Genomic DNA, 114,993 nt, shown 5'->3' with positions numbered 1-114,993 from the left:
GAAAATCCTATGCAACACGTTAGTATTAATAATGGCGTGTTGGATGGAATGAGCATGCCTCATGATTACTCAGCTGAAATTTAGTCTGTAAGCAAATGAAGAGCAAAAATAGGAAAACATTAAAGAAGTTTTTTTTTTCTTCCTACACTCAAGCAAATACTCAGCTTTATGAGTACAACATGGTAAGTTTGTTAGAAGTAATCCCGCTTCATTTTATATCTGAATTAAGTTGCAATTTGTTGTTCAGCAATACTCATTTAATGTGGTTTTCTTACCTCCAAAGGCCTCAGTGATTGCCATGCTTTCAATCCCACCACCCAGAAGTTTACTGGAGAAAGGGAGAGAATTATGATATAGTTAAACCTGCAAAATCCCCAGATGAAAGTAAAAAAAGATAAATTTTGATACTTTAAGAAAAACTGTTTCTGCCCCAAAATCCCTCTCTTGATTCATTAAGTGCAGAGCACCAAATGATCACTGATTCATAAAGAATCCTCTCTGTCTCAATGTTCCTTTTTGTGTGCAAGAGAAAGATCTGTAGGAATTAATATTGGAAAGAAAAGTGAAAATATCTTTGAAAAGATAATCCATAAAAATATCTCAAGGAGGGTCTTGAAGACTTACAATTTTGATGTGAGACAGGGGGTTGTTTTGACTAGATGAAAAATATGCTGATATGTTCAAGTTTTCTAGATAGAAACTCTGTTTATTTAGAATGACTGCAAAAAGTCCAGTTCCCCCCCAGAAAATGAGTTGGTTTTGTTGCTCACTGATGCAGGCAGCATTTGAGCCAGCAGTAGCTCCAAATGCAAGACAACCTCCATGTCCTAGCTGGATATGTGTTCCTTTGAATTTTTGTGTCTCAGTAAAGACAATAAATAAAATTACTGGAACAACTTGGACTAACAGAGATCAGCTTACTCAAACTCCTGGCTGCCAGTAGTAATATGAAATACCATCTTCCGCTTTTCACTGTACTCAAAGGCAGTCAAGAAGCCTGGTTCCTAACGAAGACCAAAGAGAACATGAGAGGTTTACCTAAGCTTCAACCTGAGGGTAAAGTGCAATATCCCATGAAGTGCAATATCTCTCTCCACTCAACCTCATTTACATAGGTTGGGTAGTACCACAACATTTCTCTAGTTGTTGTAGAGTATCAAGTACTTTTCCTTTAGAGTAACAAGCAGAGTAATTTTCAAAAGTATGTGGTGAAAGAATCTATTGAGAGAAATGCTGCACAGCATTTTGGAAAGGCCATCATAAGTTTAAACTATCAGGAAAGGGATTGGCTTACAATAAGCTTGTTTGCAGCTTCTTTAATCTTGTCCACTTTGGCCTCTGAAAGCCCTTTTACATTGCACAGTGCCCGTCTTGTGGTCATCTGGATTCCTTTGATTGTGCAGATCCCAACTGACTTCAGTTTTTTAATATCTGCTACATTCTGTGAAGAAAGTTCACTTCCATGAGTATTTGTGAGAGTTAACAACTAGAATGCGAAGTAAATATTTGAAATATATTATATTATATTATATGCTCATATGTATGTGTATTTTACCCAAGAAAGAACTAGATTTACAGTACTCTTCATTATGACACCAGCAACAGAAAAGTTTGAGTAACAGTGGTGTGAGGGATCATGGTGCAGAGACATCCTGGTGTTTTTGAGAGCAGGGGATGTTGGGTGCAATTGCATTTATTTATCCCTGTTCAGCACCAGTCTTTCGAGATCCAGGCTGGTGGTAAGGAAATAGTGCAGATTATTTCAGATAGCATGGAGCCAGACCTACAAAAATCTGTAACACTCAATCTGTCCTTCATCCCTTAGCACAGATTATCTGGTTTACAGATAATCTCATCCTGGATAACTGGGAGCTGACTCATGAAGATCATCAGAGGCTAACTGCTGTGCTGTTTCTTCAGGTTCACAGTATGTCTAATTTAAAACAAACTTGTCCCCAAGATCTGACTGATGCATTAGGCTGGAATGAATTTAGTAGCTTTTCATTAATTAGGTACAGGATGGCTTCAGTCAGTGCCCTACTGACAGATTTTTCCTCCTCTCACTCAATCCTCTGTTACGATCCTGACATCACTAAAAACTTAAAGGCAAGCAACAGATTACTCACAAGAAAACATACTATGGGAAAGGTTTGGGATAATATTCCAATTTACCATTTCCAGCCAAATTTTTTCCTTGAAAAAAACCTATGAACTGAATGTATCATCTATTTATTGAGAGTTTGTGGGCAGATAGGACATAAGAATGGAGGTGATCTGTGTTAGAAATTAGTCATGTTCACTGGGAAGTTTATTTCTCATCCTGTGATGTGGTGTTTTATTATTACATTAGTAGAGGTGGATGAGGTAAAATCAGTAAAAAAAAAATTACTCTTCCACCCAAAAGAATATAATAACCAGCACTACAAAATGGATGAGCTGTTTTATTCTGGTTTTCTGTTAAGACAACAGACTACTGCTGCAAAGATCTTCATTTTCAAGTCCAAAACTTTTCAAGTATTACCCCCTGCTCTGCATCCCTTCTGTGCCTCTGTCTCTAGTCACATCATCCTTAAGGCTGTTCTGCATTACAAGTCTTTGTGTAGTAGACTTGGTTATAGAAGTTCTTGTTCTTTCCCTCACAGATACACCTTTCACCTACCACTTATGTACCAAGGTCCGAGAATATACACCTCCTCAAATGCTCCTGTTCAGTAGTTAAACAAGGACATTGAGGTCCTGGGGCATGTCCAGGAAAGGATAACAAAGCTGGTGTAGGGTATACAGCACAAGTTTTAGTAATAGCAGCTGAGGGAACTGAGGTTGTTTAGCCTGGAGAAAAGGAGGCTGAGGGGAGACCTTATCACTCTCCACAGCTGCCTGAAAGGAGGTTGTAGCAAGGTGGGAGCTGATCTCTTCTCCCAAGTAAAAAAGGATAGGACAAGAGGAAATGGCCTCAAGTTGTGCCAGGTGAGGTTTAGATTGGATATTAGGAAAAAAACACTCCCCCAAAAGGGTTGTGAGGCACTGGCAGAGCCTACCCAGGGAAGTGGTGGAGTCACAGTCCAGTATTTAAAAGCTGTGTAGATGTGGTACTTATGGACACGGTTGGCTTAGTGGTGAATGTGGCAGACTTTATGATTTTAAAGGTCTTTTCCAACCTAAACAATTCCATGATTCTATGAATACTATGAAGTGTTCAGCAGTACTCTTGGCTTTACATACCAACATGACTGCCCCTTATACCAGTTGCTTGTCCTGATCCTCTGCTTATAGAATCATAGATTCATTATGGTTGGAAAAGACCTTCAAGACCATTGAACCATAATCCCACTACCACAACCACTAAACCATATCCTGAAGCTCCACATCTAAATGCTTCTTGAAGACCTCCAGGGATGGCACCTCTGAGCAGCCCATTCCACCACCTCCCTGGGCAGCCCATTCCAATGCCTCACCACTCTTTCAGTGAAGAAATTTTTCCTAATATCCAACCTAAACCTCCCTTGGCACAACTTAAACTCTCTCATCATTTCCTCTCATCCTATTGCTATTTACTTGGGAGAAGAGACCAACACTGACCTCCCTACAACCTCCCTTTAGGTAGTTATAGAGAGCAAGAAGATCTCCCCTAAGCCTTCTTTTCTTCAGACTAAATAACCCCAGTTTCCTCAGTTACTCCTTGTACGACATACTCTCCAAACTCCCCACCAGCCTCATAGCTCTTCTCTGGACACACTCCGGGACCTCAATGTCTTTCTTATACTGTGCTGCCCAGAACTGAACAGAATACTCAAGCTGTGGCCTCACCAGGGTCGAGTACAGGGGCACAATCACTTCCCTAATCCTGCTGGAGTAGGCTGTAGACTGGTGGATGGCTGGCTGAATGTGAGCCAGCAGTGTGCCCAGAGGGCCAAGAGGGCCCTGCCCTCCACCAGTACTCCCAGATCCTTCTCCACCAGGCTGCTTTCCCAAGCCTGTAGTGTTGCTTGGGGTTATTGCAGGACCCAGCACTTGGTTTTGTTAAGCCATTGATCTCAGCCCACCCATCTAACCTGTCCAGATCTCTCTGGAATACCTTCCTACCCTCAAGCAGATCAAAACTCCTGCTCAATTTAATGTCTTGCAAACTTGCTGAGGGTGCACTCAGTCCCCTCATCCAAATTGTTGATAATATTACACAGAACTGCCCCAGTACTGGTGTCCCTGGGGGACACCACTATGTTGCAGCCCTTGCCCCTGCTGTGTGCCTCTGAGGTGGAAAAGGGAGCAGACCGAGAATTTACAAATTAAAAATGTAAGGCACGTGTTTTTTGTTGTGGTAAATTTTGGGCTAATTGATTCATAAATCCAGTTCTCAGGGTCACTGCAAAAGCAGCTGTGCCAGAAGAAGGAAAAGCACGCTCTAGAGGCAGGAGCATTCAGCAAAGTGTGGGGGGCACAGCACCTTAACTCCTACCAAACGCTTTTGAACATAAAACCACACCTTAGGCTGTGCTAGTCTGACTCCCTATGTGGTCACACTGCCATATCTAGTAAATATTTCTCCCTCTACTCCTACAAAAGAAATTCGAACCCCACAAAAGTATTTTTTTTTTTTTTAGTAAATTAACAGATATGGGTCATCATATGTTCACAAAAAGATTTTAACTGGCACAGCTGAGAACAAAAAGCTCTCTTGGGATGTGGTAATAACCACTTGGAAAGGAAAAAAAAACAAAGAAAGAAAAGGAGCAAGAAAGCCTTATTAAGCCAGAAGAACAACCGAAGTAATTATTTTTTATTTTCAAGGTCTTTCACACCTTTGTATTATTCTCTGCATACAATGCCTCCTTTTACTATTGACAGGCTGGCACACCTCCCTTCCAGCTCTTAAGGTCAGCCTCTTTGGTCAACTCATTACATTTCATAGAATCATAGAATTGGCTGGGTTGGAAGGGACCTCAGAGATCATCGAGTCCAACCCTTTTACCACCGTTGCGGTTGCTGGACTATGGCACTGAGTGCCACATCCTGTCTCTATTTAACACAAGACTGTATTTTTCCTATGTTGCTCCATAGTTTGAGCTTCCAACCTCATGTGCTTCTTCAGAACTGTCTTTAAAACCTTTAATGAATTGCAAGGAAAAAAAAATTGACAGCAATTACACCCGGTAACTATAGTGCTGACTTTGTTTCATTGTGACTGTGTCCTCCTCAACTGTAGCCATCTATAGTAATTTGTATTAGAGTTAAATCTTACATTATTTCAGGCAAACCCAACTTTTTATTCTGTTTCTGTAACACTGGACCTAACAGGGTTCTGATCCATAAACCAGTCTACCACATAAATGTGTAATAATAATAATAATGATAATAATAATAAAAATATTTATAATATATAAAATCTAAATTTAAATTTATAAATTTATATATATATATTTAAAATTTTAAAAATATATATTTTAAAATATATAATTATTTTAAAGTTATTTAAATATATATATTTTAAAATTTTAAAACTTAAAATTTAAAATTTATAAATAAATAATAACTATTATTATTATATTTATGCTATAATAATGATGATATGATAGCAATTCTAGGAATTTATATTTTATGGAGAAAACAAACCACCTTTTTCTCTAGCTACTAATATTTTCCTCACTCCCACTCTTCTCCCTTCACCAGCATGATGGAAATAGTATAGTAACAATTGTCACAGTGTAATTTCACAGGCACCAAAAATGCAGGAGTAACTACAAAGACTGGCAGAAAAAGGAAGTAATCTATCACACAGTTTTCAAATAAATTAGCAAGTAGTTGGTTTTCAAGAGTACTGGGTGATAAGTACTTTGAATATCTTGCCACTTCATATAGGAATGTAATGGAAATTAGATTGTCTGAAAACCTGTTTTATCACCAAAGGCAAAATTTGTCTTCACATGGCTGATTTAGAATTTATTGCAAGAAGGAAATTCAGTTACTTTTATTAATGTATATATGCTTTTGGAGAAATTACCTTAAAATAGTGTTATGTGGGCAAATCTGTGCAGTAAAGCCATTGCTAATACTTACAATTCCATGCTTCTGTAGCAGGTCAATATCCTGAAAAAGGGATTCCTAAAAAAAAAATAGAATAATAAAATTCTTTGGTTTTTCTTGTAATTACATTATCTCATTATTTGTCTGTTTCAAATTTGTAAACATTTATTTTCCCCTAATAATATATAACTTGTTGGACTGCCCAAATAAGCAAAGCCATAGTGAGCCGTGAAGGTCTACACATTTCTTATCACCTTTTTAAACTGTATTTTCACAGGCAATCAATCCTTTGCTGTGCTAATAAAACTTGTGTTATGATGAAAATCATCTTGATTCTTTCTACCACAGTTCCTTGGAATTTTCAGGATGATAACCATTCCTTCAAAGCATAAAATTAGCTGATAGTCCCCTTGTTTTTAATGTAAAAGTCAAAAATACAAAGAAATTATAATCCCATTAAAAACTGTGCACAGCAGCTTTTGAAAGGTTCTTGATGAGCACTTGAAGAGCAAGGCTGTACAGGGATTAGGAGAATGAGATTTTCTTGGCATTAGACTGGAACAAAATTTTAAAAGCATTGAACTCCCTGATGGTCTTTGGGGACCTCCTGTCTCTCTTTGGATTTCATAATACTAGCAGAACGTCCTCAAACAACATTTGCTGCACTCATTTTCTAATGAACCATAAATTTACCTCATCATCCTGGTATCCTGGTTCTTCTTGGACTACTTGATCCTCCATGGCCTTCATTGTGAAAGAGCCAGCAATAAAGTATTGATCACTACATGGAAATGCAAACATTGGGGTGGCAATAAATAAGTAAATGACAGTAAAAGAGAAACAAGTCTTTTAAGAAGTCCTTGATCTACAGAACCTTCTCAGTGTGCCATCACATACAGATTTAAATGCCCATTATGTTTCCAACTCTTCATTACCTGACTTACCAGACCGTAAGGAGAAAATCTACTACATTATTCTCTGATGAACCAGTTTGGCCAAGCCAGGCTTATTAGATATTATGAAGAGATCTCGTTCCCTTGTGGGAATGTTGGGTTAGAATGTGAATTTGGAACATTTTAAATTATTTATCATTAATTTATGCTGGTAAGAAAGTTAAAAGACAGTCTGTATTTTTATAACAAAAGTCAGCAGAATTACAGACAGGATGGGTAGGAGAAATGTTATGCAACATCTCACTTCCTTATCTTTATGTGACATAAAGCCCATAAAAAACTGCTACTGAGCAGACTCCTTAGTCTTGCTCGAGTTCAGAATACTTAATAAATGTTGAAGACATGCAAATAAAGCCTGTAAGAAGTGTGCTTGCATGAACAGAGTAAAAGAAGGATAATAAAATTCTGAGGCTTTTATTATGGAAAAATATGCACAGTGAGTGTATTTAATGGGACTTGTCATATCTGTACTCCACTACAGCTTCACTCCACTCTTTATGTGACTTCCTATAAACAAGGCCTCAAGTCAGAGCAGGCACTTACCTATATCATGGTTTTAAATAAAAAGCAAAATATGACCTCCTTAAATTTTGTAAATGCAAGAAAAATTAATACAAAGTAAGTTCCTTAAAAATATGGCCTTGAAACTATCTGTATCACTTTTGTGGGTTTGTAAATAGTTAGGTTGCTTCCATCTGAATGGTGAGCTTGTCTTCACTGTTGTAGCTGTGGCTGATCAGAGGTTTTGTAAACTACCTCATCCAGATGTCTATGTATGTCTCTTGCTCATCTATGTTAATAAAATACATGAAATGTAAGACAGGTTTATGATGAAACTGCAAGATGGGCTGCATGTAACAGAGGAAAGGGTAATTTAGATTAAGTATATGCAAGTAGATTTTGTCAGCATCTAAACGGATACTTAAGGTCTGCTTGCAAGAATCTTGTCTATGCAGGGGCTGGGAAAAGTGAGGAATAAAATATTATAATTTTATAATGATATTACTTGGTGTTAGAGTGAAAACATGATAGGAATCCCTTCTGTTAGTATTTAATGGAAATATGCCTATTAAATCTGTTGTTTCTATTAGTGTTAGGATATATTTCGTTTCTGTTTCAGAACCCTGACAACTGTGGAATGAGAAATCATGCCTTCTCATCATGTTTTACGTCAATCCAAAAAATAACTACAGTAAACCATTAATTAAAAAAATACTTGAAGAGATTAAAAAAAACCTCTCAGGTTCAAATACTGAAAGAAGTAAAACATGTAAGAAGGCATTACGATGGTATTACAATCCCCTTCTCCATTAAAAATATCCTCCTGAAAGGCACATAATCCTGCACTCCAGGCATGACTAAACAGGTCATGGGATCATACTCTTGATCCTTAGGCAACTGGTATCTCACAGCAGAAAAATAAGGCAGACCCAGACCTATGGTATCCTGCAGGCTAGAAAGGAAAATGAAGAAATTATACCACACCCAAGCAAAAACTTCAGGGATGAACAAAATCCTCCTGCTTAGTGGAGAATCCTCCTTGCTGCTGGTGTCTTGGCTCACCAAAGGCGCACAGGATTTCAGCTTCTGCTGCCTGCAGTGAACCAGATAAAAGGTTGAATAGACTTGAGATAACACAGCAAATCCTGGAAGAAATTAGGACCTTTGTGAAGAAACACAGAACACAGTTGTGTCACCTCAGGAGCCCCAGCCCTGCTGTTAGTGCCCTGTGGAGCTACTCCTGAGGATGGGTGTACAAGGCCTGTGTGTTGTGCTTCTTTCAACAAATGGAGATTTTCGGTGTGACAGGACCTGGCCCCTCGCTGGCCTTGGCTTTGGGTTTAATGAGTGGGTTTTGAAGGAAGGGGCAGCTGACCTGATCAGAGCAGTTTAGGCCCCAGGTTAGGGGGAGATCTGACCTGCCCTGAGGGGTGGAGTTCCACATCTGTTGGCTCAGAGCAAAATAAACGATTAATCATGTCTTATCAACACACGGATTTATTCGGCGTTTCTTCGCCAGCTGCCTTTTCAAGGGATTTAAGTTTCTCTTCCCAAAGAGTGAGGCACCGCAGAATCTACCTCCCACCGTGGAGCACCCTGCATTCCCCGTCAAAATTACAACAATCACTACAACACAGCTCGCCCACAACCACCTCAGAACCTGAGCCTGTGTGCCTGTGGGGGCTGGAACCGAACTCCCCAACCCCTCTCCGGCTGCAGCAGCTCCAGCCCGTCCTCCCGCCGCCTCCTGAGGGGACGGACCCGGCGCAGGGGTTGGGGATGGAGGCGGAGGGGCCCTCCCGCCAAAACGCGGCGCTGCGATCCCCGCTGCGTCCCGGGCAGCTCCGAGCGGGCTCCTGACAGGAATGGCGGCTGCTCCCTTCCCGCCTCTCTTTCTGTTCCCACCACCCCGCCACCGCGCTGAAACACGGTTGACTCATTGTCTTCATCAGTCGCTTTTATCTTCTAAAATTTACCAACTGCTATACTTGCCATCGGTAGGCAGGGTGGTGTTACCCTCCTCTTACAGCTGGCAAAGGCAGGCAGAATTAAAAAAGAAGAAAAAAAAAAAAAACAGAAAAAAAACCCCCAAAAAACCCCCCAAAAACACTGGGTGGCGTAGGTTTGAAGTTCAGTCAGCTCAGCCTTATTTTTCCAGGGTGCCATCCGCACGTCTTCCTAAACGGGGCACATGGCATTTTTAGGACTGGATGGCCAAAACCTGCCAGAGGGCATCTGTTTCCAAAAGCTGGAAGAGAAATGACTTGCCTGAAGTCACAGGACAAGAAAATGAGGCTGAGTCATACACATGACTTAATCTGCCATTTTAGAAGGATGGGAAATGTGATTTTTAGGATATGAACACTTCTGCAGCCTTCTTGGAGACAGTATGTGGAAAGCAATCCCCTGCTCTAGGACGCCTCTGGTAGCACACTCAGTACAGCACTGCACATAAAGGAGATGCTGGCATACTTCTGTCAGCAGAAGGATTCCCTGGCTGCTCCTTGGGATCACTGCCTGGCTGGGCAGGGTGGTTGAAATGGCAGAAAGGATGGGAGCATCATCTGAGAAGGTTTCAAGGTGCTTCTGAAAACTCCCCCACCCTCCAGATGCAGGAGGACACCTGCACATGTGTCTGTCTGTGCTAGCCAAGCCAGGAAACCAACCAACAAAACCCACAGCTAAACTATCAGCACACCACAGGAATGCTCACAGGGTCCCTATTTGAGACATCAAATGATTTGTCAAAGCACCTAATGTCTAATTCTGGGTGCCCACGGCCTTAACTATATAGAGGAACCAGCTGGCACTGCTTTTGAAAACTGCATTATTTCACACGATCTATTCCAGAAGAGCACTTAGGCAGACAGTTCTTTAAGGACAAATTCCTTCACCAAGTATGCTTGTATACCAGAACAGAATGCACATGCAGAGAGGGATGCTGCTACTGAACGGCCTCTGCAGCAGTCAATGCCTCTGTAAGCAACCTTCTTCCCATTATCCTTCTAGTTCATAAAATTAAAAAAAAAAAAAAAAGCTAAACAAACAGAAGATCATCTCCCACCCCAAAGTGCTGCTTTGGGGAGTAAACTACATTCTATATCTTCAAAAGGTTTTGTGATCATTAACCATTCATTTGGCTTTCAGCTGGCATTGTGCAGTAAATAACCCTACATACCCCTATCACATTTCACACCAGCCAAGAGAGTTGAGGCATTGCAGTCTCCTTCTTCCCTCTTCCAGGCTCTGCTGCTGAGCAGCACATCTCCAGCTCCAGGTCAGGGACTGGCAGTAATACACACCACCCTGAGCAGCATTTCTTCTCACTGGAGATCGTATCCCAGTGCTGTAAAAATGCTGAGTATCCAGCTGGTTTGTTCATCCTCACCAAGCACTTTAATCCATAATTGCAGTAGGAGTGTTTCTGGTTAGTTGGTTTTGGTTTTGATTAAAATTTATGTGTGAATCAACTGTACTGGAGTAAAATAGAGAAGTTATGCATTCTCTGAACTTTCAAGGTGGCAGTTTTCCTGTCATTAAGAATGAGAGCAAAATAATCTGATATTTGGCCTTCCAGGATTCTTGCTGGAAGAATCAGCCAGAGATCTAAGTGTACATTTATGCCTGCATTCTTTCAGAAGAAAGAAGGCACCCCCATGCCTTCCAGTTTCCATGGAATCATTCCACTCCCAGTTGGTCCCAGACTAAAACTGTGACACACCTGAAAATCTTCCTAGAATTGCAGAATGTTTCTGGGCAAAGATTCAGCAATTTCTACATAGTATTCATCTCTCCCTTCTCTAGCAATTGTTTGAGGGGTTTTTTCCCCTGTAATGTAGAAAATACATGTTGAAGAGAAGAAGGTGAAGAGGGAGAGAAAGAATATTTAATGTTTCAAAGGCAATCCAAGTATTAACAAGGTAAAAACTTTCTTCTCCCTTGTACACCTATTACGTCCCCAATGTTACCCAAATCCACAGATCATTATGGCCTTTCCTTGCCTTCTCACTGTAGCTGCTCCCTCAGTCACATCAGAAATAATGATCACAGCTTCCAAAACAAAATCTGATTAAAACCTTTCTGTGAGGAAGTGACAGGAAGATTCCATCTCAGTCCATTTCAGGGAAAGGCCATGCCCTTCAAATGGCCCCCATGGAATTTATACTAATTAGCTGCACACATCAGATTTTGCTCCCCTTTCTCCCTGCTTGAAAGGTCTCTGAAAACCACTCTTAGCTATTGGGTAATATCTCTAGCAAAAGAAAAGAATAGCAGAATAAAATTCAGGTTATTAGATTAATACACACACACATATATATACATATATTATTTATATTTTTTTTTAGTATTTAAGGAATTATTGCTCATCTTTCTGCTGCTTCTGGTCCGAATGTCTGGTACACTTCTTTGAATGCCATGTCTATCTTGTGACTAAAACTAAAACTCTGCAAATTTTGGGGTAAACCCTAAGTTTTACATAGAGGAATCAACCTTGCCTGTGTTTTGTTTAGACTTAGTGATGTCAGTCCCAGTCTTTAGGTCCTCAGGGAAAGCCTTGACAAAATACTAGGTATTACACTGTTGGAAGTGATCCTGCATTAACAAGACAGATTCTTGCCACCTCTAATTTACCTTGAATTAAGCATTAAGAATATGGTATAGGATTAGAGATCTCCTTTCTGTATATCAAGATGTCCTGTCCAGGTCATGGCTTGGCATTGCAGCTCTGGGGGAAATGATCAATGAGAGGCCTATGTCTATTGATGTTAAAGAGGTGTCAGGTCAAATCAGAACCACACAGGCTGGGTAGGGCTGGAGAGGAAAAGATGCTAGATAGCTTATTACTGTCAAAATGCAGACTGGAGAATTCAGGCATGGATATTTTTCTAAAAGAAAAAGAAATAATCTGTAAGTATGTTAAATGTACAAATACAGTAAGTGATAGTAGTCCAAGCACCACAACCTTCATTTTTTTGGTGATAATTTTATATAGGTGATTGTGAAATAAATAATTCTTTATCTATAATACAGGATAACATGGCTAAAAAAATGCAGAATGGAATAAACAAGGCCAATCTTAAACTTTGCAAAAGCTAAACCTGGTTAAGAGGCTTTCTGGAAACATGCATCAATATATCGTATGCAGAGTCTATCGAAATACAAAGGAAGTAGAAGCATTCCCTTCTGAGAATGTGCAAGGATGTTTTTATTTAAAGAAAGAAAAGCCAACTAGTCATAGAGAACAATAAAACTGAAAGATTATCAAGAGATCATCTATCTCAAAGCAGAACCAACTAAACTTGACAGGTGTCTGTTTGCCGGGGGAGGGAGGGGCTGTGGATTTTATTTTATCAGAGGCTTTTAAAGAAAGAAGCAGACAATTTCAGTGCCTGACTATCCACGCCACTACCCTTGTTTTCTACCACTCACTATGTAATGCGATTTTGTTTGCAAAAATATGCAGCATACTTGGAGCTAGCTTCTAGTTTAAAAGGTCAGATGACTGTGACTCTAAATCTTGCATTCTTGTGTTTTCTACCCCAAAAGAGGGAAAAATGCCAGTCTATCAAGCTCTAAAATTTGCTCAGACCTCATGGATTATTTGATACTCTGTACAGCTCTGCTCTCATGGCTTTTGGGGTTTGCACGTTGTAACCACATAGCCCTGTGACACCCTGTGATTTGCCACAACCTTTGCAGGGAATTGGCAAGGCCTGAGGCTTGTCAGTCATGCTTTGTTTGAACTTTGTTCAAACTCTTTCTTTACCTTTGTTTTACTTGGTTAGCTGTGACAGCAGTTTCTGTAACTGACTGAGTCTATGGCTAATTTGTTTTACTTCTGTTTATCTGTGCATGGTACATCCATCATTTTGTATAAATAGCAGTAACAAGCAGCTACTCCACATATTATGAGAGATTTATGATCAGCACAAGGATGCACTGGAGAGAAATGGAGTCCTGGTGCAATAGCAGAGGCCTTGGGAAACAGGGACACAAGAGATGAGGTGCATGGGGTGCAGACATGCATGGAAAGAGTGGTGAGGCACTGGAACAGGCTGACCAGGGAAGTGATTGAGTCACCATCCCTTGGAGGCATTTGAGCAACGTGTAGATGTGGCACTTCAGGGCATGCTCTAGTGGCCGAGATTGCAGGGGGGTTGTTGGGTTTTTTTGTGGGTGTTATTTGGTGGAGTGTGTGTGGCGTTTGTGTTTGGTCAGGGATTTCTTTTTTTTTTTGGTGTTTGTCTGTGTGTGTGTGTGTGGTTGGACTCAGTAATCTCAGAGGTCCTTTCCAGCCATGACTGTTCTGTGATTCTGTGACATGCCAAGTTAATGGGCAAGGCACTGGAGATGTGATGGCTATGAACAACTCACCAGTGATCAAAGAAATGGTGATCTGGATGAAACCAATTTTAGGAGTAACAAAGAGAACAGAAGAATAGTAACTAACTCATGTAAGAAGCAACGTATTTATTGTACAATCAGATGTAGCATTGGACTGTAGAGCAATGAAGAAATGTGTAAATGCTTGCTAGCAAATACAAAAATGAAACCTAGTGGATTCTAGAGCAAGGAAGGAGATGCCATCAATGGATCATATTCTCCCAGCAAATGACTCCAAATGCTGACAACTATTAATATCACTCCCCACAACAGACACCAGAATGAATCCACCAACCTTACAACCCACAGGAGCAGTGGAAGGGTGAGCAAGATAAACCAAAAAAGCTTAGAAGCCAAGAAGCATATGTGTTACCTTCTAATAGATGTAAACCACATCATTATTCTTTATGTAAGTTATATCTGGATCAATAATCATTAGACTCTCAAGAACAACAAATTCTTCATATTAATTATATGTAGGGTGGGCTTCCTCCTTGTCCATAAACAAAGTGCAACAGTGTGTCACAAACTAGTGGATGACACACACAAGTCATAATTTCACTGGTAGCTGATGAATTAGAAGCTCAAGGACTGCCTGAGCTACAAGCAGACCAGGAGCAAAACGAACCGATGTGGATTAAGTGCATTTGGTGCTTGTAGCTGAAATTTAGTCCTTTAAAATTCTATTGCTGAGCACATTTGTAACCTTTGCTAATATATATAAGAAACTCACAGCATTGCAAGAAGTGTTTTTTTAAAAATTTCTAACAGAATAATTCCTCCTGTTTTGAAGGCTGGTGCTGTGACATTTTACAATTTATCAATCTCTGCACAAAAATCTCTGTTACAAGAAATGAAATGCAGTTGGGGAAATATATTACTCTGACTCATGAAATGCATACTTTGGTCTTTTTTACACCGGGAGAGCTTTCTAAATAGCTTTTGCAAATTCCAAAATAATTGCTCTTGACTAACTCCACATACACTGATTTTTGTTCTGGAATAAGTGCACCTTGTTCTACTGTAGCTTAATCAGCTTTATGATAAACAGGAATAACAGGCTAATTATGAAATAAGACTTCCCACATATGTTGCTAAGTGGGGGCAGTAATCATAGTTACATATATCCTTGTTTATTTGAATTGACCTCCAAGGTCAGATAAAAGTGGGATGAAAAAAGTCAATAATAAAATTTATTTGCTATGAAACTGTTATCAGTCTTCAAAGTCAGTGACCATTTAAATTAAAGCTTAATCACAGACCTGGTTAAAGTCCATGGGTGAATTATCTTAATTTCATTAAGTAAATCAGAAGAACTGACTGAATAGTCAATGGCCTTCACCATTCCTGTAGGCAGAGGGACTTCTCTGGGGGTGAGTGCAAATACAGGAGGTAGAATTTGCCTGCTGGGAGCTGTAGATTTTGGGGTATGAGACAGGAAAATAGGAAAGTGATGGGGATTAAGGCTTTAGAAGGAACCTGAGGCAGAAAACTTGATTTAACTGCAATAACTGATCAGAAAGGGAGTTAAAACAAGAAAATTGCTCATGGATGCATCTGCCGTGCTGCAGAACACAGAACTGTGTGTCTATTCTGCACATCAAAGAAATTCTGACTGCTAATACAAACAAGCTGGAAGTACTGTAAATATTGTCTTAACTGTCATGGCCAAAAGCATCAATGTTTCTCTAACTGATTTGCACACCAGCACTGAAAATTAATCTGAAAAAGACACAAAGGAAAGGCAGTTTATCCACAGAACATGAGGGAGGGGAGTATTCAGTGCTCCAGCTAAAAGAAGCATAATTCATGGAATGCTTTTTTTTTCCCCCTCTAATACATTCCAGCTCACAGGAGCTGAGTGCTTCTGTTGTCAAGTAGGTTGAATAATGACTCTGAGTACACTGCTCTGTTTTGTACTGAGGGCAGCATTTTCATTGGCATGCTCCAGAAAGAAGAATGTCTTTAAAGTGCAGCTAATAAAATTTTAATTTCTAGGTCACAGCAGAATTCACTGGTTACATCAGAGAATGACATTTTACAAGAGAAACATTTTTAAATTCACATTTGGAAGAGGTTCAGTATTGGAATTTAAGATTTCTTCATTTAAAAACAAAAATAAACACCAATAAAATGAAAAAAACTCAGAAAATTTTGAAAAGGCTCAACTTGAAAAACTAATAATTTTCACATAGAGCTTTAATTTTCAGTTGTGGTCCAACTAATAACTTTCTTCAATTTTTCATCTTTAAACTTCAAAGAATCGTTAACCTGATTGGTTTTGTTTCATCCGTTGTTTCATGGTTTCCTTGAATTACCATGGTTTCTTTGCCAGCATTACTTGGAAGTGTGTCTATCTCTTCAATTTTTCCCTTGTCTGTATCTGAAGAAAGCTCTTCATCTCTCCTCCTCATGTTTTTTCCTGGTTTGCTGATGAGAAATGCCATATAAGTGTCTTTGAAACTGTGCAGATGCACAGCTCCCACTCAGTTCAATCCACCCCAGTACTTCCTACTCCTGTCTTCTCTCCTCTTTTGTCTGTCCCTGCTGGTACTTTCCCCACTGGATTACTGAGGCAGTGCTTCCTCCTTTAATGGTCAGGCAATCCAAGACAAAGGAATAAGTCAGACTTTCCAAGACCTTATTTCACACATGCCCTCTGTTCATTAGGCAATGAAGTCAGAAATCACAGGACACTTTCATAATATTATTCAGGGTTGAACTGTGGCTGTGAGAGGTTCCTGACTGACCAACCACTGCTCTCCACCCCCAGCTATCAGTGCTAAGGCAGCAAAAGCAAATTGGAGATAAGGGGATGATGAGAATAACAACCATTTTTCAGGCATTTCTAAGGAATGACCGACTGGCCTTGAAGGAACTTGTAATGGATATAAACTCTTAAGGAAGGCCAGGCAGGGGAGGAGAGGAAGGGGGGTTGCCCTCTATTTCAATGAGCTTGTGGGTCAGGGTTGAAGGTAAGCCAGGAGTAGGTGATACCATAGCAGGGGTGTGCTATGGGCCTCCTGACCAAGAAGACCAAGAGGATGAGACCCTCTATAGACAGATACGAGTAGCTTCATGTTCACAAGCTGTGGTCTTCATGGGGGATTTCAACCACCCTGATATCTGCTGGAGAGACAACACAGCAAGGCGACATCAATCCAGGAAGTTCCTGGAATGCATTGAGAAAAATTTCCTTCTCCAAGTGGTAGAGGAATCGGTGAGAAAAGTTGCTATGCTGGATCCTCTACCCATTGAGGTAGGCTGGTGGACAATGTGAAGCTTAGAGGCAGTGTTGGCTGTAGTGACCACAGAATGGTGGAATTCAGGATCCTTAGAGCAACAAGGAGGCTGTGCAGCAAGCTCACTACCCTGGACTTCACCTTAGGGACAGAACCTGTGGGGAAAAACTGACAAAAAAAGCAACACTAAGAAGTGTGAAGCAATCCTAATTCCACACTCCTTTTATACTAGCAACTTCCCTTAATCTTTTCTGTACTGCAGGGCATATGTAGATGCTAACAAGATCAGCTACGTCAGTGGGAGAGAAAAAAATTCCCTCAATCTATTACATCATCTTCCATCCTTCTCCAAACACTGCATCACCTCTCTAGGATGAGGTGCTATTTCTAGTCTTCTAGTTTTAAGCATATGTTGAGACTGCTTCTAGATACTGTCCTTCTTATCCTTTTCAAGCTTTGCATCTTGGGTCTGGAGGTCTGAAGTATAAAAGGTTAGCAGTCCAGATTCCCCTTGCCTAGCACATATCAGTGAAGTCAACACCTAAGGAAGTATTTGCACTAATTAGACACACACAAGGAGCATCTTTGATATTTCCAGCTGTCATGTATTGATGTACGTACACACACATATGTACATACAGTCTCTGGCTTCTTACACAGTGAGCCCACATTATAACATGGCAAAGGCCTTCAGAACAACAAGCCTGTGAACTCTGAATAAAATAAATAATGTTTTATTGTCCTCATTCTATACCCTGAAAAGTCACTGGTATTTTACCTGTTTGGACTTGGAAGCTTTTGCTTGTTTGATGAGGTTGGTACTTGCTTAGACACTTGTCCATGTTTCAGTTCTTTCAAGAAAAATGAAAGGCAGAAAAACTATGAGTAATTTACCAGGGTGGTAGGATGAATGCCTTAATTTTCATGTATTTGCTTTAAAAACTCTAGGCCACCCACAAGCAAAATGTAGCCTTTTCTAGGGCAAAGCACAGAAGCCACTACTGCTAGCAGCAGCACACTGCAGTCATGGGACAGGAGATAAAAACATCCTCGCCTGCTGAAATGGCAGGAGATATTTCAGGGTCATAGAAGGCAATTGCAGGCTTGCAAAATAGCTGTGACACCAGGGTAATGTCCTTATCTAGTAAAAAGTAACTGATGGAGCTATTCCATAAAATGCCCAACCAAGCCAGCTCTCTAACAGAAGCAAGTCTGGAAGATTTCTTCCCTCAGGATTTATTAACTCCATAAATTGCTTTAAGAAAACAAATTAAGCACAACCCACTCCCGTGTTTCAGTGTGCCCATCTGGCTGAAAAATTGCAATGTTTCTGTATTTCTCCAAGCCAGTTTAATAAGCAGTCCTTCCCAAAACCCCACTGCCAGCAGGAGTGCTCAGTGAAATACCTTTCTCCCTTGCCACTACACAGTGACAAAGCAGCACTAGTAAGGGGGCTTTTTCTAATTGATATTATAATTCATATATTCTTAAGTTCTTATATATTGATATAAGTATATGTGTAATATATATATACTGATAGGAAATTGATATGCTGGCAGTGTGGCAGTATTACTTTGTGATATTTAAAATCAGTCAAAGAATGAAAGTGATCTGGAGCCTGGCAAGGTTGCTCTAATAATGTATAATCCAAGAAAAAACACACCAAACTCGATGTAGACTTTGTCAATTTCTTGCTTCCACTTGTTCACAGACATTTCACAAACTTTCATTACAAAAATAAGTAGAAATCAGCAAGATGCAAGCTGAGTAAATTGTGCATTGTACTGAGAGAAGTAAGAGTCTTCTGCAATATGTATAAATATAAAAGAATTTACTTCTCTTACATAATTTCAGATTTTAAGGAGAATAACTTGCTCTCCTGCTAGCTTATTTTCCAGGGCTCTAGATCTTAACAGTATGGGCAGATCATATGACTGATTTATTTTCCTCCTCTTCTATGTACAATAAGGAAAAAAAAACCACATATGTTGGCTTTAATGTTGATTTTTAACTTCGATTTAATAACAACATAATTCAGTTCCTTTCCAAAACATCTGTACAGAAATAGAGGATTGACTCTACAATTACTGACTTCAAATGCTCTCACTGGCATCAGGTTCAGTGTTTGCAGCCTCCATTCAGTGCAGCCTCTGTGTACATTTACCTCTGCCTTTCCTGCCACCATTCATGCTTTTTTCCCTGCTGCTTTGCCCAAATACCTTTGCCATGGTTTTCTCCTTCTGCCTTACTGTCTTTGCTCTCTGTGCTTAGAGCTCATTTGTGTGCCAAAAGAACCATCTATTCCATCCTCCTGAAACACTAAAAGAATGACTAAAACCCCAATGAATCCATATTAGCCATTTCGAGGTAATTTTTTGTTCTGTGCCCAAGTACAGTGTTGATGCTCTTGTCCATCATCTGGGTCATTCTGGTCCCAAGATTTCAAACCATGAATTCAATCAGAGGCTTGCAATTAAACAGCCAAAGCTTAAGTGCCGGACACCTACAGTTCCTATTGGCTGCAAAATAAATGCTTACAGTGGAGCATTAGAAAAATGTCACTACCTGCCTAGGTGACATTTGTTTTGGAATCTGCAATCCCCATTTTTTACTGACCTGATTATCCTTGTTTGCAGCCTGTTGAACACTGGCTCAGCTGCCTCAGTTTGGATTACAAGCTTTTCCTTGTTCTACACGAAGCCTGACAGACTGACATGATCCCTGACAATAAGTTATCACCAGCAGTTGTTCAGTCTTGGAACTGGATGAGAAAATTACTTCAGCAGTAAATGAATGAACGAATTGTGAGAACAGCCAGTCTGCTGACCCATGAAAACAATTTAGCTTTCTTTTGGACTGATAGGATTTAAATCTTCGGAGACTCAGATTTTCATCTGCGTTTATTTCCAAAATGAATCAAATTACATAGATGTGTGAGCTGTGAGATAGTTTCTAAATATGACACCCCTTCCCTCCCAGTAACCTTAAAAATACAAGATTCTTCATAAAATTTAAGCAGTTGGTGCATAAATAAAAGTTAAATTTCATTTCCCTTGTACCACATCCTTTGCTTACTTCTTTTCTAAAGGAAATGTCTGCTGTATCTTGGCTGCAGAGCACAACAGAGACAGTGTGTGTTGCCTGTTGCCTGCCACAAGGAAGAATCCCTTTCCAGCAAACTTAGAAAATGAATAGACTTTTGATAATTTTGAGGAATTCTTTCTGAATAGTTAAAGAAAAACTCCTGTCATCAGGCAGATTTATAAAAAAATCCCAGCCAGCTAACTTCTGAGTAACAGGAGCAAGATGAAGCAGTCAGCAATGGATACTTTTAATGGAAGCCTGAGCTTCTGTGACACATCCACTTGCTGGCTGCACATCCTTGTGAACATATTTTTATCTTACATTCGTGTACAGTCTTCTCTAGACTGCTTGTCATCATGAAGGAATCTGAGGAAGGGAGGCGGAATGAAAATCACAGTTCATAAGTTTAGAATCCAAGACTTAGATCCATGTTTATGCAGAGAGAGCACCCTCCACAGGGCTCATTTTGCTTGGGTATTCAATGAAAATTCAAAATGTTTGTTTTCACAGCCCCTTTTCCCTTGAGAATCAGTGAAGATGCTGCTTTGTTGATATTGAACACACTGACACCATGCAGCTCTTTATATTATAACTCTTTTGTTATGAAGACCACCTTCTGCCTGGTCCTACTGTATCTCATGTTTTCACCCCTTGCTGCCCCAGGAAACAACACAGGACTAAGACAGGAGATTGAAAACAATCAGATCTATCATTTACTGCTGGAAGTACAGGTAGCTTTTGCAGGTCTTGGAGGAATGGATTCTAAATCTGGTGTCCCTCAATAGCTTTTACTCCAGGCTTGCTCATGTCATGGGTGAGCAGCCATCCACATTCCCTAAAATCCCAAAAAGCCACCTTATCTGCATATGAGCCTGCAGCACATACCCAGGCCTGGAAAGGACTTTCTGGGTCACAAAGTCCATTTTTCTGCCACTGCAGACACCACATCATCTAAAGCCCACATTATTTCCAATTTTTGCCTTTGAAAAGAGTCCATCCACAGGCACAGAAAGAAAAAAAATTCTAACAGAAAGAATCAGGATAGAGTAAGTCCTGCAGATCAAGGCATTCTTGATCTGGTTTGGTTACTACACTCCTATTAGATTACTATACTCCTATTTAGATTAGCAGGGACTAAGGAGAACTGCTTATATCAGTGTTCTGGTGACTCTTCCTTCCCTTTGGTTGCAGATTGTTCATCTCAAGTAGTTCTGATTCCAAATGGGAATAGTTTGGAGATCTGTAACTACTGGTCTTCCCCAGTGTCCAGTCTTATTCATCATCTTCATCAATGACCTTGGGTGAGGGTATCTGAAGGTATCTTCAGCAAGGTTGCTGGTGATATGAAACTGGGAGGATTGGCTGATGCACTGGAAGGCTGTGCAGCCATTCACTGTGATCTGGAAAGACTGGAGAGCTGAGTAGGGGGGAAGCCATAGGGATAGTTCTAGGGGAACCTAACGAGGTTCAACAAGAATGAGTGTAGAGTCCTGCACCTGGGGAGGAATAAAACCATGCACCAGTGAAGATCAGAGGTGGACCTGTTGGAAAGCAGCTCCATGGAGAAGGACCTTGGAATCCTGATGGATAACAAGTTACCCATGGGACAGTATTGTGCCCTTGTGGCCAAGAAGGCCAATAGTATCCTGGGGTGCATTAAGAAGGGTGTCCAGAAGATCAGGAGAGGTTCTCCTTCCTCTCTGCTCTGCCCTCATGAGACCACATCTGGAGTATTGTGTTCAGTTCTGGGCTTCCCTGTTCAAGAGAGACAGGGATATACTAGAGAGAGTCCAATGAAGGGCTATTAGGATGATCAGAAGACAGGAACATTTTTTTATGTGGAAAGGCTGAGAGACCTGGGTGTGTTTAGTCTGGAGAAGAGAAGACTGAAAGGGGATCTTGTTAATGTCTATAAATATCTGAAGGGTGGATGTTAAGAAGAAGGGGCCAGTCTCTTTTTAGCAGTGCCCTGTGGTAGGACGAGGGGCAATGAACATAAACTGTAACACAGGAAGTTCCACCCCAGAATGAAGAAAAAATTTTTTAATATAAGGGTGATGGACTACTGGAACAGGCTGCCCAGAGAGGCTGTGGAGTCTTCTTCTCTAGAAACTTTCAAGACCTATCTGGACACATTTCTGTGTGACCTGTCCTAGGTGATCCTGCTTGGGAGGGGGGTTGGACTCGATCATCTCCAGAGGTTCCTTCTAACTTGTATGATTACGTGAACAGTCCCAGTTAATGTAGCTTCTCGGGGTTGGTAGTGTGCCTAAGTGGAGAGAAAAAAGGAACAGTGGAAGAACGTGGAAGAGAAAGGAATATTTAGCACTTTCCTTACATCTTCATAGTGTGTTATTCACACTAAGCTTCATGTTTTCTTATGATGCAGTATCACTTCTTTCTACAGAAAAAGCGCAGTTGATGGTCATCTAAGACATGAGATAAAATAAGCTTCAGAGGGGATTCTGAATGCAGGCCCCTGTTTGCTCTCTCATACAAATACCACAGCAACTCAGCCCCAAGTCCTAACATCTTGTCTCCAGCAGCAGGCAGATGGGGAGGGTTACAACAGAGCACAAGAAACAAACCCATGGAGAGTGACCTTTTCCCTGGTATATCCCCCCTGCATCCACTCATCGGGAACCTGCAGACTGGAAGTTTAATGTTTCAGCATCTCCTGCAAAGGACATTTCAGCAATCCACAGAAGCAGATGACTGTGAAAGTAAGGATGCAAAGAAATACATGGAATCAACCAGAGAGTAGCCAGATGACAGGAACTAAATGACATAGAGCTTAAAAGAAGGTTTTCCTTTTGTGTGGATGTATCCTGAATGTATCCTCTGAACTTCCAGTCTCCCTGTCTCCAAGGACAACCTCCTGCCAAACTCTGTCAGGAAGCAATGGATTCTTTCCAGAGTGTGTAAGTGGCTGAACTACCTGTCTATTTGCTTAAACTCTTTAGGGTCAACAGTGTGACAAGAATGCTGAATAACAACTGGAAAACCTCTTCAGATGTCTGTAAATCTTACAGCCAACATCACAGCATCAAAACATTTCTTCTTCCCCGTTTCTTTAAAGAAGGTCGTGTTAGCAAGAGAAAACAGACAGAATGTTAGTGCAGATATTTAGAACTTTAAGATGACAATAAAAGCCTGCTGGGAAAAAGAGAAAGAAATTTAAGAACCCAGGAATAAGTAAAAATGCAAAGGCAGAGGTAAATTGGGTGATTCCTTGGGTGAAAAATAGAGGGCAGACGTGAGTGACTAGAAATCAAAACAGTGCTTTTCCCCCATTTAATTCTTTTACTTTCTGCATTAAGGGCTACACTAACCAGAAGACAGTGGCATCAACTTTCCTGGGTTTCACTTGGTGATCCAATGCAGGGATAGCACCCATGTCAACCCAGCATCCTCAAATTTTGGTAAAACTAATGGTTGGGCATTAGGATTCCTGCAAGACTTAATGAATAGATGCCTTCACAGAATTAAAAAAAATCTCTATTTATAGGATAAATATTAGTTTCAGGTTACTCCTGTAGTGACGAGTGTCTCCATCTCATTTCCTTATGTTTTCTTCGCGTGGCTATATGTGCTTTAACGAGGGCCTCCTGGTGGTGGAATCTGGTACAGTCAAGCAGGAGAAAAGCAAAATTCTTTGCAGGGGAGTTAGGATACTAAAAGAAGGGACATCATTAACTGCAGAGCACTGAGGCGAAAGGAATTAACTCACTGCTGAAGAAATTATTTGGGCATGGAATTAATTTCAATATTAAAAAAAAAAAAAAAAAGAAAGACTGTATATGTTTTAAATTCAGCCTCATTTAGTCCAGCAGTCAATGTAGCAAGTTTCAAGCTGCAATAATTACAATAAATATTCTCTCTGACACCACGATAAGCCTAGAGCAAGCCTATTGAATTCACCAGTCAGTGAGGTTTCCCTGTAATTATCGATATAACAGAGAACAATAATAATCCCATAGTGTATATGAAAAAGGAGAAGAGAAACACTACGGAGTTAAAAGCTGCTCTGAAACCATCTCAGCTATAGGTTCTGTATCGCTTGTGAACTAAAAAAGTCAAAGAAGGTGCTCCAAATGAGGCTACCAAGAACAGCTTGAGTCTGTTCCAAAATTTCCACATTGTCATGTGCTTCAGCCCAGTTTCCATCCTATCACTCTCTCAGCCTTCCACCAGCATTCTCAAAGATCTGTTCATAAAAAGCTACAGCTTCCATGCCCAGTGACCACAATATGCAGGTTTGTCACTGTTTAATGAGCTTTTGCAGATCCTAAGGGAGTTATCCTCTAATTATTGTACTGGAGGAGAGAGCATACACCAGGTATTCACTTCCCTGCAAAGCAGCAGGCACAGAGGGATGCACAGTGCTACACCATAATGCTTCTAACATTGTGTAAAATCATAAATCAAAATACTCTTTTAGCAGGAGGATGATGCAATCTATTGAGAGGCAATGCTAGAAACAGCAAAGGTTTCCTCTTGTCTCAGTACCTACCTGATATAAGTGGAGAAATAACCACAAAAAAACTACTGCTAGGAGAGCTGGGGAGGTTGGTGCAGTGAGAAAATTCCACAGCATTTTTTTTAGGGAATCAAATCTGGCAAGAAATAAAATTTAGTAAAACCGTGCAGAGGAAGAAAGATTCCTGAAGCAAACCGCACCAAGAAATCAAACACTGAACCTCTTTTTCTTGCTCTCGAACTCCTGGAGTAGCTTTCTGTACTCTCATTCACAAGCTCTGGCAAGTGTAAAACTCTTCACATAGATGCTATCATCTGTGCACACAGCAGCTGGGCACACAGAGTTATGCATTCACCTTACAGGCCAAGGCAGTGGCCTTTTCCTGCTGTCAGAGAAAGAAGCTGTCAGGGATTGTCTTGGATGGAGAATAACTGTGAGATCCTGGATAAACCAGACAGCTTAGTTTTACAATAATTATAATGTGTCACTACAATACTAATCCTGCTTAGTGCAAGGAGATTTCAAGACCACAACTGTGCTGTGAAATACAGGCTTCTCCTAGGAAAGTAACCATTACTATCCCTGTGTTACAGGCAGGAAACATCCTGACCAGACATTCTTAACATTTCTTTCCTCCTCCCCTCTACCTTCAGCAACAAACCCCTGAAGTATCTCTAAAGGAAACATATGTGTCTTTGAGCATCACATGGAGATGCTTCTCTCAACTGGAGCTATGCAGTCTCGAGCATTTGGAAATTCTTCCCTTCCCTTCCCTTCCCTTCCCTTCCCTTCCCTTCCCTTCCCTTCCCTTCCCTTCCCTTCCCTTCCCTTCCCTTCCCTTCCCTTCCCTTCCTTCCCTTCCCTTCCCTTCCCTTCCCTTCCCTTCCCTTCCCTTCCCTTCCCTTCCCTTCCCTTCTCTCTCTCATTTCTTTTTTCATTTTTATGATCCTTCCCCTTTTCTTTCCTATCTTTTAACTCTGTTTCCCCTTCTTCCTTTCCCTTTCCCTTTTGCTTCCTCATTTCTTCCCACATTTCTTTCTACATTTCTTCTCCCTTTCCCTTCCCTTCATCCAGCTCTATACAATCAAAATACTCCCTAACACAGAGCCACCCCACTGTCTCCCTCCCCTGTGTATCCTTCCTGAAGAGCCACCCATTGCAGCATTCCAGTCATCCCACCGTGTTTCTGTGATGGTGACTGTATCACAGCTGTCTTGCTGCACTATACCTTCCAGATCCTCCTGCCTGTTGCTCAAGCTGTGTGCATTGCTGTAGATGCACTTGAGCTGGGCCATCAGTTTCACCCCCAGCATTGCCATGCCACCCCTAGGCTCATCTCCAGTGGGCCTGGTTTTATCCTCTCCCCCCTTCAAACTCAGTTTAAAGCTCTCTCAGTAGACTCCTGCCAACTCCTGGCCAAGAATCCTTTTCCCCTTTGTGGAGACTTCCACTCCATCTCTCACCAGCAGGTCCACTGCCATGTAAACACCCCCGTATCAAAGAACCCAAAATTCAAACTTCAGCCACGTGTTGATCAGGGGTGCTTTTCTGTTCCTTTCAGCATTCCCTACCACTGAAGGAACTGAGCAAAACACCACCTGCACTCCTGAACCCTCTACCATTCAGCCCAGTGCCCCAAAGTACCTTTTTATTGTCTTCCCCCCTTTCCTTTCCCTTTTCCACACTAAGTCAACATATTTTTTGTAAAGTGTCACAGATTCCTCAATGGAAGTTCTTCTAACAGTGAAACAAGTAATTTCAGTTCACTAAATTAGAATCATAGGATCATTTTGGTTGGAAAAGACCTTTAAGATCATCAACCATTAACCCAGTACTGCCAAGTCCACCCCTAAACCATGTCCCTGAGCACCCCATCTACACGGCCTTTAAATACCTCCAGGGATGGCGACTCCACCACTTCCCTGGGCAGCCTCTTCTAGTGCCTGAAAAGCCTTTCAGTGAGGAATTTTTTACAAATATCCAATCTAAACCTCCTCTGACATAAACTGCTCTTGTTCAATTACAGACTGGAGAAGTATTTTAAAATTTAGAAAAAGAGTGGTGTTTTGCCTCTCTGATATAAAAAATAGTGGTGATATGTGGTGTATATCCTTGCCATTCTTTCAAAATATTATCCAAACCAACTACCAAAGCCACCTCCTGTGAAATAGAATCCAGAAAGCAACACAATAAAACTAAAATTATCTCACAACGTGCTGAGAAGGGAGGCGTTTGTAACATCCACAAAAATGAGGACACCGGGACTGTTTTAGGGGACAGTTTATTTATTAAAGAACAGCTTCCTCTTCTCTCTACATTTTGCTCCCTCCTGGAAGTGTTTTGCCCCCTCCCTGGGAGCATTCAAGGCCAGGTTGGATGAGGCTTTGAGCAATCTGATCTACTTGGAGCCAGATGACCTTTAAGGTCCCTTCCAACCCAAACCAGTCCATGATTCTGTACGTATGAGTAGGGGAGATACCCTCATCCATCACTGGGCACTGAGGTAACATTACTGTGTTTTAGAGACTGTTTCAACCAGTTTAACCCCAGTCCTTCTTCCGTGTTCCCAAAGGAGTGTAATAATTTACATATTAAGTTATATTTGTTCATTTAACCTATGTAACTTTGTTTATAAAATATAAGCATTAACCGCAAAGTTATGTGCCAAAAACATTCTGTGACTGTGACAAATTGTAATAACTTACATATAATGTTTGCTCATTTAACCTAAGTAGAAAAATTTTAGTGTATTTACTTATAAAGGCAAGATAGAAGTAGTGAAAGAAGATAAGGATGTTAACTGCAGAATGTACTTTAGAGAGAAAAAGTGTGTTGTGACAAAATGCTGTGTAATCATGTTTAAACGTTCCTATAGACAACCTTTGTTGAAAGGGGTTAACCAAAACACAGGCTGTGGTTGCATAAGAAGAATTAGTGTAGAAAGGGGTTAACCAAACACAAGATGTGTCTGTATAAGAAGAATTAGTATTTTCGGCTGTGTCTGCTCAAGAAGAATTAGTATCCTCAACAGATTTCGAGCTTTCCCAGCAACAAGGGGCTCACACGGCCATAAAGGACTATAAATACCTAAGAAACTTTAAGGAAGTTGTGCTGTCTTGTCGGAGCAGAGACTCCCAAGCACCCAGCGCTGTTTTTGCTTGTTGTCGCTTGCTAATAAATTCTAATTGTTTTTTTTTAATTGGCGTGTCCTGGTCAATTTTTAGGACCTCTAATTTATAACAGGAAGAGATATCCTCTCCCTTGGTTGTTTATCTGCAAAACCAAACAAATAAATAGGTAACTCTCAGGAAGCCTTTCACCCAGCTGAAGCAGTTTAGAGAAGGCTTAAGGAATCACCAGGCACCACATCTCGTTTGCTGCAGCCCGACCACGGGAAGAGCCCCATCTCCGGCCCACCTCCTCCTCCGCCGCAGCCTCGGGGGCCGTAGCGGGCATCCCTTCGGCCAGGCCCTCCGCCGCGGCCTCCCTGCCCGGCTCCCGGAGCGGCGGTCCCGCGGCACATCCCAGCAGCCATCCCTCCCGCTTCCCGGCAGCCGCCACCTCATCCCGGCAGCCCCGTTAAACCCCATTCCCGCCCCCGTCGTCTCCATGGCAACGCAACGGCCGCAAACCGCTGCCGGGGCGGGCGGCGGCTACGGCTGAGCCCACCGGCGCCCGGAGGGACGGGGGAGCAGCGGCAACGGGAGCGGCTGCCTGGAGAGGTGCTCTCATCCCCCCGCACCCCCCCACTCCGCCGGTGGAACAGGCTGGCCTAGCCGCCCCCGCACCGCGGGGCTGACCGTACCACTCCGGGGGAGAGGGGGGAGATGGCGGGAGGGAAACAGAGGGCGAAGGGGCCATCCCGGTGGCGGCCCGTGGGGAGAGGGAACGCTCTCCCCGCTTCTCCCCTCCTAACTCCCTCCCCCCTTCAACCCCCCCTGCCCTGTGACCCTTCCTAACAGGCCGGGGTGCGCGGCGTGAGGAAAAGTGGAGTCTGCTGTGAGGTGAGAAGCGGGTGCCAGGAGAGGGAAACCCCCTCCGCACCCAGGCGGCCTTCCCGTCTCATCGCCTCGGTGCTTCAGGGGCTGCCCCACCTCGGGGAGCAGGGCCAGGCCCTCGGGAGCACCCCATCCCCCCAGCCATGCCTCTCTTCGGCAACACTTTCAGCCCGAAGAAGACTCCCCCCAGGAAATGCTCCTCTCTCTCCAACCTGCACATGGTGAGTCCTGAAGGGAATGCTTGCTCGGTGGCCGGGGATGAGTGGCTTCTGGTGTGAGCACTTACAACCTCTTACAAAAACTCCCAGCCCTGCCTCTTTGCCCGAGCAGCACCGCTGCTGCAGGTTGATGGACAGACACCAGGTAAGAAGGTAAAAATAAAATAGCTTGGGGCAGGAGCATCACAGAATGGTTTGAGTTGGAAGGGGCCTTTAAAAGCCATTTAGTCCAACCCCCTTGCAGTGATATCTTCAACTTCATGAGGTTGCTTAGGGCCCTGACCAACCTGGTCCAGAATGTTCCCAGAGATGGGGCTTTTACCACCTCTCTGGGCAGCCTGTCCCAGTGTACCACCAACCTCATTGTAAAAAAGCCTTCCTAATATATAGTCTAAATCCATCGCCTGTTGTCCTATCATCACCTCACCTGCCCAGAACAGTTTCACCTAAAACTTGTTTCCAATGGTGTTTAAACCCAGGGGGGTGAGTTTATGTTTGGGTGGGCACAGTAGCAAAAAGAGACAGTCCTCTGCCACATCAGTACATGGCTAAAGGAGGGTATCAGGCTACAGAGCCAGTGGGATCAGCAGCTTCCATTGGAACTCTGGTTGCTTAGAAATGGGAGAGCAGGGGCTGGATTTGAGTTTCTGTCAAACACTGAGTCTGATCTTCTCCCTGCAGCTGGATAGATCAACCCGTGATGTTGAGCTGGGCCTGGAGTATGGCATCCCCACCATGAACCTCGCTGGCCAGAGCCTGAAGTTTGAAAATGGCCAGTGGGTGGCAGGTAGAGTGCAGCTTAGCATGCTTTGGTCTGAAGTAGCCACGGTTGGCTGACAATCTGTGTTTTGACCTTTCTCTTTCTTTCCAGAATCAGGAAACTTCACGGGGGAACGTAAGGAAATGCAGCGCTTGCGCAAACGCAACCAGCAGCTAGAGGAGGAAAATAACCTCCTTCGACTGAAGGTGGACATACTGCTGGACATGGTGAGCCTCTGCCCAACCTCCACCTGCCTGCAGTGGCAGAAATGCCCCAGCAAAGGGTGCTGGGACCAAATCTGTTCTCACTGCACCCCCCTCTCTCTGCTTTGCAAGACAGCTGTAATGGCAGAGCAAGTCTGATCTCCTCTGCAAGAAGAGGGGAAGGTCTCCTGCAGCAGAGCTTGACTGTAGAGAACACCCTGGCTGGATTAAAGAGTCTCTGAGAGTGCCATGTCTCCCTTTTCTGTGCATTTTTCTTGCTACTTTCATATGGCATTTTTCTTGCTACTCTGATCTCTGCCCTAACTGTGAAACCAAGCTACAGCCACCCTTTTTGGTCACAGGAAATGAGAGCTTCCTTCTGCTGTGACAAGTGGTGTAACATCTATATGATGCATAAACCTGTGAATCCTGAAAAGATTTCCAGGGCCTAAACGACCCAAAATTTAGCCTTACCCAGACACCACAGCTTTCACACTTAAAATCTCAAGATGTTTCCAGTGAAATAGGAGACACTTGTATTCTCAGGTTGTGACATAAAATCAGAGAAGCTGCCGAGGCAGAAACACCTGGATGCTTGCTCTTCTGCAATATGAGATGCTTCTCTGGGGGGAGAGCCACCTTGGAGTCCTCTCAGGAGCCTTTGCATCCTGCCATACCTGTCCAAGTGGCTGATTCGGTGTTAGCCCCAGGGGGAGGTTCAAGAAGTAGCTCACCCTTCTCACTATCTATCCAATGTGTGTTTCAGCTCTCGGAGACCACAGCTGAGTCGCACCTGATGGAGAAGGAGCTGGAGGAACTGAAGCACCACAGTCGGAGGAGGAAATGAAGAAAAGGAGGAGATTGGAGGCTGGGGGGGGTGGGAAGCCCTGAGCTTCAGCTGGGGCTGGCCAGGGTCTCCTGGCCGTGCCGGTACTGTGTGTAGGTACTTTATTTTATGGGACCATGTTATGGGATTTTATTTTAAGTGACCAGGTGCCTTCAGCATTAGGTGTTGCTGCAGGTATCACGTATCAGCTGGCTCGGTGCCATGACTCTATTAATTAAAGCTCACGTTGTTTCTCAGACCGCTTTGCCTTGCCACATTCCCACCCCGCAGCCCAGTGCCTGGTCCCCTCTTTCCTAATGCAGCCTGAGAGGCTGGTGGAGAAAATCTGCCTCCAGGGGGGACTGTCTTGCCTCTTGTGCTTGAAACACGGGGCAACCTCTGAAATCCCTCCAGATGTATGGCCCAGGGGGAAACTGTACGGGGGTTGTACAGCGTCACCGCTCGCCTTTGGCCGGCAGGATTGTTCTCCGGGGTTTTACAGCTTATATACATAAACATTTACATTGAAAAACCGGATTCTTCGGCTGTTTATTACGCAAAGGGTCATGCTGCCGGCGGGGGGGAACCGAGAGGAAGCCGGAGGGTACCGGGGGGTACCGGGACTCGCGGAGGGAAGCGGCAGGAGCTCCTCCCGGCCGCAAGGAGCCGCTGCCTCCCCTGCAGCCGGCCCCGCCAGTGCCCCGCCCCCTTCCCGGCGGCGCTGCTGCCGCCTTTCCGCTTCCGCGCCACCCCCTCCGTCCCTGGCTTGTGGTGATGGCGGCCGCTGAGTCCCTCTCTCCGGAGGAGCTGCTGCCCAAAGGCGTCTCGGGCAAGGCCGAGGAGCTGGAGGACGAACTGGAGGAGGAAGAGGACGACGAGGAGGTAGCGGTCGGGCCGGCGGCGGGGTGGGCCGGGCCGGGCGGATCGGGAGGGCAGGGTGACCCCGGCGGGCGGCTCAAGGCCGGTCAGGCCTGAGGCGGTACTTGTCCCCGTAGCTGGACGAGACGCTGGCGGAGCGGCTGTGGGGGCTAACGGAGATGTTTCCCGAGAGCGTCCGCTCGGCGGCCGGAGCCACTTTCGAGCTCTCGCTGACGGTAGCGCAGAAGATGTACAGGTGAGGACGCGGCGGGATGGGCCGGGTCGAGTGGGAGACCCTCGGGAGCGAGTCCTGGCGGGTGCGGGGTGGCTCCGCCCGCTCCCTCTGCGGCTTTGGCCGGGGGTAGCGAAGAGGGGAACGGCGTGGGCCCCCTCATTATTTCTGGCCGGCGCGGGCAAAGTCGGCTGGGGAGGGCGGGGAAAGGTGCTGTGGATGGGCCGGCTCGGGGGCGGAACTCGGGGCGGACGCTTTTGTCTGAGGCACGGGAAGAGACCAGCTCATGCCTGCAGGCAGCAGCTAAAGCACCGGTTCGTATTCCTAATGTGCTTTCTTCTCCACAGGTTCTCCAGGGCAGCTCTGTGGATCGGGACCACCTCCTTCATGATTTTGGTTCTTCCTGTTGTCTTTGAAACTGAAAAACTGCAGATGGAGCAACAGCAGCAGCTGCAGCAGCGACAGGTGAGACGGGAGCATTCCAGCTCTCTCTGCTGGAGGGCTTCCAGGCTCGCTCTCCAGTGTCAGCTTGGGGGGCCCACACCTCCTCCTTGTTACCAGCTGTTGGAGGAGCCCAGGGAAGAGAAAGATTTTCATTTGTTATAAATTATGGTTCATCTCACCAGGAGCTCTGGTTGGATGTTCCAAGGGGATGATCTTGCTGATTCCCAGTAACAAGGCAGTGGCAAACACCACCCAGCTTTCGCTGGGCCAAAATGCAGGGAGCACACATGAGCCTAACCCAGCAACCTCCAAGCCTGCCCCACGTGCATTCGGTAGGGCTGAGCACTAAACTTGGATGTTGTAGCAGGGGAATAACTGATACTGCAACACCTTCTGGTATTGCAGCTCGTATTGCTGGTACTTTCAGTGTTCTGCCGAGTGGCTGTGGGAGGGGAGGGAGGTGCCAGGCAGCCATGCTGTGTCCTCACAGACCCTAAGCTGACCTTTTTACCTTCCAGATCCTCCTTGGACCCAACACGGGGCTCTCAGGGGGAATGCCAGGGGCCCTGCCACCACTGTCAGGAAAAATCTAATTTGTGGGAGCTACCTTGGATTCATATCATGTGGGAAGACCTTGAGATGATGACATGCCGAACTGTTGATTTGTTGGGTCAGGGCATTTTATTTTATTTCATGTTTTTTCGGTTGTTCGGTTTTTTTCTGTTTGTTTTTGTTTTCCTTTGGGACATTGACCTGTTCATTATGTGGGGGGGGGGACGGGGGGAAAGAAGCCCCCCCTCTGGACCTGACAGTGGCTCCTGTCTGCCTCCTCCCCCTCCGCAGAAGTCTCGATTCTCTCCTTTTATCCAATCAGTGCACCATAGCCCCTCACAGACTTGAACTGGGGGGAGTTACTCTTCCAGACTCCTTGTGCCCACCCCTCCCCAGCCACCCCCCCCCGGGACACAGGGCAGGTGGTGGCCAAACAAAACAAACCCTCTGCGGGCTCACTGGGAGCCAAAGGACACTGGTGATAGGAGGAGGGACCTTCCCCATGGGTGAAGCCAAGGAAGGAGGGGTGCAAGGAGCCATGGAGATGGAGAATGCTCTCCGGGAAGACGTGCGTGCAAAAACACTTTCACTGCAACTCTGCGTGTGTGTGTGTGTGCGTGTGTGTGTGTGAGTAGTGAGGGAGCAGCAGGCTGGGTTCAAGACGATCACATCTGCGCCGGTCCTCTGCCTCATAAAGTAGACCTTGGGATGCCGGCTGCGTATTTTTTTGTATTGAATATTAAATAAATCCGACCTGAGCAGTGTGGTTTTAATAGATGTCCTTTAGGAAGGCTCAGTTTTTCCAGAGCTGTTGGTGGCTTTGTGAATGGAGACCCTTCCATTTAATGCACAGGGGGACAGACATGGCTTTGTCACCTTCAGGTGGCTGAGGAAGCTCCATGTGGCATGTGGGAGCGCTCAGATGCTCCCACCTCAGCACCACTGACTGATAATTGAAGCTCATAACTTTTGTTTTATAACCAAAGAAAAAAAATTTTATTTTTCCTTTACATACTTTGTTACAGAACAATTGAGCTGAACATACAGAAGTGATAGGACATTTATATGGAAATAAATTTTTTTTTCCATTTTTAATATTTGGTTAACCAAAATACATCTCTGTAAACAAACCCAAGACCAGGCTCTAACAAAACCAAACAAGCAAGAAAACAAACAGGGGCTTCCCCCACTCCCAATCAGTGGGACTGGACAGGCTCTCCTCCCCTTGCCTCCCCGCGGGTGTGATCCTACACCTTCCCTTTACCTGAGCAGCTGGATCACACTGTTACCCCTCCTCCACGGGAGAAGTGCTGACACACAGGGAGTGGAAAGTAGCCCCAAAATATTTTAAAACATCTTTGCATATTGTGCACTGCTCTGTTGGCTTGCAGTTTCCATGCAAACAGGGTTTCTCCAAAGTGCGACTTTGATCAGCATAGAAAACATTGCTGTTGAGATTTTTATTTTTCTTCCCCCTCTTGAAGAAATGGCTTCAAGTCATGAGCAGGACAGCTGCAGGCTGCACATCCTGCCTGTAAAGTGTTTAAAAAGTCCACCAGCTGGTATTGGTCACTGGAATGTATTACGAAATTGGACTTTCTGTCGAAACATTGGGTCTTTAAAACTGAAGTGCAGATCGCCCTTGGCTGTGGGAGGCTGTGCTCAGAAGACTGCAACACGGTGCTTGCCAGGCATCTGGGGGTGGGTGAACATCATCACACAGCTTCTGTTCTGTTAGGAAGGTGTGAGTGTGGTGGTCTCTCAGCTACGAGCACCCGCTCATGCATTTGCGGAGCTCTTGAGAGAAAAATATCAGAGAAAAGGTAGTTGCAGCCCCTCCCTTCACAAGCTCTTAACACCACTAATGAGGCTGCCTGCACAGAAGAGGGGGATCCTTCAAGCTCCGTCACATCCCGGAGACTGCAGTTGAATGGAGACCATGCCATATGGAAAGGAGGGAATCAAGCAGCAGCTCAGCCAGGAAGAGCTGAACACAACGGTCTCCAAAATTCAGTGTTTCCTCCTCCTGCTGTGGAAGGCATGACTGAGCTACAGCTTACCCCAGTGACTGGGGATTCCTTAGTGTCTCCATGTCTAGTCACTTTTCCCCACGGAAGGGAGGGGAGGAAAAAGCAATTAATCTGTTAATGGAATGTTTGTTGGCTAATGCTGTAAAATAGGTTGGTTCAATTACCAGGCCAGGGTCTCTGTAATGCTCCAAGGCTCTGGTGGGCCCCCTGTATCTCCCACATTACCAACTAGTAACTATAAAAAGGGAAAAAAACTGACAATTACAAAAGCTTCCCTCCTCAGCTATTTTTGCTTTGTAACTTTACCTCTTTCTGGGACATTTCACATGGTGTTCATGACTGTGGGCTACACTTCTAGAAAGAGGGAAGTAAAAGGGAATGAATTCCTCTCCAAACCCCTTAAGTTTTATTCCTGTATCCCAGCAGCCCCATGCAAAAAACCAAACCAGATTCTAAAGGTAAAAAACCAACAACAAACCCAACATAGCACAAAGAAACCCAAGCAGACTACTGCTTCTCTCCACTCCAGAAACCTGATACTTCTCAACTGGCTCGCATTTGCTTTTTCCACATTGCCTTGGCCAGCCACATGCTGCTGAACAACTGCTCAGAACATACATAAATCCCTGGAGACACTGCGGAAGAATCCTTTTGCTACCCGAAGAATTTCTTGAAAGATGATGTTTTCATCATTGTTTTCTCATTCCTGGCACAAACCATCCCTAAGAAGCAGAGGGCTTTGCTGAGCACCGTACCATTCCTAGTGTTTGAGAGTGTCCTGAGAGACCCTTAGGAGTTGCAGCCGTCTTCATGACGACTTGTTTTGGAGGAAGTGACTTGGGAGGGCAGTGTCCCACCACACAGAGCCTTGACCACGATGTGTGGAAAGGGAGGCCAGAGGCTTCTGGACACCCTCATCCCAAAGCCCAGTTTCAAAGAGCACAACACCTTCTAGTGAGCTGAAGGGCAAGCAGCTCACCCACCTTTGCAATTAAAGTGACTGCCTTCCAGTTTCCTCTGCTCTGCCCTCAGTTCTTCCCCACCCACCACCCCCAATGTCCTACACTGTTGCCCTATTGCACCAAGGAAGGAAGAGAAGAGCCTAACGAAGGAAGTTCCAGGTGAGGAGAGTCAGGGCACCGCTATCCGGGTTTCAGAATGTCAGAGTTGAGTAAAGGGGAAGAACTGTAGGTGGGAGGGCAGAGTTGGTCTGGGTCACACATCAGCTCTCCAGCTCTGATGTGCTTCCACCTCCTCTGGCACCACCAGCAGGAGTTCACAGTTCTTTCCTCTCAGCTGTTGTTTCAAGAATTTCCTATTGTGAAGAGAAACAGAAATAAGTGCTACTGAATGTAGAACTCTGTGGCCTTCTACCGTAAGTAAAGGCAACTAACCCAGCAAATGTAACAAGAAATGGATGGAAAACCCACACATGCCATCTTTTGTTATTTTTTGACAAAAAAACCCCCAAAAAAACCCAACAAAAAAACCACCACCACCCAGAACTATTAAACTTTATTCAACACATCTCTAACCCAGCAAGTTACTGCAGAATCAGATGAGTAGGATTTTAACCTCAGCAGAGACATCTACGGAGATACCACTTTGCGTTTTTCCAAGGTGACAAATACAGAATTAAAACCCAGTTCAGTTTATTTGGACTCTGGGATCAAGAATCCCACCAAATTCTAAAAGAATTTCAACAAATCAGGAACACTTTTGGAAAAAAAACAATCATCATTTGGATGTCCTTATGGCAGGCTGTAGATGAAGTCTGGTCATTTGACCAGAGGGCTCTGTAGCCCCTTTCTGCCCATAAGCTTCTTCTAATATCAAACTCTGATTATCTCCAGTAACTATGAAATCAGTGCTTCCTCTGCTATCTTTCAGCACAGATTTCCAAAATTCCTTAGACTGGAAGCCCTCATCTATGGATGAAGAAGAACACATGCAGGATAGAATCCACCAGAAGCTTTGCTCAGTAGTTCCAGAACTGCATTACTTTATCCCAGATCACAAGAGGCTGACATTGACTTAAGCAAGACTTAAACAGCATGGTAGACTCTGCAAATACTGCTCATGTGTAATCCCCATCTCACTACAAGATGAGGCAACAAAGCTGCTAGCAGGCTTTAGAACATGATGGAGCAGAAGCTGAACAGCAGCTGAGAGCAGGTGAGATTTTACAAAGTAATTACAATAAGCATCTCTTGTTACAATTGAAGAAGGGAGTCAAGCCAGAAGCACATGGTACACTTATGTAGGAGGGTGACTCTCAGCAAGGAACTTTCACTGTTGTTGGGAATAAGGCTGCACTTCTATCTGGGAAAGCCTTTTGCTGGGCACATGCACACAGAGATCACTACTGAAGAGGCAAAGAGATACTGATACTCTCACATCAGAGGAGAAGGTGAGGCAGAATACACCTGGTTGCAATTGTCACTAACATTAGACTCGGCCTTCACCTTCATCACTGGTGACAGAGCCAGCTATATAAGAGAAAATTCAGGATTCTGAGTTTACAGGGGTCACCTCTGGCAAAAGGATTTCCCTGGTTTCCCACAAACAGGGCATAAATCTAAGCAGAGACAAGAACTTTATTGCTACTTCAGTAGCAATCTTTGCTACTGAAGGTCAACCACAGTTTCAACAGCTAAGTTACAGATTCCTCACCTTCAATAAGGAAGGGTTTGCAGAGGAACAGGATACAAAAAGAAATCCTACCTGAGCTCGCTTTCACCTCCAATCCACTCGGGCACCTTGAGTTTGGAGTCGAGGTTGTAGTACGTGCCTCCCACCTCCCGGACACAGATCCAGTGCTGTCGCTTGAGGGGGAGCTTCAAGGGGCCCCAGCAGAGGCTGGAGGGCAGGTTCATGATGAAGCCCATCACATTAGACAGGGCAATGACGTTAACATCCCTGGAAAAGCACACAAAACAAGACAGCAATAAAACTACATTCTGGCTCTTTTCATCTCTTTCTCGTTTTTACAAGCAGCATCCATCTCTGGAATTCCATGACTTCTCAGTACCTGCGCTTGTCCCACCAAACCGCCTCGTAGCCTTTGGTCTGAAGTGCTGCCATGATCACATTAACATCATAGTTCCCATTCCCCAGCATGCTCTTCTTGTGGGGCGTCACCATGGTGTTGGGAGACAGCCTGCAAACAGAACAGGAAGCTGCTCTAGACAGCATCTGTATTCCACACTTCTGCTTTTATCTCGGAAGCCCATTTTCAGGGTTTTTGTGTTCAACATAAGAAGTCTCTTGCAATACAAAGCATTCCATGATTCTATTCCACTCCCTCCTGGACTCAACAAAGGGGCTGAGAAGCCTAAATAATGCATTAAAAATAATTTTGATGTAAAAAGCATCCAAAGATCCTAGCTTTGATGTGAAAGAGACCGCAAAACAGGAAGCTTTCCCCCCAGACACACCTTGAACTGGTACTTCTGAAGGGTGTTTCAATTATTTTTTTCCACAATTCATGGTTGGAGTAAATGCCAGTTTACCATTTACAACAACATTTATCACAGTTTCAATAGTTCAGCAGTCAATACCAGTCTTAAAGACTAAACAGCAAGAGGCAGGCAGGCTGGCTGCAAAAAAGAATTTTCTCCCCCAGCTCCCCTACCCCAAGGTGGATGAAAGAAGTATTGAGACACAAAGCTGAGAAGATATTTGAGCTTGTGAGCTTTCTAAAGCACTGTCATTGCTATAAGATAAAAAAGATAAATCTGTTTCTGTAGATAACTAAGCAGCTAACCTTGTTTCAAACAAATATCTTTAGCTTTAGTTCACAAGCTTGCCTAGACCTCACTTGGATTACTATAGCATTTAAAAATCCAGAATTGCAGTCCATCATGTTACACACAAAAACATAAGACAGTCTTGACACAAAAGCAGATAATGGATATGAGGTATAAAATATGAGCACAAGCAGCAAAAGAACCCAGACAGACACTTTTATTGTTTTATAGTTCCCCCACAAGAAATCTAGTAAGGAGGGGAAAAAAACAAGGGGGTGAATTATTATGAAGATGACAGACAGGCTTCAACAACTGGAAGAGCAAGCACAGGGGGAAACTGGAAGCAGAGAAGAGCAAGGTCATGCAATGACAATCCAAAGACAGTCAAGCCTGGGATCAGTTCTGCTGTGATGAGTTGCTTTTTTGATTGGTAAGGGCTCTGTTAGTACTGCTGGTTCAGAGTTCAGATGTTTCATATCCATGTTTCACCTGCCCCTCCCTCACATCAACTCCATTCCCCAAAACTCCTGATGTTTCTGCATGTTTCTTGCTCAGCCTTTAGTGCAGCTCAAGTTCTGCAGACACATTTCATCCAATGAAAATCCCTCAGCCCTTCTGCATTCCTCCTCTTGACAGAGGAAGTTCTTCTTTCAGACCAACCAAAGCCAGAGAGGCTATGGACAGGTAGCATTTTGCATCATTTATTAGTTTTCTTGCAGTGCAGCAGACTACAACAGAACAACCTACAGAAAGGGGAAGAGTCCAAAACAACATGGTAATAGGAGAATCTATTAATACCACTGATGAACTGTTATAAGCAAGGCTCTGAAAGTTATACTTTCAGAGAATCATCATTTCCAGGCTCCAAAGCTCTGCTGTATTTCACTCATCACAAAGATGTGACTGTAGCTTGTCACAGCTCTTCCAGCATCTCCTTAAAGCAAGACTAATTGGCTACACTTCCTCAAGATCACTGCATCAACCTATTAACTCTTTTGAGTGTCAGGGAGCCAACAACCCTACAATTAACAGAGAGCACCCTTTGGGCTGCAGAATCACCCTCTTGAGGCACTGTTTTCCAGAGAGAAGCTTATTTGAGAGCTGAAAGAACACATTTATCTTTGTTCCTTCCTGTAACTTTCAGAGTCACAGAAATTAGATTAAGTGGGCAGCAGAGGTGACACATGCGAAGAACTGGTACCTAATGAACAAACTTTAATCAAGAATCATCCCTACTCACACACACTTAAATAGGGGACTGAAGGACTCTGTCCTGATAAGTAATTAAATCACCAGCCCAAAGTTGTTTTTGTTTTATCTAGGCAATAAGCTAAGGAAGACTGACAAAGCTGCACAGAAATCCAGGTAGTAATCCTCCGAAGCTTTCTAAGTCAGAAACTTTCACCAACATGTTTGTCTTGACACAATGGGCTCCAAGCTGCCTGTACACAGCTGTCTTTCCTTATCAGGTTTCAATGCACAGACTCCAGTGAAGCAAAGAGATTTTGTTTGTATCTCCACAAAACACTCGGAACATGCAATCATACTTCCTGCCACAAAGGCCAGAGAAACATCAAAAAACGTATTTCTTGTGTTAAAGGAAAGGAGAGAAGAGTGACAACAAAACCAGAGATTAGACCAAGTTCTGGCACACACTTGAGATGATAATCATCAGACTACCCTGGCCTTACGCAATGGGATGCAGGAAAAGGCAAACTAATGATTAAGCAATGTGGTTCAATCATTCGTCAAGGGATTTGGAAAAAGCTAAGGAAAGCTTAAGCTTATTTGTGATTTTGTTACCTTGTCAACAGCGAGTTTAAAAATCACACCTTGAAACATTACTGTAGCTTATTAAAATATCCACCAGTCCTTTATCAACACACAGAATACACCTAGACACAGGAAAGACATATGGAATAGTAATGTACAGAGGACAACTAAACCCACACCTCTTCAAGGCAAGTCAAAGAGCTAGACTCGAGTAGTAACCCAACCAACATGCAGAGGCACTGGAAATTCTTAAGCATAGCTCATCCATTTCCTAGAGGAATTTCTACACAGGGATGAACCACTATGTGCATCTTGATTAAAATATTAGGATGGAACAATACCAGGCTGGAATCAAAGACAAATTCTCCCTCCTAAAACAAGAGATCCAACAAGATTAAGATTACAGCTTTTTGAGAGGTATCATGCTTCACATTAATTCTCCCTCATCAAAACCAATGAAAGCCAACTAATTAGATCATCACACTCCTTCTACCACATGAACTGCCTTTGTTTGCTTCAGGCCAATAGCAATCCATCTGTGATTAAGATTCTGACAGTTGCTGGTCTGAAACAAACCCACAGTGTCTTTACATTGGACAAAGAGTGCCTTGAACCTCCTACTGTGCAGCTCCACTTGAACAACAATTTTATTTATCATAAACAGCATTTAAACCCAGTATTTGCTGTATTCCATAACTTTTTTTTTTTTTTGCTAGAGTCACACACCAGCACCATAAATATGCTTGTTTGCAGGACAGCAACAGGCATACAGCTCATCAGCACAGGGTACTACTACCCCCGTGTCCAACAGCACCTGTGCAACCCCTGCCATGAGGCATGACTGCCTACCTGTCACAAGCACAAGATGCTGAATACCTGTTACAAGCAGTTGACAAGGAGCACTTATACATTTACAACATCTGTATACTGAGTATCAGAGTAACCCTCTTTTCTTATTAGATTACTTAGTTTCAGCAATGAAAGGTCACCAGAATTTTCAAAGGCACAAAACGGAGAATTTCCACAAAGCATTGAAACAATATAAAATAAACACTGAGCAAAATATGAGCTATTGTACAGGCCACATTAACAATTTACATTTATCCCAGTAAAACTCAAAAACACATCTATTATCTGAAGCTTCTGGGAACATTTAGCATTAGATCCCCACAGAATATGGGGATCTAGCTACCAAAATTAATTCCAGTTTGAGAGAGCACAAAAGGTCTTGGTGCATGGAAAAAAAACCCAACATAATATTTGAAAAAATTCACTTAACCAACTGAACAAGGAGTCATTCACTTGGCAAAGCTAATTTCAAAAAAGCTTAGAAGTGTAGCAGTACTAAAACAGAAAGTTCTTATGACAAAACATTTTGCCATTTCTGCTATTTTCACTCTCCCGAGGCAATCCCAAAATCCATTAATAACATCAAGATAACATTGCTACATAAGGCAGGGTCAAAAATACAGAAGATGGGGAGAAGATGCATTAAGTGGGTGGGGGAGAAGACAGCAGTCCAGCCACATGACAGCATCTGCAATGAAGCCCTTGGACACAGAACTGGCAGTCAGAATAGTTTAAGAAAGAAGCAAAAAGATAATTTCTGGAGGAAAAAAAATGGGGAGAGTGATTTTAAAGGAAAGTTACATTCTGTTCAAAGCAGTGGCACACTCTGAACACCCTTTGCTCTATTTTTCCCCTCAAATGAAATCTGAAAATTCCTGAGCCAAAGAGGACAAGGGGAAGCTAATGCCAGCACAGAGAGTATCCTACCTCTGAAAAATCTCCTGTAGAGTTTCCCTAGTGAAGGCGTTGCTGTCCTGGAAGACATTGTTGAGGGCATGGAGAGCACACAGTTCCCTACGCTGCTTCTCATGGTAAATATGCAGTGGTGGTTGCTGGAGTGGCTCTGGTGATTCCGATTTGGTCTTGTCACCTTTCCATGGCACGCAACTCATTTTCGCATAGAGTGGATGGAGAGTAGGTGGTGAGAAAGGCAGAAGGCTGAAGTTTCTTCCTCCACAGTCACAACAGCAGCCCACTGCCCTGTTCTTCTGCAGGCTAGCGCTGCTTCCAGCTCACAAACCCTCCTCTTGTGTTTCAGTTTACTCAGTAATTGCCTCTGATGGCTGGTTTTAAAAACCACATAAAGATCTGCAACATATTTTCCCTCCTTCCTCTCATACCCCATAAAATGTAATACTTTCCCCTTCCCCCCCAGAAAAAAAAAAAGTCAAAAGAGATCAATCCACTTAGTGTCTAGGTAACTGCTGGAATTTATCACATCGCTCCTTTTCTTCCATCTCCTTTGGTCTCTAGTGCCACTAAAAAGGTACCCAGAGCAGGTAACAAAAAAAAAAAACACCTTCCCCCTTCCCCCAGAGTGCCAAACTGGAGAAGATGAAGCCGGCTTCTGGTGCTGCCTGTGGGAGCACCGAGTGGTTAAGGACTTATCAGCTGCATTCCTCCATTCCTTTGGGAATGACTGAATCCAGGCAAGAAGATGCCAACAGCTTGGCAAAGGAAACCGCTCCTTGCTAGGCCACAAAAAACCCCAAAAAACCAGCTCCAGGCTCCGGGGAAGGCAATTCCTCACAAGTGACCCTGCACTCCAGTAAAGGGAAGTCTCCGTTAGCGACAAGAAGCGGCAGCACAAAGCCCGTGAGGGACGAGGGGAGGGCAGGCAGCAGGCGGCACCAGCCCCAAGGCCTGCTCCTCACCTTCCCACCCCGCACACCCCCACCCCAACCCGGGGCAACGGCCACTCCCCACAGCCCGGCCCCACACCCCCACCCTATCAACCCCCCCGCCCCGGCCCCGAGGAGAAACCACCCGCCTAACCAACCGCACCCAACCCCCGCCAGGCCGCCCCCTCCCCTCCCCTTCCCTCCCTTAGGGGCTCGCCGACCGGGCCGAGGCACCCTGCTTTTCCCCCCTCAGGAGGGACGTGAGGAGAGGGAGCCCTCTGGGCCCCAACGCCGCCTCACCCGCTCCTCGGCCCCAGCCAACCCACAACCGTCGGGCCACCCGCGCATGCGCGCCCACCCTTGCTCTTCACTCACTCACACACACACACGCGCGCGCGCACACGTCCCGCCCCGTGACACCCACACACACCCACACCCACCCACCCAACCTAACCCACCTACCCCCCCACCCACCTCACCCGCACTCCCCTGACGTCAGCGGAGCGGACCCGAAGTGGTGGCTTAGGGGCGAGAAGGAGGAGGCGTTGGGGGGGGGTGGGGGGAGGATTTGGGATGTGTCAGGGGTCCTCCCCATTCGGAACCGCAGCCCAGCCGGTGCCCACCTCCAGACCGCGGCCCCCGGGAGGGCAGGGGTTGCTCCCGGCCCCGCCGCTAATTACGCTGCGCGACCTTAAAGGGGGAAGGTGGAGGGGGGTGGTGGTGGTGGGAGTTTAGTTTCCCTGTGCTTCAATTTCTCCCTTTTCTTCTCGCCTGCTTAATTAATGAGGGCGCTGAGCCTCACGCTGTGGTAAATAATCCCGGACAACTGGAGTGGTTTTACCGCCTGGTGAATAAACATGAATCCGCGCTTTCTGCCAAGCTGGAGCTGCTGGCGGTGGAGAAACAGGCCGGGCGGCTTCCCCGCTGCTCGGGGGTCACCGTCCAGCCCGTAAAACCTCTCAGCGGGCGGGACTCTCTTCTTCCCTCGGCGCTGACGTCCCGCTGGGGCTGCTCCTCATGGCCTGAACGCCGAGGGCTCCAGTGGCCGGGGCAGCAGGGGGGCTTTCCCTTTGGAGCCCAAGGCCCGACAGGGTGGCGGGCCCCTTCGGTCAGCCCTTCTGCCCAATCCCCCGACGGACTCCGGGCAAGGCGTGAGTGGTGCAGGTACGCTGGGTCCCCGATGCCCAGGCTGGTCGCCCGTCCCCGCTACCACCGCGGAGCGCCCGGGCGGGACTGCTGGGCCAGCGACTTGAAGGAACAGCCGGCGCGCTGGCTCCCCGTTCCATTGGTCGACACAACTGTCCGTCAAAAGCTTCCTCTTTCTCATTGGTCAGCCTGAGAGAGTGCCCGCCTACCAGGGCGGGTACTTGGTCATGTGTGGCAGTGGCTTCGTCCCACCCCGTCGCTTGAGCCTTCTCGTTCGATTGGCTCTCAGGGTTGTTTGTCACAAGGGTCAGCTCTCCTATTGGACGGTCAACTCCGGACACGTCGAACGGACTCCCTTGTGTTGTGTATGTGTGTGTGTATATATAGCAAACAAGCCGAGCTGGCAGTGGTTCTCCCATTGGCTACGCGCGCCTCGCGGGGGCGTGGCCTTCCCTCATGAATAACAATTACCCGCCCACCGTTGTCATGGCTACCGGCTAATCGCCCCCTTTCCCCGCCGACGATTGGCTGGCGCCGCCTTGGCGGGACGGGGGCGGGGCAGCCACCGCCTCCCGGGGCGGGGGCGGGGGAGGAGGGCCGGGGCAGGGAAGATGGCGGCGGCGGAACGGAGTCGATCCCCGATGGGGGGCTCCCCGGTACCGGCCTGCATGTTCGCCCCGGAGCCCGGATCTCCGGGTGGCGGGCCTCGTGTAGCGGCGGCCGCCTGTCCCCTCCGCTCCGCTTTCGACGCCGAGGACGGCGAAGCGCTCAACGGCGAGCCCGAGATCGACCTCACCAGTAAGGTAGGCCTGGAGGAGGGGCGGGCGGCGGCGAGCGCCATCGCCCCGCCGGGATCCGTGCTGCCCTCTCCCCTCAGGTTGCCTTGCCCGTGGCGGAGCGGCTGTGGGGTCGGCCGCTCTCCTTGTCGCCTCCTTCGCCTCGGGAGAGCGAGGGGCCTGGGGCCCACCTGCCTCCGCCGGGGTGCCGGGGGGAGGTCACCCTGAGGCTTCTCTCCGGGCTGGAGTTGGGCCCCGGGGGCTCCCTCTCTCCCCGCCCCAGCACCAGCCATCCGGGAGTGGAGAGCCCGCTGGGCAGAGCCGGGAGGAGCTCAGTAAAGTTGAGCTACGAAGAGGTGAGAGCGATCTGGTGACCCTGCCCGTGGCAGAGAGGTTGGACCTAGATGATCTTTAAGGTCCTTTCCATGCTGTTCGGATCATTCTGTGATCTGTACCCTGGCCGGGACAGGAGGGTGCTGGCAGGCTTGTTGTCCTTCCTGTCCATCCTCTCATTGAGCTCAGGGTTTGAGGCTGACAGCTGCCCTAACACCTTGCTCGTGTTTTTCCTCTGTGCTGGTTCTCTGCAGTTATCTCTGCTGCCAGTTGTACTCGTTCCTGGGCCTTCCTTCACAATCTTAAAAGCAGGTCAGAGCTCCTAACTTCTAAGTTTAAGGCCTCAGCGACATGGATGCCTTGCACTTGCAAACCAGGTTGCTACAGTCTGAAAAGGTTTGGTCGTGTGCGGTTCCTTGCTGGGATTCAAGTGACAAGACTGTGTGGTGGTCTTATTTCTGTAAGAATCTGTTCTCACTACCACTATGCAGGAAGATACTTCGTAGTAATATGTGCCTACCAGAGCCTGTCACAGACTGTATTAGCTGGCTTTCCATGCCTTCTGCTATTTTGTCCCAGTTGGCTGGTTTCTTTAGCTGTGTACCTTTTGCTGACAAGAGTTTGATGTATTGTGATGCTATCTCCCGCTCTACGGTCTCCTGAAAACTTGGTTCGGTCCACTTGTAATTATGTGTTCCAGAAGTCAGCTTAGCTGGTGTTTCCTCCTGGTTTTCTGCCATCCCTCTTCTTCATGCTTCCAACTGGAGTTGTTCCAAAGTCCTGGATGTTCTTGCCCTCTGTGGAGAGATGGAAGGAGAGGAGCTGTGGTGTGTGGATGTAGAAATACTAGTTTTCAAGGGGATGACTGGATATTTTACAGTTTGACACTGTATTAAATGTTAAGAAGATGTTTTACAAGAAAGTAAAGAAATCAAGCTTGCAGTGTTTATTGAGCCACCTGTTCATGACTTAATGAGCTGGACAAGATTTTTAGTACAGGATGCCAGTATCGATCAGTGCTTTGTCTTGGACGTGGCTGATGTGGAAGAGAGTGCAGTAGGACGCCGAGGGTTGTGTCTCTGATTATCCACAGCCAGGAACCTGACCAAAATGTTGATGAAGAAGAGAGAGGAATGCTTTTCTGCCTGAACCCCCATTTCTGTCACAAGCCTGTCTTCCACTCCTAGAAATCTGCAGGCGCTATAGAAGGGACAGGTAAGCATTTTTTTGACATTTACTACAATTTACTTTTCCATACAACAGTATATACCTGCTGTCTTTTTCCCTTTTCATTCATCCCCATATTGGATGAGAGCAAAGACTATGAGCTCTGCCCCCTCTTTCCAAGTTTGGTTTCCTGCTTTGTGCTCAGAACAACAATCATATTTGGTAAGAATACAGTAGCTAAACTGCCCCCTTGCTCCTCCAGTCCCCTGTCTTTTCTGTCTTGCCAGTTGAATTGCTGCCCTCCAATTCCTGTTTAAAAAAGTGATTCCTGCTGTAGTTTGTTTGCTGGCAGCTGCTGCTTTGATCCCCACCCCCTCACCATGTTACACACTTTTCTCCCAGTCCTCCCCTAATTCCTCAGTGTCTTAATTTTAAGGTGTGCTCTTTTAAGAGAGGAACGACTTTGAGATTCAGTTATCAAGTGACCTTGCCAAATGATCAAGGAAACAGTTCCATTCATTTGCACAAATTTCTTATCACATTGATGTTAATGGGTGTTTATTTCCCCTTCAGTACTAACACACAGGAGTAGTAATCATTTTTCAGGTCCAGACCATCACACAAGGCTGTTAGGGCAGCTGATACTTATATTATGTCTACATTGACAACAGAACCTTAATTGCGCTTGAACTACTATCCACAGGATCAGGAAATAACATATGACATTGCAGGAAGTGTTGATATGAGACTGAAATATTATAAGATTGGGTTGTCTTTTCCCTGACTTCCACATGCAAAGTGTCAGACTATGTTATTCCAGTAAGGAGCAGCTCCATGTATCTCGTAGCATCTGGTTTGCCCTTAGTCTTTATAGTTTCCCTCATGCTTCTTTTCAAAGGACTGCCTGTAGTGCTGACACAACCTTAGCTTGATCTCACTGGTGTCTTGAAATTGTTAATTAAAACTATGGCCTCTTGCTTGTTCTTTGGCAGTGCAGAATGCCACAGGCCAGCTTGTCCCCCCTGGATTAAGCTTGGCCATCTATAGCTATTGCCCTCCTCTGGTGTATGTTAATCCCAAAACTGGTCAGAGGAAAGGTGGGAAAAGCTACCTCTCCCTAGAGACTGGGAAGAGACTTGAGAGATGTGATTGCAGAATTGTTTTGCTGTCATGAGAGTAAAACAGTAACTGTTGTTACTTTTTTTCCCTATAGGAAACGCTAGACCTACATGACTCCTACTTTTAACTGCTCAGTGCCTGGCAAAGTGGGAAGAACCAACGTGAAAAAATTTGACTTTGTGGGGATTGCTCGAAGGTGAAAAGCAAAAAGAGTGGAAGTGGGGAAGTGGCCAAGATGGATGGCCTCTCTTCCATCAAGGAGATGGCAAAGAACAGGCTCCCTCTGTTCAGAACTCTTGCTAAAAGGATCTTCAAAACAGCAAGTGAAGTCTTGCAGAGACTTATGAAATTGCAGGACTTGCTGGGGCGGTCTGAAGCAGATGTTCAAAATACTGAATGGCATTGGAAGGTGTGATTCATGAAGGCTGCTATTTGCTCTACACATCCTTCTCTTGACATCCTGCTAAATCATATCAGCTGCAAGCTTCATTGGCCCCGGGGTAGTGTTTGGAAGACTCCTGCTGTTCTGAAGTAGCAGTTTACCAGTGGAACACCCTTTAACATCACCACTGGACAGCAGTGAAAGAAGCAGGAGGGGGGAGCAGCATTTTGACCTGTGCAGCCTTAAAATGCACAGGTACTGTGCTGTTTGAGCCCCCAGCCCTCCTGCCTGGCACCAAGAGGGAAGGCCACAGCGAGCTGCTTGGCTGAAATGTCCTCCTGATACCTTGAACACTCACTCTGCTGAAGCATTTGAACTTATAGAGAAATGAAGATGGTGATGAGACTTGAAGAACTGAAGTTAGTGTGCCTTTGCATGGCTGGCCCCTATTATTTTATTGATTTTTATGTGTATGACAGCCTGTTTATTAGCTCTTCCTGAGTTTCTGACCTCTGCTGGTGCACTAACCAAAACAGTGAGCCTGTCTGCTGGGCTTCCAGGAGTTTCTGAAAGTGCTTTCTGGGCAAAACAATACCTATTCATCGACACTGTTCTTCTCCTGATCCTCCATATGAACAGCTGCTGATTTCCCTCACAATGCATTTACATCCAGTGGTGGTCTTTAGTAAGAAAGCAAAACCTGAAGAACAACTAATAAAGGCAAAACTCAATCCTGTGTAGTAGAAGTAGAGAGACTATATGTGGCCAGATCAGAGCGCTTTGATACCCTTTGCAGACTATGACAAGTAGTTCAAAGCCTTAGGTAGGACATGCATCATAAGTAGGCACATGAAGGTGATTGTCTTTCTCATAGCTGTCTAGCCCTTGAAGACACATACGTGCTTTGTGTGACCCTGAACATCTGAAGAAAGGCCTTCATTGGCTACCTTAAACCTTCTAACCAGGATTTGCTGTCTGTGCTTCAGTTTTCCATGTCCATGCATCGCTGTTGTTCTGAAAGCTGCTTAAATTTGTGGAGATTTTGGTTCCCTTACACTCCTCATTTCTGTTAAAGGTAGTAGCAGGTGGTAAAGTTGGTTCCTTCTTGAATGCATATTGTGTTAGCTGTACTAGCAAGTCAGGCTGTGTTAGTAGAGAGTGTTGGGCAGGCTTGAAGGTGTAATAATTGTGAACTGCTGTATGGCATGTGTTTGTTTTAGGCAAATCTAGCACAGATCTCAGACTGGTCGTAGCGCATTATGGAGAGGAGCACAACTCTTTGGGTGTGATTTTGGAATGTTTAAGAGAGGGCAGCTAATGTGAAGTATGGATTTTATTGTTTTAGTGTGGGACAGACGTGACTACACAAAATGGCTATCAACAGGTTATAGTCTTTACAACTCTTTACTAAAAGTGTCTTTTTAACAGCAATGCATGTCTCAGTTGCTGCAGCTCTTGAGCCACTGTCCCAGGATGCTTAAGCCACCAGCAGATTTGTAACCATGGGGGCAGCCGGAGAGCAGGTGGCCCATGGGTCCTGAATGGGTGATAAAGGTCTCTTTGGTCTGCCTCTGCCTCACTACTAGTGTGCCCACCCTGTGTGAGTGCCTTCAGTTGCACTATATGAGTAACACAGGTTTTTGCCAGAAATGATGCTACGCCATTCTCTTCTAAGAAAAATCCTTCCTGAAGCACTGTCTTGTCCTCATTTTCCTGTGTTTCTGCCCACTTTTTCTTGATGCCTCTGCAGGGAAGGGTAACGCTGTGGTTGCTGCAATAACCACAGTTGCAGCCAAAGCCTCTTGGTAGCACAGCTGCTGGCTTTCAAGACTGCAGCTCTCTGCTGGTGAAACAATCAAGTAAGCTTATCCAAACTGCTTTGTGTGTCTGCCTCTCAGCACTGTAGTGTGAAGTACCTGAAGTTTTGTTAGTACTTTGAAAATAATGCTTATTTGTGTTTTCTCTTTCCCTTTGGCTTCCTCAGAAAACAAAAGGGGAGTAAAGTATGTGAAAGATTTGTGAGATGCTCTAGGTTTTGGTGCCTAGGTGTTTCTCTGCAGTGAGGTCTGGCTGGCTGCTCTGGCTTCCCCCTCATGCTTTGCAGGGAGCAGCAGCACTCTCTGCAGCTGTGACTTGTGGAGCGAGTACCCAGCTAAGGAATTTCTTTGGAGAAAATATCTCCTCCCCTTTCTGTTTTCCTTGAATGAAAACATGTATTACACAGAAGCAGAAGCCACTTAAATGTGGCTTTTAAACATTGGTTACTTCAAAATGAGATGCTAGGTATTTTTTCTTTCTTTGAAGTATATCTTCGGACATAAATGAGCTCTGAGCTCAGACAAATTACCTTGTGTGGTGTCACAAGAAAACAGCTGTCAGCAAAACTGGGTATAAAGAAAACAAAACAACACAAAACCCCAAAGCACCAGAAAGTGGTCCTCGAAAAAGAGCCTTTATATTTCTATAAAACACACATGATTGTCCTTATGACTGAAGCTGGTTTTGAAGTTGCTTGCTTGACATCTAGCTTCAAATGGATATTTGAACTTCTTTCCAGCTGGTGATGGTGAGTCCAACTTCAGAGCAGTATGACAGTTTGCTTCGTCAGATGTCAGAGAGGATTGATGAGGGATGCGGAGAGACCATCTATGTCATTGGTCAAGGATCAGGTGAGTATAGTTTCCTCAGGAAAAAAAAACAAAGAACATTAAAATTTTAAGAAAGACCTAGTTCATCTAACTGGCCTGCTGCTGAAGATAGTACTTACTTCTCCAGAATAACTTGGAAACCTGCATAAAGTATAGCAGAACATGTGGGGCAGATTCTTTTACTTTATTCCTGCCAGCTGTTGTCTTAAGCAGTGGAGCTAAACATATTTTTTGTGTAAAATCATACAAGTTGTTTTTGGAAATAAGGTGTGAAATATCCAGGCACACCAGGAAAAGATGAAGGATCTGAAATTCTTCTAACAGTTTTAGTACAGACATCCTCAATGTCTGGTGGAGGTCTTGTTCTTTCTGCTTTGTTCACTACTCCATTGTAAATACTACAATTTTTACCCCACAGGAATGTATTGGATAGCCAAAATACATGCTGCTGACTTTTATAGTGTGTGTATGTACTGTGGAGAGAAAGGTTTTCCTTTTCTCAGCATGAGGCCTTTATTGTCACACAAACTGGGGCGTGACTGCAGTCATTTTCCTTTTAGGCTTTACCACTTTACATGGATTGCCTTTTTTTCTCATTTTTACAATTTGAATATTTGCATCTCATGCTGGTAAAATAATACTGAGCGTGGCCTTGCTATGAAATCAAAACTTCTTTCCTGAATACAGAAAAGTTGTCTGCGGCTAGCGTAAGGCTGAAGACATTTTACTAGTTAATACATCTAAAGAAGAATACGAACCCCATGTCCTCTTAATGCCAGAGTTGGCCAAGATAATGGAAGGAGGAAGTTGTGTTACCTCAGACCCGTGTGCTTTTTGGTTTTTCTTAGTGTCTTGCAAAGCAGCCAACATAGAGAAGCCAGCATTAGATAATCAGTTGTTGTGCGGCCGGTATCACAGGGATAATGCTCTTGTGTCCGAATGAGCTTCCCACATGTAGTCTGAATCCTTGATATTTGGGATAACCACACCTGCAGGGAAGATCTAGCCAGTTAGGCTGATAGATGCTTTCTCTCCTAGAATGCCTTGTGAGGATGTTAACTGGTGGTTGTTGCAGTGAAATACTTAGAAGTAGACATTTGTTTCTTAAAATATGAGCTAATACTTCTGACTTCATTTGGGATTCCTGCAGGCAAGGAAGATTGGGATCTTTTCTGTAAATGGGAAACAACAACCAGTATTTTGGTCATCAAGGATATCTGCCTCAGATGACCAAGAGCAAGTGAAGGCTGCCAGGTTACTCACTACTGCATCAGTAGCGACCCTTCCCTTTCTGCCTTGGCTCCTACTCACTCCTTCTATCCCCCCCTACTTCTTCTTCCCCTTCTACAACCCAAGAGTCCAGCCATGGTGCTTTTTGTTCCCTTCCCCCCCATCTCAGCAGCTTCTCAGCCAGTTTATGAGCTAGGTCAGATATCACCCAGCAGCTCTCCTTGTTGTAGAGCTGTGCACTACTTCAGATGCTGATTAGTTGATGCAGACTGCAGTTACTGCTCACCAGCTGATGAGTCAGCCATGCGTGTGAATGCGCTCACAGCAATAGCTTGGGTCATCCATGTGCTGTGTGTCTCTCCACCTTTGTTTGTTGTGGTTTTTTCTTACTCAAGTGATGATTCTGGCCTTAAATTTGTGCTGCTTCTCATCACTTATGCTGGGAGGGAAGCTGAGAGCTGTGGTAGTCTTTAAACAATGTAGATAGTTGCCATGGGCTTGCTCTGACTGTCAGCTCTTTGCTTGGGTGGGCTGTTCGGAGCCTGCCATGCCTCCCTGTTTTTTTCTGGCCTCATGTGCTGTCAGCATTTCTTTCAAGTTCCAGGGCGAAGGCAGTGAGACATGCCAAAAACATTGTTTTAACTGGAGTACGTGGGGGTTAAAGAAATTGCTGTGCAGGCTAGACTTGCAGAAAATGCGTGCTTGGGATGTGGTTTTACAAAATAAGCTGATTGTTTAAATTGGTCCCAGACTCGCTGGTTAATTGTGGTGATATTTCAGTCAGAGCATCTCTTTTGTTAATGATTTTTCCTTTATTGCAATGCAAGAGGAACTGTTTTTTCCTGACTGAAGGGAAATAACACACAAGGTACATTCAGCAAGTGAAGTAAGGGAATTAGACAGGAACGTGTCTTTCTCGCTGGTCCGTAAGTATTTGCTTGTAGAAATTGTGAAGAAAACTCCTCTGAATGAAAGATGGTGCTTTTCTAGTATCTTTTAACACTTTAGAGTGAAGACCATCTTTTTTCATTTTGGGCAAAGGGGGCTTATTCTGTGTACATGGCTGTCACCTCCAGTGCACATATAAATCCCAATCAGTGTCCCACGTCCCAGGCAGAACAAGATTATTGCTGCTGGTCCTTGCAGGGTGGTGCTCACTGACTGTCCTGTGTCTTCTCAACCTCATAACTAGATGGGACTGAATATGGTCTGAGCGAGGCAGACATGGAAGCATCCTATGCCACGTTGAAGAGCATGGCAGAGCAGATCGAGGCAGATGTGATTCTCCTGCGGGAGCACCAGGAGGCAGGGGGCAAGGTGCGCGACTACCTCGTTCGGAAACGCGTTGGTGACAACGACTTCCTGGAGGTCAGGTGAGGAGCTGGGTGGAGACAGGGTTAGACAGCAGCCCAGCTGCATTTTTACCGTGTGAGCAGTCCCTGATGATGAGCCAGCAGCACTGATTCAGGTCTGGGTGTTGTAGCTACCCAACAAAAGCAATTGAGTTTGACCACTCCTTGCTAATGAAATCGCCTTTTTGTTGTTGTTGCCATCTCTATTGTGAACAAACTGTGGAGATTTGCCTGCCTTTACCTAAGGGCTGTTGCTCTCTGGGTGACAGCTTTGCAGTTTGGGGATCTTTTGTGGGCTGGAATCCCAGTAGGGAGTCACATATTCATATTATGTCTATATGTGTGTGCATATATACATGCCGCTGGAACGCAATACTTTTGACTAAGGATTCAATTCTGTTCAAAGACTGTGATGATCCAAGTCACCTTTTAATGGACATACAATAGTTACAATAGCTGTAGTGCAACTTGAGAGTCTGCACAGGCCTGGATGGAATGGATTTCCAGCATATGCCAACTGCCACCTTTATCAGAGACAAGGAACGAGATAGTTGTTGGAGCAGGTTTTCTCTTAAATATTTCACTGTTGTTTCAGCTTTTCTGGTAATACCAATTTAAATTTCTATGCTCTCTTTAGCACCTGGTGCTGTTGCAACAGGAGAAATACAAAAGAGGCAGTGCTATTTTAGTCAAAGTTGGGATTTAATCTTTCTTTTGAATTGCCACAGTGTGTGTGTTGGTTTGCAGAGAATGGAGCTTTGAAAAGAGATACTCAGTATGGCATCAAGCAACATGAAATTCATCTGACTGTGACCTGGACACCAGTGATAGGTTTTCACTATCTTCCACATCCCAGTTCCCAGAGTCTAGGATCTCCCCTGTTCCCTAATGATTGTGAAAGAACCTTTTCTCTGCTTGAGAAGGTCTAATATTTTTTCAGTCCCTCTTTGGAGATTAGGGAGAAAAAAAGCTCGTTATTTGCAGGAGCAGTGGTGTTAGGTTTTTCCTAATTTTTTGTTTCTTCAGATAACAGATTTTAACAAGTTCCTGCTTTCTTTCCCCTCCAGGGTAGCAGTGGTTGGCAATGTGGATGCAGGAAAGAGCACTCTGCTGGGTGTCCTGACACATGGTGAACTCGACAATGGCCGAGGCTTTGCTCGGCAAAAGCTTTTCCGCCATAAGCATGAGATTGAGTCAGGCCGCACCAGCAGTGTGGGCAATGACATCCTTGGCTTTGACAGCGAGGGTAACGTGGTGAACAAGCCTGACAGCCACGGTGGCAGCTTGGAATGGACAAAGATCTGTGAGAAATCCACCAAGGTCATTACTTTCATTGACCTAGCTGGTCATGAAAAGTACCTGAAAACTACCGTCTTCGGCATGACTGGCCATCTACCTGACTTCTGCATGCTTATGGTAGGTAGCAAGAAAGATGTATGGTACCAGCAAGAATGGGGCTGTTCAAACATTTAACAGCCTCAGCTTCTTTCCTATTGTACTCCTCCTGTGGGGTTGTGAAGGGAGGCAGCATCTCTTAGAGGTGGAGAGTGGCAACCACTGTGGGTATTTTGTCAGAACTCTGAGGCAGGTGCCTCAGGACTGTTAGTCCCAGGCAAGCTCAAGACGTATGGTTCATGAAAACTGAAAGATTTTTAGACTTCACAAATCCTTGTTAAAATGGAGGAGAAACGAGTCCTTAGCCAATGTCCAAGACTACTTGATATGAGCTGAGTCTGTTCATGCAGTCCCAATGATACACCTACAGCCTAAGCACAGTCTACTGCATGTCTGACACAAGACCTTCTCTATAACCTACCTCAGTGCAGGACAACTGTACATCACCATTTCTTGTATCCTTGGTGTAGGTTGGCAGTAATGCTGGGATTGTTGGAATGACCAAGGAGCACTTGGGCCTGGCTCTTGCACTTAACGTTCCTGTCTTTGTTGTCGTGACCAAGATTGACATGTGCCCTGCCAACATCCTACAAGGTGAGTCCTTACAAGCTCTCTTCAGGGCTGCTTCTTACTTCTGTCTGTGCTGTTCTATGCTTGAGTTGAGGAATTACAGCTGGAGGAAAGCTGCTTTATCTGCTTTTGACTGTATCTTGAACAACTTCCGGAAATCTATCTATTTTGCAAGCACTTCACTCATAATCACCACTTCAAAATTACCTGACTTGGGGGACTCATCTGGGCAACCTGAAAGTGTTTGTTACAGGATTTTGATTAATTTAGCTCTAAGGGGAGAAGCATACAATTGAGGTTGTGGCTTTGCCTTCTCTCTGGGTATTTAAACCTGGAGGAAATGTCTGGAAGTTCTCTTGAAAACTGCTTTCCTCCTTGCCCACAGTTTGAGTGTGATCTTAAGCTGTGATCAAACTTGATGTCCAGCAGGTGTTAGGTGATGGGGCTGCTGCCTGTTATACATCCTGCTCACTTGGGCACTTCTCGGGTACACAGGCATAACTACAGCAGCTCCTTCCTCTGTCTGAACCCAGCCAAAAAACACTTAATAAATCATGGTTCAAAACAGGTTCATATACGTGCTGTGGTAGCAGGGCTGGACTAGACATAAGCAGGCATGGCAATGGGCAGTAGGGAATAATGAAATTCTTGCTCAGCAGCAGTTAAAGCAGCACCTGTGACCCCAGCAGTGTCCTGTTAACCTTTGTGTGGCATTTTTTCAGGTTGTGACCAAGTCTCACCTCTAAAATTCTCTCAATGCATTTCTCGTACCTTCAGGAACATGCTGTGGTTAATCTGAGCAATAGTTGTTTTGATTATCAGTCATAGGGATTAGGAAAGGGAACACTCCAAGTACTGTCTGTGGTTAGGTCATTATTGTAAAAAAGCTAAATATGTTTCAGGTAAACAGGTGCATGTGATCAGAAGATAATCTGAATGTCTCTGTAATAGGTAGTTGGCAAATAAATGTAAGATAAACATAAGATAATAAAAGGGAAGGAATGAGAAAATTTGGCTCAGGGTGAGTAGAGCAGAGTTGCTCTTGAAAGAAGCCACTCCTGTGTCATGTGTGTTTAAATTAAATAGACACAAGACCTGGCTCAAGTGTATGTGTGAAGAACAGATGGCATGATTAGATATTTGTGTTTCTGTATCCAAAACATTACTTTCCCATAGCCAGTCATTTGTTCACAAAAAGTGTCTAATTGGATGACAGTTATAGAATACTAATTTGCTCTTTTCAGCCCTTACTAGCCTGTTGGGCTTTTTCCTCCTCTGTTGTAATGCACTTTGCAGGAGGCTGATGCTAGGGTATCAGGTAATGCTGTTGCACAGATAGATGAGGCTTAGAAAAGAAATTAAAGAGGCAAAAGATCAAAGGTGGGACTCATCAAGTTTGTCCCAAAGTATTTATTTCTGCATCTGGCCCTTTTATACTGTGCTAGTTGATAATAGTGATCTTTACCTCTTTCATGTTTTTCTAACCTTCTGGGGCAGGGCGATTGCCAGGGCAAGTGTGTTGAGATTGGTTTGGTCAAAATTGATTTCTAATTCACATGTTCTCAAATGATTCAAATCCTGAGTGCCGCTGGTTTTATTGAGTTCAATATGAAAACTATTATAGGGAGAGGAAATACCTTGCAACTGCTTAAAGCTACGTAATAGAAAGCTATAAAATATCTACTTCACAGCATTGCATCTGCAGATGCAAATATTTATGTCTGTTCATGTATGGTGTTGCTTGGCAGCAGGCTAGCTGGCATGAAATGGAAGCTGGAATGGCTCCTCTGTCCCACCTGGGCTGCAGCAAACTCAGTCTCATGCACCTTTAGCCATCTTCTCCTGTCTGTTTGTGACAAAAGCACCAGTCTCCCTTCGGGGAGAGACCCCACAAAAGCGATTTATAAAGACGGGAGTTGCTGCCCTAACAATATTCATTTCACCCTTTAAGAAACCCTGAAGCTGTTACAGCGACTGCTGAAGTCCCCAGGGTGCAGGAAGATTCCCGTGCTGGTTCAGAGCAAGGACGATGTCATTGTAACAGCCTCCAACTTCAGCTCAGAGAGGTAACGGGAGTAGAGGAGAGTCGTTTCTCTTTCAATCCTACTTGGAGACCGGGTGAGAAGATTCAGAAAGAGGGTCCCCTTGTCTAGATGTGTGAAGTTTGCATCTGCCACGTGGTGTGTTGATTCCATAAGAATGTGTTCTGAGCTTGACCTGCTTGTGTTCCCTTCTCTGAGGCAGAAATGAGAGGCTGCTTCTGGGCAGTCTGCAGAAGAAGGCAGGGTATTCGGCTTCCTTCAGTCATGGAACCTTACACCTATTCCTGAATATCATTAAAAGGCAGAGGCGATGTCGCAGGTTTTCAAACATGGGGTGTTGTGCATATCACTGCCTGCCAGGCTCTCCCTTCCTAGCAGTGTGTATTGAATTGAGTCTCAAGATTTTGGATGTGTCCCTACACATGGAATTCCAGGCAGGGAGGTGAACTAACTCCATTTTCATCGATTTCCCTATACAGGATGTGCCCGATTTTCCAGATTTCGAATGTCACTGGGGAGAACCTAGATTTGCTGAAGATGTTTCTTAATCTCTTGTCTCCACGGACCAGTTACAGGGAAGAAGAGCCAGCAGAATTCCAGATAGATGATACTTACTCTGTCCCGGTAAGGGGCCTGGTATTGGGAAGAATTTTCTGCTCCCTCTTTCAGATGGGAGAAGAAGGCATCATCCCCAGAGAGGGAAGCTCTAGATCTCTTTCTCCTGGTATGGTGAAGTAACCCTAATTACTGTTTTGTTTTTTTCTTTTTTGGCATAGGGTGTAGGAACAGTTGTGTCTGGGACGACACTGAGAGGCCTCATCAAGCTAAATGACACCCTGCTGCTGGGGCCAGATCCCCTTGGCAACTTCCTACCTATTGCTGTCAAGTCCATCCACCGCAAGAGAATGCCGGTCAAAGAAGTGCGGGGAGGCCAGACTGCTTCCTTTGCTTTGAAAAAGGTGAGGTGATCTGCTCCAGACACACAGAACAGGAACCACCTTGCCCATTTTAGAGTGCTCCTGGAGTTCAGCTGCAATCAGACTGCTTCTGTGAGTCTCAGCTGCCTCATTTCACAGCCCATTAAAATCCTGTAGAACCTCTGTGGGCCCTGTGCCTTGGTTGCTCCACCTGACAGCTGCCAGGTAATAGCAGTGGGACCCAAAGGAATGAGGAATAGTGTTGGACATGTGACAAAGCAGGGGCTGCAACTGCATTAGTGGCCTAGGCAGGGCATTTACACTCTTCCTCTCAACTTGTAGCACCAGCTGCATGATTTGGGGTCTAAGAATTAGCAGAACTTGATGTGATTCCTCTGGTGAAATGTTTCAGTCAATAGAAGCTGCACTGATTTTTAGGGGATATAGTTTAAGCTATACCAAACTTCACATGCTCGGTCTTACTATTTTGTGTTAACAGACATTGTGCATTTGGAGAGGTCATCTGCTTGTGTACTGTGCAACCATGGTCTCTGTTTTGCTTTTAAAGGATAAGCAAGTCAAAAGCTTCTGTGTCAGTGTTCAGCATTCCCAGTACTCTAATTAAAACTTCATTAGAAACTTCACCTGAACTCGATTTTTGCAACCTTTGCATAACAATGATACATACCGCTAAACAGCTCAGCCTTTGTCTCTTGGTGAGCACGAGTTAGCATCTGTGACATCCTTTAGGATCCCTCTGGAGGCAGTCAGCCACAGAAGCAAATTTCTTCCCTGGAGAATGACATTAAGGTTTTTTGCTTTTCAGATCAAGCGTTCTTCCATCCGGAAAGGCATGGTAATGGTGTCACCCCGCCTGAATCCACAAGCATCGTGGGAGTTTGAGGCAGAGATTCTGGTGCTCCATCACCCCACCACCATCAGCCCACGATATCAGGCCATGGGTATGTGTCAGTGTTGTCCCATCTTTGTTTCCTAGTGGTAACAGTTTGTTATCAGCTCTAGCCTGAGATAATTTTTCTCCCAATGGCTCTGTCAGCCTGAATATAAGCAACAGTTCCTGGTCTGACTCTTCTCAGCAATGTAATAGAGAGAGAGTGGCAAAGGCTGTAGGTAAAAGGAGATGTGTGACTGCAAGTGTACTTGGAGGCTGCCTGAGCCACATCTCTGAGGTGCAAAGATTCTTCAGCTTCAAATACTGAGAGACTTGCTTTAGGTCCTGCCCTCTATAGCCTGGCTGCTTGGCATATAGGATTCTGTTGAGGATGCTTCAGGATAGCCTCTGTTCCAAGCCATCTGTTTTAGCTCATCTGTGTTCTCTTTTTGAGGACTGAACAAAGGCAGCCACGTGACCCAGGTAGTCTTTTGTGCACGGTATATTTTTACCTTCCAAACTCGGTGCTGTTAGCTGTAGGGTAGCAAGAGCCCCCTTAGATGTCTGGCTGAAGCTTATTCCACCAACGGCACTGGCTGCTGAAAGCCTTTGTGCATTACATTCACAGTGCATTGTGGCAGCATCCGTCAGACAGCCACGATTCTCAGCATGGACAAGGACTGCCTACGGACAGGGGACAAAGCCACGGTGCACTTCCGCTTCATCAAAACCCCGGAATATTTGCATATAGACCAGCGTCTGGTCTTCCGTGAAGGCCGCACCAAAGCTGTGGGCACCATCACTAAGGTAAAGGCTGAAGAGTGAGACTTTTTTTTTATTTATTCCCATTGGCTGCTCTGGGCATTGAGAAGCCAGCAGGAGAATCCCAATAGCTCTGGGGAATTGAGGGAAGAGGCTGTCCTTCAATCACAAACATCAGCATTGATGTGGGTTGCAGATGAACAGTGTGCTTTATTGTCTGGTGGGTTTTAGCTGGTGTGAATGGGGGATTGGGATTGTGGGGGGTGAGGCAGATTCCTCTGGTTCTCGTATCTTCGTCTCTTCCTGACATCTTGTAGCTGGTACCTTTGAGTCATACTGCAGAGGGCTGAGTGTCACCCCAGCTGAGTGGCCTTTTCCACCCTGTAAGGGGTCTTGAGGACAGCTCAGGAGCCCAGGTTTCTTTGAACAGCTGCTGCTCTATAGTCCTCTCTGTGGCTATTGGTATCAATTCTCAACAGGTTTTGTTAAAAAGCAACATTGAATCTTTCCATATTGACCTTTTTAATGCTGATTCTGGCCTCTTCCTTTGTAATGTGCAGTTACTCCAGACCACCAATAACTCGCCGATGAACTCCAAGCCACAGCAGATCAAGATGCAGTCAACCAAGAAGGGAGCCATTACAAAACGAGAGGATGGTGTTCCCCAAGCTGGGATGGCAGCTGGAGGCCCACCAGCTGGGGATGAGGCCCCCTCAACAGCAGCAGTGCCACTGACACCTACTGCCCTGCAACCATTGGTAAGTGAGGAAAATACCATGTCTGTCCTAGCTGTTTGCATCCTGGTCTCACCTATTGGAGGAAGGGCATGCTAAAACACAAGCATTATTCCCTCACACCCTTGAACTTACCTTCAGACTCAATATGCAGCAGAAACATAGAAATGTATGCAGTCCCACAGCAGAAATTGGGAGTCTCGGGTGACTGCATGACTCTCCATGGCTGATGTTTCATCAGCTAGCAGCTTGTGGTCCTGGGACAATTCATATTGGACTTCAGCAAGTGCCTAATGCAATGTCCTGTTCCAAGTAGGATTAGCTGTGAGGTCAGACCAGGTTGCTCAGGGTTTTATACGGTCATGTCTTTAAAAGCTCCAAGGAGCAAGGCTGCACAACCTGGCTTGGCAACCTGTTCACTATTTGTTTATTCACTGCTCACAGTGAAGATGCATCTTCATACACCTGGTAGCTGAACTAGTGAAGCATTTAACAGCCAGTCACAAAATGTGTCTCTGCTCTCTGAGTGAGAGGTAAAACATCGCTCCACTAGAGAAATTGCAGCCTAATTAGTAGTAGCAAACACAGGTCATCTGCCCTGTCAAGGAGGGAAGATGTAAATGTTGAAGGAAGAGGAAAAGCTTATCTCTTTTGAGAGTTTTATCCAGGTTTTGTTGGTTAGGACTTGTCAGTGCATCTTGTCTGAGACAGATAACTAAACTTTTTTGTCCAAAAGGAATGGAAACTCAATTCTAATTGTAGGCTTTGGGGACTGTTTATCACCTTTTTTGCATGAGTGTCTCCTTTTAATTTTCTTATCTAGCAAAGTGAAAGGCTCAGGAACTGAGTTTGTCAAGCGACCTGGTCAGTGTTTCCCCTCCTAATTTGAGCTATCTTAGTTATCTCAGATCTTGCCCTCTTGAGCCAGGATGGCATATGCCTGTGGCTTCTTACTTGATCCCCCACCTCCTTCTTGTCTTCTTGTAGTGTCACTGTGGTTGTAAATAGTGCTCCCAGCTTGCTCTTCCTCTCATCCCTCCTCCCTGTGAGCCTGTGTTGCTTTTCTTCTTGCTTACCTTTGCCTCTTTCTCCTTGCTGCTTTCTCTCAGCCTGCGCTGGATGAAGAGCCCCATGTCCGTGAGGGCAATAAGGTATTTGGCTGCTTAAAAAGAGAATGGTGGGCTTGCTGCCTGAGGTTGGGAACAGGGTGAGGTTAGCCAGAAACCCCTGGTAGGGGGGTGGGGGACTCTTCTTCCATTCTCTACAAAACCAAGGGAGTCTGAGGCCTTGGTTCCCCATGGCACCTGCTGAATCTCCTGGGAGTGAAGCATTCAGAAAACTGGGAAATCAGGTCCATCCCAGCTTGAAGGGCTGGTGTATCTGTCTCTCCTCTTCCTTCCTTCATGCCTTATCTCCTTCCTGCAGTGGCAGGAAGCTGATCAGCCACAACTGCACTCCCAGGGCATGTGTGTGTTTGTGTGTGGTCCATCTGAACTCCTACCATGCTGATGCTCTGATTCAGAGATTTCTGCACACTAAAGTGTAATTTCTTGTTTTTCAGTCAAAAGTCGGAGGAGGAGGCCGGCGACGTGGGGGTCAGCGCCATAAAGTGAAGTCTCAGGGAGCCTGTGTGACTCCTGCCAGTGGCTGCTGAATTTCTTACTCCACCTCCCTCTGAGGAATTCCTTCCCTTCATTTCTTATCCAAAAGATCCAGAGCAGCTTAAACCAAAACCCATCCCAGCTGATTGGCTGCAGAAGAATCATCCCTCCTCCCTGAAGGAAGCGATGGAGAGGAGCATAATTTATAAGCTAATGAAGGTGATAAGACACACAGAACTGAGTAACTGACACCTTCCTCCTCCCCCTGTCGACACATTTTTGTACATCATGGGCTTAGTTTTTATTCTTATTAGTTTTTATTATATTTTGTGTGCATGAAGATGAGAGTCTGGATAGAACTGCGAAGAGCCAGTTAGCTGCCTCCCTCCTCCCTCACCCCATTCTGTCCACAGGACTTGCTGCTCTCCTCCTGTTTGCTGTCTCGAATCCAGAGGTTTATCAAACGCCTGAAACTTCAGACTTGCGAAGGTTAAAAACACGTTGCTTAGGATGGCTCCATAGGGCATTGTTTCCTCACCACTTTGGCCCCGTGTCAAATATGTTTCTGGTTCCCCTTCATCTCAAATTATGTCTAAGTAGGTTTCATTTAATGTTGTGGTGACTGAAGTTGGACAGAGATGGCAAGGAAGTCCATTAATTGGAGATCTAAGATGGAAACAAACTGGAAAACAGTTCTTGATGCTAATCTGAGGGATCTTATACTAAATATCCTTGTCAAAGACATTGATGGCACTTAAGATTTTAATCAGAGGCAGAATTAAATGGGCAGTCATTTGCCCATCCTGTTCCCCTTCCCATCATGCTGCTTTTCCCCCTGTTTGTGCAGTGCACATTGGAGCAAATTGAACCTGCCCCTCCAGGCTGCTGCAGCTCAACTGACAGTATTAGGAATATAGTGCAGGAACACTTGGTCCATCCCTTGAGCCAGAGAAAGCCTTCTCACCTTGATGGACAGAGACAACTTTGGGCAAACGTTGCCTCCCCTTGATTTTGTTTTACTCTGTGATTTCCTAAAACGTTTCTCTGGAATTCACGAGCCAAACTTTGCCTTGGCAGAGGTAGGATTTGTCTTCTCCCCTCTTGGCCAAAGAGGGCAGTGATGAATTGGTACCAAACCACAGAAGTGCTTTCAGATTTGGAAGCACATGGTAATTTTTTTTCTTTTTTTAAGATTGTATTTTTATATTTTTTAATGACAAATTCTGGCTTCTTTGGGAAGAACCTGCCAGGATGGTCTATAAATTAACTTGATTGTTATCATGTTTCTCAACCCTGGGTTGTGGAAGTGATCTGTTCCCTATTCTTTTGAGCTCTTTTCTAACTCTGCCTCTTCACATGGCTCCCATGAGAAGAGGAGTTATCCTCTGCCAGCTTGTGGGTAGCAGTAGGAGCATTTCATGGGAGGAGGTGGCATCCTCAGCAAGTTGTGACTTTCCCCAGCAGGTGCGATCAGCCTCAGTTTCTTGAGGGCTTCCTCCTCCAATGAAGGACTTTTGATTTTTAGTTTAGAGGGAGACCGAAAAGTTTCTGTCTCTTAGTGGGTTGTTTCTGGCTCCATGGCCCCTGTGTGGGGAGTTAATTCCAGTTCACCTTGTGACTTGAGAGAGGCTTTCCACGCTGACTGACTGACAGTGGGCTCAGGGGAGGAGAGCACATCTCCCGATGCCAGCACCAGCACTCCAAGAGCGTCAAGTGGCGTGGGAGAGGTGAGGAAATGGGGTTTGGAGATGAGGGTACTTTGCCTTAGAGACTGCAGTGGCCTGAAGGTGGAAGCAAGGAGGTCAGACAGTCCTTTCCAAGCTATGTGCCTAAATACCAGCACTCTCCTGGCGAGGGAGGAACTATAGGCAGCTACAACACTAATAGCACCCGCATTGTGAGGGGGTGTGAAGTGTGGCTAAACAGGGCACGAGGGCCTTAGTTGGTTGTCTTCTGGCCCTGAAGCAGCATCAAACTGCATCTGATTTCACTGCTCTCTGCTTCCAAGGGGAGCAGGGAACTCCAGGCGGTTTTCTCTTTCTCCATTCCTTGTGCTCCTAGATGAAGGAGACTGCTGAGACTGGAAGAGGGTTTACTTCAGTTTGTGCAAAGGAGGTGGTGTGATCTCTCTTTTGTGACCAGCATTCAAAGATCACTCAGGCTGGTGTGATCTATAAAATAAATTTTAAAAAAGTTTGTTCCAAGTTAAAGTATGGCTTCTTGGGGTTTTTTTGTCCCTCTGGAAAAACTGAAGTTGCTGCTTTAACACCTGACATGGTGCTCCTTTGCTGGCTGTGAGAGGTGGCTGTGTTCATAGTGATGGCAGAGGGAGGGCAGAGGAGAGCTGCTGAGCCTCTTTGCACTGCCCTCAGAGCTTTTACTCTGCCCAAGATTTAGTGCTTCTCAGTGGCAAGAGTGGTGGTGAAATGAGAACACTCACATGGTGTGAACTGTGCTGCATGAAATGCATGTGTGAAGAGCTGTTAGAGCAAATAATTTGAGTCCAACCTCTGTCAGACACTTTGCTAGAGGATGCAGTTTTAGCACAGCACTTCCTGCACAGCCTGCAGAAGCTTGTACTTCACCACATTCTTGCAGCCATTTGCATCTTACCTGTTCCTGTAGGTACATTTGGACTCTGCAAGGCTTGGAAGGGGCCTTTTGCTGAGTTGATCACAGAGGTTCACCAAGGTTTTTTCTGCCCTGCACAGCCCTTGCCCAGTTAAGCATTGGGCTGAAAGCTGGAGCAAAGGGCCTGTACAGCCCCTCTCTATCTAGAGCTGGCTGGTCCAAGGCCATCAGAGAACCAGCCTTTCCTTGGAGTAATCTGCAAGGAGCTGCATGGGCACTCCTCAACACAAGCCAACCTCCAGCCCATCCTCGTTAAGCAGACACCAGTGTGGCCCTCCTCATACTTGAGCCAGTCCAATTTCCCCTTTTATAGCCCTTTTTATGCTCTAGGTTAACTTCCTTCTGGTGAGGACATTTCCTTTCTACTTGTTTTTAGTTGCCTGCTGAGTAATTTACAGCCCATGTTAAGGAAAACACAGCAACATACAGCTACCCTTAATTAATCACTCCTCAGGGCCAAGCTGGGCTCTGCTCACAGCCATAAGGCAGGGGACAGACTGATGCCCAGGGACAGCTTCATGGTCACTGCAGGATGGATGAGCAGACAGCCATGGTCTATCACAGACTTAGACTGTTCGAAGTTATTTTAAAAATGCAGTATTTTTATGTTAAGAGTCCCAACAAGTTTTTAAGAGTAGGGTTTGTTTTCATCATCACTCCAAGCAGCTTCTGTGTTCCAGAGCCTGCTTGATGATATGGTGAAAACTAGTGACCCAGAGTTAGAATGTCAGGCTGGAAAATAAGAATTTGCCATGAGAATACAAAGAGCAGCATCAACAAGAATAACTCTACTACTTGTGCATCATTCCCACCAACAAACTGACCTGCAAAACACTCAAAAAGCTCACAGCAGTTTTGATATCATTTATTTGTCTTGGTCTTTTTTTTTTCCTTGCATAGGCATAAATTACAATCTGTTTATTAAAAAAATTAAATGAACAAAACAGTGCAGCATTTGCAACAGGCTACAGCATCAAATACAGACTTATCTCCTGCCTGTAACCATCTGTTTTTGCAGGGTTAATTCCAAACCCATGTGAAGGGCAAAGCATAAAGGAAGGAGAACAGACTGGGGGGGGAGGAAAAAAAAAGGAGGAAATAAGGGATATCTGCTCTGACAGTTGTTTTGCATTTCTTCCACTTCACCAGGCTCATCTTCTGCATCAGCAGGAGGATTAAATAACCCTCAGCAGAGATGCATGGCGCTGCAGCAGCAGCTTTACGTGCCCTCTTTTCCCTTTGCAGCTCAGGAAGGTGCTACAGAAATGCTGCTGGCGTGAAGCAGCTGCCTGGGCACTTGCTGGAGGTGCTTGGGATGCAGCTCAGCACCACTGCCGAAATCTGAGGGCTGAAATAACCACATACAACCTCAGCCTGCCTTCCTGGGGATCCTTATGCAGCATAGTGAAGTCTCCAAAACCTGCACTATCCTCTACAAAAGAGCATAAAACTCCAGGGTGACCCCCCTGCTTGTGTCTCCAGGGGGTCTGTTGATTCCACAACAGCAGACTTAATTTCCAAAGGGCAAGACAAGCTCACCTTCTAAATCCCAAAGCTGCCTGCCCCACAGCTAGTGGTTAACACTCACATAGAAGGACCCTGCTCCAACTCTGTTCTCCTTTCCCTCCTCTCACCGGCGTGCCCCCTGTAGCAGGAGATCATCTGCTACAGCTCAATCCACAGGCCAGGGAGCCAGCAGCGACGTAAGGAAAGGGGTTTTCCAACCTTGTCATGGTCATGGCACTTGTTCCAGCAACCAGAGAACCTCTGAGGAAGGGGGAGAGCTTCATCTCTGCTCTGTCTTTATTATTCAATTAAGCACAGGCGCTGCTCTGCTGAGTCCAGGGCAGGTCTAGACATTCATAAAAGCACAGCTCTGTGTACACAGACATGACTGCAAGGCAAGAGGGCAGCTGTAGGCAAGTTTAAAATAACTTTGGCTGTGGATGCCAAGAATTAAGACTATGCTCAATATAGGAGAGAATTTATAGTCACTGGATCTGGCCCCAGGTCTGCCTGCTCCCAGCAGTGGGGCCTCTCAGCTCTGCAGTGGACTCCACAGGGTTATTTTAACCTGCTGGAGATGGGGCTGCACCCTTTGGGCTTGCACCCCTGCTTGGAGCGAGAAGACCCCTCCAGAAAGGCTGTGCTACCATCCTCCTCATCCAGCATGAAGGAAGACTCAGCACCTCTGCCCAAAGCAGATCAGGGCACACTTCTTCAGCCCCTTCCTTTCCTCTACATCCCTCACCCTACAGCACTTCAAGCACAGACTAGAGCAGGAAGCAATTCATGGTTCTGGGGAAAGATGATGCCAGCATCAGACAGGGTCTGAAATACTAAACATGAGCCCTTTAGCTTTTCTTTCAACATAATGCAAGACAAATGTGGAGCTTACAAAAGCCATCCAAGAGCATAAGCCAAACTAATTGTGGAGGCAGCCAAGAGGTGCAGTGGCCAGATGCCCCTGGCACTCCTCAGCTTGGGGAAGGTCCCTGTACATCCTTGCTGCATTCCCCCCTTCCCCCCATCACATGATGGGTACAGACATGATTTAAGTGCCCCATGCAGATAGGACTTCCCATTGCTGCTTCAGCCTGGTCCCCTGCAGCCAGGCCTGGGGGAGCAGAGCGATGCCAGCGAGGAGAAGGCAGGAGGGCAAGGGAGCCCTTCCAAGAGAAAGGAGGCCATGCCCTGCCAGCCATCTGCCATCGGGGAGCAGGAGGCGAAAGTGCTGCCGCAGGTGCAGGGAGGCCCAGCTGCTCCCAAGGGAAAGCACCGGCAAGCCCTGGGGAAAGCCATCTCCTCTCCACCCCACCTGCCACCTAAGAGACAGCCAAGAGGCATGCAGAGCAGGGGGGCAGCAGGTCCTGCTCGCTGCCAGCAGTCACCTGCATACAGATTCAGCCAGGGGGGAGAGCCCCGAGCCACGTGTTGCAGTCTCGGAGAAAATCTCCGGAGCAAGGAGTGCCCCCGGCACCCCACCGAGGAGCAGTCCACACAGGACCTTGTCTCCCAGATCCCGCTACCAAGCCACCAGTGCTGCTTATTTTAAGCAGCTGTGCTCATCATACTCTAGCTTGTCCTACTGCACATGCTGTCCTACTGAGCAAAGCTCTAGCCCTTTCTGTGTCTAAGCCACTCACTTGAGTGGCACCACATAGCTTTCTCCTGTTAAGTAAAAACCGCATGGAAAAAGTCTTTTTGTAACTACAAAAAAACAAAACAAAACCATCACCTCAATACCCCAACTGGAAAATAACACCCCCTCCCTGCACCCCCCCTTAAAAAATTAACAAAAACAACAAAACACAGAACAAACCCCAAAAAGGGAAGCAGGCAACAGTTTTCAACAGCATCATCAAGCTTACCACTGGGGAGCCAGCCAGCCAGGGTGGGGGGCAAAGGTATTGCCAAGACCCAAGGCAGTCACCGGTGGCAGGAGGGCTCGAACAGACGGACGGCAGCACCAAGGCGGCCCCTGCCACCAACACGTGCCAAATTTCTCCCCTCCTGCTGCCCCAAACCGTTAGTTTTACATTAATACTTCATTAATACTGTCTTATTTCCCCTCTACCAGCCCAGCTTCTGAGATCTGAAGATCCTGACCTAAACCAACACCAAGGCAGGAGAAATGACCCTGTGGCAGAGGGAAGAAGACTCGGTGGCCACAACCTGTGGCTCCCACCTACTCCGGCAACACCGAGCCGGTCACCGCGGTCCCGTATGCCACGTCTCGCCCAAGCCCGCGTGAAGCGCATCGCAAAATTACATAGCCCCTTCCCAAGCCCCAGCAACACGAGGTGCACCATCCGAGAGGAGCAGGGCAGTGGGGACGAGGGGCTGCGCAGACCCGATTTAAGAAAAAAAAAAAATTAGCTTAAAAAAGTTAAAATGTCCGATGGATGCTGAAAACAAGCCAGGCTGCGCTAGGACCCATGTGGGATGCTCACCACCCTGGTCCATGGAAGAGTGTAAGCCTCATCCCTCATAGACCAGCTCTTCTCCTCCCCAGAGGGAAGCAGCTTCCCAGGGTGGCTGCTGGCACATCCCAGGATTTCTGCGTGCGAAGCGGCAAACCAGACGAACCCCTCCTCCTGCGTCCTTGTCCCCTGCAGGAGTTGGGGGTCAGTGGGCTGGCTCCCCGTGCACGCGGAAGCGGTAGATGCAGGTGTATTCGGGGTGACCCCAATTGCTCAGCACCCGGAGCTCCACCAGCTGGTACGTGCCCACTGAATCACCCTTCAGAAGGAGAGAAGGGAAAAAAAAATGAGCCTTTGAGAGCTCTTGAGGGCTTAAGAGAGGCCCCGTTTTCTTTTCAAGGTTTGGTAGTCTCAAGAACAAAGCACTTACCTCCAAGTAGAATGTTTGGATGGCGTCGCCATCATGGTTGTAAGTGAACTGCCCTAGAAGGCGGCCTTCCTCCTCCTTCTCCTCTTTCAAGCCCTATGGAAGGGGCGGGGAGGCAGAAAGGGAGAAGGAGGGGTGGTCAGATGGGGAAAACTGGAAGTGATGATCATACCCAGGGCAGAAGATAGAGACACTGCTTGGCCCCCCTCTCCTGCTCTTCCAGGCCAAAAACAGACAAGTGGGGATGGGGGCCAGTGGGGAAGGATGGGGAGGCAGGGAGAAGACTGAGAGTTACACCTACTCAATCCCCTCTTTCCCAGTGTCCCCCAAAACCCGGTGTTCCTCCTTGTGCCCTTCCAGTACTGCTTCTTCCTCCTCTTTGAGATAACATCCACCCCCAGAACACCCCACAGCCAGATAAGGGCCTTGCTCACCCTCCCTTCTAACACCCTCCACCGCAGCACCCTCCCACCATGTCACCCCACTTCTCCCTCAGGTCCTAGCAAGGGCACTCACATAGACAGCAAAGTCTTTGGGGGCACTGGGGATGGTCCCTTGGGGTGAGAGGGCTTTTGGGATGTGTTCCAGCGTCACAGCCGTTGGGCGGATGATAGCGGACAGGCGGATGATGGCAAAGCCCTGGGACCCACGAAATGCCCAGCAGTTCCCAGGGTTGACATCTGGCTATGAGCACAGGAGTGAGACACCAGCAAGGTTATCACCATCACTGACACTTTCCCCCACTGACATCAGCCGGCTGCTTGTTTGTGGTGACAGCCCGATAAGAGCCCCCGAGTTCATGTGAGAACTGTCCCACCCCCTCCTATCCGTCTGTGGGGTCTTGCCCCTGAGAGTACCTACCTGCAGGATGACACGGGGGGATTGTGACTGGTACCACAGGGGGATGCCAAACAAGCTCAGAAGTGCTGTCTGTGTCTCATAGGTCTCTGAGCAGCGGGTGCTGATGACACTGGCCCCTGGTGAGGGGACGGCAGAGGGTAAGCCCTGTGACAGCCCTTCCCAGGTTGGCTGACTCACTCCAGGGAGGGAGAGAGCCTCCCCTCCCCCCTCCACCTACCTGCTGACTCCAGGGCATAATCCACCATCCCCACACGGTCCTCACTGTAGCGCTTCAGGGCTTGAGCCACAATGAGATGGACTTGCTGTGGTGGGAGCAAAGGATACAAGAGGGGTGAAGAGCCAGGCTGGGTGTCCCACCTGCCACCTGACTCCAGTCCCTGGAGATAGGGAGGGTACAAGGACCTTCCCACCGAACAGCCAGGGGATGAATCACCAGAGGAAAAACAAGAGGACTTGGCTGGGAAGCCTCGTCAGAGGTTGCTAAAAATACCCGTGATAAGAAGCACTGTGCAGTGAAGGGCCAGCACCCAGGCATGCTGGGCTTGCCTGTCCTAAAGGGTAGGCTGGCCCCAGACCTGCCAGTGTGTGCCAGACACAACCCAACAGCCCAGCCAATCCTCCCCGGCATCATCTATTTATCCCCCTCTACCCTGTCCCGTGGGATCCCCATCTGGAAAATCTGACATGGCATTGGGAGGCAACCCTCAGGAGCCAACCCCAAAAGCTGGGACCTTGCAGCACCACTCCGGGTCTAAACTTTGTGTATTTTGTAAAGCCTGCACGGGCTGCAGGGACTGCTAATCCTGCCTGATCCCTCTCTCCACGGGGAATTGCCAAACAACTCTTTCCAAAGCAAGCAGGCTCATTTTTTCCCGTGGTGTCATTCTGTTGAAACACTTTGCTCCACGTGACTGTGTGGCACTGTTGAAGGAGGGAGGTAAGCAAGATGCTCAACCCTGTGGCTGCCTTGCTGGCACCTGCCCTGCTTCTGGAGGGAAAGACACAAGCAGAAACATGGACTTAAAGAAAAGAGGTGCCTCACAGTCTTGTGGGTATTGCCAGCTACAACCCCTTCCAGGGCAGGGCACAGGAACAGCCCAGGGAAGACTGGTGGCAAAGACAGGAGAGGAGTTTTGGGGATGCTCTTGCCAAACGGGATGTGAGCCCAGGATCAATGTCCCAAGATGTAAGGGCTGTCCCCATGGCTCAGCCATCTGCCAGGCACTTGTGCCAGCTCCCCATCCCACCATCCCAACCCCGTGCCTGTGGCTGTCGCCATGTCCCTGGGACTCAGTCCAGAACTCACCTCCTCTGTCACTCCTGTGGTCCCCCCTTGTCGCAGGGCCACTCCGATGCCAGCCTGAGCATCCCGGGCTGACAGCCTCTGGTCCTCCTGGACTTTATCCAGAATCCGGCGCTCCAGAGCCCGGAGCTCTGCTTGCAAATCTTCCCGCTGAAGGACAAGGCTGGCAGTGCCATCCTGCTGGGGCTGTGATAGGAACCGACTGACCCATGCCGGGAACTGGGCTTCCACCTGAAACAGTGGAAACAGAGCTCAGCCCTGGGACAGGGACCCTCAGGCCTCACTCTGTCAGGGAACCAGGTTGGGGACTGGGGACTCACATCAGCCCGCACACCCTTCAGTTGTTCCAGCATCCCCTCCACGTGCTTCCCCATCACCTCCTGATCTGACTTGAGGTCAGCCAGCTCCCTCCTCAGCGCTGCCACCTCCTGCTCCAGCTTGCCCACCTCCTGCTGGAAGCTCCCTTGCAGGCCCTCCTGCACTGAGCTGTGCCAAGAGAAAGACAAGAAAGTTATGTGCCAACAGTCCCGGCTCCTCTCTGCAAAACAGGGGAGGAGGTTCCTCACATGCTACCTACGCTCAACCCCATCTCTAGCCTCAAATGGTTCTAATTCCTGCGGCAATAACCTTGTTTACTGTATCCCATGAGAAAGCATCCCCAGCTCACCCCTTGGCTGAAGGGCCACATTTCCCCACGGCAATGCAAATGGCAGTGGCAAAGGTCATCTACTGCAATTGCCCTTTGAGCCCTGAAGCCAGCCAGGGAATGTCAGCAAGAAAGCACCCACATATCCACCCCTCCTCTACACCCAAGACTGCATCTCCCAACCTCTCCTTTGCCCCAAGCAAACCAGACCTGAAAAACTCTCCCTAAGCCTTGCCATGGGGATGTGTCCCTGTCTCTGCTTGCCCCTAACTGAGCAGTGGCTCTGCCCAGACAGACAGTGTTACCTCTGCCACTCCGAGTTCAGCTCCAGCAAGCGGGCCTCCATTTCCTGCCAGGAGAAGGGGAAGGAGGTGAGACCTGTGCCACCGGTGGTAGGGATGTCCTGCCCAGGTACCAACACACACTCAGCCCCTTACCTGAGAGGCTTGTGCCATCTTTCCCAGGCGCCGGTCTAAATCCCTCTGCACCTGGGCTCGGAGGGCATCCAGCTCGCCCTGCAGGGTGAGGAACACGAGGGGGGAACATCAGACCCTGCTCCTGCATGCCCCTCCCATCTCCCCACCTGCCCCCTCATCCCCTCACCTGGATGTGGTTGGTCACATCGGTGCGGAGATGCTCCTTCAGCCCTGCATCCCGGCGGCTCACCAGCCCCTCCAGCAGTGCCAAGATGTCCCCCGGGGGTGGCCCTCCCCCGGCTGCCACTGCTGCTGCTCCACGCTGCAGTTCCCACCGTGACACCTCAGCCTCCAGGGCCTCAAAACGCTTCTCCAGGGACTGGAAGCGAGTCAGGAGCCGGTGCTCTGCCCACGGTCCCTGCAGCCAGCAAAGGGAGGTCATGACACAAACCCTCAAGGGGGCCCCCAGGGGTCTCTGCAAAAGGTGACCCAGGCCACCTGATCCTCAGGGGCAGTGACATCTTATCTACTGCTTCCTAGGAGAGGGTGAATGTTCTATCCCCAGGACACTCAGAGCAAGATTTCCACAAGCAAGCAGCCACCATCTGCCCCATCCTCCATTCCTCATGCCCTGCAAGGGCTCCTTCAGCCATGGAGCACACTGTCCTGGCTCTCCCCATGCTGTACCCACCCCACCTTGGGCACCACCACCCCTTTGCCAAGGCTTACCTGGTCCAGTGCAGTCAGGTCCCCTGCTGCAGGTACCTGCGAGGAGGAATGCTTCCCAGCTCCCCACCATGGGAACACAGGGAGGCTGAGAGTTGACAGCCCGTATGGGTAGAAGTACCAAGCCCCTGGACACACAGAGGGAGGAGATGGTTAAAACAGCTGCCCAGTGATGGACCACAGTGGGGACCAGGCCAGAAAACTGAGGCTCACCCACCAGCATCACTTGGGGTGACCAGGAGGCCTCAGAACACAGGGGTGCAGACGCACCAGGGTGTTGGGAGCCGTAAGCACTGAACTCAGAGCCATCCCAGCCCCCAAGGATGGCAGTGGGATCCTCTGCACTGCCCCAGATCTCAGGGCAACAGATTGAGGTGGTCTGACTCACCATAGGCGGCAGCAGCAAGGAGCAGGAGCAGGAGCAGCAGCAGCAAAGATCTCTTCAGTCGTGGGTAGCGCCTAGAGTGAGAAGAGGAGGTGTCTGTAGGACAGCACCTGCCTTCCCTTACAGTGCTCCCCTGGATGGGGGACGATAGGGGACAGGAGGAAACCATGGCCCAGCCAGGCTTTGGCACAAGACACCCACCCCACAGGATACCCCATCTTTATGGTCCTGTGGGTTTTCCCCCACACCTTCCCCATCCTGATGTCCCACCACCAAGCTTACCTGGAGAAGGGGACACCGTGCAGGTGGGGAGCAGTGCCGGTGAGGCTGTGCCAGGCAGATGCCAGCCCTGAGAACAGCCACCTCATGAACAGAACTGCCAGGAGAGAAACCAAGCCTCAGGAGGTGTCCCAGTAGAGACCACAGAATTGTAGATAAGTTTGGGTCAGAAGGGACCTTAAAAACTATCTAGTTCCATTCGCCCTGCACGGGCAGGGGCACCTCCCACTAGACCAGGTTGCTCCAAGCCCCATCCAACCTGGCCTTGAACACTTCCAGGAGGGTGCAGTCACAACATCCTGGGCAACCTGTGCCAGTATCTCACCACCCTCACACTAAAGAATTTCTTGCTTATGTCTAAACTCAATCTCTCCTCTTCATGTTTAAAGCTGTTTCCCCTTGTCATATCACTATGTGCCCTTGTAGAAAGTCTCTCCACAGCTTTCCTGTAGGACTTTTAGGTATTGGAGGACTGCTATATGGTGTCCCTGGAGCCTTCTCTTCTCAAGGCTAAACAACCCCAACTCTCTCAGTCTGCCTTCACAGGAGAGGTGCTCCAGCCCTCTGATAATCTTTGTGGCCCTTCTCTGGACTTGCTCCAACAACTCCATGTCCTTATGTTCCCACAAGGGGATCAAACCCCTTCACCCAATCAGGTAACAGCACACACAGCATTTGGGACAGGGAGATGCCGACAGGGAAGAAAGATGTTGCTAGAAAACCCCCTGCCAGACCCCACTCACCTGGGGAGGTGAACACCTGCCAGAGGAAGGAGCCCACCCGTGAGGCTGCAGTCCTCAGCCCTGACCCAGAGCTACTCTGGCCTGAATAAAAATGACCTGGAAAGAAAGAAGTGAGTAAGTCACCAAATAGAGCCTGCCTCCCTGCATGCTGTCATGCCCGAGTGGTCCACCTTGGGACAACCCCCCCCAGCACCCCTGCCACCACAGAGGACCTGGTGCATCCCTACCAGCGTAATCATCTTCTGAGGAGTACCCAGAGGAAGAGGCGTAGGTGTCATATGTCTTGCTCTCCAGCAGCCCATTGATCTTACTGGACTCGGTGTCTCCTGTGCCTCTTCTCCTTCTGGTGAGAAGGTCCCCACCTGACCCCAAAACACACAGACCCCCCCCGAGAAACCACACTGACAACTCCATGGGGGATACCCTGGTTAGCCAGCACAGGAGGATGCCTCAACACTCCTCTGGTACCCAGGGAGGTCTCTAGCAGCTGTGGGAAGGAGGGCTCACCCCAGTATGTGCTGCTGTCCATGTCATCATCCAGCATGGAGCTGCCTAGGGCAGCAAGGCCCCGGCTGCCCCCCAGGTAGGACTCGCTCATCACAGACTCACTGTAGTAGGAGGTCTGCGTGCTGGGGGCAGGAGAGAGACGCTTTGTGCTGCTTGATTTCCTCCTGATTGTCCTGCCAGGGGTGAGAACAGGCTTGCTAGCCACGCATGGTTATGGGGTGAGGTATCACGGTGCAACCATGTGGCAGAAATGGGGAATTCACCCCAATCCTTCAGTCAGCATCACTTCCTTCTACCCTGCCCTCCCTTCCCTCCCCAACCCCCCTCCTGCACTGTACCCGAAGGTGGCATGTTCTGGGGGGCTGGGGGGGGGGGCCGGTGTGCATGTGTGTGCAACCACAGATTTGCAAAAAGGTCCTGACACCCATCCCCGGGCAGCTGCCGGTACTGTTTCCGCTCACACTGCTGCGGTTTTCCGGCCCGGCACTTGCAGCACACACCTCCCTCCCGCCATCGAGCAGAAGGCGGCCACAGATGGGAGGAGGCATGCAGCCACCCCGAGCCACCCATGGCAGCCTCCTGTGCCGGGGCAGGGGGCGACACAGAGGTGGCGGGGTGGGGAGCCATGCCAAATTCTGCAAGCTGATGTGCCCCCCCCCCTCCCGACGCTGAGGAAAGGTGCCCAATCTATGGTGTGGGATGTAGTACTCCGGATGCATATAGAAAGAGAGGAGGAACCCCCGTGCACCCCACTAACCTTCCGGAGCTCTCTTTAAAAGGGAGCTGCTGGCTCCCCAGGAGGGAGCTGCTGCTGCTGCTGGTCGGGGCATCGTCGTCCCCGGGGTAATAGCGAGTGGTGACAAGGCGCTGGCTACGGCGGGACATGGCGGCGGCAGAGGGTAGCGGTCACGGTTCACCTGGGGGGCCAGGGAGAGAGGAACAAGTAAGTGGGAGGTGACCCACCTGGAGGGACCCCCACTCGCAGGGGACCCCTGCAGCAGGGGGTCCGACACACACCCACCCCCTACCCCCCTTCCTGTGCAGGCGGCCCCTTGGGTGCCCCGTGAGGCTGGGGGTGCTCCGAGCCCACCCCGGGGCTGCCGGTGGGACCGGGCCGGGATGGAGCCGCCCGCCCCGCCGCCAGCGCAGCCGCCTCCCTTATAGGGTTATAAACCCCTTTCCTTTCCCTACCATCCCATGGGACAACCTCCCGCGCTGCCCCGCCGGATCTACTACACCCACCCTCCCGCGGCCCGACTCATCTCCCCCCATCCGACCCTGCTACGAGCCGGCCGACCCGCAACTCCACCCCCTCACCCCCCCAAAAAAGAGACCCACAAAAAAACCTAAAAAAAACCCCACCGTGCACACCCCCAACCCGCACCTCCGTCTGTCCCCACGCAAACCCAGCGCCGAAACGCAGTACGAGTACGGCAGCAGAAGAACCCTCTCTGTCCGTCCCTCCCGGCAGCCGCTCCGCTCCCTTTTGTTTTGCAGGGGAAGGCGGTACCGGACCCCGCCCCCGGCCCCCCCCCTCCTTTGCCCGTCGCCCGCCGCCGGCCCGGCCCGGCCCAACCCGCTGCACCGCGCGCGCGCGCCCGCCGCCACCGCGGGGGGGGCCAAGGGGGGGCACCACCTCCCCGGCCTCCGGAGGCCGCTTCAGTATCCTATTATTATTATTGTTGTTGTTATTATTATTATTATTACTACTACAACTATCTTGGGGGCAGCAATGGGGGCACCCGTCCTCCCCCCCCCCAGCTGTCCACCAGGAACTGGTCCCCAAATACCTCAGCCTATGGGGAGTTCTTTCCTTCCCCTCCATCATGCCCACCAAGGTGCAAAGAGAAAGCCCACGCTGCCAGGCAGGAAGGACAAGGTTCCATGGCTGATGCCAGTCTGAAATGGGGGCTCCGAGGTGCAGGGCTGCACCTCATCCCTATTTGTGTTTTTTCTGGGGTGGCTGGCTTACCATCCCCGGAGGAGTGGGAAATGCCCATCACACCCCTCAACACAGCCAAACCCATCCCCACGGCATAGGCAGCCCTGCTTGACAGCTGGTTGCCCACGCCTCGACTGGGCAGGCAGGTTCTGCTGCTCCCTGAGTTCTGCTGCTCCCCAGGCCCTGCTTCTCCCCTGGGCCCGTGGCTGCAGACACGCTGGTACCACCTCTCTCCCCACCACGGGTGGCCAGGCCGGCTTGGTGGGAGGGGGATGGTGGGGGGGGAGAGCCAAATCTGGCTGCTCCCATGGGGCCTTGAACACACCACGCTGCAGCCGGAACCTTGTGCAAACTCATCAGGCTGAAACAACAGCCATCCTCCCACGCCGTGGTTTCTAAATCTGACGGAGCCTGGGAAAAAGGTTTACTTCAGGGAAGCTTGGAGAAGGGGGCATACTGGCCACCGGTCTCTGGACACTGTTGTTGGGCTGTGTTCATGGGGTATGGGGTGGGAATGGCCCCACTGGCTTTGGGTATGGTGGAAAAAAGGCATTTATAGAAAGGGTTAAAAAATATGAAGCCAGCAGGAGGGGAGTAACCTGTTGCAAAACAGCCTGAAACCTTTTCCTCCCTGTGCTGGGGTTTGGTGCACAACCAAGGCAGTGGCAGGAGGATGGGGAGGGCACACTGCAACAAACCCCAATTCAGAGTCCCCAGCCCCGTTGTGTAACGCAGACAGATCCTCTTTGTCTTTTTTTTTTTCCCCCCCCCTCCCTTTCAAACCCATTTTTCATTCCGGCCTAAATCTCTGCCTGGCTTTTCCAGGGCAGCTCCATCTCTCGCTGTGCCAGCTGCCCTTTTGCACCCTTTCCTGTGACTTCCAATCTCTCCTATGGTGACTGATTAGGCCTGAGGATACCTTTCCTCCCCGGTGGCACCTTCATCTCTGGATGTGATGATGCCAACTCTGTGCCCACTCCCAGAGACACAGGTGGTGGCCAGAGGATGGCACCTGTCCCAGCTGACATAACTGCTGCAGATTAACCCCCCCAGGGAGGCTCAGGGGATAATCTGGGTGCTGAGCCACATAGCCTCGGATCAATCCATTCCTTCCCAAGAACCACTTTTTTGGGCAGGGAGGGAGCTGGCAGCAGTTCCAAGGGGATCTGGAGGGATGCTGGCAGGGTAGGAGGTCTTGTTCCCCCTTGCTGCACCCCTGGTCCTATGGCCAAGGCAGCTATGACAGAGTTGTGGGGGGTTCTGGATGGGTGGGGGGAGAGCAGGGCAGTGATAAGAAGCGAAGTGCTGAGAGCTCATGCCTCAGTTTCCCCACACTGGCAGCAGGGAGCCTCAGCTCCCATTATGGGGATTATCAGGGGGTCACCATGCTGGACAGAGATAGACAGAGCTTGCTAACTGCTCGAATTTGGCAACTCTTGCTGCTGAGAAAAGGCAGGAAAAATCCCTACCCTTTCCTAAAAGGGTTTGCAGAGATGAAACATGTCCAGGCACACAAGGACAGGCTGAGGCTGGAAAAGCAGCTCCAGCGGGAGAGTTCCCAGCCTGTGTCTGCTTCACTAGACCAACCTTTTTATTTAAATACCCTTCCTGCCCTGACTTTACATCCCACTTTCCTGGTGCATCTTGCCACCCTCTCCAATGCTGCTGAAAGCTGGTGCTACACGGAGTCAGAGCTGCACACCAGTCCCCCTGATCGTGCCGAAACACCTCTGTGGGGGTACCAAACTTCCCTATCACACCCGTGACCCCATGTCATCCACCAGCACTTCGTCTGGGCGGGCAGCCCTGCCCAGGCAGCGTCCCACCACCGCCAACACCTTCCCCAGGCGCCGGTCCAGCGCCCGCAGGTGGGGCTCAGCCAGAACCGGGTCCAAAGGGTCGGTGGCCAATGCCTCCCGCAGCAGGTCGCTCAGGCGGTAGGGCTGGGTGGCCAGCAGCTGCAGCCGCAGGTAGGTCGACTTCTTGATGCTGCCGAAGATGAGGAAGGAAAGGTCTCAATCCGGGGAGCCCCTTCCCCTACAGTGGCCACTCCTGGGGTGGGCGGTGAGAACTTCTTACCTGCAGCACTGCTGGAGGGGAGCCAGGATGGACAGCTCGTCGCGCGAGTGCGTGCCGAAGCTGGGTGGGAGGAAAAGGCCTGTGCCTCAGAGCCCAGCACAGGGTGTATTTTGGCAAGACCCCCCACCACCACTCTGAGAGGATTTCTTCCCCCCCCCTTGCCTCCCCTCTCCTCCATCCTGCTTTACCCACGGCCATTGTCCAGGTGGAGCAGGAAGGTGTCATTCCCAAATTTCTCAAAGGTCTCGTAGTGGTGCCGGTCCATGTTGCCTGCAAAAAATTAGCTATGGGGTGATCGGCCAGAAGGTGGGAAAAGGGATGCAGAGCACCCTCCTGGTGAGAGACCAAAACCTAGAGGCTGGGGTAAACGGCTCAGGGCACCTCCAAGGTGCCCAATCTAGTGACCATGGTGGTGGGGTTGACCTGAGTGGAGACCCCCAGGCCTCCAGGTCCCTTCTCATCCTGGCACCCCTGTAGAAGGACAATGGTGGCAAATGGAGCAGAAGTAATGGCAGAGGCATGGCTGGGTGGCCAGGGACGAGGGGATGGGAAGCTCTCCAAGTCAGATGATGGCAGGGGGACAGTACAGGGAGAAAGGAGCAGCCCAGGGGACAGGATAGGACACGTGAGCCCTGTGGAGCATCTCCACCAGCCCCAGTTTCCTGGGGGCTGCATATGGGAGCTTGCCAGAGGTGCTTCTCATGCCTGGGGTGTTCAATTGGGATCTCCTCGGCATCTGCTGCCCTCCAGTTTCTCCCCAGGATGTGTCTTGAGTTAGAGCACACAGCTCTTCAGAGCCTCAGCCAACAAACCTTGCAGCATGTGGAACCCTGGGACATGGAGCCATTTGGGCCTCTCAGTCCCCAGGGACCCCCAAAGGCCCCAGTGCTGGCATGAGGGTCTCACCCATAAGGAAATCGAGGACCGTCATGTCGATGAGGTCAAGGAGGCGATGGCCCCTGTCATAGGGTGGTGTCTCTCGCACCTGAGCACAGTACTTGGGGTTCAGCTCCCACCTGTGGGCAGAGGCCAGGAAGAGAGACGAGGCTGTGAGAACAGCCATGGGGCAGCCCCCTCCCCTCCCATGACTCCTCTCCCCCATGCCCCTCACACCCCCCATGCCCTGGCTCACTCAGCCTTCTTGCTCTTGTGGTAGGAGCGGCGCCAGGGGCTGCGCCAGGAGCGGCGCTTGGCCAAGGTCTTGTCAGGCAGCAAGGTGGCCATGGAGCCCTCCAACTGGTCTGGCTTGCCACAGAGGGCATGCTCGGTGGAGCAGTAGTAGGAACACTCGCCGTAGAAGCAGACGTTGCCCGCTGGCCATGGGGACAAAGCAAAGGTTGAGGAAGGAAAGCAAAAACCCCTCTACTCCTCATGCAGGGTAGTCCAGCAAGTGGCTGAGTAATGATGCTTCATGCACCGTGGCTGTGTGATGCCAACAAAGCAATGGCAAGGAAGGGCTTGAGGAGCAGCATCTTACAGCGGGAGACCTAGTGGGAGCTGGAGGAGTTCTCAAAGGGACACTTTGCCCCAGTGGAGAGAGTGCCAGGGTAGAAGCAGTCAGCTCTGGGTGAGCTCCCCATGGGTAGCCATGAAAGAGGATGAGTGGCAGTGAGACCTCACCTGGGGAGATGAAGAAAGTCTTGGCCAGTTTCTTGTCTGTGGTGATGTCACGAATCTCCTTTGTTATATTGACCAATCGGCCAGAAACTGGAGGGATTCGCCGAAAATCCAGTATCCTGAAACACAGAACTTGGAAACATTTTTTGCTGACCCCGTCTGGTTTTCATAGAGAGTTTTTATAACTGCCACAAGGTGCAGGCATCCCTGGCAATGGGGAGGAAGACGTGGCATGAAGAAGCAGTTTCTCTTCTGCTTTGCTGTCATGGGGGGGCAGAGTTGGGTGCAAAGCTTGTGCTCGCTCACCTGTCCAGGTGGAAGGCTGCAATCTCTGCATTGTGCCGCTCAAAGTCTGAGAAGTAGAAGAAGTCAATTGGGGTCTCCTGGTTCCGCGTCTGCCTGAGAGGAGAGGGGAGGGGGGGCGCAATGGCCATGGACAAGATCAACCCAAGCGTGGGCCCAAACCACCTCTCACCTTATGCCTGTGTCTACAGCCAGTCTCTCCCTGCTGGCTGGGAGCCCTCAGCCAGGGCCCCCACACAGCCCTTGCCCCCCAGCTAAGGGTTGGTAAGCTGTCATGAGGGTCCTGGATGGTCCTCATGGACCATCTTCTTTCCACCACTGGAGGTCACTACCCCATCACAAGCTGCGCCCAGCCTGCTGCAAGGATTACTAGGGAAAGCAAGGGGAAGGGGCCTATCCTGCTCATCTCAATTTTGGGGGGAGAGCTGAAGCAAGGCAGTGCATGAAGCATTTGTCCATTTCTCCCTCTGTGGTCTTCTCTGGCTGCTCTGTCACCACCTAATGGGGCTGTGCAGGTGGAGTATGGGGCTGACCCCAGTTCTACTCACTTCATGGGCTTGAAGAGGGCCTGCCCGTAATTCGGGAACGTCATGATGAGCTTGAGCTGGGTCCCACCAGATTTCTGTACTGAAACGGGGCACATGGGCATGAGGTGGGTGGAGGCCAGCAGGGTAGGGGTGCAGGCAGGGGTGAAGGCAGGGAGGCGGTACCCGAGCTGATGATCCTCTGTGTGGCCAAGTCCCGGAGGAGGGTGGGCATCAGGGGGTCCTGTCGGGGGTACAGCTCATAGCGGTTGATGCCAATGTGGAATTTGAGCCAGGCAGGGTAGGTGTCATAGGCTGTCTTCCCTGTCGGGAGGAGTGCTTCGGCTTTACTGCTGCTGACCCTGCAGCCCAACAGCCACCCCCACCCCAACAACAACGACAGTGTTTAGTTGGGACAGGACAGGTCCTGCATCCCCAGGTCCCTCCCAGGAGCTGCCATGTGGAGGGTGAGGTGGGGAGGAAGACCTAGCACAATCCCTGGGTGGTGATGAACTCCCCTGGCCTCTGGGCCCTCTTTGGGGCTCCTGGCACCTGGGCAGATCCCACCAATAGCTGGCATGGCCAGAAGGAACTCTGTGTCTTCCTTCAGATCCCCCGTGGAAAATCCCCAGGCTGATCCTGCTCCTCTCAGCTGTGCCTTTATTTCCCTTGTCAGAGAAGATCATCATGTTGTTTTTCCCCAAGGAATTAGCTCCTGGGAATGCAACTGACTACACCCTGCCACGTGCTCACTGGGGAGACACGTGCCTGTAAAACTGGGGTGGAGGAGCAGAGGCTTCCCAGCCATCCCCAACACAGACCTGAACTCCCACCCTCAATGTCCAGCTCCCTTTGGACAGGTTTATCACACACCCCTGAGTCCCCTGGGGAGCTGAGTTTGGGTTAGCACTAACCCTGTCTCTATGCCTCTTGCAAATTTGCATTTTGCTGGCATTCAAGGGGGGGCTCCTGGGGGCACCTGCAGCACCAGCAGCCACTGGCATTGCAGTGGGACAGTCTATAACCTAATTGGTCTATAACCCAAATCCTCATCTCTTTCTTCAGGAAAACACAAACTGTGCCCCAGTTTCCTCAAATCAGATACCTTTCCCATGGTTATCCATAGGCAAGATGGTCCTCAGAGACACAGCAAATTCTCATTCATGGAAACGAGCTCTTATTAAACCATCTTTTATTCTTTTCCAATTTTAGCAGCCACCACGTTTGGAAGGTGTGCTTTCCATAAGGAACCTGCTACCTGTTACTGACACTAAAGCTTTTAATATCTTCCCTCCTAATTAGAGGTTAGTAGTCCAGTGATAAAAATAGGCAGCCAGCAGCTGTAAGCTGCTGCCAAGCCTAAAGAGGTCAGATGATGTCCCACGAGATGCAGGACAGGAACGGCCTCACAATTGGAGGCAAGCCACATTGCAGGCTTTGCATCTCCAACATGTCGGGAGAAGGGGATAAAACTGGTTAGAAATCTGCACTGGTTAGAAATTGCAGAAACCTCCACTAAGGACTTGATTATATCTAGAGAGGGAGACTAAAAGCTAGTCTGCACTGGGAAAGGAAAGGAGGTGATGTGGAGATCACCTAAAAGATACCCTACGTAATACTATGAATAATTCAAGAGCTTCCTTTGGCTTTACTGTGTGCTACAGGCTGCTGGGTAGCAGCCCAGAAATTCAGGGCTAAGAGAGGATTTGAGGCACAAGAAGAGCACGCTCAGCAACTGGGGCCCCTCTGGGGTAGGATGCTGACCCATGCAGGGAAACGATGTGCGTGCTCCCTGCTGCTTGTACTCTCAAGCCCACAGATTCCCCCCCAAAACAAGCCAGGGCTGAGCTTGCTCCTCACCATTCGTCACTCCCGCTGCTGCGCAGGCTGAACTTTTCCATGGGGTTGACGACAAACAGCTTGTCCTTCTCTGTCACCTCTGGGATTGGGATGTTGTAAAGAGGATGCTGGAAGAGTGCCGCCAGCTTTGATCCTTTGGTCTGTTCCACGTTCCCCTCTCCCTGCTGGTGCCAGACCCCCAGCTCTCCAGCCCTTGTGTGCAGCCCCGCTCCCTGCAGCTGGGAGCTTTTCTCCCAAGAGACATTGCTGCCGCTGAAATCCTGAAGGATTCGCAGGCTCAGTTTTTTGGGGCTGGCCAGCACAGGGCTGCCTGAGGGCACACCAGAGGCTTTTGCATTGCAGCCGCAGTGCCTGTAGGCTGTGGGGAGAGCCACATCCATCGCCAGGTGCACCAGGAGTGCAAAGAGCAGGAGAAAGAGGAGGCCGACTTTAAATTTCCTTTGGAAAAGTGTTTGCAGCCGAAGATACATCCTTCCTTGTCCTTAGATGCTCAGCAAGAGGTGGGCACCCACCCAGGTATAAAAGAGAGCTGGTGTGGCCACAGTCTCCGTGCAAAAATAGGAGCAAGATGTTGTCCTGGATTTAGAGCATCGCAGCAAAAAAAGAGCAACTAGTGCAAGGATAGAGTCACAGGAAAGGTCTGTCACCACAGCACCTCAGAGACTGATGCCACCAGGCTGAGGTAGGAGGTTGCAGTGGGGCTTATCAGCTCTGATAAGGGGCAAGCTAGCATCACCAAGGTTAGCGTGAACGGGGCAAGTTCCAAATCAATAGCCCAAATCAAAGACTGGCTTGGAGACAGTGATGGCTGCAGATAACCCCCACACGGTCCCATGTCTCCATGTCATCACCCTCACAGAGTTACAGGATGTTTTTGGTACACAGGACATAAAAGCAGTTCTGCCCCTCTGCAGCACCCACTCTGCCCAGCACTGCACAGCCCCATTACCAGTGCCTGTCGTATCTGCACACTGGTAACCCAGGAGAGTTCTGCTGCTGCTGCTCAGCCAGAGCAATTTCATTACCCCGTCCCATCTATTCAAAACTGTATGTACTCAAATCCTCTTTCAAAAATCACAAAAATTAGGTAAAATGAAGACGTGTCAGCATTGCTGCCAGGCAGTGTCAAGAAGGTGACAGGCAGGTGAGGTTCACAGGCAAGGATGCTCCCAGGACCTCTGAAGCAGGTGGGGAAGCTGGGCAGGCAGGAGCAGGGATGTTGCCTGCTGCTCAGGCATCAGCACAGAGGGGTAGTAGGACCCACTGAGGACCTGGAACGATCAGCATCCTGTGGAAGGGCAGCCCATTTTTATAAGAAATTCACCTGAGATTCACCTGGGGATACAGAGCTGTGTTGCCTGGGCAGTCACCTGTTGGTGACTTGTAGGGAGGGAGCTTGGGATTTGTTAAGGGGCAGAGAAGCATGGGCATAACAAGGCTTGAGTACAGAGTCCAGAGTGATGTTTTTATTTCCCAAAGGATGCAGATGGCACATGGAATCCTGTACATCATCATGCAGTCCTTCCTCGCTGTGTGATGTACAAACAGCCACCTTGGACATCCTCGCACAAGCAGTGGGCAGGGGGGAGAACTGTAAAGACCCCCTCCTCTGCTGCATCCCTGCACTACCCTCTCACTCACGTTGCCCTCTCCATCCCATGCCAGCTGAGCCCGTGCTGGGCTCAGCCCCTTCCCAGGCGGTGGGGTGGGAACATGATGTTCCCGGTGTTCTCGGCTCGCCATGTCGCGCGACAGTTGCCTGGAAACCGCCTCCGGCTGACACCATCAGCCGCCCCAGATCCAGCCAGCTCCGCTTTCCCCTTCCCCGTGCCTTGTGCTAACAAGATGGCCGAGGGCAACCGGGGCTCGCAGGGAGGAGGAGGAGGAGGAGGAGGAGGAGAGCTTTTTAGCCTGGCTGGCAAGCTCGAAGCCCTGTAGAAGAAGCCTGGTGGAGGGGAGCAGATGGCTTCCCTGGGGAATGGAACACAGTGTCTTGCTCCAGGAGGTTTGCTGGATCCAGTCTGGACATACGGTTTGGAAAGAAGGCACCTAGGAGGGGTTGTAGCTGGAACACAGGATCGTAGGTCATTGCTTAGCAGAAAAAAACACCAACAAACCCCATGTGTTAACTGCTTGCATCAAAGGAGCTGGGCTCAGCTTCCGCAGCAGGGCCACATTTTTCTTTATTCCAGAGCCAGTTCTGGGAGAGTGAGGGAAGTGGGAGACCCCTCCCTCCTTTCAGTGCCCCGAACCAGCTCCAAACTGGGCTGAGGGGGACAGAAACCTTCCTCCCACACTTTAGAGGTAGAGGGGACAGGGACCATGTCAACTGAAGCCCCCCTTCCACAGGAGTCCCCTCCCTGAGCTAAGGGAGTTTGCAATCCCCTCTCCACCCCAATTTACCATCCCATGGTAAAACAGAGATGGGGGGATGAGAAGGGGTCACTCCTATCACTTCAATGCTAGCAGGAAATATTAACCCAAAGATTTTTTAGGGCCTCAGATACCAGTTCACAGCAACAAAGAGCTGGAGAGCTTCAGAACCTGCCCTGACTGCCTGATACCATGTCAATGTACCTTGTTGCCATGACACTGTCGCAGAGAAGCAGTTGAGCTGGCACCTCTTTCTTCCCAGCTCCCCCCCACCAGCTCTTCCTCCATTTTCCCAACACCTTCCCCCTTTCCCAGCAGGTTCAAGTCACCCTTGGGGTAGAGGAGGAGGGTCTGTACATCCAAAGACATTTCCTCTGCTGGCACGGAGTCAGGACTCCCCAGCAGCTGATAATGATGTTGCCCATCTGCCCTCAGCAGGGAGGGATGAAGTCACGAAGCACAACTCTCTAAGCTGTTATCACAGGTTTCCGGGATGGGCAGATAGGCAGGGTCATTTTGGCTGGAACCGCTGCATCACCCTGTGGTTTTCATCTCCTTTTCTGCATCTGACTCAGCCTGATGCTTTGATGGGTAATGGCAGCGATAGGCAGGGGGCAAGAAATGAAGGGGAGAGAAGAACACAATAGCAAATCACCTGTTGCAAGCTCCACCAACTTTCTGCTGAAAATTCAGTAAAAGCCTTCAGCAAGAGACTGTATTTCAACAGGCAAAATCAGACAGGCCTTTGGTAGCTCTGAAGCATCAGCTGCAGAGAGTTCTCTTCAGGGAAAATACAAAACAAGGGATCATCTCTGATCCAAAAATCGTGTTGCAGGCACACTCATGTGACAGTTCCACAGCAAAAGGAAGGAGAAAGTCTTTGAACACACAGGGGATTCAGCTTGCAACAGGCACAAAAATTGACCTGTCTTAGTCAACACTTGCCTGACACGCACAGATGAATTTCGGGAAGCTGAGGTGTGTGTTTTCACATATAGCATGGATGATGGACACACAAACCAGTTAAGATGGTTGGCTTCTTCATGGTGACTTCTTGTGGGAAAGCTGTTACCCTTGGAAACAAAAATACCCTTCCGCCCTCCTGTCAGCCACCTTTTACTTACCTTGGGGGAGTCACCCTGTGGGAGCTGACTTGCTGCAAATTCACACCTAGCTCACCTCAATCTGTCTGTATGCTCATGCTTTGAGAAATCTGGGGGGCAGCCAGCATTCACCTATTGCCAGAGTGGGTCACAGAGACATTAGCATTGGTCATCTGGTGGCCAAAGAGATAACAGCCAGAAAGGGAGGCCAAAAGCTGGTGTGCTGAGGTAAGCAGCTCCCTCTGATCACCACAGAATGATCATCTGCAGGTCAGCACGACCCTGCAGAGATGCCCGTGACCACCATGCTTGTGCATATGCACACAACAGTTAATAATTATTCATTAGTGTGAAATAAGCATGACAGAGGGGAGTACGGCATGGCTAAAGGTATCATCACACTCCAACGCAGGGCATTCTAGAGACACTGGCTTTACATTTTCCTCTACATTTTATCCCAGGAGATAAAACATTGAGAAAATAGAAAGTTATGGAACAGCAAATCACCTTTTCCACCTGCCAGCTGCAGAAAGTGCCAATCAGCAGTGCTTCCTTCATGCAAAGGCAGCCAGCTGGAGTGAGAGTAACCACACCAAGAGACACCAAATCAAAGGATTTGAACTCTTCTGCAGGTATCAGGGAATGATCAAATGGTTTGAGTTGGAAGAGATCTTAAAGATCATCTAGTTCCAACTCCCCTGCATGGGCAGGAGCACCTCCCTCTAGACCAAGTTGCTCAAGGTACCAACTACCTTATGGTACCAGCTATGTGACCTGCTACCTTGCAAGTCCCTTCCACATGATCAATAAGGAATTACAGAAGATGTGGGGCCCAGCCAGCACAGATGGTCCAAATTTGAAATAATTTCTAATTGTCTTCATATTAGTCTTAATTTTTCGTGAGACCCCAGAGGCCAGAGAAGACACACTGGCTGACTGGAAGACACAGGTACATTCACTTGCTGCTACTGTGTGGACTGAGGAATTTGGCCAGCAGCACTGTGGGCCTGGCAATCTTCCTCAGCATCATGGCTTGCACTGGTGAGAGGAACTGAAAAGGAAGGATGAGAGCACCTCTCTGGTACCTACAAGTCACTCAGCAAACAGGCAGGATGGACACCTGTCACTGTGCTCCCCCTAAGGTACAGCATTGCATGCTTACTCCCATGTTTCCTGAGCTACTTTTCCTTCCAGTCTTTCACTTGGGGATTTTCATTTTAGAACACACCAAAAAGGACATTTTACTAAATCTTTATTGTAAAAACACAGTTCCCCAGATTTATATAAATAAGCCATATACGTAACATACAATTACGTTCATTCCGTCCTCCAACACTGACAGCTTTTAAAAAAGAAAATTAAACAGGCTAAAAGAAGGCAAGTCCAAAAAGACATTAGGTTTCTGATGACCAAGTGCTATCTCACATGGAGCCTCCACCAGCCTCCAAACAAGATGCTGAAAGTACACAGCACTTGCAACACCCCCAAAAACTGACAGGGAGGCATTCAAGCCTTATGAAGAGCTCTCACCCACTCCCCAGGCATCGTCAGCCACCCGTGTTTCCATGCTGTCTCAGTGTGCAGTGGGTGAAAAAGGAGGGGGCAGTTTGCATAGCAACCTCCTACACACCCAGGCAGCTCAGCTGTTACACCATCTCAAAAGAAGCGGGGAAGGGCAATCCAAGGCTGCTTCCCTGTGGCTAACACCTCGGTGGGAAGCCCAAAGGGAGACCCTTGGCACTGCCAGTTCTGTATGGACATCTTTGTAGGGAAAGAGAAGCTATTCTCAGCATTCAGAGAAAGGAGCAACAGGGACTGGTCAGAGACATACCACAGGGCAGGGGAAAGGCAGAGAAGAAGGAACACAATGTGGAACAATCAGGAGCAAAAAACCCCATAGGGCTAGATGGGACACTTTCTTTTTTGCTTCCCCCTCCTCACACTGCTGTACAGCTCTGCAGCATGTTGTGAGATTACCTGTTCCCCATTTCTGTCCTGCTGCAGCTCAGACACCAAGGAAAGAGCCAGACAGATGAAAAATCCCACAAGCAAGGACAGGACAGCTTAGCAAGTTTATGCGCACGCACACACACTAAATATATGCATCCTATGGAACTCTTAAATCAGTATGAAAAGAAAATCTTGACATTTAACTATTAAAAATAAAGCCCCACCTCCAGATTGTACAAAACTTGTCAAAAGAAGGAAGAAATCTCTTGTTTGCAGGGAGTCTGGGACCTGGCCAGATGTCAGGAGCACTTCCAGACACACACGGCCAAGCTGCCACCAAAGAACATGTACAGCAGATTCTTCACCTCATGAGTGATCTCGAAGCCAAAACCTTCCCCAATCACCACATGCCAGGAGGACCCAAATTTCTTGTCCATCATCTCTTTGATCATCTTGGCAGCACTCTAGAGAACATTAAGGAGAGTATAGGGTGAGACAGAGCACGCACTGAGTTTTCATGCAAAGATGAAAACATTTGCATGATTCAAGATCACTTGATCTTGAGAGAGATTCAGGTCACTAAACTACATCTATTTTTATAGGAGTCCATTTTTTTTGCCTCCAGCTAATTACCAAAACACCGAAAGTAGGTTGAGTTTTAAAAAGCTTGCTTCTCCCAGATCCCACCCTGCTTGATCTAAAAAAAGAAGATTGTGCAGTGACATGTGGTGTCTCAGGTAGAGTGGGACAGAAGGAAACTCTGGCCTCATACCTTTACCTGGCTCCAACACAAAACTGCTCTGGCAGCAAGCAGTCTGTGCCCTGCCCAAAGAACAAGGTGTGTTCACCTTTATCTTTGGCTCTCAAGTTAAGAGCAACCTTTCCAAAGATCGTATCTTCTGCATCACCCCCCATTTCCATGCTCTCAGTAATTTCACTCAAGTGCCTGAAAGCCAAGAGGTAAGACTTAATAGGCTGTACCTAACAGTTCAAAGACTTTCATGTGCTCAGCCCCCAAATAAGAGTCTCTTCCCCACTCTTCAGCACTGAAGAGCATATGGGAAGGGCCTGTCTCCACACAGCTCTGAGCCAAACCCTCAGGACACAGGGCACTTTATGAACAGAGAGGAAGAATGACACAGGCAAGGCAGGACCAGGAAGGAGGTAAGATTCTGGAGATGGCATCACGACAAATCTCAGCTTCCTGCAGGAAAGCAAAGTGCTCTTATGGATCTTGCTGACAAACGGAACCGATTCTGAGACCTAGCAAACTCTTTATGTGCTTCTACCCTTGCTTGGTGCAGAAAGAAGGTAATAGGATGTCAGGCTCTGACTCCTCTATGCCTCACACTACTAGCCCTACTCCTGCAGGTGCCCAGAGCTGCAGCAACTAAAGGCTGACCCTTCTGGAATTGGCTAGTACCTCGTTGTTGGTGGCATATTTCTCACAGGCTGTGACACACAGCTCCATGGCCTCTACACGCATCTCCTCTGGCATGTCTGTGTGCTGGAAAGAGCAAAAAAACCAAGAGAAACTAAGCAGAAAATGTAAGAGCTGGACACAAGACAACAGTAAGTACCCCTTATTTTTGTGCATGCTATAGCAGGGGGCCTAGACCGTAGGGTGGAGGCAAAAGGCAGGTATTCCACCTGACTTTCAATGCTTGCTTCAAGGTGGGAAGCATCACCAGCCACACAGGTTTGTCAGTCCACTGAGCACTTCCACTGTTTCAGAGAATGGTCAATATGAAAACAGGGTGTTGCATTACAAAGGGTCCATTCATGCCTTTGTCCCAGCCAATCCATAATTCCCTACCTAACATGAAGACCAGCTCTAAGTAAGCACGGCTTGAAGGAGGAGCTAACTACATTTGTTAGTTTTTCTGCTGTAAGATGAAAAAAGTATATTAATACCACTCCAACCAGAGTCCTTAATTACTGCTATAAGCATAACAAAGAAGTCTACCTTGCACTTCTTCCTCTTCTGCTAATTGGCTGGCTAGCAAGATCTTTTACTCTAGCTCCTCTAGGAAAAAAAAAAAACAGAACAAAACCCAAAACAAACAAAAAAGCAACCAAACAAAAACCAAACAGAAAACCCAAATGAACAAAAACAAAAAACCCACCACCAACAAAACAACTAAAAAACCCAAACAAGCTGCATCCAGAACACAGGAGAAGTCCTAAAGGCAGCATGTTCAACCTATTGGACAGATCGCTTTGCCTGGCTGATGGGGGGAACAATTGTGTTGATCATCAAATGATTTGGGTAGGGAGGGGCCTTAATGCTGACAAATGTCCCTGACAGAGGTCAAGGGCAGGGAGAAAGCAGTACATGTTCTCACAGAAGCTACTCAGTGCGAGAAATTCTAGTTTAAGTGAACAAAGGTAACACTGGTAAAATGTATTCCATCCCTCTTCTTACCCTAATAAGTGGAAAGCTGTGAAGTCTTTTATAATCAGCCTCCTCCTTTTTCCCCTCCCCGGTGTCTGCCATGGTCCTTCCACAGTGACCCCAGGAAGAGGCAGAGGGGCTGCCTGGAGCTCAGCAAGGCACTGCAGCCTGGACAGCCAAGGGGAACACAGCTCTGTGAACACGGGCAGAGCAGCTTCAGCAGGAGGGGAGACTTCTCAGCCCAGAGGACACTGCTTGAACAGAAACAAATGTAATGAAAGGTAATGAAAGCTTTGAATTAAAACAGAAGACAAATGTTACGAGAACACTGCCCCATCTCAGTTACTTGCTGTTTCTCAGCACCATCTTCACACAGCATGCACTTAAGAGTGTTATCTTGCAGACCATTAATGCAAACAAATTTAAAAAACGTATCACTTTCCATTAACGAGGCTTCAAGAGCACAGCACTTCCCAGAAGCACTGACTGAGCTCAAGGGAAGAGCAGGGCCAGAGTACAGCTTTTGACAAGGAAGGAGAGAACAATACATCAGCTGTCTATTGATTAATTCCAAAAGGATTTTTCCAGGATGCTATTATCCATGAGGGTTTCAAACTGCGCATGACAAGCAAAGGGTAAGAGTATTTTAAGAACAAGACCATCGTGCGTGTCTGGACAGAAATGTTTAATGGGAACATTTAGTCTGGTTTATGCACTTGCTCCTCACATCCCAGAGCATTTGTCAGCCAGGGAGGACCATATGGGAAAAGGCTGGACGGTGCCTCTGGGCCTAATTACCAACCAGGCTCTTGGGCAACAAGAAGGCACACAACTGCCTGACTGGGCACATTTGGAACATTCCGCTGTGCTCTTCCCTCTGGATCTCTCATCAAGAACAAAGCACCATCCTCTCCTACCCTCAAGAGAGCAAGTGTGACCCCACATTAAAAGAAAAACAGAATGAACACAGTGTCAGGCAACGCCAAACTAAGTGCTTATGCCAAACACGTAGAGCTGCTAGCTAAAGAATCAACTCTGACAGACTGCTGGCTCTCAAGCGAAGAAGAAGCCATGGGACCTGTATCAGTCCCCAGCACCTCTACAGGACACCAGGCTGGCACCAGCCTCCCGCTGCGGGGCAAACCCTGGGGGGGGGGGGGGGCACTTCAATAGCCAGCTTGTCCCTGAGATATGGTCGAGGCCGCAGACAGGGGCTGCCCCATGGGTCGGCAACAGCTTCCCCGGGTGGGTGCTGCCGACGGGCGGCTGCGCCGGTTAAAAGACGGGAAGGGAGGGAGTCCGCCAGCTCCGAGACCTGAACGGCACACTACAGCCCCGTAAGAGAAATAGGAGCCATCGGTGGGGGAAAGGAAGGGGCACGGTATGGAGGAGGCGCCCCCGCCGTGGCTCCACGGGGTGAAGGAGGGGGCGCGGCAGAACACGGGCCGGGCAGGCCACACAACAGAAGCAGCCCACTCATACCGGCCCACTGCCCTTCAGCCCCGCGGGAGGAGGAGGAGGGAGGAGACTCTAGAAGCAGCCTCCGACGCAGAGAAAAGAAGGAAAGGGACGAGGGGGGGCCCCGGGCGCGGCCTCACCTCCGCCTCCGCGGCCCACACCACCGCCCCAGAACCGGTTGCTAAGGAAGAGCCGTGCTTGTCATAGCAACCGGCGCAGGAAGTCCCACCTACCTCACCGTCCATTGGCTGCCAGCTCTCCACCCGGCGTGTCTGATTGGCGCCGCGCCTTGTCGGCTACAGCGGGGGGCTTGAAATGGCGGGGTGTCCGCGGACTGCCTGTCCCGTTCCACACCCTCCTGGCCCGGTCCCCCCAGAAGGAGATGGCGGGGAAGTGGTTGAGTTCGGGGAGGGGCGTGGCCCGGACCGGTCCGGTCTGGTGCTGTCCCGCTGTGGGACAGCTGTGATGCTGGGCCAGCAGCTGCGAGGAGGAGTAGTGTCTCTCCCGAACCGGGCTTGAAAAAGGGGATTCAGGAGGCTCCCAGCCTTAAACCCAACTTATTTTTTTTATTTTTTTTAATGTAAATAAAAAAAAAATTATTTACATTAAGTAAATGTAAATATTTATTTTACATTTGGGGCCTAGTTCTACCCTTTGTTTGAAACAGCAAGGGGAAAATACTGGATCAGTTTGAGGAAATTAAAGGGGTTTGTGTGTTGTCACTGTACGTGAGAGGCAACAGCTGGAGTTTGTGTGTTGGTGCAACCGGAAAGCAAAAGGAAAGGGTGCTGTGTGAGTGGGAATGGGTCATGAGTTTGTGAGCAGCTCCTGTAACAGTAACCTCTGCCCCTTGGTCACCTTCCATGATGGGGTTACCTCCATAGCTGGTGGATAAGGCAAGAACAACTGAAGCCATCTCTCTGGGCTTGTGCAAAGCAGTTGATGCTGCTCCACGCTTTGTCCTTGTCTTTATCAATAGATAAGGAATTGGCTGGATGGCCATGCTCAAAGGGCTGCTAGTAATGGCTTGATGTTCATGTGGGGATTGGTAATGTGAGGTATTCCTCAAGAGCTGGTTATGTTAAAAAACATTGTTGGTGACATGGACAGTGGAACTGAGTGCGCCCTCAGCAAGTCTGCCAGTGACACCAAGCTGCGTGGTGTGATCAACAACAAGATTCTGCACCTAAGATGGAGCAATCCAAAGCACAAATACAGTCTGGATGGAGAAGGTATTGAGAACAGCTCAGAGGAGAAGGATGTGGGGGTGTTGGCTGATGAGAAGCTTGACGTGAGCTGACAATGTGTGCTTGCAGCCCAGAAAGCCACCTGTATCCTGGGCTGCATCAAAAGTGTGTCCCACAGGTCAAGGGAGGTGATTTTCCTCCTCTGCTCCACTGTCATGAGACTCCACCTGGAGTTCTGTGTCCAGTTCTGGAGCCTCCAACACATAAGAATCACGTGGAGTTGTTGAAGTGAGTACAGAGGAGGCCCGCAAAGATGATCAGAGGGCTGTTGCACCTCTCCTGTGAACACAGGCTGAGAGAGCTGGGGTTGTTCTGCCTGGAGAAGAGGAAGCTTTTACTACACCTTACAGTGGCTTTCCAGTGCCTGAAGGGAGCCTACAGGAAAGCTGGGGAGGGACTTTTTGCAAGGGCATGTAGGGGTAGGTCAAAGGGGAACAGTTTCAAACTGAAAGAGGGTAGATTTAATTTAGACATAAGGAAGAAATTCTATCCTGTGAGAGTGGTGAGACACTGAATAGGTTGCCCAGAGGAGCTGTAGATGCCCCTTCCCTGGAATTGTTCAAGGACAGGTTGGATGGGGCTTGGAGCAACCTGGTCCAATGGAAAGTGTCACTGCCCATAGCTAGAGTATTGGAACTGGATGATCTGTAAGCTCCCTTTCAAACCAAACTATTCTATAATTCTATGATCCCCACTGATCTCTTTGTCCCCTTCCTGCACTCCATGGCCTTTATATTTGTAACATCCATTTACTTTGAGGTTTTCCTTGTCTCTCAGCTCTTTAGGAAACCTAGGAAACCTAAACTCTTTAGGGTGCAGTCTCTGCACCCTGCTAGCCAAACATTGGTTGCTTCTAAACCAGGGATTAAACAGTTTCGTGAGGGTCTGGGATTGTATTTGTCTGGAATTAATACAGCTGAAGAAGCAGCAATCTCCAGGATAATGATGAGGGGAAAGACTTCTGTGCAAAGCCCTGGCTGCTGGGCGTGATGTCTGGGTTTCTACCAGGGCCTGTCCTTGTCTTGCAAGGTGGCTTGTGGGCCAGGCCCCCCGTGCAGTTTTCTGGCTGGCCTATATTTAAAATGTCCTGCTTGATGGCTGTCCATTGGGAGGAGAATTACTTTTTAGCTGTCTGAGAAGGAAAAGAATAGGGGAGGAACAAGCTGGGGACTCTTCTGCCCCTGACAGCAGGTGAAGAAGTCTTTTTCCCTCACTATAGTCTCGTAGGACATCTTGTTGCTTGTTCTGCTGGTGTAACAGTGATTCAGGCCTCTCATGGTTGTCATTTGCCTGACAAAATCAGTGTTGGAGGCAGCAAAGCCATCTCTGGGCTTGGGCAGGCAACGCTGCAGTGATCGTTTGTTTTTCCCTTCTGCCGCCAGTGAGGGAACTGAAGCACTGCCTCCTGTCCCCCTGGCAGTCCACCTCCTGCGCCAGTTCCTTCTCCCTTCTCCTTTTGGCAGGCATCAGCCTCTTGCAACGAGATGGGCACAGAGCTAAAATTGTCAAGAGACAGATAAAAGCCTGGAGGTGATTTTTTTTTTTTTTCTGAAGTAGATAATTAGGAAGAGAACCTCTGCGAGGAAGAAGATCTTTCCGTCATCATTACTTTATCTCCGGGCAGCTACTCTAATCTCTCCAGGGACACAGTGCTTTCAAGCATGGTATTCTTGTCATGTCTTTTTTTTTATTTATATATTTTTTTAATCCCTATGTAGTTCACCCACTTTTGCAACTAAGCAGCAAGTTGATGCGAGCTGGAGTGTTTGTGTGCACTTACCTCTGTTCCTGTGTGTAAGGGGAGCACACATGCCTGTCTGATTCTGGGTTCAATTAAATGTGCTTTGGTTTTGATCAGTGTGTCCCCAGGGAGTGTTTCCCTCGGGAAAAGCTGGGACTGGTTGTAAGGATTATTCATCTGCAGCTGCTAGGTGGAAAACTAAGTAAACAATGGCCAACCCCAGACTGCAGAGATAGGAACACTGTTTTTTTGTGATTTTGGTGGCCACAAGGTAGAGGTGCCTCCTGAGGAAGGAGGGCATTGCACCAGCCTGTCCCCATCTGCAATGGCTTAGCAAAATGCTGGCAGTTGGGTTTCTGGACCATCAAGCTCAGTGTCTCCATGGGTTGCCTCTCTACAGTGCCACAAACCAGTCAAAGCGTTTTTGGGCCACCACAGGTAACAAGTCCCTTAGCTGCTAGCACAAAAGACACCTACACAGCTGGGTTCACATCACATGGTCTTTATTTTCTGTACAGAGTGACCAGGTGCCTATCTACAGGTGAAGGCAAGTCCAGAGCACCTGATTCATGCATCTGGATCTGTAAGAAACTGTCATGCTGCTCTGCTTGATCCTTTCTTATTCACCACTAATCATAAGTGGAAACTCTTTCAGTCCTTTTTGACAGCCATGATGAAATGCATTTAAAAAAAAAAGTGCCATTTGCTACACGGCATTAGATTGTGTAGGACTCCTTAGCTCAGAAATAAATGTAACCACCAACTGCAAAATGTATGTACACATCATACATATACTGCCCTGTGCTTTCTTTTAGCCATCTCCATCACTGATGGTAGGAGAGTGGATGGCAGGCTGGACTCTTCATTAGGTACAGGGCACCCACAGACTCTCTTTTTCTTGGCTGCTTCAAGCCAGGCTTTGGGACCTCCCTGTGGGCACAGGCTCTGCTGTTCCCCATCCCCTCTCTGCGGAGCAGGTAAAGATAAAGCTAGGGACTGCTCTTCTGCCTGTCAGGTGCAGCTCAGGGGCTGGGTGCCACTCCCCACTACCTCAGGCAGCACTAAAGGACCTGGGCAGGGGACACAGAGCACACAGAGCTGCCCTGGGGTTGGTAAAATGGTTGCAGCTCTCCAGAGGCAGGAGGAGCACTCAGGAGTCCCTGAAGGGGATGCTGAAGCCAAATTTCACTGGGATCAGACCCACCAATTCGTGCTGAGCTCAGAGAAGGCAAAGCTGGTGTGCAGGAATAGGTGGCTGCTGAAAGCAGCTCAGCCCCCTGCTTCGGAGGAGAGAGGGCAACCAAGCTGGATTCCTTGGCCTCTTGGGCAAGGCAGTGCCTTACACGTGCCCTTAGCTGCTACCTCTAGTAATGTCTGCTATCTCTAGTAACGTCTGCTGCCTCTAGTAGTGTCTGCTGCTGCAGCACTAGCAGCCATTCCTGTGCCAGATGCTCTGGAAGGACGGCACGTTCCTCCCCATGTGAGTGCCACACGAGTCTTAATGAGCCTGCCTGGCTCCGGGAGGGAGCGGAGGAGGCTCCTGGCAGGATAGAGAGGCACAGGGGTGGCAATTAAGGCAGCACCCCCATTGCTAGGGTAGCACACGTAATGGGGGCTTTGGTAAGTGTCACCTCCTGGGGTTGAAGTGAGGGCTGGCATGACCTAGTTTGAGGGGACTGAGAGGTTGACACGCTGCAAGGAGACAGGGTCTGGGAGCCTGAAGCTGGTACTGTGGGTGCCAGGGGGCACAGGAACTCCCCAAAGGCCACCCCAAGGCTGCCTGTGTCCCTGGAGCCTGCACTGATGGCAGTGCCCTCTGGAAATTTGGGCAGGGGCTGGAGGGGTTTAGGAGTTGTAGTGTTTTCTTCTCAAACCTGTAGCTGTCAGGCCTGAAGGTTTCCTGTTGCCGTGTTTGACCTGGCCTTCTTGTTCATTGCAGAATGAATGAAGCCCTTTTCAGAGGGAGATGCTTGAGTCTGGCTAAGCCCTTGGCCCTTCAGAAGCCCTGCAGCCCTGCAGATCAGGAAGGAACGGCCAAAGCCCAGTGGCTCTGCTCTGCCCACCTCTTGGGTTGCCCTTGGGTTGCTTATTCTCCCTTTTCCCCTGCCCCATCTTAGACACAACACAGTGTCCTAGCTGAGTGCACCTACCCCAATCGCAAAACGTTCTGTGCACCACTGCTAAAATTTTCCTTCCTTAAGCCCCCCAAGGGCAATGTTGTTGTTAGAATCATTGTTCCTTGTCTCTTCTGTGTGCAACACATTGTTTTCCAACCAGCTGCCCTTAGAGAGAGACTCAGGTCTTCTCCTGAGCACTGCTGGTTAATTTAGAAGCAAGCAATACGTGGCAGTCATTCTAATTGCTCCTTCCAGCCAGCAAAGCCATCGATTTGTTGTCTTCTCCACCTTTCAAGCCCCGTTGCAGGTTTGCACCTCAGCTTACCAAAAATAAATGCTTCCTTCTTGCTCTCTTCCTCCCCAGATCGGTGAGAAGCAGTCACCGCTTCCCACAGGGAGCCAGGGCACGATGGAAATCAAATATTTATTCCTACTCATGATTTTCTGTCTCCCAACCAGTTCCTAATCTCCCCATGATGCCTTTGGTTCCTGAAGAGCCTCATGCAGAGGCATTTGCCTTAATATTTTTAAATGTCTGGATAAATTATATCCATTTACCTCACTCGTGGCTCCCCAGTTTGCCCAACTGGCTGTGACCCTGTGTAGGAAGAGGAGGTCATGCTGCAGAAGCTGTGCTTCTGGGCTCCCACCCTTTATCCCCCCTTTCTCCCATCATGGCAGTGACAGATCCATATGTCCCAGGGACACAGCAGGGATTGGGATTGCACCAGCATCATCTCAGGGTGGAGACACTGAACTCCCTGCCTGAGCACCTCCTGTTGTACCTTTGTTTCTGCTTTTATGGGAGGGCATCATATAGGTTTTGGTGTGGGCTGGGTTTCTGTGCTCCAGAGGAATAGGTTTTATGCCAACAGTCTACGCCAGCAGTCAGGATGTTTACATCCTTCATACTCCATCATGCCTTGGCCAAAGAGCCCCCATGCAGAGCTCCTGCAGTTTTACTAGGAGGGTCTTCTGGAAAAGTCTCCTTCCTTATTTCACCTCCTTCTAAGTTTGGGACCCCAGGAATGGTTTTGGACATTTTCTCCACCAAAAGGTGCCATGCTTCCTGACTATGCTGCTGTTATTTGGGTGCACAACCATAGGTCACCTGCTGAACCCTCTCCTGTTAGTGATATGAAAGTGAGCCTCCAGCTCACCAAAGCCCTTGAGCTTATGGTCCAGCTCAAGCACATATTCAGAGTTAATTCTTCTCTTCAAACTCCCCCCCAACTTTGAGATGTGCTGAAGAGCTGAAGAAGAAAGCCCTGGAGCTTGTTTTATGGCATTAAATACCCTCCAGAAGGAGCAGCAGGAGCTGTGGGGATGGTGCTGGCCCAGCTAGGAGACCACACCAGTGAGGATAGGGCCCTGGAGAAAACTGAGCCCTCTGCTCTGACTTTGTTTTCTCTTTATTCCAAATATCGGTGAGGTTGTGCCTTTCCTAGGAGGGACAGGACCCACTGAGTGGGCAAAGTATTCTGCAGACCTGGATAGAGGTTGCTCTAGAATAGGTGGCACCAAGAGCTGTGCTGAGAGTGAACCAGCTTGTGCCTAGCTATGTCAGGAACTCATTACTAGTACTTAATTAGATTTATACCCAATGTGAGCTCCTCAGCAACACGGTCTGATGTAGAGGTCATGATTTCCTGATGCCTTCTGCTTTCCTGTTATCAGAGTTGGGACAGGTACTTCCTCCAACTCAGATGCTTGCAATAGTATTTCTGTAATGCTGTAATGCTATCTCCTTCCAGGGATGCCACCCAAAGCACCCTAGGGAAGGACACCTCAGCTTGTCGTGGCTGGTCCCTTCTGTCCCCGCAGCAACTTCACACCCGCAGGAGGCTCGAACAGAAAACGTCACTTTTATTGTCCACAATCAGCTTTACAAAAGAAATGTCCCAACACAGGCACACGTCAGGGGCCCCTTTCACAAACGTGCATTAGAGAAAGCGAGCGAGCGAGGAAGAGGAGCAGCTCTGTGGGGAGCACGAAGGTCACAGTGTTTCCCACTTGGCACAAGGGCTGCATCCCGTCCCCGCTGTGTCCCCTTCAGCAGGCTGAGCCACCTCACTGCTGTCAGGGACCCTGCGGGTGGGCAATGCTGGGTGATGGGGCTGTCCCCTCTGTTGGCTTCAACTCTCCTGGGCTGGGGGGCAGCCATTGCCAAAAGCACAAAGTGGGACTTGGGGAGAGGGGAGCACTGGAAGCTTGACACTGCACTGAGCAACCACGAGACCCCTGAAATATTCCTCATAACCCCCCCGACACACACACACACACACACGCACACACACGTATCAAGGTGTTGGTGACCACAGGGTGTGGAAACAGCATATTATCAGGCACTCCACAGGGAAAATACAGCCCACCCCATCACCCACATAGTTCCAAGGTTGGTGGCAGCTCTGTCCCTGGGTGGGAGCAGCTCAAAGCAATGAAGCCAGATGGAGGTGAGGGCAGCAAACCCAACCAGTGCCAAAAAGGCTGGAGGATGGATGCCAGTGCTCCTCCATCCCATCTCATTTGCTTTTCTTGCTTTAATTCCCTTTGATGGCAGTGCTGCGCTCCCTCCTCCTCAGACAGGGCTGGGGGAAATGCTTTGCTTCTTTTGCCCAAGTCATCAGCTGATCCCTCCTGGCTGGGAGAATCGCACTGTGTTTCCCTCTCCCTCAATAGCCTGACTCCCCTTGGGCAGCCCTGCTCAAATAGGCAGAAGAGTCAGAGGAAGGAGCAGGGTGGGGAGCATCGCTCTGACGACTCTCTGCCATTCTCCCTCAGCCTACCTGGTGGGGAAAACCAGGGTGGCAGGAGAAGAGGTCTTAGAGCCAGTGGGGATGATTTGTCTCCAGAACAAATGAGCCTTTGGGCTAACTAGGAGTACAGGCTCACAAAACCAGATAGTGGAGTGCTAGAAATAAATAAGGAAAAAGGATGTGCTCAGGGTACACCTGCACACTGGAATCACACCAAGGCCAGAGTGAGCTTGGGGTGGATGGAGGTCTCCTTTCCACTTGCCTTTGGGGCCGACAAGGCAGGGACCCTTATTGTACCAGAGACATCTGTAGGTACAATGAGGTCCTCCCCAAAGAGAAGAGGAGCAAGGTGAGACCCAGGGACAGATGTGCCAGGAGAGGGGACAAACCACACTGCTGGTGTGAGGGCAAGAGGGAGGCTGCTGGGTCCTGCTCCCCTCCCAGCACACCGGCACGGTGGGATTGGGCATCACCCCAGTGCAGCAGCATGGATTGATGGTCTGGGAGGGGAGAGGAGGGCCCCCCCTGCTTTGGGGCTGCTGCTAGGCTCCTTGGCACTGGGGAGGGGGCGAGGGGCTGCTCACGCCTTCCTCCCTTCTTCACAGGCAGTGAAAGCCCTCTTGCTGGCTCCCCCGAAGACCTCCACCGCCTGGTCATCCCACTGGATCACATTTCCTTGGAGGTGGGAGGTGCAGTTGGCCAAGCCCAGGATCTCTGCTGGTGCCAGCATGTGGTCCCACACACCAAACTGTGCCAGCTCCCCCACGAAGGCCTGCGTGGCATCAAAGCGGCCCCCCAGCGTGTCCTGGGAGAGAGTGGGAGAGATGATGGGATCAGGGGTGGGGACAGTAGGAGGAACATGCATCCAGCGGGCAAACAGGGCAAGGGGGAGAGGGAGATGTTTGGGGAGAAGTGGGGAGAGATGACCAGAGGTAAGGAAGGGAGGGAGGGGATGATGCATGGACAAGATGCAAGATGATAAGATGAGGAGCAAATGGAGGACAGAGGGATGAGGATAGGGAAGAGAGAAGACTAGGACAGCACATGGCTCACTGGGAACTTGGCAGGAGAGCTCCTTGCCCAAGTTGTCAACATGCTGTTGCTCCTGCCTATCCTAACCCCATCTGGGGTCTACTTTTCTGGCTAGTTTCTTGCCAGAGCTGTGTTAGCCAGCAGCCCTTGGTAGCAGGACAGCACGTACCTGCTCCTGGCCCAGGATGATGACGCCCTGGGGCTTGATGGCGTGCCAGGAAGCCAGGTTCTCACCAGCACCGCGCTGCTCGCCATCCTGGTATGCCGACCACTTGCCGTCCCGGGTAGTCCATGCCACACAGATGTGGTGCCAGGCCTTGTCCTTGAGGCTCAGTGGCAGCTGGGCAACCTTCATACAAAGAGCAGGAGCCCGGTGCTTGGTGGGACTGCTGGGTGACTACAGCATCCCCCTAGCCCCTTGCAGAGCAAGCTGTGCACCTTCATGGCTTTCAAAATTCTACAAACATCTGAATGCACTGGTTGTCCCTATCAAAACCCACCCCAGAGAGCCATCCTCCCCATACTCCCATGCCTTTCCTCAGACCCCTTCCTCCCTGCTCCCCCCACACTGGTACCCCCAAGAACATAAATTCCCAGAGGGGTTGAAGCAGAGGAGATGCAGGCAGGGAGTTCCCCTCTCGTCTCTCCTGCAACTGGGCTGACCTTGTCATTGATGAGCAGCTCCAGCGGGTTGGTGCCCCACTCCAGCAGCACAATCTCATTAGCTTGGCTTGGGACAGAGTAGGAGAAAGGGGTGCCAAGCCCAGTCTGTGCTTTGGACTTCAGCCACATGCAGATGGTGAAGGCGTAGAGCTCCGGCAAGCTCTTCTTCATGCGGGCATACATGTAGTTGTTCTGCACCGGTATGGCCACCTTGAAGGCATCAGGAGGGCTGTAGTCTGGTGGTCCTGCATGCAGGGAGGACAAAGAAGGGCAAGCACCCATTGTTTGGATGAGGCTGGCTTGTCCCAGGACCCCCCCTATGCCACAACCATCCCAGACAGGTAGGACTCACCGTGCTCCAGCTCCATCACCCGGTTCTGGAGGGAGTTGAGCTCTTTCTCGATATTGTGCTGCTGCTGGCTGCGGTCAGTGCTGGCAGCCTGGCGCTCCTTCTGCAGGGTCAGGATCTTAGAGAGGAGCTGCTCCTCCAGCTGCTCCATCTTGGTGTGGAGAGCATCACGGGCAAGCGCTGGAGTGGTGGGCACTGAGCCATTGGTGCGGGCTGGCAGCTCCTGCTGCACTCGGTGACAGCCACGATGACAGAAAAAAGGGAAGGAGGAAAGAGAAAATTCAGTGTGGAGTCACCATAAGAGGTTATATAAGGACATGCCTTGCCTACACCACCAATGAGGTGTGCTGGGTCCACAACACCACATTCACAGCAGGGTCTTCTCCAAGAGCCTCCATCTGACTTTGTACCTGCCCTCTCAGAGCCCCAATCAAGTCCTTTACTGTGAAATGAAGATTGGCTGCTCTTAATAACTTTCTGCTGCTTCAGAGGTAGAGCAAGGATGGGACACCCAAGCACTCGGGTCATCCTGTGGCTCTCCACCCACAGGCAGCCTCTGACAAGTAGGGAATAACATGAGAAGGAGCTTGGAGCTCTCCTTCCCCACGGCACATGAAGCTGCTTTGCCATAGCCAGCACATTAATATCACATAACAGGGCTGTAGTCCTCTTAGTCCAGCACAGTCACCGTGCAAGGGTGCCTGCACGTGTGCCAGGCAGGGCTGGTAGCTCTCTGTAAGTGTCAGCCAGCCTCTCTCAGGCTGTTGGGATGCCACAGAGAAGAGAGGCCAGTGGTTAAGTCCTCCAGTCCTCAAGATGTGATTCATCACTTCAGAATATCAAGCACATCTTGTCCCATCAGGGTTAAAACACAGACCAAAATTCTGCCCTAGGCTGATCCAAACCTGTGTGCCTGTAGAGGGTGCTCCCAGGTGCCACACCTTGCTAAGAACCCAGATCCCACTTCACTTGGAGACCCCATCCCTGCTGGAAGAAAACCAAGCTGGAAGGGAGGAGGTGGGCTCTTTGCCATGCTCCTGAGGTTTCTGTATTAATAGCAGCCCTCTCCCTTCCCCACATCCTTGGGGCATTAGGTTCTCTGCCATAGGCTTTGAAAGATGGTGACCACCTTCTCTGCACTGCATGACACTGCTGAAGGTGCCAGAACTGTTGTGGTGGCCCCTGCTTTTGCCAAAGGTCTGGCAGAGGTCAAAGCAGGGGCCACCACAGCAATTCTAGCACCAAGCATGATCCAAATGACTGCTTCAGCCCTGGACATTGGCATAGCTTGTGCTGGTGGGACAGGGAGTGATGATTTCCCTGCTGGTCTGGATAGGACCCCCTTGGCCCAGGAGCTGGCCTGGAGCTCATCTATTGCTGTGGCTTCAATCTTTTTCTTCCCTACATTTCATTTTTCCACTATCGACATGACCTAATTACCATGCACACAAAGACGAAGGGGCAGATGCCCACCAGTCTCACTCCCTATCTTTGCTATCCATCACAACCAACAGAGGGGAGAGGATGGCCGAAGGAAAGCCAGGTTTGACTGGGCAGGATGCAACCTTAGAGGATGGAAACAGCAGGCAGGAGGTAGAAGGGAAAAGGAAAGTGAGAAGATGATATTGGCATGAGGACAAATGGCCCCGCACTGGGCAGGAACACACTCAGGCTGCAAATAAGAGGTAGGCTCCGGCCTCCGGAAAAGCCTCCAACGGGGTCTGCTGGGACAAACTCACAGGTTTTTGAGAGGAAAAACAACGTGGAGATTCAAAACCCAGCAAGAAAAAGAGGTTATGCAGGGGAAATCTGCCAGCCCTGACCAAACGCCAGCTCTCACTGCCAGCTTGCACCATCGGCACCAGGGATGCTCCTGTAGAAAGCAAAATCTCTCTGGGAAGGGAAAAATGCAAAGTTCACCTTATCTTTGGTCTCAGTGAAACAGGGAGGGATTAGTGGATGAAAAGGGGGCTTTAGTAATTTTTTGGGGGTGAAAGTCTCAGGGACCCACCAGTGCAGCTGGCTGAGAAGCAGGGATGGGATGGAGGGGGAAGGAAAGGCGAGTGGAAAGGGTAATTCCCATCTGGGGCTGCTCACGCTCATATCCAAGCGGAGCTGGCTGTGTTGGTGGGGGACAGCACAGGTGGGATGGGGTTGCCTTCATCTCTTTGTCCGCATCCCACAGGCTCCAAGAGCTTTTCTCATCCTTTTGGGCTGCCCGGCTGCAGCGGAGGCTGGCGCGCTCCTGTCTGCCACACACTTTGATTGCTCGAGCTGCAGGTTTGGAGCCTACGTCCCTGTTTCATGCACGGCTCCATCTGTTAATGACAAAAAAAGAAAAGGCTCTTACTAGCCCCCGATAGCCTGCCCTACATTATTCAGTAGTGACTGGGTGGTTTGGGGTTTTTTTTGTCTCCTCTCCCTTCCTCCTGCTTTTCTCCCTGTTGCTATTTTCTTCTCTCTGTAACTTTTCTTTCCATGGCTTTTTCGTTTCTCTGTCTTCTGAGCATCACTCTTCTCTCTCTCTCTCTCTCTCACACACACACACAGACACAGACACACACACACACTTTCTCTCCCCTTTTGCTCAATACTTTCCCCTTTTCTGAGTCTTTCCTGCTCCATTCCTCTTTCCAGCTCTGCCTAGGACACCACCAGCAAACAGACCCACATGACCTTCTGAACCACTGCCCACTCCACATTCCCTGTGGCAAGGGATGCAGCCAACATTCTCATCTAGAAGAGTTTGGGAGCCACCCCAACATCCCAGAAGCATCCCAGCAGACACCATCCCAATCCCTGCAGCCAGACCACTGCTGGAGAGGACACTGGGCATCCTCATCCCAACCTTCACAGCCAGGAAGTGTCGGGTGATCCCCCCCTTGGTGCTGAGCTGGGCTACATCCCCCAACCATCCTCCACATCTCCAAGCTGTTGCTAGAGCATCTTTCTCCTAAATCAAATTATTTACAAAATTATTAGTGCCAACTGTGCAGCTGTTATCCACCAGTGACCTTTGGGGAGGGGAGCTGGGGGGGAAAGCATCTTCTCCCTGGCTGTTCGACAGGCACCCAGCTTCCCATCTGCTGCCGTGCAGGCAGCAGGGGAGTGGGCAGCGGGTGCGGGGGAGGCTCGTTAAACACTTTTTGGCCACCAGAGACGGGAAAAAAAAGATTGAAAGATGCCAGGTAATATTAATCACATTAAATGTCAGCGGCTGGTGGGGGGGCGGGAAGGGGGAGGCGAGGAGGGGTGGGGCTGGGGCAGCCACGTCGGTATGAGCTTGCTCGAGCTGTAGCCCTTGGTTGACAAACTCACTCTGATCTATGTAAAAAGATCAGAGCCTCATTTACTAATGCACCAGCAAATTTGGGCCCCACTGCTCCTCCTCAGCTGCCAGCATGCAAGTACCAACCTTAGCTATCAGGACAGGGCAGGCAGGACTGCGGAACCATGCCCACAGGACAATGACCCTGGCACATCCCAGGGTTCATGACGCTTGCACACCAGAGTGCCACTGAATCCATGAATCCCCTCAACTTGTCCTCAGCTCCTCCGTGGCCATCACCACAGGATGCTCACTGTGGCAGGGGTGCCACACCTGCTGCACTGGGTTTTTTTTTACCCTGACACTTTTTTGGACCCTTTTTGGACCCAGGCAGAAGCTGGGGGTCATTAAACTCTAGGAGGGACTGCCGGGGTTGGGGGAATGAGCATTGATCTCTGCATCCTCCTTGCAAGAAAAAAGCTTGCTGCTGATTCCTGTACCCCTAGACCTTGCTCAAGGCCTAGGGCTGTCACAATTTGGGGCTCTCTATCCCTGTCCTGCTGAAGATGGAGGAAGGAGGAAGGCATCCAGCTCACTCTCATTTCCATGCTCTTACCAGTGGGTTTCATGCCAGCAGCTGGGTCACAAGCCACATCAGCACGGCCAGGCTCGTGTGGCTACACATCAGCTGAGAAGCAAACAGGTTATCACAGCCCTGCTGAGGCCAGGTCCCCTGGAAGCCCCATCAGGCTGTCCCCACTCTTGGTTAGCTCCCCTCTGAGGGACGATGGGGACAAGGAGGGCATCTGCACCCTGGCAGAGCCCATCAGGGACAAGGTAATTTCCTCTCCCCTCCAAAACCATCCCCAAACCATTTCCATTTGCAGTAGTAATTAAAAGCATGGAAAAGAGGCATCTGGACCCTCCACTCTGCACCTGAGTATATGGACATGAGTGCATGTGGAGACCTGAGGAAGGACCCATCAAAAACAGGAGGGAAAAGCCCAGCAAGGCTTTTTTGCACAATGCAAATATGAGAAATATTGGAAAACATGAGAAATGCCTTGGGGGGTTAGGAGGAGCTGACAAAAGATGTCCCCATGCTTGCCCATCACCAAAACAGTGCAGGGCAAAGAGTGAGCCCATGGGGGCTCTCTCTGCATGTCCCCTCAGGAAACCTTGCCAAAATTAAGAATCAAATGAGTTAATAGGCTTTTTGGCACATCAATAAATCTTATTATGCTTTACAGCCAGGGCTGAGAGAGCTTGGATTGGATCAGTGATCTTCTGCAAGCCTCCTCCTAGTAATCTTGCCTCGGGAGCCTCTAGCAGTGTTCCCTGCCAGCAACCCTGCTGCCCACCCAGAGATGCCCTGGAACACAGCCTGCCCAGAGGAACCACAGAATTTTGTGTCATCTCTCTCTCGAGATTAAAACAACCCAAGTCTTCAACAGGGTTTCCTTTCCTTCATCTACTCTCGATGGGTTTCGCAGAACCTCTGGCAAACTTCTAGTCAACCCAGGACCCATCCTCATCCGTATCAGCTTCAGGGGTGATTATTGCCTCCTTTTAGGAGAGTTGCTGAGGCTGGAGGTGCCTCCCTATGGAAGAGTCCTCAGGAAGTACCGCAGTACCCCAGGAAGGTTCTCAGGTCTGACTGATGGAGTTGCATGTGATGAAGAGATATAAGCATCCTGTCCTCAAGCTTTGAAGTGTCTGCTCGTACACAGTGTTTTGGGGCAAAGGAAAGCCAGGGAGCAGAGAATGGGGATCTGAGGTGCAACTCCAGGGCTCAGCTGGCCAGGCTGTGGCTGTCACCAGGTCAGCCAAGGCCACACCTTATGGCAGGCTGGACCCAGGGCAGCTGAGGTCTATCCCCCCCCTGCAACACGCTGCCCTATTTCCTGAGCCAGCAGGGCTCACTGAGCTGCCACGTGCAGAATCCCTTTGGGTCCCTGGCAGGGTGAAAAGGAACATTTTTGGTGAAGTGATGCTCATCTTCCTCACCAGTATGTACGTGTGTTTGTGAGCCTCAACCCAGCATCACTTCAGGCTCCTCAGGTGCATACAAGATTGTGAGCATCATCCTCCTCCACCTCAAACCTCCTGTGGTCACCAGAAGCCCCAGAAGAGGGGCTATGGGAGACACAGCCTGTCAAAGAAGGGGCAGAATGTGATCAGAGAGCAGCTAAAGGCCCCATGCTTTCTGAGGTTCAAACTGATGGGCCAGGCACTGTCCCAGTGTGCATCACAGCGTGTGACCCTCATGCACACACAAATATGTGTGTACAGACCTTATTCTTTTCCCTCCTTTTATTTCTGAGTGAGCACATCTGCTGTCTACACATGCATTTATTAGCCTCATTTGTGATCTTGCTTGTGAGAATCTGTTTGCAAGGGGGTTTTGGGGTGGTTCTGTCCCTCCCTTTAGCTGCACCAGGCTCTGGGCATCAAGCTCATACAGGCTGTGCATCCCACTCTCCCCATGCACACCTCTGTCTTTCATTTTGTGTGTGTGTCTGCACCACCTTGGCAGCTCACCGGTGCTTCCTCCAGTCTCCATCTCTTTCCCTTTGTGTGTGCCTGTGTTTACTTGACTTTCCCCATCTTTCTTCCTGTTCATATCCACATCCAGAGAGTAATCCTCTCTTCTGGTTTTGCTTCTCAGCCCGTGACCTTACTGACTCTGAATTTTCCTCTCGTGGCCTGCCACTACTGCTCTGACATGGCTGCAGTGAAGGGAGCAAAAGAGTAAAGCTAGGGAGAAGGACCTCAGGAGGTGCTGCCTCACCCCCTTCCCAGCTCCATGCTCTGGGGATGAGTGGAGGGGGCAACAGGAAACCAAATGGGAAAATGGGGAAGTTGAGGACTCACAGGAGGCTCCTTGTGGGTATGTCTGGCTCCTAGCAGACCTCAGGGTACAATACAAGCCCCAGAAAAGATGGGATATCTGAAGCAAACCCTGCAGGGAAATCAGACAGCTCCCCTCCAGTATTTCTCATGTACCCAAACTATTGCTTTGGCCATGCCCTGCAAATTCTGCCAATGTGACTACTGAGCCCACATCAGCCAAATAAATTGACACACACATGCACCCTATGATGGGCCCCATCCCAGGCATCACCACAGAGCCTTTGGTCTCATCCCACCAGGCACACGTTGCATGGATGCTACAGAGTGGGGACCAAGGACCCACGTCCTGAGCGCCAGCAACCCAGTGCCACAGTGATGTGCTCAGGGAGGGGCTCTGCCTGCTCCCTTCTCTACGAACCACACGGGGCAGAGGTGCTGCACTCGCAGCAGGTGGCACTGCACTCTGCTTTGCGGGACGTCCCATCCATAACTGCAATGGGATCAGACGGGATTCACCTTTCTGAAGGGCAGGGTCTGGCCCTGAGCTGACACAGGACTCAGAGTGGCCACAGGGCGAGCAGAATGTCCTACCTGGATCCAGGCAGGGGGGGAGAGAAGGACAGCCTCAGCCCACCAGGAGGGAAGAGAGGGTGGCTGAGGGTGAGCCCCTTGCCCCTAGGCAGAGATCCTAGGGAAGAGCAGGGCAAAGACAGCCATCCTGAAACCTCCCGAGGGGAACAAGCCTGTTCGGGGTGCGGGATGCAGCAGGCCTAGAGAACAGTGTGTGTGAAGCATCATTCCCTGTGGGAGTGGTGTGTGTGTAGAATCACCCCCTCTGAGAGCATCCTCCTCAGCTCCTGGGAGCTTCTTCCCTTGAGACCATCCCTCTGAGACCCCAAGGGGCATCCTCCCCAACCCCTGGGATCATCATTCCCCAGAAACATCCTCCCCTGACCCTTGGGAGCATCCCCCCTCTGAGAGCATCTTCTCCCGAGCCCCAGGAGCATTTTCCCTCGAGACCATCCCCCCCAAACTCCCGGGTAGCATCCCTCGCACCTCTATTCGGTCGATGCGGTCCTGGAGGGCGCGGACGGCCTCCTCCAGCTCCCGGACGGCGGGCGGTTCGGCGGGGGGGTGTCCCATAGTGCCGGGGCGCGGGGCGGCGCGGAGCCCGGCGGCCGGGGGGGCGGCAGCGGCGGGAGGGCCCGGGGGGTTTCGCAGGCCGCCCTCGCAGCGGCTGAGCTTGCCGGTGAGCTCCCGGATGGTCTCCTGGTCCATACGGATCCGCTCCTTCTGCTCCAGCGCCGTGCGGCGCAGCTGGGCCGCCGCGCTCCGTAAGGCCAGCAGCTCCTCGGGGGCGGGAGAGGTGCCGGTGCCGGTGCCGGTACCGGTGCCGGTGGCCGGGCACTCGGAGCTCAGGGGAGTGCAAACGAAGCGACTGAAGAGCGGCGGCCCCCCGGGTAGGCGCGGCCCGGCGCTGGCCAGAGCCTCGGCGGGGCCGTGCAGGGCTCCCAGCCCCTTGTCGGCGGCGGGCAGCAGGGAGGCGGCAGCGGCGGCCGAGTCATTGTCGGCGGCGGGGGTGGCGGGAGCGGCGGTGCCGGCCGGGTGGACGCTGGCGATGATGCAGATGATGGCTCCCAGGAAAGCCAGCATGCCCGCCGCCAGCAGCACTGCCAGAAACTTCAGGGTGGCAGCGGCGTGGGGGCCCCGAGCCCGCGGACGGCGAGAAAAACAAAGCGGGCTGGGGTGGGTGGGTGGACGAATGGATGGATGGACGGGAGGGAGCGGGCGGGGAAGGACGGGAACCGGCAGCAGCACCTGAAGCGGGACGCGGCCGCACCGCTCTTATATCTGCCGCACGCACCGCACCGCCCCCGGCCCAGCCCGGCCCGGCCCTGCAGCCCCCCCGGCCCTGCCCCTCTCAGGGAGCCCCACCCCACCTTAAGCATCATCCCCGGGCAGTGGGACGCGGGGCAGGCAAGGGGCACCCCGGCCATGGAGCAGCCTGGACTCGGGCTCGCTCCCTCCCCGGAGGGAGCCTCCATCAAGGGGATACTCCTCCGGGACAGTCCAAGGGAGGATTTTCCCCTGCGAGATGCTTAGGCTGGAAGTAAAGGGCTTCTGAGGGTCAACACTTCGCCATCAGCACCCCCCTCTCCCCTCTGGGGCTGCTGAAGGGGCTTTGGGGTTGCTGGAGGGGCTTTCTGCCTTTCTGGGGAAAACGAAACCTGCAGCCTTCCAGCTTTTGGAAATGCCTCCCCTGGGATGGTGATGGGATGGCTGTCCTGCTCTCTCTCCTTCCAGACAGGATTGTTGCAGCCAGGAGCCGTGGGGTCCTTCACCCCCTGCCCTGCACACCCACCGTCCATTTGGCAAATAAATATCTACATTTAATCTTCTCCTACCATCACTTTATCCTAAACCACTTGTAAAGAAGATACTTTGGATACCCACTGCCTCTGTGCTCCAGCAGTGCTTTGCCCATCTCACACAAGCCATGCCGTGCCTTCTCCCCTCCCCAGGCAAGATGGGCCTCGGCTTTGCAGCCCAGCAAAGCCAAGAGGAGTAGTGGAGGGAAAGCAAACAAAACCGAGTTTAAACTTTGCTCAGTAATGGCAGGAAATCCTTCCTAGCCAGCAGGGAAGCAGCAGCTCCAGTGCTGGATGTGAAACACAGGTAGAGACTACACCTTGTCCCATCAAGACATACTTGAGTGGATAGTAAGCCAAGGGTTCCTCAAATGCGGCTTCATGTGAGGAGGGAGTAGGATCCTGCCCCTGGGGCATGGCCACACTCTCTCCCTGCAGAGTGCACTGCACCCCAGCCCCCCCAAATCATCACCCTGGAGCCAGCAAGAGGCCTGCCTGGCTCCTAGTGCTGGGAAGCTGCTGGGAGAAAATCAGATGTGGTTTAGGGAAGAGGGAGAGATGAAGGGAACTGTGAGGGGGACAAGAGGAGGTGGGCATGGAGGGAAGTGAGAAAGTACGTATGGAAAAAGAAGGGTCTGGCCCCTGCAGCAAGGCTGGTGAACACTCTGGACAGATGAGAGCTCACAGTGCTAGGACAAGTAGATGCTGGTGCAGGACACAAAGAAAACATAAACCAGCAGGTTTACATTTGCCCTGTGGCATGGTGATACCACCACCATGTCTCTTCCTAGTGGTGGCAGAGGATTTTTCACTCCCTGTCTTCAGTCATGCCCTCTCAGTGGCCATGGAAGAGAGGATTTGAAAAAAAACCCCGTGATGGTGCTACACCACAAGGTGCAGGTCAGGCTGGGAAAGGCATCCTTTTCCTGGATCCCTACTAAAAATAATGCTGTACACCTCCATGAGGCTTTTCAAGTGGCAGGGTGATGGAAGTGATGCTGTGCTGGGGGCTTCGTGCTGGCCCAGCCATACAGATTTTTTCCCAAAGTCTGCAGAATGTCAGTAGTGAGGTTTGTCCCTCTGACAAACACTGCTGTGGCAGTGAGTGGGGTGGGTGAACTCCTCCACACCAGCCCTGACCTGCTCGCCCATGCCTGGAGGTGGAAGAACTGTGTGCTGCAAGCAAGAGAGAGCCCACTGATCCCAGGGTCCCAACCTCTCCCATTGCAAGGACCACAACTTCTTCCCAGAGATGAAGTAGCAAAAATAGATTTTTGCAGGGGGTGATGACTCAGACTGGTGAGTAGCCAGAGCAGCCTCGCTGTCCCGTGAATAACAAATTCAAAGATGCTCAGTGGGCAGCCAACTCCATGAAGATGTGATGATGAAGAAAACCTGCCCTCCTGCTGGTGGCAGGCTGGGGTGAGGTGGTGAGGGGGCTTTGGGGAGCCTGGTTTTTAACAGGATTGGTGAGAAACAATGGCTTTAACAAGAGGCCACGGATTCAGCCTAAAGGGACAAGGAGCAAGTGATTAAGGGATTTTCTTCCATCTAATTAACACCCAAACACTGTCTCAGGCTGGCAGCTGTCACCAAGGAGTGGCTGTGAGCAGGGCAAAGGAGGCCAAGGGGCACTCTGCTGCAGCCCCTGGGTGAGAGGGCCGTTTGGGATGGGCTGCTGGCACAAGGAGAAGGAGACCCCCTGCTCAGAGCTGGGCAGATGTGCAGCCTCCCGTCCAACTCTCCCTGCAGGAATAAAGCAGTTCTGAACAATTCATAAAGCTCAGACCAGCAAGGTGCTAGGGATGATGAAAAGGTAAAAGCTTTTTCTTGGGGGAGGGTAACTCAGGGCTCCTGGGATGGGCAATTTTTCCCCCAGGGCTATCACCCAGCTCAGGGGCACACCTAGGGCCACCCTAGTGAGTCAAAAGATCTCCTCTGCAGCTGCCACCCCATGGACACAGGTCCACCTTCTCCTTAAACCAGGAGCCTTCAGTCCATCTCACTTGAGGATCTGTAGACTCCATGTAGCATGGAAATCCTGACTTCTGCAATTTCCCAGTTTCACAGTCCTGTAGATGCAGCTTGCATCATCCCACCTTGGTTACAGGGTCTGCCAGTGCCAGCACACTCGTGCAGGACATCACTGGAGGTGTCTTGTCAAGGCTGGCATCAGCCTCCTTCCTCCAGCTCCAGCAATCATGGGTCGGAAGCGGTTTCATTTGCTGCACTCAGATCCAGCCAAAAGCCCACTTGGCTCTGAGCACGAGGGTGCAGGGTGCGGGAGAGACTGTGGATTCAGTGGGCAGTGTTCACTGTGCCTGGTCAGCCAAGACATGTCATTACTGAAGAGGCTGTCCTGTAGCTTTCTCAGCCTCAGACACTGGAAACGCATCTCAAGGTACCCACAGCCTCGGTTAATGAACAGCAGCTCACCCCCAGGAACCCCCAGCTCCGCCCAATCTCTCCCTCTCTGGGCAAGAGCTAGGTGACCATGCAGGAGGACAGCCCTGGAGGTGTTTTGGTGGGATCCAAAAGCTTGAAAATCTTGATGGTAGCAGCCATCAAGATGTACCTGGACACTGCCCTTTCCCAGCACCCAGAATTCCTGCTCTTCTGCCTCCCTGAAGAATGACTTTTCATCCAAAACCCATCTGCTTCCCCATCACATCTCACACCAACAGCACTTCCCACCTGGAATCTTGCTGTAACCTTTGTATATGGTTTCTATAGGCAAGAGACCAACAGAGTGAACCTGGGGCTTTGAGTACACACATTAAGAGTATTTTTCACTGTTTCTTAGATTAGCATGCCACAAAGTGCACTTAGGCACTTTTGGAGCTGGGAAAAGCTGAGAAAGCCTAAAGCATTTTTCCCTCACCAAGTGCTAGGTTGTAATTGGATCCAATATAATTTTTAAAAGAAAAGGATGCAGCAGACTCATGGGAGATTCTCCAAAGCATGCTGGAGGAGAGTGCTCAGGTGCTGCTTGTTCAGTTTGGTCTTCCCAAGGAACACCCCCCTTCCCTCAGTGTTATAAAAGTCTCCCGTGTCCTTTATTGGAGCTCCCTTGTGTCCAGAAAGGTCTGAAGAGCCAAACTATGGTGCATGAGAAGGTAATGAGCACAGCTGCATGTTGACAGGAAGTTCAAGGCCAAGTGCAAGATCCTGCACCTGGGTCGAAGCAATCTGAGGCACAATCACGGGTTGCACAGAGAATACATTGAGAACAGCCCTGAGGAAGAAGACTGGGGGGTGTTGGTTGATGAGAAGCTCAACACAAAGCTGACAGTGTGTGCTTGCAGCCCAGAAAGCCAAAGGTACCCTGGGCTGTGTCAAAAGAAACATGACCAGCAGGTCAAGGGAGAGCATTCCTCCCCTCTACTCTGCTCTCATGAGACCCCACCGGGAGTGCTGTGGTGCAGTTCTGGAGCCCCCAACACAGGCAGGACACAGAACTGTTGGAGCACATCCAGAGGAGGGCCACAGTGACCAGAGGCCTGAGGCACCTCTCTTCTAAAGACAGCTTGAGGGAGCTGAGGCTGTTCAGCCTGAAGAGAGGGCTCTTAGGAGACCCTATAGCAGCCTTACAGTACCTGAAGGAGCTACAGGAAAAGGGGGGAGGGACTTGTTATAAGGGTACATCATGATAGGACAAAAGGGAATGGTTTTCAACTGGAAAAGGGTAGATTGACATTAGACATTAGGAAGGAATTCTTTAATGTGAGGAAGGTAAGACTCTGGAACAGGTTGCTTCATCCCTAGAAGTGTTCAAGGCCAGATTAGATGGGGCTTTCACAGAATCATTCTGGTTGGGAAAAAACTGTAAGGTCATTGAGTCCAACCATAACCTAACTCTACCAACCACTAACTGAACTCTATCAAAAGTCCAGTGCTTATATCATGTCCCTTAGCACCACATCAATAAGGTTTTTAAACACATCCAGGGACAGTGATTCAACAGCCTCCCTGGGCAGCCTGTTCCAGTGTCTAATTACCCTTTCAGTGAAGAAGTTTCTTCTGGTATGTAATCTAAACCTCTCAGGGCACAGCTTGAGACCACTGAAACTCAGAGCAACCTGG

At 48.8% G+C, this 114,993-nt stretch overlaps 9 protein-coding genes across 24 annotated transcripts in view; 3 read left to right on the top strand and 6 right to left on the bottom strand.

Annotated features, from left to right (window-relative positions):
• The window catches only part of DMC1 (DNA meiotic recombinase 1), a 13,283-nt gene extending 6,485 nt beyond the window's left edge, over window positions 1–6,798 (bottom strand). Inside the window, exons 1-5 of the mRNA XM_008496144.2 lie at window positions 6,715–6,798; window positions 6,055–6,099; window positions 1,295–1,441; window positions 922–1,004; window positions 276–328 (exon numbers count right to left, since the gene is read on the bottom strand). Coding sequence (XP_008494366.2) covers window positions 276–328; window positions 922–1,004; window positions 1,295–1,441; window positions 6,055–6,099; window positions 6,715–6,771 — 385 coding nt within the window. The 5' untranslated portion in view covers window positions 6,772–6,798. The remainder of the gene's footprint in view (window positions 1–275; window positions 329–921; window positions 1,005–1,294; window positions 1,442–6,054; window positions 6,100–6,714) is intronic.
• A 21,505-nt stretch (window positions 6,799–28,303) lies between these two features.
• Window positions 28,304–31,194, top strand: CBY1 (chibby family member 1, beta catenin antagonist). 3 transcript variants are annotated; one of them, XM_030456591.1, is made up of 5 exons: window positions 28,304–28,387; window positions 28,628–28,884; window positions 29,563–29,668; window positions 29,753–29,868; window positions 30,611–31,194. In XM_030456591.1, exons 2-5 carry the CDS (start codon window positions 28,807–28,809, stop codon window positions 30,689–30,691), a joined length of 381 nt encoding a protein of 126 aa, XP_030312451.1. In that variant the 5' UTR covers window positions 28,304–28,387; window positions 28,628–28,806; the 3' UTR covers window positions 30,692–31,194. The 3 variants fall into 3 exon arrangements, with proteins under 3 accessions (XP_030312451.1, XP_030312458.1, XP_008494377.1); XM_030456598.1 differs by lacking the exon at window positions 28,304–28,387 and having other exon boundaries at window positions 28,561–28,669; window positions 28,748–28,884; XM_008496155.2 differs by lacking the exon at window positions 28,304–28,387 and having other exon boundaries at window positions 28,561–28,884.
• Window positions 31,195–31,396: 202 nt separating this feature from the next.
• TOMM22 (translocase of outer mitochondrial membrane 22) lies at window positions 31,397–33,529 on the top strand. The gene is made up of 4 exons (XM_030447732.1): window positions 31,397–31,552; window positions 31,666–31,784; window positions 32,108–32,225; window positions 32,723–33,529. Exons 1-4 carry the CDS (start codon window positions 31,445–31,447, stop codon window positions 32,795–32,797), a joined length of 420 nt encoding a protein of 139 aa, XP_030303592.1. The 5' UTR covers window positions 31,397–31,444; the 3' UTR covers window positions 32,798–33,529.
• A 211-nt stretch (window positions 33,530–33,740) lies between these two features.
• On the bottom strand, window positions 33,741–44,251 carry JOSD1 (Josephin domain containing 1). 5 transcript variants are annotated; one of them, XM_030447694.1, is made up of 5 exons: window positions 43,473–44,251; window positions 42,085–42,915; window positions 37,818–37,946; window positions 37,511–37,705; window positions 33,741–36,101 (listed from the first exon to the last, which is right to left on the bottom strand). In XM_030447694.1, exons 2-5 carry the CDS (start codon window positions 42,267–42,269, stop codon window positions 36,002–36,004), a joined length of 609 nt encoding a protein of 202 aa, XP_030303554.1. In that variant the 5' UTR covers window positions 42,270–42,915; window positions 43,473–44,251; the 3' UTR covers window positions 33,741–36,001. The 5 variants fall into 5 exon arrangements, with proteins under 5 accessions (XP_030303554.1, XP_030303563.1, XP_030303579.1 ...); XM_030447703.1 differs by having other exon boundaries at window positions 33,745–36,101; window positions 43,478–44,251; XM_030447719.1 differs by having other exon boundaries at window positions 33,745–36,101; window positions 43,508–44,251.
• A 473-nt stretch (window positions 44,252–44,724) lies between these two features.
• Window positions 44,725–64,274, top strand: GTPBP1 (GTP binding protein 1). Of its 2 annotated transcripts, XM_030469639.1 has the most exons (12): window positions 44,725–44,947; window positions 50,479–50,590; window positions 52,992–53,172; window positions 54,219–54,567; window positions 55,017–55,140; window positions 57,068–57,182; window positions 57,638–57,782; window positions 57,935–58,117; window positions 58,902–59,037; window positions 59,596–59,774; window positions 60,290–60,487; window positions 62,025–64,274. In XM_030469639.1, exons 1-12 carry the CDS (start codon window positions 44,756–44,758, stop codon window positions 62,115–62,117), a joined length of 2,007 nt encoding a protein of 668 aa, XP_030325499.1. In that variant the 5' UTR covers window positions 44,725–44,755; the 3' UTR covers window positions 62,118–64,274. The 2 variants fall into 2 exon arrangements, with proteins under 2 accessions (XP_030325499.1, XP_030325501.1); XM_030469641.1 differs by lacking the exon at window positions 50,479–50,590 and having other exon boundaries at window positions 44,900–44,947.
• A 1,412-nt stretch (window positions 64,275–65,686) lies between these two features.
• On the bottom strand, window positions 65,687–76,404 carry SUN2 (Sad1 and UNC84 domain containing 2). 5 transcript variants are annotated; one of them, XM_030469635.1, is made up of 18 exons: window positions 76,296–76,404; window positions 75,669–75,828; window positions 74,912–75,084; window positions 74,632–74,766; window positions 74,405–74,500; window positions 73,665–73,758; window positions 73,386–73,456; window positions 73,001–73,125; window positions 72,459–72,689; window positions 72,293–72,370; window positions 72,161–72,204; window positions 71,530–71,695; window positions 71,213–71,440; window positions 70,124–70,208; window positions 69,907–70,022; window positions 69,562–69,729; window positions 69,049–69,141; window positions 65,687–68,937 (listed from the first exon to the last, which is right to left on the bottom strand). In XM_030469635.1, the coding sequence occupies exons 2-18, from the start codon at window positions 75,794–75,796 to the stop codon at window positions 68,824–68,826; spliced, it is 2,145 nt and encodes a 714-aa protein (XP_030325495.1). In that variant the 5' UTR covers window positions 75,797–75,828; window positions 76,296–76,404; the 3' UTR covers window positions 65,687–68,823. The 5 variants fall into 5 exon arrangements, with proteins under 5 accessions (XP_030325495.1, XP_030325498.1, XP_030325496.1 ...); XM_030469638.1 differs by having other exon boundaries at window positions 71,587–71,695; XM_030469636.1 differs by having other exon boundaries at window positions 76,338–76,402.
• Window positions 76,405–78,421: 2,017 nt separating this feature from the next.
• Window positions 78,422–83,873, bottom strand: LOC103530948 (extracellular serine/threonine protein kinase FAM20C). 3 transcript variants are annotated; one of them, XM_008496560.2, is made up of 10 exons: window positions 83,237–83,873; window positions 81,563–81,738; window positions 81,401–81,479; window positions 80,856–80,948; window positions 80,553–80,668; window positions 80,065–80,245; window positions 79,839–79,948; window positions 79,121–79,202; window positions 78,933–78,992; window positions 78,422–78,842 (listed from the first exon to the last, which is right to left on the bottom strand). In XM_008496560.2, the coding sequence occupies exons 1-10, from the start codon at window positions 83,704–83,706 to the stop codon at window positions 78,608–78,610; spliced, it is 1,602 nt and encodes a 533-aa protein (XP_008494782.2). In that variant the 5' UTR covers window positions 83,707–83,873; the 3' UTR covers window positions 78,422–78,607. The 3 variants fall into 3 exon arrangements, with proteins under 3 accessions (XP_008494782.2, XP_030312951.1, XP_030312968.1); XM_030457091.1 differs by having other exon boundaries at window positions 80,553–80,681; window positions 80,856–80,944; XM_030457108.1 differs by having other exon boundaries at window positions 80,856–80,944; window positions 81,401–81,474.
• Window positions 83,874–87,947: 4,074 nt separating this feature from the next.
• On the bottom strand, window positions 87,948–92,825 carry DNAL4 (dynein axonemal light chain 4). 3 transcript variants are annotated; one of them, XM_030450597.1, is made up of 4 exons: window positions 92,749–92,825; window positions 91,088–91,308; window positions 90,086–90,169; window positions 87,948–89,126 (listed from the first exon to the last, which is right to left on the bottom strand). In XM_030450597.1, exons 2-4 carry the CDS (start codon window positions 91,157–91,159, stop codon window positions 88,962–88,964), a joined length of 321 nt encoding a protein of 106 aa, XP_030306457.1. In that variant the 5' UTR covers window positions 91,160–91,308; window positions 92,749–92,825; the 3' UTR covers window positions 87,948–88,961. The 3 variants fall into 3 exon arrangements, with proteins under 3 accessions (XP_030306457.1, XP_030306439.1, XP_030306449.1); XM_030450579.1 differs by lacking the exon at window positions 92,749–92,825 and adding an exon at window positions 92,656–92,720; XM_030450589.1 differs by lacking the exon at window positions 92,749–92,825 and adding an exon at window positions 92,656–92,685 and having other exon boundaries at window positions 91,088–91,311.
• A 6,641-nt stretch (window positions 92,826–99,466) lies between these two features.
• NPTXR (neuronal pentraxin receptor) lies at window positions 99,467–110,422 on the bottom strand. Its single transcript, XM_008496572.2, has 5 exons — window positions 109,598–110,422; window positions 102,424–102,646; window positions 102,072–102,316; window positions 101,578–101,757; window positions 99,467–101,181 (listed from the first exon to the last, which is right to left on the bottom strand). Exons 1-5 carry the CDS (start codon window positions 110,192–110,194, stop codon window positions 100,957–100,959), a joined length of 1,470 nt encoding a protein of 489 aa, XP_008494794.2. The 5' UTR covers window positions 110,195–110,422; the 3' UTR covers window positions 99,467–100,956.
• Window positions 110,423–114,993: the final 4,571 nt, after the last annotated feature.

The sequence above is a fragment of the Calypte anna genome, chromosome 1, assembly GCF_003957555.1.
Source record: "Calypte anna isolate BGI_N300 chromosome 1, bCalAnn1_v1.p, whole genome shotgun sequence".
NCBI lineage: Eukaryota > Metazoa > Chordata > Aves > Apodiformes > Trochilidae > Calypte > Calypte anna.
Note: the sequence above shows the minus strand (reverse complement) of the source record. Positions and strands in the feature narration are given on the sequence as shown.

Excerpts from the sequence above, each read along its gene's own strand:
- TOMM22 (XM_030447732.1), top strand. The coding sequence starts at position 31,445 with ATGGCGGCCGCTGAGTCCCTCTCTCCGGAGGAGCTGCTGCCCAAAGGC. Across the intron at positions 31,553-31,665 it reads AGGAAGAGGACGACGAGGAG|CTGGACGAGACGCTGGCGGA; the intron begins GTAGCGGTCGGG and ends TTGTCCCCGTAG. Across the intron at positions 32,226-32,722 it reads AGCAGCTGCAGCAGCGACAG|ATCCTCCTTGGACCCAACAC; the intron begins GTGAGACGGGAG and ends TTTACCTTCCAG.
- DNAL4 (XM_030450597.1), bottom strand. The coding sequence starts at position 91,159 with ATGGCAGACACCGGGGAGGGGAAAAAGGAGGAGGCTGATTATAAAAGA. Across the intron at positions 90,170-91,087 it reads ACAGCTTTCCACTTATTAGG|CACACAGACATGCCAGAGGA; the intron begins GTAAGAAGAGGG and ends TGCTCTTTCCAG. Across the intron at positions 89,127-90,085 it reads AATATGCCACCAACAACGAG|AGTGCTGCCAAGATGATCAA; the intron begins GTACTAGCCAAT and ends AATGTTCTCTAG.
- GTPBP1 (XM_030469639.1), top strand. The coding sequence starts at position 44,756 with ATGGCGGCGGCGGAACGGAGTCGATCCCCGATGGGGGGCTCCCCGGTA. Across the intron at positions 44,948-50,478 it reads AGATCGACCTCACCAGTAAG|CTGGTGATGGTGAGTCCAAC; the intron begins GTAGGCCTGGAG and ends ACTTCTTTCCAG. Across the intron at positions 54,568-55,016 it reads CTGACTTCTGCATGCTTATG|GTTGGCAGTAATGCTGGGAT; the intron begins GTAGGTAGCAAG and ends TCCTTGGTGTAG.
- LOC103530948 (XM_030457091.1), bottom strand. The coding sequence starts at position 83,706 with ATGTATCTTCGGCTGCAAACACTTTTCCAAAGGAAATTTAAAGTCGGC. Across the intron at positions 81,739-83,236 it reads AGCAGCGGGAGTGACGAATG|GGTCAGCAGCAGTAAAGCCG; the intron begins GTGAGGAGCAAG and ends GTTGGGCTGCAG. Across the intron at positions 80,945-81,400 it reads GCCCTCTTCAAGCCCATGAA|ACGCGGAACCAGGAGACCCC; the intron begins GTGAGTAGAACT and ends CCTCTCAGGCAG.
- SUN2 (XM_030469635.1), bottom strand. The coding sequence starts at position 75,796 with ATGTCCCGCCGTAGCCAGCGCCTTGTCACCACTCGCTATTACCCCGGG. Across the intron at positions 74,501-74,631 it reads CTCAGAAGATGATTACGCTG|GTCATTTTTATTCAGGCCAG; the intron begins GTAGGGATGCAC and ends CTTTCTTTCCAG. Across the intron at positions 73,759-74,404 it reads GCAGGTGTTCACCTCCCCAG|TTCTGTTCATGAGGTGGCTG; the intron begins GTGAGTGGGGTC and ends CTCTCCTGGCAG.
- JOSD1 (XM_030447694.1), bottom strand. The coding sequence starts at position 42,269 with ATGAGTTGCGTGCCATGGAAAGGTGACAAGACCAAATCGGAATCACCA. Across the intron at positions 37,947-42,084 it reads CTACAGGAGATTTTTCAGAG|GCTGTCTCCCAACACCATGG; the intron begins GTAGGATACTCT and ends TTCTGTTTGCAG. Across the intron at positions 37,706-37,817 it reads GTTTGGTGGGACAAGCGCAG|GGATGTTAACGTCATTGCCC; the intron begins GTACTGAGAAGT and ends GTGCTTTTCCAG.
- NPTXR (XM_008496572.2), bottom strand. The coding sequence starts at position 110,194 with ATGCTGGCTTTCCTGGGAGCCATCATCTGCATCATCGCCAGCGTCCAC. Across the intron at positions 101,758-102,071 it reads AGCTGCTCATCAATGACAAG|GTTGCCCAGCTGCCACTGAG; the intron begins GTCAGCCCAGTT and ends CTTTGTATGAAG. Across the intron at positions 101,182-101,577 it reads TCATCCTGGGCCAGGAGCAG|GACACGCTGGGGGGCCGCTT; the intron begins GTACGTGCTGTC and ends ACTCTCTCCCAG.
- CBY1 (XM_030456591.1), top strand. The coding sequence starts at position 28,807 with ATGCCTCTCTTCGGCAACACTTTCAGCCCGAAGAAGACTCCCCCCAGG. Across the intron at positions 29,669-29,752 it reads AAATGGCCAGTGGGTGGCAG|AATCAGGAAACTTCACGGGG; the intron begins GTAGAGTGCAGC and ends CTTTCTTTCCAG. Across the intron at positions 29,869-30,610 it reads TGGACATACTGCTGGACATG|CTCTCGGAGACCACAGCTGA; the intron begins GTGAGCCTCTGC and ends TGTGTGTTTCAG.